This window comes from Phyllobates terribilis, unplaced genomic scaffold (genome assembly GCF_046119375.1).
Source record: "Phyllobates terribilis strain yellow unplaced genomic scaffold, ASM4611937v1 Scaffold_4__5_contigs__length_816908805, whole genome shotgun sequence".
NCBI classification, from domain to species: domain Eukaryota; kingdom Metazoa; phylum Chordata; class Amphibia; order Anura; family Dendrobatidae; genus Phyllobates; species Phyllobates terribilis.
Window position 1 is genome coordinate 806,650,785 of NW_027362764.1, and position 144,179 is coordinate 806,794,963.

Genomic DNA, 144,179 nt, shown 5'->3' on the forward strand with positions numbered 1-144,179 from the left:
ATGGAGGGTTCAGAGTCCATTACCCCTGCAGTGTGGTCTCCATCCGCTGACATACATGACATAGAGTCCATCACCACTGATTGCTGCACAGTATTGTCTCCAGTCACTGACATGGAGGGCTCAGAGTCCATTACCCCTGCAGTGGGGTCTCCATCCACTGACATACATGACATAGAGTCCATCACCACTGATTGCTGCACAGTATTATCTCCAGTCACTGACATGGAGGGCTCAGAGTCCATTACCCCTGCAGTGTGGTCTCCATCCACTGACACACATGACATAGAGTCCATCACCACTGATTGCTGCACAGTATTATCTCCAGTCACTGACATGGAGGGCTCAGAGTCCATTACCCCTGCAGTGTGGTCTCCATCCACTGACATACATGACATAGAGTCCATCACCACTGATTGCTGCACAGTATTATCTCCAGTCACTGACATGGAGGGTTCAGAGTCCATTACCCCTGCAGTGTGGTCTCCATCCGCTGACACACATGACATAGAGTCCATCACCACTGATTGCTGCACAGTATTATCTCCAGTCACTGACATGGAGGGCTCAGAGTCCATTACCCCTGCAGTGTGGTCTCCATCCACTGACACACATGACATAGAGTCCATCACCACTGATTGCTGCACAGTATTATCTCCATTCACTGACATGGAGGGTTCAGAGTCCATTACCCCTGCAGTGTGGTCTCCATCCACTGACACACATGACATAGAGTCCATCACCACTGATTGCTGCACAGTATTATCTCCAGTCACTGACATGGAGGGCTCAGAGTCCATTACCCCTGCAGTGTGGTCTCCATCCACTGACATACATGACATAGAGTCCATCACCACTGATTGCTGCACAGTATTATCTCCAGTCACTGACATGGAGGGTTCAGAGTCCATTACCCCTGCAGTGTGGTCTCCATCCACTGACACACATGACATAGAGTCCATCACCACTGATTGCTGCACAGTATTATCTCCATTCACTGACATGGAGGGTTCAGAGTCCATTACCCCTGCAGTGTGGTCTCCATCCACTGACACACATGACATAGAGTCCATCACCACTGATTGCTGCACAGTATTGTCTCCAGTCACTGACATGGAGGGTTGAGAGTCCATTACCCCTGCAGTGTGGTCTCCATCCGCTGACACACATGACATAGAGTCCATCACCACTGATTGCTGCACAGTATTGTCTCCAGTCACTGACATGGAGGGTTCAGAGTCCATTACCCCTGCAGTGTGGTCTCCATCCACTGACACACATGACATAGAGTCCATCACCACTGATTGCTGCACAGTATTATCTCCAGTCACTGACATGGAGGGCTCAGAGTCCATTACCCCTGCAGTGTGGTCTCCATCCACTGACATACATGACATAGAGTCCATCACCACTGATTGCTGCACAGTATTGTCTCCAGTCACTGACATGGATGGTTCAGAGTCCATTACCCTGCAGTGTGGTCTCCATCCACTGACACACATGACATAGAGTCCATCACCACTGATTGCTGCACAGTATTGTCTCCAGTCACTGACATGGAGGGTTCAGAGTCCATTACCCTGCAGTGTGGTCTCCATCCGCTGACACACATGACATAGAGTCCATCACCACTGATTGCTGCACAGTATTGTCTCCAGTCACTGACATGGATGGTTCAGAGTCCATTACCCTGCAGTGTGGTCTCCATCCACTGACACACATGACATAGAGTCCATCACCACTGATTGCTGCACAGTATTGTCTCCAGTCACTGACATGGATGGTTCAGAGTCCATTACCCCTGCAGTGTGGTCTCCATCCACTGACACACATGACATAGAGTCCATCACCACTGATTGCTGCACAGTATTATCTCCAGTCACTGACATGGAGGGCTCAGAGTCCATTACCCCTGCAGTGTGGTCTCCATCCACTGACACACATGACATAGAGTCCATCACCACTGATTGCTGCACAGTATTATCTCCAGTCACTGACATGGAGGGCTCAGAGTCCATTACCCCTGCAGTGTGGTCTCCATCCACTGACACACATGACATAGAGTCCATTACCACTGATTGCTGCACAGTATTATCTCCAGTCACTGACATGGAGGGCTCAGAGTCCATTACCCCTGCAGTGTGGTCTCCATCCACTGACATACATGACATAGAGTCCATCACCACTGATTGCTGCACAGTATTATCTCCAGTCACTGACATGGAGGGCTCAGAGTCCATTACCCCTGCAGTGTGGTCTCCATCCACTGACATACATGACATAGAGTCCATCACCACTGATTGCTGCACAGTATTGTCTCCAGTCACTGACATGGAGGGCTCAGAGTCCATTACCACTGCAGTGTGGTCTCCATCCGCTGACACACATGACATAGAGTCCATCACCACTGATTGCTGCACAGTATTATCTCCAGTCACTGACATGGAGGGTTCAGAGTCCATTATAATATTTGTATTATCTGTTGCAGACAGACATTCACTAGCACCAGTGAGCGGGGTCTCACTCACAGCGCTGAGGGGGGTCTCACTCACAGTATCAGTACAGGGTGCACTTTCTTTCTCACTCTCAGCAGCTGAGCTCACTTCATTGCTGCATAGAGAGGTCACTGCAGTTAACCCCTCGTTTGCTGGCAAACTTTCCTCTGCAGCACTTTCTGGTGTCTCGGACCCCTCACATTGTGCCCCTGATATCAGCGCTGCACTTCTCACTGGGCTTCCTTGCTCCACAATGCTGTACACAGCTTTATATTTAATGTCCTTATTCCCTATGAAGCGTTTTCTGCTCACAGTCTGGGCTCTGGATTCTTTTTTTTTCTCTTTAGCCCAAGTCTCCTTTCTGGGCGCAGAGATTAAACCTTTCTCCAGTTTTTCTTTCCTGATCAGCAGCTCTCGGCTGCAATCATCCAGACACTCGCACTTCATCAGTCTCTTTCTTAATTTCTTCTTTTAGTTTGCTGATTTGCAATTCCAGCTTAAATATACTTTGCCTTGTAACTTTAGCATTTAATCCTCCAACATAACAAGCAGGTTTAGAAGACTCACCAGCCACCATCTCCAGCTTTCCATTACCATCAGGTGCATGCTGCAGGCCCGACTCCAGACCAGGGGCTTTCCCTGGATCATCAGCCCAGCTCCCCTCCCCTCCACCTGGGTCAGAAGCCTCCGCCCTGCTGAGAGCTCACAAGCACACGTCTATCCTCTCCTATGGACAAGAATAGAACTACTATAATACTGCCCCCTATGTACAAGAATATAACTACTATAATACTGCTCCCTACATACAAGAATATAACTCCTATAATACTGCCCCTATGTACAAGAATATAACTACTATAATACTGCCCCCTATGTACAAGAATATAACTACTATAATACTGCTCCCTACATACAAGAATATAACTACTATAATACTGCCCCCTATGTACAAGAATATAACTACTATAATACTGCTCCCTACATACAAGAATATAACTCCTATAATACTGCCCCTATGTACAAGAATATAACTACTATAATATTGCCCCCTATGTACAAGAATATAACTACTATTATACTGCTCCTATGTACAAGAATATAACTACTATAATACTGCCCCCTATGTACAAGAATATAACTACTATAATACTGCCCCTATGTACAAGAATATAACTACTATAATACTGCTCCTATGTACAAGAATATAACTACTATAATACTGCTCCCTATGTACAAGAATATAACTACTATAATACTGTCCCTATGTACAGGAATATAACTACTATAATACTGCTCCTATGTACAAGAATATAACTACTATTATACTGCCCCCTATGTACAAGAATATAACTACTATAATACTGCCCTCTATGTACAAGAATATAACTACTATAATACTGCCCCCTATGTACAAGAATATAACTACTATAATGTTGCCCCCTAAGTACAAGAATATAACTACTATAATACTGCCCCCTATGTACAAGAATATAACTACTATAATACTGCCCCCTATGTACAAGAATATAACTACTATAGTACTGCTCCCTATGTACAAGAATATAACTACTATAATACTGCCCCTATGTACAAGAATTTAACTACTATAATACTGCCCCCTATGTACAAGAATATAACTACTATAATACTGCCCCTATGTACAAGAATATAACTACTATAATACTGCCTCTATGTACAAGAATGTAACTACTATAATACTGCCCCCCTATGTAGAAGAATATAACTACTATAATACTTCCCCTATGTACAAGAATATAACTCCTATAATATTGCCCCTATGTACAAGAATATAACTGCTATAATACTGCTGCTATGTACAAGAATATAACCACTATAATACTGCCCCTATGTACAAGAATATAACTACTATAATACTGCCCCTACGTACAAGAATATAACTACTATAATACTGCCCCTATATACAAGAATATAACTACTATAATACTGCCCCCTATGTACAAGCATATAACTGCTATAATACTGCCCCCTATGTACAAGAATATAACTACTATAATACTGCCCCTATGTACAAGAATATAACTACTATAATACTGCCCCTATTTACAAGAATATAACTACTATAATACTGCCCCTACATACAAGAATATAACTACTATAATACTGCCCCTATGTACAAGAATATAACTACTATAATACTTCCCCTACATACAAGAATATAACTACTATAATACTGCCCCTATTTACAAGACTATAACTACTATAATACTGCCCCTATGTAAAAGAATATAACTACTATAATACTGCTCCCTACATACAAGAATATAACTACTATAATACTGCCCCTATGTACAAGAATATAACTACTATAATACTGCCCCCTATATACAAGAATATAACTACTATAATACTGCTCCCTACGTATAAGAATATAACTACTATAATACTGCCCCTATATACAAGAATATAACTACTATAATACTGCTCCTATGTACAAGAATATAACTACTATAATACTGCCCCTATATACAAGAATACAACTACTATAATACTGCCCCCTATGTAAAAGAATATAACTACTATAATACTGCTCCTATGTACAGGAATATAACTACTATAATACTGCCCCATGTACAAGAATATAACTACTATAATACTGCCCCCTATGTACAAGAATATGACTACTATAATACTGCGCCTATGTACAAGAATATAACTGGTATAATACTGCTCCTATGTACAAGAATATAACTACTATAATACTGCTCCTATGTACAAGAATATAACTACTATAATACTACTGTTATATTCTGCTACCAGAGCTAAGGAAAGAGAGGAGATCTGTCCCTACGATAGAACTCAGCTGAATCCCTACGATGTAACAGGGGACCTGATCCTGCGATCAGACCTGCTAAAGTCCTAAGCTAGTCTGTACGGAGACCTATAGATTTGGGGAAGGAATCCCTACAAGTACTAAGGACTGGGAGGAAAATGGGACACCTCCTAACAGAAATAGTAGCAGACAGACAAACAAACAAAATATATAGAACACTGAGGTCCGTAGACCAAGCAAACTAACAGAGTTAGACACAGAGCACAGGCTAGCTAGAAAGTAGTTATACAATGAAGTCCAGCAAAGCCAGAAGGGCGGAGCAGGATTAAATAGGCCAACAAGGTCATGTGACCAGCAAAGGAAAAAACCTAAGAGCAAGGTTCTAACAGTACCCCCCCTTCTAAGAGGATCCTCCGGATCCCCTAGGACCAGGCTTATCAGGAAATCTCCTGTGAAACGCTCTGATAAGTCTGGACGCGGAAGCATCATCTGACCTCACCCAAGAGTTATCCTCGGGTCCGAAACCTTTCCAGGCCACAAGATACTGCAAACTACCTCTATACCGTCTAGAGTTAAGGATGCGAGAAATTTCATATTCCCCGTCCTCCACCACCGGAGGAACAGAGGCAGAGGCGTCACCATCCGACACAACAGCTTTTTTTAACAGAGAGACATGAAATACCGGATTAATTCTCCAGGAGGTAGGAACCTCCAACCTAACAGCAGATTGGTTGACAACCTGAAGCACCTTAAAGGGCCCTACAAACTTGGAACCCAATTTCTTAGAAGGAATCCTCAACCGCAGATTCCTAGAGGACAACCAAACCATGTCACCAACAGCGAACAAAACCTCCTGTCGTTTCCTATCAAAGTAGTCTTTAGATTTTCTGTTGGCCTCCTGAAGATTACCACGCACATCCGTCCAAACTCTCTCCAAATCACCGGAAAAATTCTCCTCCTCAGGCACGGCAGATCCCAACTTGGAGAACGACCCAAACGACGGATGTCTCCCAGAACAACAAAAAAAAGGCGAACAACCAGCAGAAGAAGATGTATGATTGTTCAGAGCAAATTCAGCAAGTGGCAGAAACTCAGACCACCCCTCTTGATTGTCTGCCACAAAACAACGCAAGAACTGCTCAATATCCTGGTTTTTCCTTTCTGTCTGGCCATTAGATTCAGGATGATATCCGGACGAGAACGACAAATGAACTCCCAACCTGTCACAAAAGGCACGCCAAAAACGAGCCACGAACTGAGGACCCCTATCAGAAACAATGTCAGTAGGAACGCCATGAAGTCTGACAATTTCCTTGACAAAGGCCTTAGCGAGAGTTTTAGCGCAGGGCAGTTTGACGAAGGGAACCAAGTGACACATCTTGCTAAAATGGTCCACGACCACCCAGATGACAGTAAAACCCTCAGAGGGGGGAAGGTCAGTTATAAAGTCCATAGCCAAATGTGTCCAAGGAGCACTAGGAACCTCCAAAGGACAAAGCAACCCCGCAGCAGGAGTATGTGAGGACTTAGATCTAGCACATATAGTACATTGACGCACCCACTTAATGACTTCCTTCTGCCATCCAGGCCACCAAAAACTGCGACCCACCAGTCTCTTGGTCTCAGAGATTCCGGGATGACCTGCCAACCGAGATTCGTGACACTCAACAAACAAATCTCTCCTAAAGGTCCCAGGCACAAACAACCTCCCATGAGGAGTGTTAGATGGGGCATTCTCCTGAGCTTTAAGAATCTCATTTTCCAAAACGGAGTCCAAAGCAGCTATCACAACACCTTCTTGTAAAATGTTCTCCTCTTTCTCAGCACCGACTATGGGAGAAAAACTGCGAGACAAGGCATCCGCCTTAACATTCTTAGTACCAGGGATGTAAGTAACGGAGAAATTAAACCGCGAGAAAAACAGTGCCCACCTAGCCTGACGGGCATTCAGGCGCTTGGCAGCATCAAGATATATCAGATTTTTATGATCCGTAAGAACCTGAACGGGAAATTCCGCACCTTCCAAGAAGTGGCGCCACTGTTCAAATGCGAGTTTAATAGCCAATAATTCCCGATTACCAATATCGTAATTCAGTTCAGTCTCCGAAAATTTATTTGAAAAAAAGGCACAGGGATGTAATCCATCCCCGTTATCCTGAGACAATACTGCGCCAACCCCCACAGAGGAAGCATCAACCTCAACCAAAAACGGCTTAGTCACATCAGGCTGCATAAGGATGGGAGCAGAGGTGAACCTCTCCTTGAGATACACAAAAGCTTCAATGGCCTCAGAAGACCACTGAACCGCATCAGCACCTTTCCTGGTGAGATCAGTCAGAGGTTTGACAATACTAGAAATTTTTTTTATGAATTTTCTGTAATAATTGGCGAAACCTAAAAACCTCTGTATCGATTTCAAACCAATAGGCCTAGGCCATTCCTGTACAGCCTGAACCTTCACCGGATCCATCTCAAAACCTTTGCTGGAGATAATGTAGCCCAAAAAACTAATTCTCTGTACAGCGAACTCACATTTCTCCAGCTTAGCAAAAAGCGAATTGTCCATTAATAACTGTAATACCTCACGCACGCTCCGCCAATGAGACTCCAGATCCGGCGAATAAATCAAAATGTCATCCAAATACACAACCACATTTTTGCCGATCAAAGGTCTAAGGATGTCATTAATAAGATTCTGAAAAAATGCAGGAGCATTAGTAAGACCAAAAGGCATAACCAGATTCTCAAAATGACCCACAGGAGTGTTAAAAGCAGTCTTCCATTCATCACCCTCCTTCATGCGCAACAGATTGTATGCCCCCTTAAGGTCAATTTTAGAGAACCACTTGGCTCCCATTAACTGGTTAAACAGATCAGGAATCAATGGCAGTGGGTAAGGATTGCGTACAGTAATTTTGTTAATCTCATGAAAATCCAGACAAGGACGTAAACCGCCGTCCTTTTTTTTTACAAAAAAGAATCCAACCGCCACAGGAGACTTAGAGGGCCTAATGTGACCGGCGGCCAAACTTGTCTGTATGTATTCCTCCAAAGCCTTCCTCTCAGGAATAGTAAGGTTAAATAAACGACTTTTAGGAAGAGTCGCTCCAGGGACAAATTCAATAGAACAATCATAGTCTCTATGGGGAGGCAAAACCTGCGATTCCTTCTCAGAAAAAACTCTCCAAAAATCCTGAATAGGAACAGGCAATTCTCCCCTATCCAAAGCTGCAATACGCCCATTACAACACTTGTCATAACATTTATGGCTCCAGGATTTAATTTCACTGGTAGACCAATCCAGTACAGGATTGTGAAATTTTAACCAGGGCAATCCCAATATTACTGGAGAAGGCAAGTTATTCAAAACTACCAAATCCAATTTCTCATGGTGAACACCATTAATAGTGAGAGGAAATTCACAGACCTTGAGAGTAATATTCTTCAAAGGGGAACCATCCACAGAAACCACAGCAATGGGGGATGATAAAGGTTCGGGTTTTAAATTGAGTCTTTCCAAGAATCCCCCATCAATTACATTCAGAGTAGACCCACAATCAACAAACACCCAAAATTCCATTAATTTTTCCTGAGCAATCGTGGAAGCAGCTAAAAATACACCCTTGGAATTTAAACAGGCAATACGGGCATGACTGACCATTTTTTTTTCTTTCTTCATACGAAGCTCACAGCCTTTAATCAAATGACCAGATTTTCCGCAATAGAAACACAAGCCTTCAGAAAATCTGAGATCTTTTTCTTGAGAGCGAGGTGCCACCGATCCAATCTCCATCGGTTCACCACTGTTAGTACACACATTCTCATAACCAGAAACTGACATAGCAGAGGATTTGCTCTCATTAACCCTTGCACGCAGTCTCCTATCCACCCGTATAGCTAATTGCATAGCCTGTTGCAAATCTTCAGGTGTAGGATAAGCAATTAGCAGGTCTTTAACCCTTTCATTGAGCCCAGCAAGAAATAGACTTTTCAGAGCAGAATCGTTCCACCCTGTTTGAGTAGACCAACGACGGAAATGAGTACAATATTTTTCCACATTACCTGATCCCTGTTTCAAACGTCTCAACTCAGTCTCAGCTGATGCGACACGGTCAGGATCATCATATAATAGCCCCAAAGCAGAAAAAAAACTATCCACTGATCTGAAGCATGTATCACTAGGTTGCAAAGAAAAGGCCCACTCCTGAGGCTCTTTGCGCAAAAGTGACATTATGAACCCTATGCGCTGGGATTCATCCCCAGAGGACTTGGGTCTCAAACGAAAATACAATAAGCAAGCATTTTTAAATGAAAAAAATTCTCGGTGTTCACCAAAAAATAAATCCGGCAAACATACCTTAGGCTCCAAGAAATGTGCTCCAGGACAGTTACTCACGTGCTGACGGAGCTCGGCCACCTCCAGAGAGAGTCCCTGCAGGCGATGAGCCAAATCCTGAACCGACACCATGATGGAACAGAAAAATCTTTCCTTAGAGAATTTGCAGGCTGGACTTACTGTTATGTTCTGCTACCAGAGCTAAGGAAAGAGAGGAGATCTGTCCCTACGATAGAACTCAGCTGAATCCCTACGATGTAACAGGGAACCTGATCCTGCGATCAGACCTGCTAAAGTCCTAAGCTAGTCTGTACGGAGACCTATAGATGTGGGGAAGGAATCCCTAAAAGTACTAAGGACTGGGAGGAAAATGGGACACCTCCTAACAGAAATAGTAGCAGACAGACGAACAAACAAAATATATAGAACATAGAGGTCCGTAGACCAAGCAAACTAACAGAGTTAGATACAGAGCACAGGCTAGCTAGAAAGTAGTTATACAATGAAGTCCAGCAAAGCCAGAAGGGCGGAGCAGGATTAAATAGGCCAACAAGGTCATGTGACCAGCAAAGGAAAAAACCTAAGAGCAAGGTTCTAACAACTACCTCCTATGTACAAGAATATAACTAATATAATACTGCTCCTATGTACAAGAATATAACTACTATAATACTGCTCCTATGTACAAGAATATAACTACTATAATACTACCTCCTATGTACAAGAATATAACTACTATAATACTGCTCCCTACATACAAGAATATAACTACTATAATACTGCTCCTATGTACAAGAATATAACTACTATAATACTGCTCCCTATGTACAACAATATAACTACTATAATACTGCTCCTATGTACAAGAATATAATTACTATAATACTGCCCCCTATGTACAAGAATATAATTACTATAATACTGCCCCTATGTACAAGAATATAACTACTATAATACTGCCTCTATGTACAAGAATATAACTACTATAATACTGCTCCCTATGTACAAGAATATAACTACTATAATACTGCTCCCTACATACAAGAATATAACTACTATAATACTGCTCCTATGTACAAGAATATAACTACTATAATACTGTTCCCTATGTACAACAATATAACTACTATAATACTGCTCCTATGTACAAGAATATAATTACTATAATACTGCTCCCTATGTACAAGAATATAACTACTATAATACTGCCTCTATGTACAAGAATATAACTACTATAATACTGCCTCTATGTACAAGAATGTAACTACTATAATACTGCCCCCTATGTAGAAGAATATAACTACTATAATACTTCCCCTATGTACAAGAATATAACTCCTATAATATTGCCCCTATGTACAAGAATATAACTACTATAATACTGCTGCTATGTACAAGAATATAACTACTATAATACTGCCCCTATGTACAAGAATATAACTACTATAATACTGCCCCTATGTACAAGAATATAACTACTATAATACTGCCCCTATATACAAGAATATAACTACTATAATACTGCCCTATATACAAGAATATAACTACTATAATACTGCCCCCTATGTACAAGCATATAACTGCTATAATACTGCCCCCTATGTACAAGAATATAACTACTATAATACTGCCCCTATGTACAAGAATATAACTACTATAATACTGCCCCTATTTACAAGAATATAACTACTATAATACTGCCCCTACATACAAGAATATAACTACTATAATACTGCTCCTATGTACAGGAATATAACTACTATAATACTGCCCCATGTACAAGAATATAACTACTATAATACTGCCCCCTATGTACAAGAATATGACTACTATAATACTGCGCCTATGTACAAGAATATAACTGCTATAATACTGCTCCTATGTACAAGAATATAACTACTATAATACTACCTCCTATGTACAAGAATATAACTAATATAATACTGCTCCTATGTACAAGAATATAACTACTATAATACTGCTCCTATGTACAAGAATATAACTACTATAATACTACCTCCTATGTACAAGAATATAACTACTATAATACTGCTCCCTACATACAAGAATATAACTACTATAATACTGCTCCTATGTACAAGAATATAACTACTATAATACTGCTCCCTATGTACAACAATATAACTACTATAATACTGCTCCTATGTACAAGAATATAATTACTATAATACTGCCCCCTATGTACAAGAATATAATTACTATAATACTGCCCCCTATGTACAAGAATATAACTACTATAATACTGCCCTTATGTACAAGAATATAACTACTATAATACTGCCTCTATGTACAAGAATATAACTACTATAATACTGCTCCCTATGTACAAGAATATAACTACTATAATACTGCTCCTATGTACAAGATTATAACTACTATAATACTGCCCCCTATGTACAAGAATATAATTACTATAATACTGCCCCCTATGTACAAGAATATAACTACTATAATACTGCTCCTATGTACAAGAATATAATTACTATAATACTGCCCCCTATGTACAAGAATATAATTACTATAATACTGCCCCCTATGTACAAGAATATAACTACTATAATACAGCCCTTATGTACAAGAATATAACTACTATAATACTGCCTCTATGTACAAGAATATAACTACTATAATACTGCTCCCTATGTACAAGAATATAACTACTATAATACTGCTCCTATGTACAAGAATATAATTACTATAATACTGCCCCCTATGTACAAGAATATAATTACTATAATACTGCCCCCTATGTACAAGAATATAACTACTATAATACTGCCCTTATGTACAAGAATATAACTACTATAATACTGCCTCTATGTACAAGAATATAACTGCTATAATACTGCTCCCATGTGCAAGAATATAACTACTATAATACTGCTCCTATGTACAAGAATATAACTACTATAATACTACCTCCTATGTACAAGAATATAACTAATATAATACTGCTCCTATGTACAAGAATATAACTACTATAATACTGCTCCTATGTACAAGAATATAACTACTATAATACTACCTCCTATGTACAAGAATATAACTACTATAATACTGCTCCCTACATACAAGAATATAACTACTATAATACTGCTCCTATGTACAAGAATATAACTACTATAATACTGCTCCCTATGTACAACAATATAACTACTATAATACTGCTCCTATGTACAAGAATATAATTACTATAATACTGCCCCCTATGTACAAGAATTTAATTACTATAATACTGCCCCTATGTACAAGAATATAACTACTATAATACTGCCCCTATGTACAAGAATATAACTACTATAATATTGCCTCTATGTACAAGAATATAACTACTATAATACTGCTCCCTATGTACAAGAATATAACTACTATAATACTGCTCCCTACATACAAGAATATAACTACTATAATACTGCTCCTATGTACAAGAATATAACTACTATAATACTGCTCCTATGTACAAGAATATAATTACTATAATACTGCCCCTATGTACAAGAATATAACTACTATAATACTGCCTCTATGTACAAGAATATAACTACTATAATACTGCTCCCTATGTACAAGAATATAACTACTATAATACTGCTCCCTACATACAAGAATATAACTACTATAATACTGCTCCTATGTACAAGAATATAACTACTATAATACTGCTCCCTATGTACAACAATATAACTACTATAATACTGCTCCTATATACAAGAATATAATTACTATAATACTGCTCCCTTTGTACAAGAATATAACTACTATAATACTGCCTCTATGTACAAGAATATAACTACTATAATACTGCTCCCTATGTACAAGAATATAACTACTATAATACTGCTCCCTACATACAAGAATATAACTACTATAATACTGCTCCTATGTACAAGAATATAACTACTATAATACTGCTCCGTATGTACAAGAATATAACTACTATAATACTGCCCCCTATGTACAAGAATATAACTACTATAATACTGCTCCTATGAACAAGAATATAATTACTATAATACTGCCCCTATGTACAAGAATATAACTACTATAATACTGCCCCCTATATACAAGAATATAACTATTATAATACTGCCCCCTATGTGCAAGAATATAACTACTATAATACTGCCCCTATGTACAAGAATATAACTTCTATAATACTGCCCCCTATGTGCAAGAATATAATTACTATAATACTGCTCCTATGTACAAGAATATAACTACTATAATACTGCCCCCTATATACAAGAATATAACTACTTTAATACTGCCCCCTATGTACAAGAATATAACTACTATAATACTGCCCCTATGTACAAGAATATAACGACTATAATACTGCTCCTATGTATAAGAATATAACTACTATAATACTGCCCCCTATGTACAAGAATATTACTGCTATAATACTGCCCCCTATGTACAAGAATATAACGACTATAATACTGCTCCCTATGTACAAGAATATAACTGCTATAATACTGCCCCCTATGTACAAGAATATAACTGCTATAATACTGCCCCCTATGTACAAGAATATAACTACTATAATACTGCCCCTATGTACAAGAATATAAATGCTATAATACTGCCCCCTATGTACAAGAATATAACTACTATAATACTGCCCCTATGTACAAGAATATAACTGCTATAATACTGCTCCCTATGTACAAGAATATAACTGCTATAATACTGCTCCCTATGTACAAGAATATAACTACTATAATACTGCCCCTATGTACAAGAATATAACTACTATAATACTGCCCCTATGTACAAGAATATAACTACTATAATACTGCTCCTATGTACTAGAATATAACTACTATAATACTGCTCCTATGTACAAGAATATAACTATTATAATACTGCCCCTATGTACAAGAATATAACTGCTATAATACTGCTCCTATGTACAGTAAATCATTTTGGAGATGTTATCTTCCTCTTTTCTCTTTCTCACACACTTTCATGTGGTCGGCTCTATGAGCGCTGCTCCGGCAGTCACACACCACTATCGTTTCGCTCATCTCGCTGATTAGTTTAATCTTATCTTTCATCTTTTCTGCTCAATAACTCGTCTCAAATCAAATTGTTAGTGAGGAGAATGTGACGTTAATGTCCGCCGTGTCTCCCGGCTCCTGCACATAATGTTCCGTGTCATAATTAAGTGCTCTGACTAATTAATTGAGTGGTCAGGATAGTAATTAGCACATTTATGTGACTGGAGAAGTATGAAGGGCAGGATTAGAGCTCATCATTGGCTCAGTGGCCGCTCTGCTCCTCTCTGGATTTATGGAGATCGATCTATAGGCAAAGGTCCCTGAAGTCCAAGGTGGCCTGCCTCACCCTGTGCCCGAGGACGCACCCCACATCTGCACACGTTAGTAAGTATCGTTAAAGGTAAAAGTGTCATTAGAGAACCAGAGTTTACATCAGGTTTTTGTCTTCCATTTGGCAATGTTCTTTCTTTCACACCAATATCTGTATAAAAATATAAACTTAGCTATCCTGCATAGGCGTCTTCTCACTGGTCACAGACAGGACTGCCACCAGGCTCCACCCCAGCTCCACCTCCACCCCTCGAATCTTCCACATTCCCACCCCTAACTCTTGAAAAAACTCCACTTCTTCACCACGTCCTCACCGATCACACATTAACAGTTCCCATATCACATACATAGCTGTAGCTTTTGTTTTGGCCAAAAGATTTTTTTAAGCCGCCACCAGGACAAGGAGACTCTTCTGGCCGGGCCCTACTCTACTCTAACCTATTAAACATTTCTTAAAATATCCAGTACTCTTTTTAGGGATATTTTCATGTATTTTTCTTTAAGGTAATGTGTCACCTACATTTTTTAAACTGACCAATAATACCACATACAAGGAACAAATACTGTCACACCATAACCAGACCACAAATTACCACCACATAGTGACCAAATAATACCATATACAAGGAACAAATACCGTCACACCATGGCCACATATTACCACCTCCTAATGACCAAATAATGCCACAAACAAGAGACAAATACCACCACACCGTGACCAGACCACATATTAACACCACCTAGTGACCAAATAATACCACAAAAAAGGGACAAATACCGCCACACCGTGACCAAACCACATATTACCACCACATAGTGACCAACAATATCATATACAAGGGACAAATACCGTCATACCATGGCCAGACCACATATTACCAACACATAGTATCCAAATAATACCACATACAAGGGACAAATACCGCCACACCGTGACCAGACCACATATTGCCACCATATAGTGACCAAATAGTACAATACTGATCATTAATAAAAAAAACCCACAATACTAATATTACCATAAGTGCCATTATACACAGGAGCTCTGTACAAAGTATACAGTGTATAGCAGATGTGTATCTAGGTCTTCTAGGACCCGGGGCAAGAAGTTTGGCGCCCTCCCTCTTCCCCAGCACATATGTGATTTGCACACAAAGGCCATGGCCCCACTATCAGTATTCGGTCAGTATTCGGTCAATATTTTTTCTCAGGAGTGGGAGCCAAAACCAGGAGTGGGTGATAAATCCAGAATTGGTAATTTGTTTCTATTATACCTTTTCTCTGATTGTTCCTCACCTGGTTTTGGCTCCCACTCCTGAGAAAAATACTGACCAAATACTGGTAGTGGGGCCGTGGCCTTAGTCACGTGCCGACGAGCTCCTCTTTCTAATTCTCTCTGAGAGAAGCGGAAGAGAAGCTCATAGTCAGGTGACCGTAAGTATGAAAATCCCATGTGAGTGAGGAATCCATGTGATGACTGATGAATCCAGCAAGCAGAGCTGAATCCTGACAGTGAGGATATTACTGTTAGAACCCTCCTGTTTGTTTTTTCCATCTTGTGTTTTGCGGTCACGTGACCATCTGCCTTTATATTCCAGCTCCGCCCTTTTGGCTCTGCTGGACTTCAGTGTTTGACTGTTTCTCTAGCCACGTGCTTCTGTGTCTTTGTCTGTCAGTTCGTTTGGTCCTTCTGGGACCACTAGTACTTTTTTGTCTGTTTGTCTTTTTGTGTTCTGCAACAACTTCTCTGTTTAGGAGGTGTCCCATTTTTGTCCCAGTCCTTAGTCCTTTTAGGGACCCCTCCCCTTATGCTATAGGTCTTCGTTCAGACTAGCCGTGGACAAAGGCGGGTCTGTTCACTAGGAACAGGCAGCCCGCTACATCATAGGGATTCGCCTTAGTTTTATTGTAGGGACAGTTTTCCCTTATCTTTCCTTAGTACTTGTTGCAGATCATAACCGTAAGTCCAGCCCAAAAAAACTAAAAGGAAAGAAATTCAGGGATCAGTATGGTTTCCGTCCACGATTTGGCTCAACGCTTGCAGTGATTGTCTCTGGAGGTGGCCGAGCTTCAGCAACACACGAGTAGCTGTTCTGAAGCGCATTTTGTGGAACCCAAGGTAAGAGTGCCTGATGTTTTTTATGGTAAACAGCAAGATTTTTTTTCCTTTAAAAATGCTTGTTTGTTATATTTTCATTTGAGACCAAGGTCCTCTGGGTATGAATCACAGCGCATTGGTTTTATTATGTCACTTTTGCGCAAAGAACCACAGGGTTGGGCCTTTTCTCTCCAACCTAATGATCCATGTTTAAGCTCTGTAGAAATTTTTTTTTCTGCTATGGGTCTATTATATGACAATCCTGATCGAATCTCATCTGCTGAGGCAGAACTCAGGCGTTTGAATCAGGGGTCAGGTGATGTTGAAAATTATTGCACACACTTCAGGAGATGGGCTTCAGAAGTCAAATGGAATGATCCTGCTCTGAAATGTCTATTTCTTGCTGGTCTGAGTGAAAGGGTTAAGGATTTGCTGATTGCATTCCCCGCTCCTGAGACTCTGCAGGATGCCATGCAATTAGCTGTTCGTGTGGATAGGAGACTGAGATTTAGACAGAATGAGGTAAAGACTCCTGTAATGCCAGGTCCTAGTCCCCAGAAAATCTGCTCTGATGGCGGAGAACCGATGGAGGTTGGGGTGAAGTCGCTCTCCTCCCAGGAAAGAGACCGGAGGTTCGCTGAGGGATTGTGTCTTTATTGTGGTAAAGCTGACCATTTGATTAAGTATTGTGAGCTTTATTTAAGTAAAGAAAAAAAAAAGGTCAGTTACGGCCGTATAGCTTGTTTACGCTCTGCAGGAGTATTTCTTTCTGGGAGTACTACTCTGCAGGGAGATTTGATTGAATTTCAGGTATTTGTGGATTGAGGTTCAACACTTAATGTGATTGATAAAGGGTTTTTGGAAAACCTTAAATTGAAATCCAAACCTTTGTCATCACCTATTTCTGTGATTGCAATTGATAACACTCCTTTGAAATGTATTACTCACAAAACTGCTGCATTTCCCCTCACTATCAATGGACTTCACCAAGAAATTTTGGACTTGGTTGTTTTGGATAATTTGCCCTCTCCAGTTGTTCTAGGATTGCCTTGGTTAAAACTGCACAATCCTTTGCTGGACTGGTCCACTAATGTGATTAAGTCTTGGAGTCCGAAGTGCTATGATAAATGTTGTAATGGTCGCATTGCGGCTGTGGAAAAAGGGGAATTACCTGTACCTATTCAAGATTTTTGGAGGGTTTTTTCGGAGGAGGAGTCGCAAGTTTTACCTCCTCATAGGGATTATTGTTGCGCCATTGAGTTTTTTCCGGGAGCTACTCTTCCCAAGAGTCGCTTGTTTAATCTGACTATCCCTGAAAGAAAGGCCTTGGAAGAATACATTATTATTATTATTATTATTAATAAATATTTATATAGCGCCATTAGGTTCTAAGGCGCTTTACAAGTGTAGGGGAGACAGGGACACGAACATGAAGCATCACACGAGGCGCACTGGTACAGTAGGGCAGGGGGTCCTGTCCACGAGGGCTCACAGTCTACATACAGACTAGCCTGGCTGCTGGTCACATTAGACCTTCTAAGTCATCTGTGGCAGTTGGATTCTTCTTTGTTAAAAAAAAGGACGGGGGTTTACGTCCATGTCTGGATTTTCGTGAAATTAATAAGATTACCGTACGCAATTCCTACCCATTACTGTTAATTCCTGACTTGTTTAACCAGTTAGTGGGGGCCAAGTGGTTCTCTAAAATTGATCTCCGGGGGCATACAATTTGTTATGAATGAAGGAGGGTGATGAATGGAAAACTGCTTTTAACACTCCGGTGGGTCATTTTGAGAGTCTGGTGATGCCTTTTGGTCTTACCAATGCACCTGCATTTTTTCAGAACCTTATTAATGACATCCTGAGACCTTTGATTGGTAAGAATGTGGTTGTGTATTTGGATGACATTTTGATTTATTCGCCAGATCTAGAGTCCCATTGGCAGAGTGTACGTGAAGTTTTGCAGTTATTGGGTGATAATTCACTCTTTGCTAAGCTGGAGAAATGTGAGTTCGCTGTGCAGAAAATTAGTTTTTTGGGTTACATTATCTCCAGCGAGGGCTTTGAGATGGACCCGGTGGAGGTGCAGGCTGTGCAGGAATGGCCTAGGCCTATTGGTTTGAAATCTATACAGAGATTTTTGGGTTTTGCCAATTATTACAGGAAATTCATTAAGAATTTTTCTGTAATTGTTAAGCCGCTGACCGATCTCACCAAGAAAGGTGCGAATGCGGTCCAATGGACTACTGAGGTCATTGAAGCGTTTGAGTATCTCAAAGAGAGGTTCACTTCTGCCCCTATCCTTATGCAGCCTGATGAGACCAAGCCTTTTTTGGTCGAGGTCGATGCTTCATCGGTGGGGGTCGGAGCAGTTTTGTCTCAGGAGAACAAGGGTAGAGTACATCCTTGTGCCTTCTTTTCGAAAAAAAATTCGGAAACCGAACTGAATTATGATGTTGGTAATCGGGAGTTGCTGGCTATTTAACTTGCATTTGAACATTGGCGTCATTTTTTGGAAGATGCTAAATTTCCTATTCAGGTTTTCACAGATCATAAGAATTTGATCTATCTGGATGCTGCCAAGCGCTTGAATGCCCGTCAAGCTAGGTGGGCACTTTTTTTTTCTCGGTTTCATTTTTCTGTTACCTATATCCCAGGTACTAAGAATGTTAAAGCTGATGCTTTATCTCGCAGCTTCTCTCCTACGGTCGGTGCCGAGGAGGAGGAGAGTGTAGCACCCTGAGGATTCGGCTGCTACAAGGGTATTGCACCTCAACCCAGAGGTGTGATATTCCACTCCCGGGTAAGGATGGAGTGTGGAACTGAGCTCGGTAGGCTGCATGCACTACACACATCCCATTTCCGAGGAGCAGACCAACGGTACTCCCACTTAGAAATGTGCAGGTACGACCGAGTCTGTTCCTGGCTGGAGTGGGAGGGGGGTGGTACATCCCAAGTAGTGTAGGGGCAGATAGGGGGAGCAGCCTGGGTAAAGATAGGAGCTCATTGGGTGCTGGTCACCTGAGCTCACACATAGAGGGAGTATATAAGGTGGGCACCATCTTAGATCAGGGTCAGTCTGTCAGAGTAAGAAGCAGAGGTCCAGATGAGCCTGCAGAGAGAGAGTGGAGCAGAGAAGGAAAGACCCAGAGAGGGGACAAAGAGAGGACTCTGAGAACCCAAATTCAATCCCCGGGTGAAGAGTCGGCAATAGGGTACCGGATCCCAAACTGGTGGGGGCAAAAGCACACCCTAGCCAGAGATCGGAGGCCGTGGGCAGGATCTGCCACGGCCACCCACCACATCCACCCCGAAGGCAAACCACGTGGAGGGTCAGGGAACCCAAGGCCAAGGGTCTCCCAACAGAAGGCCCGAGGGAGCTGGACCTAGGTGGATCACTAGTGGGGACGGCCAGAGGAAAGGACAGAAGGAGAGCTCAGGGTCACGCTCCGGACTTGTTTGGGGGTTTGCTGAATCCAGGACCTGGTGGACGCAGCACGGCTCGGGTGGTCACTTGAAGCTGGAGTGACCGGAACATCAGCAGTGAGTAAATACCCTAAACTGCACAACCCGACTCTGTCTTCACTTAACATCTATGCTGCACCACCACAACCCCCATCCTCTGCACCTGACCCCCTGAGGCTATACCCCACCCGTTGGGGGTTATACTACCAAAAGCTGCACCAACACCATCAGCCTCAGCGGACCCTGCTGCAGCGGCGGCCGTAGTGACCGCAATACAACGGGTGGCGTAGTCGACATTAAGAACTTGATAACATCTGTAGGACTGCCACATACTCTGAGCTTGACACCCTGGGCACGGACCGGGTCACAGCCACTCGGAAGACTACAACCCCCATCTGATCCGGCTCCGGGTATTCCCCTAAAGAATATGGCCCAGGGGGCGCGTCAACTTTGGCGTAGTCGGCAGGATCACGTGCCCGCAACACCCGGGTACTGCGTGCCTGAAGAAAAGAACGAGTTTACCTCAAAAAGAAGTCTCCTGCCGGTTCCGGAGGGTCCCCGCCATCGGACTCCATCACAGGTCGATTCCCGCCGGTTGTCCGCCATTAACAGCTTTTTCCCGCCATCTGCAGAGTTTCCCGCCACTGGGAGACGATTCCCGCCATTTCCAAAGGTTTCCCGCCTTGGAAGAGCGGACGCCATTATGGGCGTGCCAGAGGGTGGCAAGAGGCCACCTCCCATCGTGGGCCAGGACCGAAAATGGCGCCAAAAGTGGAAACCGCCCCCACCAACAGAGACTGTGATGCTAGAGGTGTCTGTCAGCGTGAAAGAACTGCCCCTGGAGCTGACAATCACCAAGTGGCCCCGGGACCGCCCTCGAAGTGGGAGGACTGAGAAGGAGAGAGCAAAGATGGGTGTCGCCTGGAGCAGTCTGGAGAGAGCGCACCCGGAGGCAAGAAGCCTGGAGAAGAGTATCGGAGGAGCTTACCCGGAGATGGCGAGAAAGCAGAGCAGCACCGGCCCGTTGGCCAGGAGCCTGCTAGAAACAGAGGAGGGAGAGCAGAGCAGCACCGGCCCGCTGGCCAGGAGCCTGCTGGAGACAACAAGAGGAGAGCAGAGCAGCACCGACCCGTTGGTCAGGAGCCTGCTGGAAACAACGACCCCACTAGGCCTAGTGGAGGTCCTAGCACAGCTCCCCCGAGATCGGGAGTGTGCGCAGACCGCTCTGGAGGGCCTCGCAAGGAGGATGGCCCGGGTGCAGCGAGAGACGTTGGCGGAGTGGAGCCGAGAGATGGCCCAGCAGACCGAGACCCGTCAGCGGAGCACGCCACCCAAGACGAGGAGACAGACCGCCTCTGAGGATGGCGCAGGAGGACTGAAGGCCGGAGACGGCGCCGAGAAGGGAGCCGAACGAGTGGAGGCAGGTAAAGGGGACGTCTATACCCCAAACCGGGAAACCGCGTACCTGCCCCAGCTCCCCGTCGCAGAGCCCGAAGTCTATCCTGCCGTGCCCGTCGCTGCAACGTCACCGCCACAGACTAGGCCTCAACCGGAAGCCGCGGCCGCGACCCCTGTGACGTCACACGCCTCGACCCCGAGCGTGACCAAGCAGGAAGTACCACCAGCCTGGTCGCAAGGCCTAGTACCCCCGGGCGCCGCAATACCAACAGCGCCCCCTACCTCCGCGGAGCCACCGGCCTGGTCGCAGGGCCAAGTAGCCCAGGGCGCCGCCGTCCTTACGGTGCCCTTCACTTTCCAGGTGCCCCAGGCCTGGCCGCAAGGCCTTGGCAACCCGGGCGCCACCACCACCGCGCCCATAAAACCAAGAGTGCCGCATCTGGGAGAAAATCTATTTGCCCAGCATACGTACCCGGACGGGTCTGAAACTGAAACTGTCCACAAAGAAAGAGCAGGAGGACGTCGTCGTTAAGTACAGCAGAGTACAAGCTGTATATAGTTGCCCGTCGGGGCACAGTGAACTGTTACTGCTGCTATCATAGTCCCCGTTGGGACCAGCAAGTGTGAACTGTTTACCCGTTTATCCCTTAAATCCCACTGACCGAGGACTGAGAGCGGTCATCCCTATTCCCATTACCTGGCCGAGGACTGAGAGCGGCCATATTCCCTTGTAAATAGTTGCGCTTCCTAAAAGCGCCCCCTACCGGTTTTATAGGAAAACCATTTTTCTAAGAGACTGTCGCACTTTTCCCGGACACACGTTGCACAGTGTCCGGAGGAGGAACCAGAAAAAGAAGAAAGAATGTTTATATGAAAAGTTTTATATGATGTTTTATTATGTTTATGTTTATGAAAAAAAATGTATGTTTGGTGTTGTTTTTGTCTTACAGCCCGAGGACGTGCTGTGATTTACCAGGGGGGAATGTAGCACCCTGAGGATTCGGCTGCTACAGGGGTATTGCACCTCAACCCAGAGGTGTGATATTCCACTCCCGGGTAAGGATGGAGTGTGGAACTGAGCTCGGTAGGCTGCATGCACTACACACATCCCATTTCCGAGGAGCAGACCAACGGTACTCCCACTTAGAAATGTGCAGGTACGACCGAGTCTGTTCCTGGCTGGAGTGGGAGGGGGGTGGTACATCCCAAGTAGTGTAGGGGCAGATAGGGGGAGCAGCCTGGGTAAAGATAGGAGCTCATTGGGTGCTGGTCACCTGAGCTCACACATAGAGGGAGTATATAAGGTGGGCACCATCTTAGATCAGGGTCAGTCTGTCAGAGTAAGAAGCAGAGGTCCAGATGAGCCTGCAGAGAGAGAGTGGAGCAGAGAAGGAAAGACCCAGAGAGGGGACAAAGAGAGGACTCTGAGAACCCAAATTCAATCCCCGGGTGAAGAGTCGGCAATAGGGTACCGGATCCCAAACTGGTGGGGGCAAAAGCACACCCTAGCCAGAGATCGGAGGCCGTGGGCAGGATCTGCCACGGCCACCCACCACATCCACCCCGAAGGCAAACCACGTGGAGGGTCAGGGAACCCAAGGCCAAGGGTCTCCCAACAGAAGGCCCGAGGGAGCTGGACCTAGGTGGATCACTAGTGGGGACGGCCAGAGGAAAGGACAGAAGGAGAGCTCAGGGTCACGCTCCGGACTTGTTTGGGGGTTTGCTGAATCCAGGACCTGGTGGACGCAGCACGGCTCGGGTGGTCACTTGAAGCTGGAGTGACCGGAACATCAGCAGTGAGTAAATACCCTAAACTGCACAACCCGACTCTGTCTTCACTTAACATCTATGCTGCACCACCACAACCCCCATCCTCTGCACCTGACCCCCTGAGGCTATACCCCACCCGTTGGGGGTTATACTACCAAAAGCTGCACCAACACCATCAGCCTCAGCGGACCCTGCTGCAGCGGCGGCCGTAGTGACCGCAATACAACGGGTGGCGTAGTCGACATTAAGAACTTGATAACATCTGTAGGACTGCCACATACTCTGAGCTTGACACCCTGGGCACGGACCGGGTCACAGCCACTCGGAAGACTACAACCCCCATCTGATCCGGCTCCGGGTATTCCCCTAAAGAATATGGCCCAGGGGGCGCGTCAAGAGCATTTTACAGAAGGGAGTTGTGGTGGCGGCATTGGACTCCGTTTTGGAGAATGGGATTCTGAAAGCTCAAGATGATGCTCCATCTAACACTTCCCATGGGAGGTTGTTCATGCCTAGAGCCTTTAGGAGAGATTTGTTTGTGGAGTGTCATGAGTCTCGGTTGGCAGGTCATCCAGGAATTTCGGAGACTAAGAGACTTATCAGTCGCAGTTTTTGGTGCCTGGATGGCAGAAGGAAGTCATCAAGCGGGTGCTTCAGTGTACTGTGTGTGCTAGATCTAAGTCTTCACATACCCCTGCTGCGGGGATGCTTTGCCCTCTGGAGGTTCCTAGTGTGCCTTGGACGCATCTCACAATGGATTTTATTACTGATCTGCCTGTGTACAAGGGTTTCACTGTCATCTGGGTGGTCGTGGACCGTTTTAGTAAGATGTTTCATTTGGTTCCATTCATTAAGTTGCCCTGCGCCAAGACACTCGCTAAGGCGTTTGTTAAGGAGATTGTCAAGCTCCATGGCGTTCCCACAGATATGGCTTCTGATAGAGGACCTCAGTTTGTGGCTTGCTTTTGGCGTGCTTTTTGTGACAGGTTTGGAGTCCATTTGTCATTTTCGTCTGGTTATCATCCTGAGTCTAATGGCCAGACAGAAAGAAAGAACCAGGATGTTGAACAGTTTTTGCGTTGTTTTGAGGCAGACAATCAAGAGGGGTGGTCTGAGTTTCTGCCTCTCGCAGAATTTGCTCTTAACAATCATACATCCTCCTCTACTGGGTGTTCTCCTTTTTTTTGTTGTACTGGGAGACATCAGTCTTTTGGTTCGTTCTCCAAATTGGGGTCGGCGGTGCCGGAGGAGGAGAATTTTTCCGGTGATTTGGAGAGAGTTTGGACTAATGTACGTTGTAACCTGCAAGAGGCTGACAAGAAGTCCAAGAAGTATTTTGACAGGAAACGTAAGGAGGTTTTGTTTACTGTGGGTGATATGGTTTGGTTGTCCTCGAAGAACCTGCGGTTGAGGATTCCCTCTAAAAAACTGGGTCCTAAGTTTGTGGGTCCATTTAAGGTGCTTCAGGTTGTTAACCCGTCTGCTGTTAGGTTGGAGGTTCCTACCTCCTGGAAGATTAATCCTGTGTTTCATGTTTCCTTGTTGAAAAAGGCTGATGTATCTGATAGGGACGCCACTGTCACAGTTCCTCCTCTGGTGGAGGACGGCGAATATGAAATTTCTCGTATCTTGAATTCTAGATGGCATAGAGGGAGATTACAGTATCTTGTCTCCGGGAAGGGTTTCGGTCCCGAAGACAACTCCTGGGTAAGGGCGGATGATGTCTCTGCTCCTAGGCTTGTTAGAGCTTTCCACAAGAGGCTTCCGGATAGGCCTGGAGGATCCGGAGGATCTAGAGGATCCTCATAAAAGAGGGGGTACTGTTAGAACCCTCCTGTTTGTTTTTTCCATCTTGTGTTTTGCGGTCACGTGACCATCTGCCTTTATATTCCAGCTCCGCCCTTTTGGCTGTGCTGGACTTCAGTGTTTGACTGTTTCTCTAGCCAGGTGCTTCTGTACCTTTCTCTGTCAGTGCGTTTGGTTCTTCTGGGACTTCTAGTACTTTTTTGTCTGTTTGTCTTTTTGTGTTCTGCATCCAAGGAGGAGATGACGTGTTTGGTGTCCCTTACGTAGCTGGGTAACTCTCTAGCCAGAGGCTGTAAGTACATGTCCACCCACTGGCTCAGTCTCTCTCCTAAGAGCTCCTAAGCTAAGGAGAGAGACTGAATTCAAAGAGATTAAAAACATCATACAAAGGAATATCCCAATGTTGTTGCAGGATAAAAAATTAAATGAGATATTAAAGACACCTATCAACTATGTCGCCGAAAAAGCCCCTCTACTAGGTGACATGCTCTCTCCCACATTATTCTCCCCCAATAAATCCCCTACATCTACTTGGCTAAGAAAAGTGGGCTTCCATAAATGCGGCCATACGAGGTGCACGTGTTGTAACTTTGTAGTCACAACTGATAAATTCACCTCCCTAGTCACCAACAAGGAATATAACATTAAATCGTGTATAAACTGCAACACTGCGTTTGTGGTTTATCTGATCACATGTGCGGTACGCAACCTACAGTATGTGGGGTGCACGACCAGGGCATTAAAAATAAGCACGAGAAGGCATATCTCTGACGCCAATAACAAATTAAGGGTTAAAAGTTCTGCAGCCTCCAAACACTATATTGACCACCACAATGGCGATGCCAGCACATTTAAAATAGTAGCTATTGAAAAAGTCCATAGACCGGCTCGTGGGGGTGATCATAAAAGGAAACATCAATAGGGAGTCTTGGTGGATATATGTGTTAAAAACCGCATACCGCAAGGTATGAACATGCGGCAAGATATTATACAACATTATAAGTAAGATCTGTATATTAGATTTGATTGTAGATATATTTTTATTTATTTGTATATTTTGTATGTGTTTTTATTGGATCTAATTCTATATACATGTCCTTATATATATATGTATGTTGTTTGCAGTGATTCCGCGTTATAGAGATTTTGACCTTGAGAAAACTTCACCCAAAAGGGTGAAATGGTGACCAGATAGTGAATGAGTAATTAGAGGGCATTCCTCCAGGACACGACCTGTATATAGTTTGTCTAGTTTTAGTTACATAGTTTATAAGGCCGAAAAAAGACAAGCGTCCATCCAGTTCAGCCTATTTCTTGTGCACTGCAGCTATTCCGCAGCGTTGATCCAGGGGAAGGCAAAAAAAAACCATGCGGTATAGGCCAATTTACATCATTGAGGAAAAATTCACTTCCCGACACCAATCTGGCAGTCAGATTAAATCCCTGGATTAATTAACTATCACTAAGCATAAGATGTAATTTTATTGTTCTCAAGAAAGGCGTCCAGGCCTCTCTTGAACTCATTAAGTGAGTTGGACATCACCACTTCTTCTCCCAGAGAGTTCCAGAGTCTCACGGCTCTGACCGTAAAGAATCCCCTTCTATGCTGGTGCAGGAACCTCCTTTCCTCCAGACGCATAGTGTGCCCCCTCGTCTTTGTCACCATCCTTGGTATAAAGAGGTCATGGGAGAGATCTCTGTACTGCCCCCTGATGTATTTATACATGTTTATGAGGTCTCCCCTAAGCCTTCTCTTTTCCAACGTAAATAGGCCTAATTTTGACAACCTCTCTGGGTATTCTAGTCCCTCCATTCCCTTTATTACCTTAGTCGCCCTCCTTTGTACCCTCTCTAGCTCCAATATGTCTTTCCTGAGCACCGGAGCCCAGAACTGTGCACAATATTCTAAGTGCGGCCTTACCAGCGCTTTATACAGAGGAAGAACAATGTTCTCATCATATGCCCCTATTCCTCTTCTGATGCATGCCATGACTCTATTTGCCTTCGCAGCTGCTGCCTGACACTGGGCACTCCAATTTAATTTGCTATTAACCAAGACGCCCAGGTCCTTCTCCATGTCAGATTTCCCCAACGGTTTCCCATTTAATATGTATGGGTGACTGCTGTTTTTCTTTCCCATGTGCATGACCTTACATTTATCGGCATTGAACCCCATTTGCCATTTTTTGGCCCAACCCCCCAATTTAATCTAAATCCTCCTGTAGCTGTGCCCTATCCTCATCTGTATTAACTACTTTACAAAGTTTAGTATCATCTGCAAATATTGCTATTTTACTATGCAACCCTTCCACTAGATCATTAATAAATATATTAAATAATATAGGGCCCAAGACAGACCCTTGAGGCACCCCGCTAGTAACCCTGACACACCCTGAGCTTACTCCATTGATAACCACCCTCTGCTTTCTATCACTCAGCCAGCTATTTACCCACTTGCACACATTATCCCCCAGACCAAGCATTCTCATTTTATATACCAACCTTTTGTGTGGCACGGTATCAAACGCTTTGGAGAAGTCAAGGTCTACAACATCCACTGACTCTCCCCGGTCCAGCTGTGAGCTCACCTCCTCGTAGAAGGCCATCAGGAGCGATCCCTCATGAATCCATGTTGATATGGAGTTAGACAGTTATTATCATTAAGATATTCTACAATAGCATCTCTAAGAAGTCCTTCAAACAATTTACCCACAACAGACGTTAAGCTGACTGGTCTATAGTTCCCAGGGTCACTTTTAGACCCCTTTTTGAATATTGGTACCACATTTGCTTGGCGCCAGTCTAGTGGGACAGTCCCTGTCCATAAAGAGTGCTTGAATATAAGATACAGCGGTCTGTCTATCACATTACTTAATTCTTTTAGTACCCGGGGGTGTATGCCATCTGGGCCTGGTGACTTGTCTATTTTGATATTATTTAGGCGTTTCTGAACTTCCTCCTGGGTTAGGTGGGTGATATTTAGCGGAGGGTTTACTTTTTCACTCTGCATTTCCTCCGATAAATTGTTTTCTTTTGTGAAAACAGTGGAGAAGTATGTATGCAATGACTAAGGACGTAACCGTCTGAAACGCGTCTGCGATTACTCTGTCTGGAGTTTTTTATGGATTTGCAATAAAGAAGAATTTTTTATGAGGACCCAGTGCTGGATGTACCTTCCATTTCTCTTCATTGTTCCGTGCTATACTACAAGACGTCCGTGCAGAGGAGATCCTCAGTCCAAGGATGAGCTGAATACCAGGTTACCGCAAGGTTTCCTATGACTTTCAACATCTTTAATGCTCCTAATATAAATAAAAATATAAAAATGTCAGCATCACAAAATACATTTACATCCAGGTACCTTATAGATAACGATGTCTCCTGAGTCGTTCTCTTTCTTTTCTTCCTCTTGTCCAAACTCCCCTCCACACTGAATAAACCCCCCTCCACACTGAATAAATCCCCCCTCCGCACTGAATAAATCCCCCCTCCGCACTGAATAAATCCCCCCTCCGCACTGAATAAATCCCCCCTCCGCACTGAATAAATCCCCCCTCCGCACTGAATAAATCCCCCCTCCACACTGAATAAATCCCCCCTCCACACTGAATAAATCCAGCCTCCACACTGAATAAATCCAGCCTCCACACTGAATAAATCCAGCCTCCACACTTAATAAATCCCCCCTCCGCACTGAATAAACTCCCCTCCACACTGAATAAATCCAGCCTCCACACTGAATAAATCCAGCCTCCACACTGAATAAATCCCCCCTCCACACTGAATAAACCCCCCTCCGCACTGAATAAATCCCCCCTCCACACTGAATAAATCCCCCCTCCGCACTGAATAAACTCCCCTCCACACTGAATAAATCCAGCCTCCACACTGAATAAATCCCCCCTCCACACTAAATAAACCCCCCTCCACACTGAATAAATCCCCACCCCCCACACTGAATAAATCCCCACCCTGAATAAATAGCCCCCCTGCACAATGAATACATAGCACCCTGCACCCTGAATAATCCCCCCCTCCACACTGAATAAATCCCCACCCCCCACACTGAATAAATAGCCCCCCTGCACAATGAATACATACCCCCCCGCACAATGAATAAATACCCCCCCTGCACACTGAGTAAATCCCCCCATGCTGAATCTTCAGTGTCTTCAGACCTGATCACGCTGCTGACGCCGCTCTGAGCCGACGCTCAGAGCTTCAATTGTACTCGCATCTGAATGATGCAAGTATGATTAAATGCTGGGAGCCGGCACGCTGCATCTTCTGTGAGTCAGCTGTCAGCTTGACAGCCGACTCAGAGAACGGCCAAATCCTACTATGCGGCCCGACAGCGCCCCCTGCTGGCTGCGCCCGGGGCACATGCCCCAGGTGCCCCCCCTAGGTACGCCTCTGGTGTATAGTGTCAGTGTACAGGTAATACAGGGATCACCAGTGACATTATACACAGGAGCTCTGTATATAGTGTATAGTGTACAGGTAATACAGTGATCACCAGTGACATTATACACAGGAGCTCTGTATATAGTGTCAGTGTACAGGTAATACAGGGATCACCAGTGACATTATACACAGGAGCTCTGTATATAGTGTCAGTGTATATGTACTGCAGGGATCACCAGTGATATTATACACAGGAGCTCTGTATATAGTGTCAGTGTACAGGTAATACTGGGATCACCAGTGACATTATACACAGGAGCTCTGTATATAGTATATAGTGTACAGGTAATACAGGGATCACCAGTGACATTATACACAGGAGCTCTGTATGTAGTGTCAGTGTACAGATAATACAGGGATCACCAGTGACATTATACACAGGAGCTCTGTATATAGTATACAGTGTATAGTGTCAGTGTACAGGTAATACAGGGATCACCAGTGATATTATACACAGGAGCTCTGTATATAGTGTACAGGTAATACAGTGATCAGTGATATTATACACAGGAGCTCTGTATATAGTGTCAGTGTACAGATAATACAGGGATCACCAGTGACATTATACACAGGAGCTCTGTATATAGTATACAGTGCATAGTGTCAGTGTACAGGTAATACAGGGATCACCAGTGATATTATACACAGGAGCTCTGTATATAGTATACAGTGTATAGTGTCAGTGTACAGGTAATACAGGGATCACCAGTGACATTATACACAGGAGCTCTGTATATAGTGTCAGTGTACAGGTAATACAATGATCACCAGTAACATTATACACAGGAGCTCTGTATATAGTGTCAGTGTACAGGTAATACAGTGATCACCAGTGACATTATACACAGGAGCTCTGTATATAGTGTCGGTGTACAGGTAATACAGGGATCACCAGTGACATTATACACAGGAGCTCTGTATATAGTGTCAGTGTACAGGTAATACAGGGATCACCAGTGACATTATACACAGGAGCTCTGTATATAGTGTCAGTGTACAGGTAATACAGTGATCACCAGTGACATTATACACAGGAGCTCTGTATATAATGTACAGGTAATACAGTGATCACCAGTGACATTATACACAGGAGCTCTGTATATAGTGTATAGTGTACAGGTAATACTGGGATCACCAGTGACATTATACACAGGAGCTCTGTATATAGTGTATAGTGTACAGGTAATACAATGATCACCAATGCAATTATACACAGGAGCTCTGTATATAGTGTATAGTGTACAGGTAATACAGTGATCACCAGTGACATTATACACAGGAGCTCTGTATATAGTGTCAGTGTACAGGTAATACAGTGATCACCAGTAACATTATACACAGGAGCTCTGTATATAGTGTCAGTGTACAGGTAATACAGTGATCACCAGTGATATTATACACAGGAGCTCTGTATATAGTGTCAGTGTACAGGTAATACAGTGATCACCAGTGACATTATACACAGGAGCTCTGTATATAGTGTCAGTGTACAGGTAATACAGTGATCACCAGTGACATTATACACAGGAGCTCTGTACATAGTATATAGTGTATAGTGTCAGTGTACAGGTAATACAGTGATCACCAGTGACATTATACACAGGAGTTCTGTATATAGTGTACAGGTAATACAGTGATCACCAGTGACATTATACACAGGAGCTCTGTATATAGTGTATAGTGTACAGGTAATACAGTGATCACCAGTGACATTATACACAGGAGCTCTGTATATAGTGTCAGTGTACATGACGCGCCCCCAGGGCTGTGGGGTACTCGGCAGCCGGGCCTCTGGATGCCAGTCGGGGGATGTCACGGTGGCTGGCCCGGTTCGTGACCCAGGGCGGTCAGTGCAAAAAGGGGATATTATTATATGAGGTTTTTGGGATTGTTCGTGACGCCACCTGTGGAATGCGGCTAAAGGGAGCCGCCGCTGCGGAGCAGTCCTCTGGAGCTGGTGTTACGGCAGCAGGGATGGTGTGGCTCTCCACAGGAAGAGCTAGCTCCAGGGCAGTGTAAGGCGGTGAAGGTTGCGCTGGGCGTTGTAGTGCAGGGGGAAAGATGGCGCAGACTAAATAATGGACAGAGGCAGTGCGGTGCAGTCATCCGAGTCTTTACTCACAGTTCTTTAATTCCTCAGGGTGCACTGTCAGCTTACAGCCTCCCGCGTCGCGCTGCGTTCACCAGGCAGGGGTTCAGCTCTTCCTCAGGCAGATTAGGAGTACCTGGCAGAACCACACTTTCTCGTGTTCCTAGCTAGACCGACTTCCCGCTGGGTCTTTCTCCCTCCTGCCCTGCGCTGCCCACTCTCAATCTCGCTCGGGTGCTCTGAAGTCCCTCCTGTCCGTCGGAGTTCACAGACCTGCTTGACCCTCACGGGGATTAGAATGCGGCTTCGGCAACTGACTATATAAGCCAGAAGCCTCCTGTTTTTCCAGCCGGGTCTTGAAGTATACGACTGGGCCACGGGGCGGTCCCCTTCTTGCGGCCTACGATCCCTCTGTCTTCTGACAGATTCGGGGCGTACGGGTGCCGTCCTGCACTCGCCGTACCCCCTAGGATCCCTTCAACAGAACGGAGCCTACTCCCTGCTCCCCTCCTGGGCCTCTGACACTAGGCCCGTGTTGTGGAGCAGAGCTCCTACAGAGACTCTGCTCCCAGACTGTTCTTCTGAACTGTCCTTTCACTACTGACCGAACTCCTACCATCCTAAGATGGCTTCCCATTTTATATCTCCTACCAAAGTGCTCCCCCTAACTACTTCCTCCACCTACACCCACTACTGGTTCCCCCTACCTTTGGTTCTCCCCACTCCAGCCAGGGACAGGGCTCAGCAGGAACATACATTGCATCTTGACCTTTCAGCCGGCCTGGAGTAGTGTAGTGTTGGATGTAGGTGTTGGGGTTCCGGGCAGCACTCCCTCCTTACCTGAGAGAAGGAGACACCACACCTCTGGGTGAGGTGCAGTACCTCTGTGGCGACTGAACCCTCAGGGGTGCCACATACAGATAATACAGTGATCACCAGTGACATTATACACAGGAGCCCTGTATATAGTGTACATGTAAGACAGGGATCACCAATGACATTATAGACAGGAGCTTTGTACATAGTATATAGTGTATAGTGTCAGTGTACAGAAAACACACTGACTCACCAGTGACGCCTCTAGTTGAAGTCCTTCATCCAGCGCAGACCGCCATCACTTCTTCCAGCCAGGACTCATCTCTGCATAAAATAACACACATTTATCTAGAGCACATTCCCCAACTTCTACACTACGCAGCTGAATACAGACATGCACCCACCATTAATATATAATTAGTCATTATGCAACCTACCATTTCAAATATAAATTGTAATCCACCACTGTGCCCCCACTAACTATAAATAGCCACTTTCCCCACCTAGTAAATATATAAATTAATTAGCACCTGTACTCTTAACCTCAATTCATTACCAGTCACACTCTTGCATCCTCAACGCCCCCACTCTCCCGATTCATTATTTTTACATGCCCCCCTCCGCCCCAATTCATTTTGTCATGTCCTCTCTCTGTCCCATCCCCACTTCATCATCATTTACTCTCCCCAACCCCAGTTCATCATTTGTTGTCCCCCACCCTCAATTCATTATCATTTGCTCTCCCCCTGCACCCTCAATTCATTAGCATTTGCTCTCCCCTCCACCTTCGATTCATCATTTGCTCTCCCCGTCTCCCACACCCTCAATTCATCATTATTTGCGCTCTCCCACCCTCAATTCATTATTTGCTCTCCCCATCCCCACTCCCAATTCATTTGCTCTGCCCACCCCCAGTTCATCATGTGCTCTCCCCACACCCCACTCCCAATTCATCATTAGCTCTCCCCAAACCCCCCCAACTCCCAGCTCATCATTTGCTCTGCCCACCCCCCACTCCCAGCTCATCATATGCTCTCCCCACCCCCCACTCCCAATTCATCATATGCTCTCCCCACCCCCACTCAAAGTTCATAATTTGCTCTCACCACTCCCAGTTCATTATGTGCTCTCCCCACCCCCCACTCCCAGTTCATCAAGTGCTCTTACCACTCTCCACTCCCCATGTGCTCTCCCTACCCCCCATTCCCAGTTCATCATGTGCTCTCGCCATCCCCCACGCCCAGTTCATCATGTGCTCTCCCCACTCCGTTAATCATTAGCTCTCCCCACCCCTCCACTCCCAATTCATTATTAGCTCTCCCCACCTCCCAATCCCAGTTCATCATTTGCTCTCCCCAACCCCCACTCCCAGTTCATCATTTGCTCTCCCCACCCCCCAATCCCAATTCATAATTAGCTCTCCCCACCCCCCACTCCCAATTCATAATTAGCTCTCCCCACCCCCACTCCCAATTCATCATTAGCTCTCCCCACCTCCCAATCCCAGTTCATCATTTGCTCTCCCCACCCCCTACTCCCAGTTCATCATTTGCTCTCTCCTCCCCCCACTCCCAATTCATCATTTGCTCTCCCCACCCCCCACTCCCAATTCATCATTAGCTCTCCCCACCCCCCACTCCAAATTCATCATTAGCTCTCCCCACCTCCACTCCCAATTCATCATTAGATCTCCCTACCTTCCAATCCCAGTTCATCATTAGCTCTCCTCACCTTCCAATCCCAGTTCAGTTCATCATGTGCTCTCCCCACCCCCACTTCCCGTTCATCATATGCTCTTCCCCAAGACCATTTAATTAATTGTATTAAGAAAAAAAACTTTTTCATACTTACCTCGCATTCGATCCCCTGCAGGCGCAACTTCACTTCCGGACTGGAGTCCTGGCGCTTAATGCCGGCGAGTACGCATATGCGCTGACTCCGCCGAGTCAGAGAAGAGGCGGAGGGACTCACTTGGAGCTGCACGGCCATTCAGTTTTGATGACCGTGAGAGCTCCAAGGCTCCCGATGCCGAGATATATGCCGCCGGTGGCCGCGCTCTGGCACGTGATACCCCGGGGCCCAGTGAGCAGAAGCACAAGAGGAGGGCCCCCACTGTTTACCTCTTTTCACCGGGCCCCATACAGCAGTGAGAGCAGTAAAGCCCTGATGGCGGACCTTGTCATGGGCTGTTTAAGATTCACACTGCCTAGCCTTTCAGGGAGAGTTTACAGCAGTTTCCGTATCATCAGTGGCAGGATTACAATGGCTGATAACATCACTATATACAGATGATAACACAGCACTCACCATTCACAATAGGTGATGCCACAGCTCACCTCCTCCCCCTCTTGTACAATGACTGATAACACCTTTATACAGGAAATAACACAGGATCCATCATTCACAATAGGTGATGTTACAGCTCACCTCCTCCTCCTGCACAATGACTGATAACACCTATTTACAGGTGATGACACAGGATCCACCATTCACAATAGGTGATGTCACAGTCCACCCCCTCTTCTGTACAATGACTGATAACACCTCTATATACAGCTGATAACACAGGATCCACCATTTACAATAGGTGATGTCACAGCTCACCTCCTCCTCCTCCTGTACAATGACTGATAACACCCCTATATACTGTAGATAACACAAGATCTAACATTCACAATATGTGATGTCACAGTCACACCTTGACTTGGGACTGTTGGCACTAACCAGGTCCGTCCCTAGATCTAGGGGCAACCTAGTCTATCTCTGTCCCCCGGATTACTCCTAAAGGTGGAGACGCCAGGGTCAAGTACATTGCTATGCTCCTATAACAACTCTTATCTGTTCCCTCCCCCACACAGGGAGGTGGGAAGCCGAGATGTATAGGATAACACTAGCTAGACAGGGATAAATGAAAATACAAAGCATACAAAAATGCTCTCACAAACAACAGAGACGAACACAGGGGAGTTAAAGGAAGGAGAAACTGATTAGGAGAGGATGAAGATGTGCAAACAGACAAAACTTCAAGCAACAATCTCCTGAGCAAATCTCCAAACACCAACTTCAACCACGAACTACCCCTCCAACTGCACAAGCAGGCAGTAATAACTAACACTGGCAATCCCTAAGTGCCAGAGATGAGCATATATAGCAGAGGGGAGTGGCCAACACTGAACAGCTGAGACAATGCAGATAGGAAACCTCCAGAAGCTTCAAATGAACAGATTAACCCTTGCACTGCTAGCAAGGAAAAAACCTGTACGGTTTAATAAGATGGTGAAGTGATTCTAACCAGTGCAGGAGTTCGGGAAACCAGATGCCGCGATCTTCCGGACCCTCTCTGTTGCAGTATCCCCGTGACAGTCACAGTTCACCTCCTCCTGTACAATTTCTGATAACACGTCTATATACAGCTGATAACACAAGATCCACCATTCATAATAGGAGATATCACAGCTCACCTCCTCCTCCTGTACAATGACTTTTGCACACACTCATTAGATGCTTTAATACAAAGGTTAGTGTAGAGTCAGTCTATTGCAGCTAATCTATAGTACATGTTAATATCCAACAGAAAGTTAAAATCTAAAAAAGCCCCAGTGGTCGGTGTGAGAATTGCAAGATTTCTAATTTTTATTTTTAATACAGATTGTGATATGGAAAAAAAACATTACAAAAAAATCCATGTAACACAAATACCATGGACCATAGAGCAATGTAAGGTCAGCACAATGCTTAAGGAGTTAATCAGAAGCTAGTTCTTTCCTGAAAGAATAGAAATACAGCAACAGTACCCCATCACATCACCCAGCTGCAGTATCCCCATCAGATCACACAGCCGCAGTATCCCCATCACATCACCCAGCTGCAGTATCCCCATCAGATCACACAGCCGCAGTATCCCCGTCACATCACCCAGCTGCAGTATCTCCATCAGATCACACAGCCGCAGTATCCCTATCACATCACACAGCCGCAGTATCCCCGTCACATCACACAGCCGCGGTATCCCCGTCACATCACACAGCCGCGGTATCCCCGTCACATCACACAGCTGCAGTATCCCCATCACATCACCCAGCTGCAGTATCCCCATCAGATCACACAGCCGCAGTATTCCCGTCACATCACCCAGCCGCAGTATCCCCGTCACATCACACAGCCGCAGTATCCCCGTCACATCACACAGCCGCAGTATCCCCGTCACATCACACAGCCGCGGTATCCCCGTCACATCACACAGCCGCGGTATCCCCGTCACATCACACAGCCGCAGTATTCCCGTCACATCACACAGCCGCAGTATTCCCGTCACATCACACAGCCGCAGTATTCCCGTCACATCACACAGCCGCGGTATTCCCGTCACATCACACAGCCGCGGTATCCCCGTCACATCACACAGCCGCGGTATCCCCGTCACATCACACAGCCGCGGTATCCCCGTCACATCACACAGCCGCAGTATCCCCGTCACATCACACAGCCGCAGTATTCCCGTCACATCACACAGCCGCAGTATTCCCGTCACATCACACAGCCGCAGTATTCCCGTCACATCACACAGCCGCAGTATTCCCGTCACATCACACAGCCGCAGTATTCCCGTCACATCACACAGCCGCAGTATTCCCGTCACATCACACAGCCGCAGTATTCCCGTCACATCACACAGCCGCAGTATTCCCGTCACATCACACAGCCGCAGTATCCCCGTCACATCACACAGCCGCAGTATCCCCGTCACATCACACAGCCGCAGTATCCCCGTCACATCACACAGCCGCAGTATCCCCGTCACATCACACAGCCGCAGTATCCCCGTCACATCACACAGCCGCAGTATCCCCGTCACATCACACAGCCGCAGTATCCCCGTCACATCACACAGCCGCAGTATCCCCGTCACATCACACAGCCGCAGTATCCCCGTCACATCACACAGCTGCAGTATCCCCATCACATCACACAGCCGCAGTATCCCCGTCACATCACACAGCCGCAGTATTCCCGTCACATCACACAGCCGCAGGATTGCCATCATATCATAGATCCGCAGTATTCCCATCACATCACACAGCCGCGGTATCCCCATCACATCACACAGCTGCAGTATCCCCATCACATCACACAGCCGCAGTATCCCCGTCACATCACACAGCCGCAGTATCCCCGTCACATCACACAGCCGCAGTATCCCCTTCACATCACACAGCCGCAGTATCCCCGTCACATCACACAGCCGCAGTATCCCCATCACACAGCCGCAGTATTCCCGTCACATCACACAGCCGCAGTATCCCCGTCACATCACACAGCCGCAGTATCCCCGTCACATCACACAGCCGCAGTATCCCCTTCACATCACACAGCCGCAGTATTCCCGTCACATCACACAGCCGCAGTATCCCCGTCACATCACACAGCCGCAGTATTCCCGTCACATCACACAGCCGCAGTATCCCCGTCACATCACACAGCCGCAGTATTCCCGTCACATCACACAGCCGCAGAATCGCCGTCACATCACACAGCCGCAGAATCGCCGTCACATCACACAGCCGCGGTATTCCCGTCACATCACACAGCCGCGGTATCCCCATCACAACACACAGCCGCAGTATTCCCATCACATCACACAGCCGCGGTATCCCCGTCACATCACACAGCCGCAGTAATCCCGTCACATCACACAGCCGCAGTATCCCCATCACATCACACAGCCGCAGTATCCTGGTCACATCACACAGCCGCAGTATCCCCATCACATCACACTGCCTCAGTATCACCATCACATCACACAGCCGCAGTATCCCTATCACTTAGCCGCAGTGTCCCATAACACAGCTGCAATATCCCCATGACACAGCCGCAGTATCCCCATCACACTTAGCTCCCATCACATCACTTAGCCGCAGTATCCCCATGACACAGTCGCAGTATCCCCATGACACAGCCCCAGTGTAATGCACACGCCCGGGCTGAGCGGCGTGTGCGTGTGATTGTAGTGATTCCACTGGACCGTGCCGGAGAGTGAATGCCTGGAGGGGCGTAACTAGGTATTCACCCGATCCGACCAGGGTCGCACGACAGCATACGACGCCAGTGCACCAAGGAGGAACCGAGCAGAGGGACCAGGTGCTACTCCAGGACAGACCCCGGACACGGCTGTTGACCCACACAGGGGAATACAGGAACAGACTGGTAGGCTGGCACACAGACTGGTGGGTATTGGCAGGCACGACTGGTATGCAGGCAGGCAGGTATGCAGGCAGGGGGGTACAGGCAAGCACAGCTAGAGTGCAGACAGGAAGGCACTAGCAGGTAGGAACACAGGCGGGATAGGACCCAGTACACACTGGGACTCAGGAACAATACAGGCAGAGGGGTACAGGCAAGCACAGTTAGAGTGCAGACAGGAAGGCACTAGCAGGTAGGAACACAGGCGGGATAGGACCCAGTACACACTGGGACTCAGGAACAATACAGGCAGAGGGGTACAGGCAAGCACAGCTAGAGTGCAGACAGGGAGGCACTAGCAGGTAGGAACACAGGCGGGATAGAACCCAGTACACACTGGGACTCAGGAACAATACAGGCAGAGTGAGGCCGCCCAGAGAGATGAGCGAGAACAGGGCAGGACAAGGCCGCCTGGAGCGGTGAGCAAGAGTAGAGCAGGACAAGGCCGCCAGGAGCGGTGAACAAAGGGTCAGAGCTGAGCGAGACTGCCGGAGCAGTGAGCAAGAGTAAAGCAGGACGAGGCCGCCTGGAGCGGTGAGCAAGACTGCCGGAGCAGTGAGCAAAAGGATAAGAGCGGAGCGAGACTGCCGGAGCAGCGAGCAAAAGGGTCCAAGCGGAGCAAGGCTGCCAGAGCAGCGAGCAAAAGGGTCCAAGCGGAGCAGGCTAGAACCGCAGGAGCGGTGAGCAAAGGAGTCAGAGCAGGCTAGAACCGCCGGAGCGGTGAACAAAGGAGTAGGAGCAGGCTAGAACCGCCGGAGCGGTAAGCAAGGCAGAGCAGGGGGGACAGGGCTCTGTTCACACGGAACAGACAGGAAGAGAAAGGCAGAGCCAGATACCCACAGGATACTTGCAGTGAAGTAGCGAGTGGACCACAAACTCACAAACGGGAGTACAGAGACAACAAGCAGGAGTTAGGTACGAGTTCAGACTCTGCAGAAAAAGGAAGGGAACGGACATAGAGGCAAAACAGGTAAAGGATAGGAGAGAGTTCAGACTGGAACTGAGTGTACGGAGGAGACCAACACTGCAGCGGAATACAGGAGCGGGTCTGGGAATAAGGCCCCCAGAGAGGCAGGACGAACAGGCAAGGAGCGTGTTCAGACAGGACAGACAAGATACAGGAGCGGGTCTAGGTAATCGGCCTCTAGAAGGCGGGAGGAACAGGCTAGGAGCGTGTTCAGACAGGCCTGGAAATACAGCCTCCAGGATAGGCAGACAAGAGAACACAGAACGGGACCTGGCACCTTCAGAGTGCAAGCACACACTGAATGAAACACTATGCTCAGGCCGGGATAGATGGGAGCAGCTGAGCTATATACCAGGTGACAGACAGCAATAGGCTGAGGACGCACAAGGGGTGTGACCCACAGCAGGTACAAAAAGCAGGAAGTGATCGGGCGCCGCCCTTAAGCAGCAGAAACAGACACAAACAGACAGCATGGAGGGAAGCCAGAGAGACATTCTGGACTGGAGATCAAGTGCGCGCTCCTGCACAGTGGGAGATGGACCACCATGCAAGGACGCCGCCAGGTATGTTACACCCAGTATCCCCATGACGCAGCCCCAGTATCCACATCACTTAGCCCCCATCACACAGCCACTGTATCCTCATGACACAGCTGCAGTATCCCCATGACACAGTCGCAGTATCTCCATGACACAGTCACAGTATCCCCATGACACAGCCCCAGTATCCCCCATGACACAGCCCCAGTATCCCCTATGACACAGCCCCAGTATCCCCCATGGCACAGCCGCAGTATCCCAATGACACAGCCGCAGTATCCCAATGACACAGCCGCAGTATCCCCCATGACACAGCCCCAGTATCCCCCATGACACAGCCCCAGTATCCCCCATGACACAGCCCCAGTATCCCCCATGACACAGTCGCAGTATCCCCATGACACAGTCACAGTATCCCCCATGACACAGCCCCAGTATCCCCCATGGCACAGCCGCAGTATCCCCATGACACAGCCCCAGTATCCCCCATGACACAGCCGCAGTATCCCCATGACACAGCCCCAGTATCCCCCATGGCACAGCCGCAGTATCCCCATGACACAGCCACAGTATCCACATCACTTAGCCCCCATCACACAGCCACTGTATCCTCATGACACAGCTGCAGTATCCCCATGACACAGCCCCAGTATCCCCCATGACACAGCCGCAGTATCCCCCATGACACAGCCGCAGTATCCCCATGACACAGCCGCAGTATCCCCATGACACAGCCCCAGTATCCCCCATGGCACAGCCGCAGTATCCCCATGACACAGCCACAGTATCCACATCACTTAGCCCCCATCACACAGCCACTGTATCCTCATGACACAGCTGCAGTATCCCCATGACGCAGCCCCAGTATCCCCATGACACAGTCGCAGTATCCCCATGACACAGTCACAGTATCCCCATGACACAGCCCCAGTATCCCCCATGACACAGCCCCAGTATCCCCCATGACACAGCCCCAGTATCCCCCATGACACAGCCCCAGTATCCCCCATGACACAGCCCCAGTATCCCCCATGACACAGCTGCAGTATCCCCCATGACACAGCCCCAGTATCCCCCATGACACAGCCCCAGTATCCCCCATGACACAGCTGCAGTATCCCCCATGACACAGCCCCAGTATCCCCCATGACACAGCCCCAGTATCCCCCATGACACAGCCCCAGTATCCCCCATGACACAGCCCCAGTATCCCCCATGGCACAGCCGCAGTATCCCAATGACACAGCTGCAGTATCCACATCACTTAGCCCCCATCACACAGCCACTGTATCCTCATGACACAGCTGCAGTATCCCCATGACGCAGCCGCAGTATCCCCCATCACACAGCCGCAGTATCCCCATCACACAGCCGCAGTATCCACATCACTTAGCCGCAGTATCCCCATGACACAACCCCAGTATCCCCATCATATATCAGACATATTTTAGGGGTCTGGTCCTGGTTTTGATTATTTTATGAGTCTGTCTGGGGTCTGATTATTTTAGGGGTCTGTCTGGGGTGTGATTATTTTAGGGGTCTGGTCTTGGGTTTGATTATTTTAGGGGTTTGGTCTGGGATCTGATTATTTTTGGAGGTTTGCTTTTATTTTGATTTCATTGCACTCAAATTAACCCTATATTACCTATTAGATTCTGAAGGGGTGATACTGTGCAGAGCGCCTGTGTAGACCCAGCATCTGGCCATATGGTCAGTGTATGGCGGTATTATTAGTTATATTGGTCCTTGCATGGTGGTCGCCTGCACTAGTCGCTGACTGGAGAAGCGAGTAAATGCCTGTCCCTGACCGTGTGATTAGCCATTTAATGGGGCATATCATGCAGACAGCAGCCACTTCCCCGGAATCCGGCATTGGACCCTATTAACCAGGACGGGCAGAGCCTCTTCTCCTCGGAGTCGCTGCATTACAGCCAAACAGGATTTGTTCCACATGAATTAGCCGGTGTAGGAGAAAACTGCAGATCAGCGTCCACCTGAAGGGGCTTCTACAGATGGCGCCACTCAGGCAATTACCTGCCACTTGGATATTTAAAGAGATCTCGTCTGCTGCCATCTTAGATCCCAATATCTGTAAGACCTTAGAAACATCTAGACGAGGATTTCACTAAGTTTAAGCTGCCGCTTATCTGCAGACGAGGAGCGGGGATGCAGCTTTACAGCAAATTTCTTGCTCCAATGTATTTAGAGAAGAGGCAATCAGCACCCGGTATATACACAGCATGGGGGGGGATTTACCGAAAGTGTTGCCCCCAAAGTGATATTCACCAAAGAAATAACATCACATATCTGTGCACAAAATATAGAAAACATAAAGGTTTAAGCATCTGAACCACAGCAGATAGGACAGGGGCCAGAGGCTGTGGGGCCCCATCTGCGTGCAAGGCATGCACTAATCAGCTATAAGGTAAAACTGTAAGACTATGCCTGCAGTCACCTAAAGGGGGAGCTCACTGCACACAGGTTTATGCAGCCACCACTAGGAGGAGCTCACTGCATACAGATTTATACAGCCACCACTAGGGGGAGCTCACTACATACAGATTTATACAGTCACCACTAGAGGGAGCTCATTACATACAGATTTATACAGCCACCACTAGGGGGGAGCTCACTACATACAGATTTATACAGCTACCACTAGGGGGAGCTCACTACATACAGATTTATACAGCCACCACTAGAGGGAACTCACTACATACAGATTTATACAGTCACCACTAGAGGGAGCTCACTACATACAGATTTATACAGTCACCACTAGAGGGAGCTCGCTACATACAGATTTATACAGCCACCACTAGGGGAGTTCACTGCATATTGATTTATACAGCCACCACTAGGGGGAGCTCACTACATACAGATTTATACAGCCACCACTAGGGGAGTTCACTGCATACAGCTTTATACAGCCACCACTAGGGGAGCTCACTACATACTGATTATACAGTCACCACTAGAGGGAGCTCACTACATACAGATTTATACAGCCACCACTAGGAGGAGCTCACTACATACAGATTTATACAGCCACCACTAGAGGGAGCTCACTACATATAGATTTATACAGCCACCACTAGAGGGAGCTCACTACTTACAGATTTATACAGTCGCCACTAGAGGAGCTCACTGCATACAAATTTATATTGTCACGGGTGTGTCAGATGTGACAGACAGTCGCCCTGCAGTTGGTTGCAGAAGCTCTCTTTGTTTGGCATTATAGACACCTTCTTAGATCTGTCACACTCTAGGACCCAGCGGCTACCTCCCTCCTACTAATTGACACTCAGGACTGGGTGTTTAAATTATTTCTGTTTGCTACAGGGAGGTGCCTTGTGAAGGCTTGGAGCTATTGCAGTCTGTTTACTTCTTCTCAGGTGCTAGGAGGACGTGTGGCGTAATCTCTTTGAAGTCGGCTCAAGCTAAGTTACTTTCTCCCGTGTTTGTCTCCCTTGTTTTCTTTAGTTGTTAGTGGGGACTGACTAGTGCTCACCTCCCCTTTCCTATCCAGGGCCAAGCTTTAGGGAAATACAAGGTTTAGGTTCCTGTGCGGCGATTGGTGAGGAATAGAGATGGGCGAGCACTAAAATGCTCGGGTGCTCTTTGCTTGGGTTGAGCACATTAGAATACTCGACCCGAGCAACAAGCCCAATGTAAGTCTATTTGAAACTCGAGCATTTTTCAGGTGGCTCCCCCCGGCAGTCTGCAGAGGGCCTAAAAACTGCCCAAATCGATGGGAACAGTGCTCAAATGACATGGGAACAGCATGGGGAAGACCCCTGGAAGCATTTCTGACTCCCAGGTCACTGCTGTCAACAATGTTGTCAGAGTATTACACCACTTTTACAGACTCACAATAAAACATACAAAAACAAAAACAAAATGGATTTTCCTGGGAAAAATGTTAAGGAACATCCTTTCCAGGGTAATGACTTATATATAAGGCAAAATAAATATACAAAAATTCTCCTCCACACCTTGGGCTATGTTCACAAGTAGCGTTTTTGATGCGCTTTTGCACTTTTGCATTGCATTCAACCAAGACAAATGCATTCACCGATAAATGTCATTTTAACATTTTACAACCTTATCTGGCCATGTGGTGTGTGACACATCATCAGACACATCCTGTTTCATTTATGAAGGAGGGACTCTGAAAGTCACAAAGCCTATATTTATTGGGCCATCAGACGGCCCTTACTATTGTTAAAGGGCCAGCAGTCGGCCCTCACTATTCTTAGAGAGCCATCAGCCGGCTATGCTTTGTTGTTCCCATTATTAATGAGTGGGTCTCCTATACTGTTATTGCGTATGCAGTGAGTGGCAGGGCTGCCCAAAATTTGGACGCACCTCAATACCCCTTTGAAAATTTGGACGCACCCCAATACCCCTTTGAAGAGATATAGAGGAGGGCCTCCTGAAAACAATGTTCCCATTATTAGGAAGTGGGTCTCCCATTGTGTTTGCTTAAGCAGTGAATGCAAGGGTTGCAAAAAATTTGAACCTACTCCAATGCCACTTGGAAGAGACGTGGAGGTCAGAGGGCCTCCTGAAAAAAAATGTTCCCATTATTAGGAAGTGGGTCTCCCATAGTGTTGGCCTATGCAGTGAATGCAAAGGCTGCCAAAATTGGGAGGCACTCCAATGCCCCTTGGAAGAGATGTGGAGGAGGGCCTTATATAAAATGTTCCCATTAGAAAGCAGCGGGTCTCCTATACTTGTAATGCCCATGCACTAAGTGTATGGGCTGACAAACATTTACCCCTGGGGGGTATACATGAACATACTGTATAAAAAATTTTTTTTATGGGCATCATAAACACCCTAAAAAAAAATTATGTGGGTGTTGCATCACAGACCACGGTCACCCTGGTGATATGGTGGTGGAGGATGAGGATGAGGAGGAGGACAAGAGCAAATAGCCAAAATCAGGAAGCGTATACCCATGTGTGGGTGTGAAAAGGTGCATGGGAATACACCTTCCAAAAAAAGACACTGGATTTGAGTTTATGTTATGCTGCTATCATTCAGTGGTGTTGAGAAGTCTGGCCCAATCCAGCCCTTGTTCATTTTTATAAGAGTCAGCCTGTCAGCATTTTCAGTTGACAGGCGGATGCGCTTATCAGTTATAATTCCACCAGCGGCACTAAAAACCCGCTCTGATAAAACGCTGGCGGCAGGGCAGGCCAGGACCTCCAAGGCGTAGAGAGTCAGTTCATGCCACGTGTCCAGCTTGGATACCCAATAATTATAAGGCACAGAGGAATCACGGAGGATGCTGGTACGGTCGGCAAGGTACTCCCTCACCATCTTCCCAAACTTTGCACTCCTTGTGAGAGTACCCCGCACCTCAGGGCCTGTGTGATGGGAGGGGCTGAGAATATTTTCCCAGAACTTTGACAGTGTTCCCCTGCCTCTGCTGGATTGAAGTTGTGTCTCTCTTGGTTGTAGTCCTTGGTTGTCCAACGAACTATGACCTCTGCCACCAGTGTTTTCAGATGGGAATTTGTTTAATAGTTCTGCAACAAGGGCCTCCTGGTACTGCCCTATTTTTATAGACCTGTCCGCCTCAGGAATAAGAGATATAAAGTTCTCCTTGTAGCGTGGGTCTAGAAGTGTCACCAACCAATAATGACTTTCACACAAAATTTTGAGAACTCGAGAGTCATAGGAAAGGCAGCGTAACATAAACTCAGCCATTCGTGCCAGACAGCTAACTGGAAAGACTTCCGTGTACTCACCAAGAGGACGAGTGACCATGCTCTACTCCTCCTCCTCTCTGTTCTCAGGCCATCCACGCTGAACAGACGGTATGACAGTTGTGCAGGTAGTACCATCTATAGCGCATGAAACTAGCTCCTGTTCTTCCTCCTCCTCCTCCTTTTCCTCATTGTCACCCAATCCACATTGGGATGAGATGAGGCTGGGCTGTGTGGAATCACCCTGTATGGTTCCTTGCTCCATCTCATCGTGCTCCACCTGCAATGCATCCTCTTTGATTGTGAGCAGAGAGCGTTTCAGAAGACAGAGAAGTGGGATGGTGACGCTAATTATGGCGTTATCGCCGCTCACCATCTTGGTGGAGTCCTCAAAGTTTTGAAGGATGGTACATATGTCTGACATCCAAGTCCACTTCTGAGGTCTTATGTGTGGAGTCTGAATTGAATACCGATGGCCTTCTTGATGCTGGTAGTCAACAACTGCCCTCTTCTGCTCACAAATCCTTCCCAACATCTGCAGTGTAGAGTTCCAATGCGTGGGCACATCACACACCAGTCTGTGAGCCAGAAGCTTCAAGTGCTGCTGAAACATGGCAAGGGCGGCGGAAGCTGTAGGTTACTTTCTAAAATGGGCACACAGGTGGCGTACTTTAACAAGCAGATCCGGCAGCTCCGGGTAGGATTTGAGAAACCGCTGAACCACGAGGTTAAGCACATGGGCCAGGCATGGTATGTGTGTGAGCTCGCCTCGAATCAGAGCCGCCACCAGGTTCTGGCCATTGTCACACATGACCATGCCTGGCTGTAGGTTCAGCGGTGTGAGCCACAGATTTGCCTGCTCTTTCAGAGCTGTGCACAACTCTTCAGCTGTGTCACCTAAGCATATTAGCTTCAGCACAGCCTGTTGCTGCTTGGCCGAGGCAGTGTTGCAGTGCTTCCAGCTTATGACTGATGTGGTCATTTCGGAGATGGAGGCTGAAGAGGAGGAGGAGGCTGAGGAGGATGAGGTGCAGGAGCTGTAAACTGTGGGGGCAATCCTGATTGACCTAGGGCCTGCAATCCTTGGCATCTTTGGGACGTGTTCCGTCCCAAGGTCCGACAGGGTCCCGGTTTCAACTATGTTAACCCAGTGTGCCGTCAGTGAGATGTACCATCTCTGCCCACAAGCACTTGTCCACGTGTCCGTAGTTAGGTGGACTTTCCCGGTAACTGCGTTGTTGAGGGCACGGCTAATGTTTTGGGACACGTGCTTGTGTAATGTGGGGATGGCACACCAGGAGAAATAGTGGCGGCTGAGGACCGAGTACCGAGGGACGGCCGCCGCTATCAGGTTGCGGAAAGCTTCTGTCTCCACGAGCCTAAAAGGCAACATTTCGAGTGCAAGCAGTCGCGAAATGTGGGAATTTAGTAGTGTGGCCTGTGGGGCGTTGGCTACGTATTTGCGCTTGCGTTCCAAGGACGGGGTAGGAACGACTGAACTCTGCGCTGGGACAAGGACATGGACGTGCTTCCTGATGCTGCTACTTGAGAGTGTGCAATGACAGGTGCAGGGCAGGAGGCATCTTTGTATGCACTATGGACAGGGGATTGGCTTGCATGCACAACAGCGGAAGAAGCAGTGGTGCCACCCGCAGACACTGTTCCTGGACCCTGGGGTTCAGCCCACAAAGTTGGGTGCTTTGCTGCCATGTGCCTGATCATGCTGGTGGTGGTCAGGCTGGTAGTATTGCCACCGCTGCTGATGCTGGTCTGGCAGGTGGTGCAAATGGCCTTTTTGGGGTTATCGGTAGAGTCTTTAAAAACAACCAGACTCGGGAAGACCTAACAGTTATACTGGCAACTTCCTTTGTGTTGGTGTTACGGGGAACGGTTGCCCGCCTTCTGCCTGCGGCCACCACACTGCTTCTTCCTGCCTGTTGGGGTGCTCTGCCTCCCTCACCCTGTGTGCTGCTGTCCTTGCTCTGCATGTCCTCCTGCCAGGTTGGGTCAGTTACTATATCATCCACCACCTCGTCTTCCACTTCCGCACCCTGGTCCTCCTCCTGACTTTCTGGCAACTGTGTCTCATCATCGTCCACCTCTTGTGACACTTTCCCACCGTCACCTTCGTGTGACCGTGGCTGCTCAAATATTTTGGCATCGCTACTTGCTATCCCCTCTTGCCCCGCTTCAAGTGGACCGGGCGAGAGGCCCGAATCTATAAATGGAAAAGTGAACAGCTCTTCAGAGTGTCCAAGTGTGGGATCAGTTGTCTCTGGGTACTCGGCATGGTGGGAGGAAGGAGGATCAGGGTGAGGAATATGCGGTCCAGACTCACGGCTACTGAGACTTGATCGTGTGGAAGACAGGGTGGTGGTGGTGGTGGCTAAGTGACTGGAAGCATTATCTGCTATCCAACCAATAACCTTTTCACACTGCTCTGTGTGCAATAGTGGTGTGCTGCAGTCCCCTATTAATTGGGACAGGAAGGTCGAGCGAGAAGATGTGGGTGTTTGTTGTGGCACAATTTCAGCTAGCCCACATCCTCGGCCTCTGTATGCACCATCACCATCACCATCATGTTCAGTTCCCCATCCCTTGCCACGTGCCTTGCCCATTTTAAATGGAGGACAATATCTTCCACGCTCACTGCAAATGGCTGAATTTTCAGTGAACTTATATGTGATCCGTGTGATGGACAAACCACAGTTTTAAATACCTGGCCTGTAGGTAACTATTTTGAACAGCAAACTGGTGTTAATAGCTTCACTGACACACTGAAACAAATTTTTAATGGAGTCCAGAAATGGCAGTATTTTCAGCACAATTATATGTGATCCGTGTGACGGACAAACCACAGTTTTAAATAGCTGGATTTTTAGCACTGTAATATGGAAAGGACCTGGCTGTATTTTGCAGTGCCAACAAGCAAATGGCGCAGAAAAACGGTGTTCTCTGGATTGCTTTTTAATGAGGATTAAGATCCAAAAAAAAATTATTCCTGTCCCTGGAGACTTGGGCCTATGTCTAGAAATATCTAACAGCAGCAGCCGACAGAACTGGAATGGAGCCTCTTGTGCTATATGCACTGCAGTCTGCTATATACCCTGCCTGCCTATATACACTGCCTGCCTGATATCTCTGCAGATGGATTAGTGATGTGATGTCTGTTTATATGTATTTTTGTGTTTCAAATGTGTTTATGCGTGTATGTATATGTCTGTATATGTTTGTGTGTGTGCGTGACTGCATGCGTGACTGCGTGCGGCCTCCTGCTGAGTATAGTTGGCGCCGTGCGGCCTCCTGCTGTCTCTGGGGGGGGGGCGCCATGCGGCCTCCCACTATGTATAGATGGCGCCGTGCGGCCTCCTGCTGTGTATAGATGGCGCCGTGCGGCCTCCTGCTGTGTATAGATGGCGCCGTGCGGCCTCCTGCTGTGTATAGATGGCGCCGTGCAGCCCCCTGCTGTGTATAGATGGCGCCGTGCAACCCCCTGCTGTGTATAGATGGCGCCGTGCGGCCTCCTGCTGTGTATAGATGGTGCCGTGCGGCCCCCTGCTGTGTATAGATGACGCTGTGCGGCCTCCTGCTGTGTATAGATGGTGCCGTGCGGCCTCCTGCTGTGTATAGGTGGCGCCGTGCAGCCCCCTGCTGTGTATAGATGGCGCCGTGCAGCCCCCTGCTGTGTATAGATGGCGCCGTGCGGCCTCCTGCTGTATATAGATGGCGCCGTGCGGCCCCCTGCTGTGTATAGATGGTGCCGTGCGGCCCCCTTCTGTGTATAGATGGTGCCGCGCGGCCTCCTGCTGTGTATAGATGGCGCTGTGCGGCCTCCCGTTCTGTATAGATGGCTACGTGCGGCCTCCCGCTGTGTATAGATGGATACGTGCGGCCTCCTGCTGTGTATAGATGGCTACGTGTGCTCAATATTGAGTCATACAATTAATGTAAGGCTATGTGCCCACGATACAGAAATGTTCCGGATTTTTTTTGAGCGTTTCTGCATCTCCCTGGCAGAAAAAACGCTTGTGGATTTTACATGCGGATTGTACATGCGGATTGTCCATGTGTTTTACCTGCCAGGGACATGCGGATGTGAAGCGTTCTTCACTTGCATTTCCTCATGCGGGTTGACAAGCGCTTTCCAAGTGATTTTAGCATCACTTGGAAAGTGCTTGACAACTTGGTCACACTATATAAATCCATGCAACCGGCAACCAGCATGGATTTATATAGTGTGACCGTAAAAGAATGGTAAAAAATAAAAAATATATAATTACCTTCTGATGGCCTGCCGACGTCAGCGGTCGCATGACCCGTCACATGACTATATGACGTCACGGCAGGTCCTTTTCAGACCATCGCGAGCTCTCGGCAGCCAGGACGCATCGGATAAAGACACCGGGGGCCATCAGAAGGTAAGTATAATATTTATTCTTTATTTTATTCTTTTTTTTACAGGTACTATGGTATCGGGGTCCGGAGGAGAGCCTCCTGTCCTCCACACCCGGGTACCATCCGCACATTGAAACGCATGGATTCTGCATGTACAGATGCAGTGATGCGGATTCCATGTGTTCTAATGAAAGTCAATGGCGGTGAAAGCGCCGCACTACCGCAAAATAATTGGTAATGCTGTGGATTTTTCCGCAATGATAATCCGCAGCGGAAATTTCTGCAGCATGTGCACAGCACATGCGGATTATCATTGGGGGACATGGCAGACCTTCTACCAAGCGTTTTTAAGTGTTTCTGCAGCGGAATTGCCGCTGCGGAAACGCTTAAAAAACGCATAGTGGGCACACAGCCTAAAAATAATATTATAATTAATATTGTGCCAAATTAATTTCACGTGAACTATCACATGATCTATCACAGGGGATCATGTGACATGTCACGTGATGAATCAGGTGTGTGTGGGGGGGGCCCGCGCCTTCGAAACTGCCCGGGGCCCTTGCTACTCTTAATCCATCACTGTATACAGGCGTATTATAACCTTAACGAGCATAAAATGCTGCACCCTCGCCACATTGTTAATCTCATATGATATGACCCTGCACGATTATCCTCCATCTACGCTCCCTAATGTCAGTCTGCACTCGTTAAAGCCAAAGTTCCAAGCTAAAAGAAAAATGGAAATCAGAAGACATCTTAATTACAGCGCAGAAGCCGCAGTCTGAGCACTTCCCATCAACAAGTCGCTGCGGTTCATCTGTTTCCCAAATGCAACAAATAAGGGAGGTGATGAACGAGGTCCGGCGCGGCCCCTCCACCGCCTGTGGGAGACTTGTTGACCTATGATAAGTCTGCGGTTACAGACAGCTCTGCAAATATCAGAATGGTGGAGTAATTAACCACCGCTGCCAATAAAACATCCTCACAGTTATTAAGGCGGTTGGCGAACGTTTAATAGGTCAATTATAGATTTGTTACAATGGAGCTGGTTAAAGAGCAAAGAAAGCCGCAGATCCGACAGGAACACGGAGGAAGGCGGCTGCAATCCTGAGCTGTGTGCAAGAGGCTGGAGAGGCTGCACGCTGCGGGGTCCGACTGCAAAATCTGCACCCCACCCTGATGATTTCACCTGTAAATGGAGAGGCAGCTGAAAAGGTGCAACCTATCATAGAAGTAATTGCCAAGGGCCGTGTTCACACTGGCCATTTCATGGTCTATAAGGCTTAGCGTTCAGATCGGGAAACATATGAGCAGTCCCGTCATTGTGGTCACTATACAGACACCCATCTAATCCACGAAAACTGAGACTTTCCAGCTCCAGTGAAGCTACAACTCCCACAGTAATCCAACAGCAGAATAGTGAGTGCAGCTCTGGAGGATAATACAGGATGTAACTCAGGATCAGTAATGTATTGTATGTACACAGTGACTGCACCAGCAGAATAGTGAGTGCAGCTCTGGAGTATAATACAGGATGTAACTCAGGATCAGTAATGTAATGTATGTACACAGTGACTGCACCAGCAGAATAGTGAGTGCAGCTCTGGAGTATAATACAGGAGGTAACTCAGGATCAGTAATGTAATGTATGTACACAGTGACTGCACCAGCAGAATAGTGAGTGCAGCTCTGGGGTATAATACAGGATGTAACTCAGGATCAGTAATGTAATGTATGTACACAGTGACTGCACCAGCAGAATAGTGAGCGCAGCTCTGGAGTATAATACAGGATGTAACTCAGGATTAGTAATGTAATGTATGCGCACAGTGACTGCACCAGCAGAATAGTGAGCGCAGCTCTGGAGTATAATACAGGATGTAACTCAGGATCAGTAATGTAATGTATGTACACAGTGACTGCACCAGCAGAATAGTGAGTGCAGCTCTGGAGTATAATACAGGATGTAACTCAGGATCAGTAATGTAATGTATGTACACAGTGACTGCACCAGCAGAATAGTGAGCGCAGCTCTGGAGTATAATACAGGATGTAACTCAGGATCAGTAATGTAATGTATGTACATAGTGACTGCACCAGCAGAATAGTGAGTGCAGCTCTGGAGTATAATACAGGAGGGTAACTCAGGATCAGTAATGTAATGTATGTACACAGTGACTGCACCAGCAGAATAGTGAGTGCAGCTCTGGAGTATAATACAGGAGGGTAACTCAGGATCAGTAATGTAATGTATGTACACAGTGACTGCACCAGCAGAATAGTGAGTGCAGCTCTGGAGGATAATACAGGATGTAACTCAGGATCAGTACAAGATCCGTAATGCAATGTATGTACACAGTGACTGCACCAGCAGAATAGTGAGTGCAGCTCTGGAGGATAATACAGGAGGTAACTCAGGATCAGTAATGTAATGTATGTACACAGTGACTGCACCAGCAGAATAGTGAGTGCAGCTCTGGAGTATAATACAGGATGTAACTCGGGATCAGTAATGTAATGTATGTACACAGTGACTGCACCAGCAGAATAGTGAGTGCAGCTCTGGAGTATAATACAGGATGTAACTCAGGATCAGTAATGTAATGTATGTACACAGTGACTGCACCAGCAGAATAGTGAGTGCAGCTCTGGAGTATAATACAGGAGGTAACTCAGGATCAGTAATGTAATGTATGTACACAGTGACTGCACCAGCAGAATAGTGAGTGCAGCTCTGGAGTATAATACAGGATGTAACTCGGGATCAGTAATGTAATGTATGTACACAGTGACTGCACCAGCAGAATAGTGAGTGCAGCTCTGGAGTATAATACAGGATGTAACTCAGGATCAGTAATGTAATGTATGTACACAGTGACTGCACCAGCAGAATACTGAGTGCAGCTCTGGGGTATAATACAGGATGTAACTCAGGATCAGTAATGTAATGTATGTACACAGTGACTGCACCAGCAGAATAGTGAGTGCAGCTCTGGAGTATAATACAGGAGGTAACTCAGGATCAGTAATGTAATGTATGTACACAGTGACTGCACCAGCAGAATAGTGAGTGCAGCTCTGGAGTATAATACAGGATGTAACTCAGGATCAGTAATGTAATGTATGTACACAGTGACTGCACCAGCAGAATAGTGAGTGCAGCTCTGGAGGATAATACAGGATGTAACTCAGGATCAGTAATGTAATGTATGTACACAGTGACTGCACCAGCAGAATAGTGAGTGCAGCTCTGGGGTATAATACAGGATGTAACTCTGGATCAGTAATGTAATGTATGTACACAGTGACTGGACCAGCAGAATAGTGAGTGCAGCTCTGGAGGATAATACAGGATGTAACTCAGGATCAGTAATGTAATGTATGTACACAGTGACTGCACCAGCAGAATAGTGAGTGCAGCTCTGGAGGATAATACAGGATGTAACTCAGGATCAGTAATGTAATGTATGTACACAGTGACTGCACCAGCAGAATAGTGACTGCAGCTCTGGGGTATAATACAGGATGTAACTCTGGATCAGTAATGTAATGTATGTACACAGTGACTGGACCAGCAGAATAGTGAGTGCAGCTCTGGGGTATAATACAGGATGTAACTCAGGATCAGTAATGTAATGTATGTACACAGTGACTGCACCAGCAGAATAGTGAGTGCAGCTCCGGAGTATAATACCGGATGTAACTCAGGATCAGTAATGTAATGTATGTACACAGTGACTGCACCAGCAGAATAGTGAGTGCAGCTCTGGAGGATAATACAGGATGTAACTCAGGATCAGTAATATAATGTATGTACACAGTGACAGCACCAGCAGAATAGTGAGTGCAGCTCTGGAGTATAATACAGGATGTAACTCAGGATCAGTAATGTAATGTATGTACACAGTGACTGCACCAGCAGAATAGTGAGTTCAGCTCTGGAGTATAATACAGGATGTAACTCAGGATCAGTAATGTAATGTATGTACACAGTGACTGCACCAGCAGAATAGTGAGTGCAGCTCTGGAGGATAATACAGGATGTAACTCAGGATCAGTAATATAATGTATGTACACAGTGACAGCACCAGCAGAATAGTGAGTGCAGCTCTGGAGTATAATACAGGAGGTAACTCAGGATCAGTAATGTAATGTATGTACACAGTGACTGCACCAGCAGAATAGTGAGTGCAGCTCTGGAGTATAATACAGGATGTAACTCAGGATCAGTAATGTAATGTATGTACACAGTAACTGCACCAGCAGAATAGTGAGTGCAGCTCTGGAGTATAATACAGGATGTAACTCAGGATCAGTAATGTAATGTATGTACACAGTGACTCCACCAGCAGTATACTGGGTGCAGCTCTGATCAGCTGCTAGTCAGTGTGGTGATTGCGGGTGTGGTGGCTGCAGATCCTGCTGTGAGCTCCTGATCTCTGAGAAACCAACACCTCTCCACCTGGGGACCTGCTTTCTCTCTTTCCCAGGGAGGGAGCGGGTTTCTGGGATGAGTGATGGAGCCAAGTTCCAGGCTTCTGCTTCCCGAACCAGGCCGGCGGGGGGCAGAAGAAACCAGCAACCGGCCTGCACATCAGAGAACTCGGGGGTGAGACGCTGCACCAGGAGTCGCAGCAATGTGGCTCCTACTCCCCCCGGGATTGTGGAGACCCCCAGAAGCCGCAAGGCTTCCAGCATGGAGGTAAAGCCTGACAGCGGCGTGCATTATGGTGCTCCTTCCGGAGGAAAGCTGAGTGCTCACGGAGGTGAGGCCGACCTCCCTGAGGGGGGTTGGGTGCTGCAGGGACCCCGAGAGTCTGTGTCCACCTATGCCTCCCGGGTCATGATCCACCTCCGTGAGAATGAAGATGCCAGTAAGCTCATCAGGAGGCTCCAGGAGGAGCTGCGCTGCACAAGCGCCAAAGCTGCGGGGGCCTCCAAACCAAGGAAGGCAAAACTCCAAGCCGAGGTAAAAAGACTGAGCAGTGAAATTCAACACCTGGAACTTAGGAAAGCCACCATCAGGGAGCAGAGTGGTCCTTTCAAAGAAAAACTAATAAATGAAGACCGCTACAGAGAAATGGCTGATACCAGAGAGCAAAGGCAGATGGGGCTGCAGCCTGAGAGCCAGGTGGATGATGAGAGTGATGATGACCAGCAGGAAGCCCCACCTGGCAGCCTGCAAAGTCACCCGCAGGCCACGTGCAGCGAGCTCCCTGCAGGACAGGCGACAGTGACATCCGGTCGCAGTTCTGCCGGCTCTGGGGAGGACAGTGACAGCAGCGGCCAGGGAGGGGCGCTAATGGCGGAGATTAAGCTCCTGGAGTCCCCAGTGTGCCTCCAAAACTTCCATCTTGGTGACGATCTACCAGAAGAGGCACCTGGGGGCCACAAAAAGGCAAAGAAGACCAAGCTAAAGCTGCAGGAGGCGGTAAGATACGTATATGCCCCCCTCCCTGTACCCCCTGAGTCGGCGGCAGGCTCAGCTCGCTGTATAAGCCCCGTTGCCCAGCCCAGCCCGGGTTCTGCTGTGGATCCGGTGCAAAGGCGCGGGGAGATTACAGAGCGCGGTAGTGAGGCGCAGAGCTCCGTCTCTGCTTGTAGTAGCGGGGACGCAGCAGGAGGTGCATCAGCCGAGAGGCTGGACAGTGAGGGCGGCCCGGCGGCGGGCGTTCCATCAGGCCACGATGCTGTGGTGCGCTCCTCAGTGGGAGGGGGGAGCAGCCCGGTGTCGGGGGCAGCTCCGGTAGCCTCGGCACCTCTGAATGCTGTTGCCGCTGATCACTTAGTTGAGAAGCGACGGCAGTGTGAGGGGGCTGTCGGGGCTGAGCGTTCCGGTCCTCCCACGAAAGTGCTATTTTGTGTTGGCGTCGCTGGTCCGGAAGATCCTGATGCTAAAGATCAGCGGCGCCTAACAGCATCTAAAGATCAGCGGCACATTATTCCGAATGCCAAACAGCGGAAATTACCGACCAATGATGTGGAGGGCACATATAAGACCGGGGGTGAGGTCGCCTCCAGTTCTATGGAGGTGACTGAGCCCCTTGTGCCTGATGCGGAGGTCAAAAGGTCATCCACCATTGTTACTGGTCCAGCAGGAATGAATGTGGTGGTGGAGGTGAATGAGGATAATTCATTGTCTAGTGGTGTGGTTGCTGGTTTGGTGGAGGGTGAGATGGAGGTGGGTAATGGTGATACTGTTGGGGCTGATGTGGTCACTGGTCCGGTTGCCCCCCCGGGGGTGGCAACACCTGTCCAGAGTTATGCCAGTGTCACCTCCGGGGCAAATAGGGCATCCTCCTCGTCTCCGGGCTTTGGGGACGGCATGTTGCAACGGCGCCTTCTGGAGGCTCTAAAGAAGGGGGAGAGATCACTAATGGTAGAGGGTCGAGAGGTTGATCTATCCTTCTGGATAGAGAGGCATGGCCTCGGGGCCTTCCGAGAGCAAAAAGGGGGAGATACAGTGTGGTCCCTCCCAACAGCCGGGCCAGCCAGTGTGCGTAGGAATGTGGTCCGTCTTCGGTGGAGGGGCAGTGATGCATGTCCGCCAAGGTCTAAAGTTGTGGAGCTCCTGCTGAGGATGGGCTTCAAGGCGATTGACATCTACGCCTTGATACATCCCTATTCCACGCCTGAGTTTGATGTCAGCTTTGTTCGGCCGGAGGGGCTTGAGCTCTTCTGGGCGAATTATGAGTTGGCAAAAAATGAGCCTGGCTGGCGAGACTTTGCCGTTCAGGCAGTGTCTCGCCAAAACCAGATCAAGAAAGTGACCGTGATGACTCGTAACGAGTCGCTTTCTTGCTATGACATCATGACGTGGCTTGGTCGGTATGGAGAGGTGGTGGAGATGCCAAAGAAAAACCGTGACGAGTTTGGTATCTGGTCAGGGGCCTGGACGTTTATGGTAAAACTTAAGCGTTCAGGTGTTACGGTTGCCCACATTCCATCGTCTGCCTTCCTGGGTAGGGATCGTATCCTGGTCTTCTACCAGGGGCAACCGAAGCTCTGTCACAGGTGCGGCGACCCCACACACTTCAGTGCAAACTGCACCGTGCAGAAATGCGCGTTGTGTGGGGGTGTCGGCCATCTTGCCGCCTCTTGTGTGGAGATTAGGTGCCACCTGTGTGGTGAGTTAGGCCACCCATTCAGCCGTTGTCCTCGCTCCTTTGCTAATGCAGTCGAGACCCCGGTGGGAGTAAGCCGTGAGGCCGATTCTGCTGGAGAGGGGACTAGCAGGGGTGGGGGAGCTGAGGGGCCAGGGAAGAAAAGCAATAAAAAGACGCCTGCCCAGCTGAGGCGTCTAGACAAGCGCAGACAGGAGAGGGAGCGGGGCGAGCCCCAGACTACCGGGGCAGCCCCTGTCCTGGATGCCAGTGTTGCTGCTGAGGCCCCGAGGGATGATGAGTTGGATGAGGAGGTCAGGAGGATCCACAGGGAGGAAACTGCCTCTGCTTCAGAATCCTCCCATTATGAAAGTATGGATGAGGATAATAAGCGGTGGCTAGAGAACAAGCGTAAGCTCGGCACCAAAAAGAAGAGAAAGAAGGGAGATAAAACATCTTCTCCCGCTCTGACCAAGGTACCTAAGGAAGGTAAAACCGACTCCCCTCTAGTTGGTCTTTCTAACCGGTTCCAAGCCCTTGATAACATCTCTTCCTCTGAGGAGGAGGCTGAGGGTGAGGTTCCGTCTTCAGCGGAGCTTACAGGGGGCGCCGAGTCTCCTTCTCCTGGGGATGCAGGGTCCTTGGGGGGAGGGACTGGCCCAGAGTCCGGAGACGGGGACGAAAAAAGAAGGAAAAATATGGGAATGGACACCTCTGTGTCATTAAAGGGGGGGAAGGATTCCTCCTCTGAGGCAGAGGATAAGGGGAGTGGGAAGAAGAAAGCCATCTAACTCAATCACCAATGATGGCGGTACCCACTCCGTTGACGCTGGCGTCCATTAATGTCGCCAGCATTAAGTCAAATATGGCTAGATTTGCGGCCTTTGATTTTCTCAGCCGGGTTGAAGCTGACATTTTCTTTTTGCAAGAGACCAGGCTGCCAAATATGGCAGAGGTGTTTATAGCTAAGAGGGAGTGGAGACTCGGGCCCTCCTATTGGTCTCTTGCGGCCGAGCCATATAGCGGAGTGGCGGTCCTTTTTACCGCACCGGTAGAATGCCGACGGGTTATTGAGTTAGAAATGGGGAGGTGCCTGATATTAGATGTCCTCATGAAGGGACAAAAGCTTCGGCTCATTAACATCTATGGTCCCCAATCTAAGTGGGACCGGAAGTGTCTCTTTATGAGGATCAAGCCCTACCTTTTTACGAGTCGGCAGGTCGTCTTTGGAGGGGACTTCAACACTGTCATGAGGCCCCGGGATAGAGGAGGTTCCAGAGACAAGCTGACTTATGATAGCGTCGCCCTTAATAGTATAGCTAGTGAGGCTCGCCTGGTGGATGTCCACATCCGACACACCGCAGGCCACGAGGGGTTCACCTATCATAGAGGTAACTGTAGGTCCAGGATAGACAGGTTTTATTTAAAGGAGGAAGCCGTCTCTTCAGCAGTATCTGTTGTTGAGGTGGAGTTCTCCGATCACTGTATGATTTTGTTTTCCCTGAATGTTACAGAGACCCCCCGGATGGGAAGAGGCTTTTGGAGGCTCAATTCGTCTCTCTTGGAAGAAGCGGAGATAAGACAGTCCTTTGAGGATTTTCTTCAGAGCCAGGTACCCTTACTGGATCTTTGTAGTAGTAAGTCAGAGTGGTGGGAGATGTTTAAGAAAAGGGTGGCGAGATTCTTCCGCCAGCTCTCGAGCCTCAGGAGCCTGGACAGGTATCGCCTGTATCAGGGCCTGAGGAGGAAACTCGAGCATCTTGTCTCAACTGGAGGTAGCCGCGAGGAGATCTCCAGAGTGAAATCTTTGCTAATGAGGTGTCAGTATGATAGATACGCATCTTTGGTTTTTGAGAGGGATTACGGGAAGTACCGCTCGCCCGACCCTTATAGAAACTGCAAGATGTCAGTGAATAGTAAAGTTGTTACAGGACTGGTTGACACTGCGGGGTCCCTGAAAAGATCCAGATCAGGGATCCTGGAGGTCGTCAGATCCTTCTACTCGCACCTCTTGGGGAAGAGGGATCTGGATTGGGATGAGATGTCGGCTTTTCTGGCTGAAGCCGTCCCCGAACCAGGGGTAGACCCCTCTCTTGGCGTTTTGACAGAGATGATCAGGGAAGAGGAAGTTAAGTTGGCGATCGAAGGGCTTGCCCTGAAGAAATCTCCCGGTCCGGATGGCTTAACATCTGAATTCTATAAGACCTTTAAGGACACCTTGGTTCCCCTCTTGACTGAGGTATTCAATGAGTGTCTTTCCTCGGGCACTCTGCCAAAGTCAATGAGGAGGTCTGCCCTGATCATCTTGTCAAAGGGTAAGGACCCATCTTGCATTGAGAATTGGCGTCCCATAGCGCTTCTCAATGTAGACAGGAAGGTTTTGGCAAAGGTGCTGTTTAATCGGCTGGTGAAATTTGCACCCCAGCTCCTTTCGGGGGCCCAGCATTGCTCTGTTCCGGGCCGCAGTACAATTAGTGCTGTACTCTGTGCCCGAGAGGCGGTGGAGCAGGGTAGGGCTGGCCACTGGAAGGGGTACATGCTGTCATTGGACCAGGCAAAAGCGTTTGATCGTTTTGACCTCTGGTCTGTCCTTCTGAGGTATGGCCTGCCGGGGGGTTTGTTGATTGGCTTAAGACCTTGTACTCTGGGGCAGAGAGTTTCCCGCTTGTGAACGGTTGGATTGGCAGCTCTTTTGAGGTTGGGTGTGGTGTTCGCCAGGGTTGTCCCTTGAGCCCGCTACTGTACGTGTTTGCGATTGACCCACTTCTTAGGAGGGTGGAGCGTGGACCGTTGGCTGGGATCGGGATGGACCGGGCAGCACCGGAAGCCACTCTGAGAGTGGTGGCGTATGCCGATGACGTCACCGTTTTTGTTTCCTCTGATGGGGAGGCAGAATGGCTGATGTCAGAGGTAAATCGCTACTCGGAGGCATCCGGGTCTAAGATCAACCGGGATAAGTGTGAGAGTCTCTGGCTGGGAGGAGGAGATCCTGGTTTTGATCTCCCGGACACCCTTCCAGAACCCAAAGTCTCTGCAAAAGTTCTTGGCATCGAATTTGGCCAGGGGGATTACCCCAAACAAAATTGGGACAGCAGGCTAGAGATCGCCACTCAGAAGGTGAACCAATGGAAGGGTTGGTCTTTGACCCTAAGGGAAAGGGTAAACCTGATCAAAACTTACCTGCTCCCTTTGCTGATCTATCTGGGCAGTGTGTGCATCTTGCCAGAGCCTCTCTGGACTCGGGTCTACAGTTTGTTCTTTCAACTGTTATGGGGGAATAGACTGAACCTGGTCAAGAGGGAGGTTACTTACCGTACGAGGAGACTAGGAGGGTTGGGTATGGTCAACCCTGTGGTATTCCTTGTGAATACCTTCATTAAGATCAATATTGCAAACCTCTGGAAAGAGAGGGCTCCTCCGTGGGTATTCTCCTGTAAGGGATGGTTTCAGCCTTTCTTCCAGGAATGGGAGACAGGAGGGCAAGTGAAGGATCTCCGCACACCGCATGGACATCTCCCGGCTTACGCTACCGTGGTTCTGAAGGTAATTCGCCGGTGGGGTCTGGGAATGTGGGAGGTCAGGACTCTGCCAAGGAAGCTCCTTGACAAAAGGGTTCTGTTGACCCATTTTCAGAGGCCTCTGGCACTCAGGGATTGCCCAAGTCGGGATCTTGGGGTGGGTCTGCATCTTTTGAATTCTATCAGGATCCCCTCGAAGGTTTGGGACTTGGCTTGGCGCTGCTTCCATGGGAAACTGTGTGTGAGGGACAATCTGAAGTGTAGGAGCTCTGAGGACAGGAACTGTCCTCGGGAGCATTGTGGTACCATGCTTGAAAGCATGGACCACTTCCTGCTTCGTTGTCCCTTTAACACAGAGGTGTACAACAGGGTGGGCGCCTCCATTGGCTGGCCCCGGCTGGCCGGTCTCTCTTATGCGGAATGGGCCTATGAAGCATTCGGGGACCTGGGTGGTCGGGACCGCTGCACCTTATTTCTAGTTAGCGCAGTGGTTAGGTATCACATGTGGAACGCACGGTGCTTAGTATCGACGCAGCGGAAAATCCTCCCAGTGGACGATGTGTTTAGGACCATACTCGGTGACCTGGTGAAGGTGCGTTCTCTGGAGTATGAGAGACTGGGTACACGGAGGGCCGCTCTCCTCTGGAGGGGCTTTTCTTTTAGTGTGCCCTAGTCTGGTCATCTCCTCTCCTGGTGGTGGGCTGCTGCTGATGACGCGCCCCCTGGGCCATGTTCAAGGGATACCCGGAGCCGGATCTGGATGGGGGTAGTAGTCCTTGTGGCGGTGACCCGGTCCGTGCCCAGGGTGTCAAACTAAGTGTGTGGCAGTCTTGGTAGATGTTGTTTCTGTGTCGACTACGCCACCCGTTGATTTGCGGTCAGAAGGCCGCCGCTGCAGAACAGTCCGCTGAGGCCGGTAGTATGTGTGCAGCAATGGTGGTATAACCCCCAACGGGAGGGGTATGGCCTCAGGGCAGCTGGTGCGGATGATGGAGGTAGTGGTAGTGCAGAAAGGAGAGTCAGAGACGTGAGATGCAGTTTCAGGGTTTTTACTCACTGATGTTGCTTTAGTCACTTCGGCCGGGAGTGACCACCCGAGCCGTACTGCATTCACCAGGTGCGGGACTCGGCTAACCCCCAGGCAGTTCCGGAGCGTGGTCCTGAGCTTCCCTCTCACTCTCTTTCTCCTGGCCGTCCCCACCAGGGATCCACCTTTGTCCGGTTCCCTTGGGCCTTCTACGGTAAAACCTTCTCTGGCTTTCCTGACCCTACTCTTGGTGTACCTTCCTGGTGGATGTGGTGAGGGTCGTGGCAAAACTTGACCACGACCTCCGGTTCCTGGTTAAGGGTTACTTTTGCCTCCGCCAGCTTGGGATCCGGTGCCCTCTTCTGCCAACCCTTCACCCTTTTGGCTTAATTCTGGGATCTTAGGGTTCCCTCTTTTCTGCGTCTCTGGGCCTTCCTTCTTCCTCTCCACTACAAGCCTGGCCCTGGAGCTGGGCCCAGCCGGAGCCACAGCTCCTAGTCAGCCCTCCTGGCTGAACTCTCCTTCAGCTTCTCCTCAGACTCAACCCCTGTCTCAAGATGGTGCCCACCTTTATACTCCCTCTGACACCCGAGCCCAGGTGACTAGCACCCAATGGGCTCCTAGCTTTACCCAGAGTCCCTCCCCTATCTGCCCCTACACTACTGGGATGTTCCTCCCCCCCTCCCACTCCAGCCAGGGACAGACGCTGTCGTACCTGCACATTTACTTGGTGGGAGTACCGTAGTTCTGTCCCCCGGAAATGGGATGAGTGTAGTGCATGCAGCTAGCTGAGCTCAGTCCCACACTCCATCCTTACCCGGGAGTGGAATACCACACCTCTGGATCGAGGTGCAATACCCCTGTAGCAGCCGAGTCCTCGGGGTGCTACATTCCCCCCTGGTAAATCACAGCACGTCCTCGGGCTGTAAAAGAATAAAACATACCAAAACATACAAACTTTTTTTAAAACATACTAACATATAAAACATTATAAAACATTATCAGAATATAATATGACAGGTAACTTATATATTATTCTAGCAATATAAACTTTTTCATATAAAACGTTTCATATAAAATGTTCTTAAGCTTCTGGCCACTGTGCAAATTGTGACCAGGTAAAGGGCCACAGTCACTAGAAGAAAACAGCAGTTTTCCTATAAAACCGGTAGGGGGCGCCTTGGGAAGCGCAACTATGCACAGGTTATGGCCGCTCTCAGTCCTCGGCCAGGTAGAGGGAAAGAACGACCGCTCTCAGTCCTCGGTCAGTGGGGATAAGGGATGGCTGCTCACAGTCCTCAGCCTGTGGGGCAAAGGGATGGCTGCTCACAGTCCTCAGCCTGTGGGGAAAAGGGGCACACAGGTAACAGTTCACACTAGTCCCAACGGGGACCACACTTCACTTAGCAGCAATTCACATAACAGTTCTTGTAACAGTTCTCATACCCCGACGGGTAACTTTATACAGTTCTCTTTACCGTTCAGTGGTAACGATGCCCTCCTGCTCCTTCCTGAAGGTAATTTTCAGACCCGTCCGGGTCCTCTTGTTCTCCTCCATACCGCAGCTCTTCTTCCGTCAATCGGTGCACATGAAGGGCGTACGGTCCTTTGGCACACTGATGCCGGGTGAAGGTGACCTCGTCACCCAGGTAAAGGTCACGACCTCTGTGTCCCTCCGGCAGATGGCTCTCGACGTCCCTGCGGGTGACAAAGACGTCGCCGGGGGTTCTGTGGTCCCGGATAAAACCCCACCCGTGCTGCAGTTGAAACTTGATTACGGTCCCGGTGGCGCGGGGACCGTGGGCTGCACGGGGGTTTCGTCTGGTCCGGCTCTTCTGCTCCGCACTCTGGACTTGCAGCCGCTCCTCGCGGACCCGCCTTTCTCGCCGTTCCCGGTCGAAGACCTCCAGCTGTTGCCGGCAGCACTCTGCTCGCTGGGCTGCGGCCGCCCGGGTCTCGTGGGTGAAGCCGATGAGGTTTTCTCCAGTGGGGTCCCATTCGAATTGGGCCTCCTCCAACGGGAGCGGAGTGATCTTGGCGGGTGCCGGAGCCGGAATCAGAGGCTCACACAGAGGCCTTTCCTTCCGGAGTCGGGGATGGAGGTACTCCGGTGGCCACTCAAAGGGCTGCCCATCCGTGCAAGTGTGCTGGGCGAACAGGTCTTCACCCAAGGGTAGGACTTTGTGGGTTGAGGGCGCGGTGGTAGTAGCGGCGCCCGGATTCACCAGGCCTTGCGACCAGGCCGGTGGTGCTCTAAAGGTAAAGGGCACTGTGGAGACGGCGGCGCCCGGGGGCACTCGACCTTGCGACCAGGCCAGTGACTTGGTGGAGATAGAGGGCTCTGTTGGAACTGCGGCGCCCGGGGGTACTCAGCCCTGCGACCAGGCCGGTGGCGTCTCCTGCTTGGCCGCACTCGGGGTTGAGGCGCGTGACGTCACAGGGGGCGTGGCCGCGGCGCCTACTTGAGGCCTAGTCTGTAGCGGTGGCGGTGCAGCGACGGGCACTGTAGGGGGAATTTCGGGCTCTGCGACGGGGAGCTGGGGCAGGCTCGCGGTTTCTAGGCTTGGGGTAGTGACGTCCCCTTTACCTGCCTCCGTCTCTTCAGCTCCTTCCACGGCGTCGTCTCCGGCCTTCATTCCTCCTGCACCATCCTCAGAGGCGGTCAGACTCCTCGTCTCGGGTGGCGTGCTCCGCTGGCGGGTTCCAGCCTGCTGGGCCATCTCCCTACTCCACTCAGTCAGCGTTTCTTGCTGCACCTGGGCCATCCTCCGTGCGAGACCCTCCAGCGCGGTCTGTGCACGCTCCCGGTCTCGGGGGAGCTGTGCTAGGATCTCCACCAGGTCTTGTGGGGTGGTGACTTGCAACAGGCTCCTGACCACAGGGTCGGTGCTGCCTGACTCTCCCTCCATCTCCGGGTGCGACCTCTCCAGACTCCTCCAGGCTGCACCCATCCTCAGTCTTTTGTTCTGTATCCGCCCACACTGAGGGCGGTCCTGGGGCAACTTGGTGATTGTCAGTTCCAGGGGCAGACCCCCCACGCTGACGGACATCTCAATCATTGCAGTCTCTGCTGGTGGGGGCAGTCCTTGCTTTTGGCGCTCTTCTGGGACCAGGCCCACGATGGGAGGTCGTCTCTTACCACCCTCTGGCACGCCCATAATGGCGTCCGCTCTGCCAGGGCGGGAAATCGTCTCAGATGGCGGGAACCGTCTCCCAGTGGCGGGAAACTCCGTGGACGGCGGGAAAAGACTGCAGATGGCGGGCAAACGGCGGGAAACGATCCGAGATGGCGTCCGATGGCGGGGACCCTCCGGAACCGGCGGGAGACTTCTTCTTACGGTACAGATAAATTTTTCTTCAGGCACGCAGTACCCGGTAGTTGCGGGCACGTGATCCTGCCGACTACGCCAAAGTTGACGCGCCCCCTGGGCCATGTTCAAGGGATACCCGGAGCCGGATCTGGATGGGGGTAGTAGTCCTTGTGGCGGTGACCCGGTCCGTGCCCAGGGTGTCAAACTAAGTGTGTGGCAGTCTTGGTAGATGTTGTTTCTGTGTCGACTACGCCACCCGTTGATTTGCGGTCACAAGGCCGCCGCTGCAGAACAGTCCGCTGAGGCCGGTAGTATGTGTGCAGCAATGGTGGTATAACCTCCAACGGGAGGAGTATGGCCTCAGGGCAGCTGGTGCGGATGATGGAGGTAGTGGTAGTGCAGAAAGGAGAGTCAGAGACGTGAGATGCAGTTTCAGGGTTTTTACTCACTGATGTTGCTTTAGTCACTTCGGCCGGGAGTGACCACCCGAGCCGTACTGCATTCACCAGGTGCGGGACTCGGCTAACCCCCAGGCAGTTCCGGAGCGTGGTCCTGAGCTTCCCTCTCACTCTCTTTCTCCTGGCCGTCCCCACCAGGGATCCACCTTTGTCCGGTTCCCTTGGGCCTTCTACGGTAAAACCTTCTCTGGCTTTCCTGACCCTACTCTTGGTGTACCTTCCTGGTGGATGTGGTGAGGGTCATGGCAAAACTTGACCACGACCTCCGGTTCCTGGTTAAGGGTTACTTTTGCCTCCGCCAGCTTGGGATCCGGTGCCCTCTTCTGCCAACCCTTCACCCTTTTGGCTTAATTCTGGGATCTTAGGGTTCCCTCTTTTCTGCGTCTCTGGGCCTTCCTTCTTCCTCTCCACTACAAGCCTGGCCCTGGAGCTGGGCCCAGCCGGAGCCACAGCTCCTAGTCAGCCCTCCTGGCTGAACTCTCCTTCAGCTTCTCCTCAGACTCAACCCCTGTCTCAAGATGGTGCCCACCTTTATACTCCCTCTGACACCCGAGCCCAGGTGACTAGCACCCAATGGGCTCCTAGCTTTACCCAGAGTCCCTCCCCTATCTGCCCCTACACTACTGGGATGTTCCTTCCCCCCTCCCACTCCAGCCAGGGACAGACGCTGTCGTACCTGCACATTTACTTGGTGGGAGTACCGTAGTTCTGTCCCCCGGAAATGGGATGAGTGTAGTGCATGCAGCTAGCTGAGCTCAGTCCCACACTCCATCCTTACCCGGGAGTGGAATACCACACCTCTGGATCGAGGTGCAATACCCCTGTAGCAGCCGAGTCCTCGGGGTGCTACACTGACACCATAGATTTTTGTTTTATTGATCAGTAGACAGTGATGTAGGGCTGCAGGCGCCGAACTTGGGCTTTGTCAGTTGTGGTTATTGTATTGTTTCTTTCTGTTTATATTGTATATATGGGTTTGGGTGGAGGGAAAAGGGGGGAGGTGGGTTCATCTTGTGGGACACTGGTTATTTGGGTGAAAAACTGGCACTGCCTGATCTGGCCTATGGACGTTGGACTGAGGCATGAGACGCAGGAGCAGCTCTCAGGTCAGTGCCGGGGAGGGACTGGTGGTCTCGAGTGTGGGGGGTTTTGTTTTGTCTTGTATATATTTGTATAGTTAGAATTTATTTTATTTAAAAAAAAAAAAAAAAAAAAAAAAAGAATGTATATATTAGTTTGTATATAATTTGTCGGTTATTGTTTATTATATTGTTATTTTTTGTTTGGTAACCGGACCAGATGTCACAGTGTAGGTAGTTATTATTGTGTATATATGTATAATATGTGTGTGAGGAGAGAGGGAGCGGCTAGACCAGCAGAATAGAGAGTGCAGCTCTGGAGTATAATACAGGAGGTAACTCAGGATCAGTAATGTAATGTATGTACACAGTGACTGCACCAGCAGAATAGTGAGTGCAGCTCTGGAGTATAATACAGGAGGTAACTCAGGATCAGTAATGTAATGTTTGTACACAGTGACTGCACCAGCAGAATAGTGAGTGCAGCTCTGGAGTATAATACAGGAGGTAACTCAGGATCAGTAATGTAATGTATGTACACAGTGACTGCAGCAGCAGAATAGTGAGTGCAGCTCTGGAGTATAATACAGGAGGTAACTCAGGATCAGTAATGTAATGTTTGTACACAGTGACTGCACCAGCAGAATAGTGAGTGCAGCTCTGGAGTATAATACAGGAGGTAACTCAGGATCAGTAATGTAATGTATGTACACAGTGACTGCACCAGCAGAATAGTGAGTGCAGCTCTGGAGTATAATACAGGATGTAACTCAGGATCAGTAATGTAATGTATGTGCACAGTGACTGCACCAGCAGAACAGTGAGTGCAGCTCTGGAGTATAATACAGGATGTAACTCAGGATCAGTAATGTAATGTATGTACACAGTGACTGCACCAGCAGAATAGTGAGTGCAGCTCTGGAGTATAATACAGGATGTAACTCAGGATCAGTAATGTAATGTATGTACACAGTGACTGCACCAGCAGAATAGTGAGTGCAGCTCTGGAGGATAATACAGGATGTAACTCAGGATCAGTAATGTAATGTATGTACACAGTGACTGCACCAGCAGAACAGTGAGTGCAGCTCTGGAGTATAATACAGGATGTAACTCAGGATCAGTAATGTAAAGTATGTACACAGTAACTGCACCAGCAGAATAGTGAGTGCAGCTCTGGAGTATAATACAGGAGGTAACTCAGGATCAGTAATGTAATGTTTGTACACAGTGACTGCACCAGCAGAATAGTGAGTGCAGCTCTGGAGTATAATACAGGAGGTAACTCAGGATCAGTAATGTAATGTATGTACACAGTGACTGCAGCAGCAGAATAGTGAGTGCAGCTCTGGAGTATAATACAGGAGGTAACTCAGGATCAGTAATGTAATGTATGTACACAGTGACTGCACCAGCAGAATAGTGAGTGCAGCTCTGGAGGATAATACAGGATGTAACTCAGGATCAGTAATGTAATGTATGTACACAGTGACTGCACCAGCAGAATAGTGAGTGCAGCTCTGGAGTATAATACAGGATGTAACTCAGGATCAGTAATGTAATGTATGTGCACAGTGACTGCACCAGCAGAACAGTGAGTGCAGCTCTGGAGTATAATACAGGATGTAACTCAGGATCAGTAATGTAATGTATGTACACAGTGACTGCACCAGCAGAACAGTGAGTGCAGCTCTGGAGTATAATACAGGATGTAACTCAGGATCAGTAATGTAATGTATGTACACAGTGACTGCACCAGCAGAATAGTGAGTGCAGCTCTGGAGGATAATACAGGATGTAACTCAGGATCAGTAATGTAATGTATGTACACAGTGACTGCACCAGCAGAACAGTGAGTGCAGCTCTGGAGTATAATACAGGATGTAACTCAGGATCAGTAATGTAATGTATGTACACAGTAACTGCACCAGCAGAATAGTGAGTGCAGCTCTGGAGTATAATACAGGATGTAACTCAGGATCAGTAATGTAATGTATGTACACAGTAACTGCACCAGCAGAATAGTGAGTGCAGCTCTGGAGTATAATACAGGAGGTAACTCAGGATCAGTAATGTAATGTTTGTACACAGTGACTGCACCAGCAGAATAGTGAGTGCAGCTCTGGAGTATAATACAGGAGGTAACTCAGGATCAGTAATGTAATGTATGTACACAGTGACTGCACCAGCAGAATAGTGAGTGCAGCTCTGGGGTATAATACAGGATGTAACTCAGGATCAGTAATGTAATGTATGTACACAGTGACTGCAGCAGCAGAATAGTGAGTGCAGCTCTGGAGTATAATACAGGAGGTAACTCAGGATCAGTAATGTAATGTATGTACACAGTGACTGCACCAGCAGAATAGTGAGTGCAGCTCTGGAGGATAATACAGGATGTAACTCAGGATCAGTAATGTAATGTATGTACACAGTGACTGCACCAGCAGAATAGTGAGTGCAGCTCTGGAGTATAATACAGGATGTAACTCAGGATCAGTAATGTAATGTATGTACACAGTGACTGCACCAGCAGAATAGTGAGTGCAGCTCTGGAGTATAATACAGGAGGTAACTCAGGATCAGTAATGTAATGTATGTACACAGTGACTGCACCAGCAGAATAGTGAGTGCAGCTCTGTAGTATAATACAGGAGGTAACTCAGGATCAGTAATGTAATGTATGTACACAGTGACTGCACCAGCAGAATAGTGAGTGCAGCTCTGGAGTATAATATAGGAGGTAACTCAGGATCAGTAATGTAATGTATGTACACAGTGACTGCACCAGCAGAATAGTGAGTGCAGCTCTGGAGTATAATACAGGATGTAACTCAGGATCACTAATGTAATGTATGTACACAGTGACTGCACCAGCAGAATAGTGAGTGCAGCTCTGTAGTAGAATACAGGATGTAACTCAGGATCAGTAATGTAATGTATGTGCACAGTGACTGCACCAGCAGAATAGTGAGTTCAGCTCTGGAGTATAATACAGGATGTAACTCAGGATCAGTAATGTAATGTATGTACACAGTGACTGCACCAGCAGAATAGTGAGTGCAGCTCTGGAGTAGAATACAGGATGTAACTCAGGATCAGTAATGTAATGTATGTACACAGTGACTGCACCAGCAGAATAGTGAGTTCAGCTCTGGAGTATAATACAGGATGTAACTCAGGATCAGTAATGTAATGTATGTACACAGTGACTGCACCAGCAGAATAGTGAGTGCAGCTCTGGAGTATAATACAGGATGTAACTCAGGATCAGTAATGTAATGTATGTACACAGTGACTGCACCAGCAGAATAGTGAGTGCAGCTCTGGAGTAGAATACAGGATGTAACTCAGGATCAGTAATGTAATGTATGTGCACAGTGACTGCACCAGCAGAATAGTGAGTTCAGCTCTGGAGTATAATACAGGATGTAACTCAGGATCAGTAATGTAATGTATGTGCACAGTGACTGCACCAGCAGAATAGTGAGTTCAGCTCTGGAGTATAATACAGGATGTAACTCAGGATCAGTAATGTAATGTATGTACACAGTGACTGCACCAGCAGAATAGTGAGTGCAGCTCGGGAGGATAATACAGGATGTAACTCAGGATCAGTAATGTAATGTATGTACACAGTGACTGCACCAGCAGAATAGTGAGTGCAGCTCTGGAGTATAATACAGGATGTAACTCAGGATCAGTAATGTAATGTATGTACACAGTGACTGCGCCAGCAGAATAGTGAGTGCAGCTCTGGAGTATAATACAGGATGTAACTCAGGATCAGTAATGTAATGTATGTACACAGTGACTGCACCAGCAGAATAGTGAGTGCAGCTCTGGAGTATAATACAAGATGTAACTCAGGATCAGTAATGTAATGTATGTACACAGTGACTGCACCAGCAGAATAGTGAGTGCAGCTCTGGAGTGTAATACAGGATGTAACTCAGGATCAGTAATGTAATGTATGTACACAGTGACTGCACCAGCAGAATAGTGAGTGCAGCTCTGGGGTATAATACAGGATGTAACTCAGGATCAGTAATGTAATGTATGTACACAGTGACTGCACCAGCAGAATAGTGAGTGCAGCTCTGGGGTATAATACAGGATGTAACTCAGGATCAGTAATGTAATGTATGTACACAGTGACTGCACCAGCAGAATAGTGAGTGCAGCTCTGGGGTATAATACAGGATGTAACTCAGGATCAGTAATGTAATGTATGTGCACAGTGACTGCACCAGCAGAATAGTGAGTGCAGCTCTGGAGTATAATACAGGATGTAACTCAGGATCAGTAATGTAATGTATGTACACAGTGACTGCACCAGCAGAATAGTGAGTGCAGCTCTGGAGTATAATACAGGAGGTAACTCAGGATCAGTAATGTAATGTATGTGCACAGTGACTGCACCAGCAGAATAGTGAGTTCAGCTCTGGAGTATAATACAGGATGTAACTCAGGATCAGTAACGTAATGTATGTACACAGTGACTGCACCAGCAGAATAGTGAGTGCAGCTCTGGAGTATAATACAGGATGTAACTCAGGATCAGTAACGTAATGTATGTGCACAGTGACTGTACCAGCAGAATAGTGACTGCAGCTCTGGAGTATAATACAGGATGTAACTCAGGATCAGTAATGTAATGTATGTACACAGTGACTGCACCAGCAGAATAGTGAGTGCAGCTCTGGAGTATAATACAGGATGTAACTCAGGATCAGTAATGTAATGTATGTACACATTGACAGCTCCAGCAGAATAGTGAGTGCAGCTCTGGAGTATAATACAGGATGTAACTCAGGATCAGTAATGTAATGTATGTGCACAGTGACTGCACCAGCAGAATAGTGAGTGCAGCTCTGGGGTATAATACAGGATGTAACTCAGGATCAGTAATGTAATGTATGTACACAGTGACTGCACCAGCAGAATAGTGAGTGCAGCTCTGGAGTATAATACAGGATGTAACTCAGGATCAGTAATGTAATGTATGTGCACAGTGACTGCACCAGCAGAATAGTGAGTGCAGTTCTGGAGTCAGGGGCGGACATAACGCCGGTGCAACTGTACTGGGACCCGGTGGTGCAGGGGGACCCTTGCCGGGCGGCTAATGTTGAGGCCAATCTGGCCTGCTTCTTGATGCCCCAGGCTCCAGGAGGCCCATGGCCAGATTTCCCTCATCATATGCGGTGGGCAGGGACCGATCCCTGCAGCTCCGCTGCTGACAGGAAGAAAATGGCAGCGGAGCTGCTGGGATCCGTCCTCACCTCTGCATTCTGCCCGGCGCTTCCTCCCTGACAGAGGCCTGCGCAGCTTGATGACGTCATCATGCAGTGCGGGTCTGTGTCAGGGAGAAAGTTACTGGAGATGAGGATGCTGCTGCAGGGGAGCGAGGAGAGAGTTAAGTTGTGTGTGTTTTTTTAAACTAAAATGCTGGGAGAGGAACAGGAAATTGAGGGGAGGTGGGGAGAGCATTGACGGGGCTGGTGTGAGCAGTGATGGGGCTGGTGTGAGCAGTGATGGGGCTGGTGTGAGCAGTGATGGGGCTGGTGTGAGCAATGATGTGGCTGGGGAGAGCAATGGTGGGGCTGGGGTGAGCAATGATGTGGCTGGGGATAGCAATGATGGGGCTGGGGAGAGCAATGATGGGGCTGGAGTGAGCAATGACGGGGCTGAGGTGAGCAATGATGGGGATGGGAAGAGAAATGATTTGGCTGGGGTGAGCAATGATGGGGATGGGAAGAGAAATGATGGGGCTGGGGTGAGCAATGATGGGGCTGCGGGGAGCAATGGTAAGGATGGGTAGAGCAATGAGGGAGCTGGGGTGAGCAATGATGGGGCTGGGAGAGCAATGGTGGGGTTGGGATGAGCAATAATGGGGATAGTGAGAGCAATGATTGGGCTTGGGAGACCAATGATGGGGCTGTGGTGAGCAATGAGGGGGCTGGGGAGAGCAATGACGGGGCTGGGGTAAGCAATGATGGGGCTGAGGTGAGCAATGATCGGGCTGGGAAGAGCCATGATGAGGTTGGGGTGAGAAATGACGGAGCTGGTGTGAGCAATGATGGGGATGGGAAAAGAAATGATGGGGCTTCTGTGAGCAATGATGGGGCTGGGGAGAGCAATGATGGGGTTGGGGTGAGCAATTACGGGGATAAGGAGAGTAATGATGGGGCTGTGGAGAGCAATGATGCAATGATGGGGCTGGGGAGAGCAATGAGGGGGCTGGAGAGCAATGATTGGGCTGGGGTGAGCAATGATGGGGATGGGAAGAGAAATGATGGGGCTGGGGTGAGCAATGATGGGGCTGCGAAGAGCAATGATGAGGATGGGTAGAGCAGTGATGGGGCTGGGGTGAGCAATGATGGGGCTGGGAGAGCAATGATGTGGTTGGGATGAGTAATGATGGGGATGATGAGAGCAATGATGGGGCTGTAGTGAGCAATGAGGGGGCTGGGGAGAGCAATGAGGGGGCTGAGGTGAGCAATGATGGGGCTGGGAAGAGCAATGATGAGGTTGGGGTGAGCAATGATGGGGCTGGGGAGAGCAATGACTGGGCTGGAGTGAGCAATTACGGGGATGAGGAGAGCAATGATGGGACTGTGGAGAGCAATGATGGGGCTGGGGTGAGCAATGAGGGGGCTGGGGAGAGCAGTGATGGGGCTGGGATGAGCAATGAGGGGGCTGGGAGAGCAATGACAGGGTTGGGGTGAGCAATGATGAGGTTGGGGTGAGCAATGAAGGGGCTGGGGTGAGCAATGAAGGGGCTGGGGTGAGCAATGATGGGGATGGGGAAAGAAATGATGGGGCTGGGTGAGCAATGATGGGGATGCGGTGAGCAGTGATGGGGATGGGGAGAGCAATGACGGGGTTGGGGAGAGCAGTGTTTGGGCTGGGAAGAGCAATGACTGGGCTGGGGTGAGCAATTACGGGGATGAGGAGAGCAATGATGGGACGGTGGAGAGCAATGATGGGGCTGGGGTGAGCAATGATGGGGCTGGGGAGAGCAATCATGGGGCTGGGATGAGCAATGAGGGGGCTGGGGAGAGCAATGACAGGGTTGGGGTGAGCAATGATGGGGATGGGGAGAGCAATGATGGGGCTGGGGTGAGCAATGATGGGGCTGGGGTGAGCAATGATGGGGATGGGGAAAGAAATGATGGGGCTGGGTGAGCAATGATAGGGCTGGGGAGAGCAATGATGGGGATGGGGTGAGCAGTGATGGGGATGGGGAGAGCAATGACGGGGTTGGGAAGAGCAGTGATGGGCTGGGCAGAGCAATGATGGGGCTGGGGAGAGCAATGATGGGGCTGGGGAGAGCAATGATGGGGCTGGGGCGAGCAGTGATGGCTCTGGGGTGAGCAATGATGGGGCTGGGGCGAGCAGTGATGGGGCTGGGGTGAGCAATGATGGGGCTGGGGTGAGCAATGAGGGGGCTGGGGAGAGCAATGATGGGGCTGGGGAGAGCAATGACGGGGCTGGGGAGAGCAATGATGAGGTTGGGTTGAGCAATGATGGGGCTGCGAAGAGCAATAATGAGGATGCGTAGAGCAGTGATGGGGCTGGGGTGAGCAATGATGAGGCTAGGAGAGCAATGATGGGGTTGGGATGAGCAATGATGGGGATGGTGAGAGCAATGATGGGGCTGTACTGAGCAATGATGGGGCTGGGGAGAGCAATGACGGGGCTTGGGAGAGCAATGAGGGGGCTGAGGTGAGCAATGATGGGGCTGGGGTAAGCAATGATGAGGCTGGGGAGAGCAATGATGGGGCTGGGGAGAGCAATGATGGGGGTGGGTTAGCAATTGCGGGGATGAGGAGAGCAATGATGGGGCTGTGGAGAGCATTGATGGGGCTAGGGTGAGCAATGAGGGGGCTAAAGAGGGCAATGACAGGGCTGGGATGAGAAATGATGGGGCTGTGATGAGCAATGATGTGGCTGGGGTGAGGAATGAGGGGGCTAAGGAAAGCAATGAAGGGGCTAAGGAAAGCAATGATGGGGCTGGGATGTGCAATGATGAGGTTGGGGTGAGCAATGATGGGGCTGGGGTGAGCAATGATGGGGATGGGGAGAGAAATAATGGGGCTGGGTGAGCAGTGATGGGGCTGGGGAGAGCAATGATGGGATTGGGGTGAGCAGTGATGCGGCTGGGGAGAGCAATGACGGGACTGGGGTGAGCAGTGATAGGTCTGGGGAGAGCAATGACTGGGCTGGGGTGAGCAATGATGGGGATAGGGAAAGAAATGATGGGGCAGGGAGAGCAATGATGGGGATGGGGTGAGCAGTGATGGGACTGGGGAGAGCAGTGATGGGGTTGGGAAGAGCAGTGATGGGGCTGGGGAGAGCAATGACTGGGCTGGGGTGAGCAGTGATGGGGCTGGGGAGAGCAATGATGGGCCTGGGGTGAGCAATGATGGGGCTGGGGTGAGCAGTGATGGCTCTGGGGTGAGCAATGATGGGGCTGGGGTAAGCAATTATGGGGCTGGGATGAGCATTGATGGGGCTCGGGTGGGCAATGATGGGGCTGGGTTGAGCAATGATGGGGCTAGGAAGAGCAGTGATGAGGTTGGGGTGAGCAATGACAGGGCTGGGGTGAGCAATGACAGGGCTGGGGTGAGCAATGATGGGGATGGGCAGAGCATTGATGGGGCTGGGGTGAGCAGTAATGGGGCTGGGCTGAGCAGTGATGGGGCTGTGGAGAGCAATGATGGGGCTGGGGTGAGCAATGATGGAGATGGAATGAGCAGTGATGGGTGTGGGGAGAGCAATGATGGGGCTGGGGTGAGCAATGATGGGGATAGGAAGAGAAATGATGGGGCTGGTGTGAGCAAGGATGGGACTGGGGAGAGCAATGATGGGGTTGGGCTGAGCAATGATGGGGATGGGGAAAGCAATGATGGGGCTGGGGAGAGCAATGATGGGGCTAGGGTGAGCAATGAGAGGGCTGGGGTGAGCAATGATGGGGCTGAGGTGAGCAATGATGGGGCTGGGGTGAGCAATGATGGGGCTGGGGAGAGCAATGATGAGGTTGGGGTGAGCAATGATGGTGCTGGGGTGAGCAATGATGGGGTTGGGATGAGCAATGATGGGGATGGTGAGAGCAATGATGGGGCTGTACTGAGCAATGAGGGGGCTGGGGAGAGCAATGACGGGGCTTGGGAGAGCAATGAGGGGGCTGAGGTGAGCAATGATGGGGCTGGGGTAAGCAATGATGAGGCTGGGGAGAGCAATGATGGGGCTGGGGAGAGCAATGATGGGGGTGGGTTAGCAATTGCGGGGATGAGGAGAGCAATGATGGGGCTGTGGAGAGCATTGATGGGGCTAGGGTGAGCAATGAGGGGGCTAAAGAGGGCAATGACAGGGCTGGGATGAGAAATGATGGGGCTGTGATGAGCAATGATGTGGCTGGGGTGAGGAATGAGGGGGCTAAGGAAAGCAATGAAGGGGCTAAGGAAAGCAATGATGGGGCTGGGATGTGCAATGATGAGGTTGGGGTGAGCAATGATGGGGCTGGGGTGAGCAATGATGGGGATGGGGAGAGAAATAATGGGGCTGGGTGAGCAGTGATGGGGCTGGGGAGAGCAATGATGGGATTGGGGTGAGCAGTGATGCGGCTGGGGAGAGCAATGACGGGACTGGGGTGAGCAGTGATAGGTCTGGGGAGAGCAATGACTGGGCTGGGGTGAGCAATGATGGGGATAGGGAAAGAAATGATGGGGCAGGGAGAGCAATGATGGGGATGGGGTGAGCAGTGATGGGACTGGGGAGAGCAGTGATGGGGTTGGGAAGAGCAGTGATGGGGCTGGGGAGAGCAATGACTGGGCTGGGGTGAGCAGTGATGGGGCTGGGGAGAGCAATGATGGGCCTGGGGTGAGCAATGATGGGGCTGGGGTGAGCAGTGATGGCTCTGGGGTGAGCAATGATGGGGCTGTGGAGAGCAATGATGGGGCTGGGGTAAGCAATTATGGGGCTGGGATGAGCATTGATGGGGCTCGGGTGAGCAATGATGGGGCTGGGTTGAGCAATGATGGGGCTAGGAAGAGCAGTGATGAGGTTGGGGTGAGCAATGACAGGGCTGGGGTGAGCAATGACAGGGCTGGGGTGAGCAATGATGGGGATGGGCAGAGCATTGATGGGGCTGGGGTGAGCAGTAATGGGGCTGGGCTGAGCAGTGATGGGGCTGTGGAGAGCAATGATGGGGCTGGGGTGAGCAATGATGGAGATGGAATGAGCAGTGATGGGTGTGGGGAGAGCAATGATGGGGCTGGGGTGAGCAATGATGGGGATAGGAAGAGAAATGATGGGGCTGGTGTGAGCAAGGATGGGACTGGGGAGAGCAATGATGGGGTTGGGCTGAGCAATGATGGGGATGGGAAAAGCAATGATGGGGCTGGGGAGAGCAATGATGGGGCTAGGGTGAGCAATGAGAGGGCTGGGGTGAGCAATGATGGGGCTGAGGTGAGCAATGATGGGGCTGGGGTGAGCAATGATGGGGCTGGGGTGAGCAATGATGAGGTTGGGGTGAGCAATGATGGTGCTGGGGTGAGCAATGATGAGGTTGGGGTGATCAATGATGGTGCTGGGGTGAGCAATGATTGGGATGGGAAGAGAAATGATGGGGCTGGGGTGAGCAATGATGGGGCTGGGGTGAGCAATAATGCGGCTGGGTAGAGCAATGATGGGGCTGGGGTGAGCAATGATGGGGATGGGGAGAGCAATGATGGGGAGAGCAATGATGGGGATAGGGAGAGCAATGATGGGGCTGGGGAGAGCAATGATGGGACTGGAGAGAGCAGTGATGGGGCTGGGGCGAGCAGTGATGGGGCTATAGAGAGCAATGAGGGGGCTGGGGTGAGCAATGAGGGGGCTGGGGAGAGCAATGACGGGGCTGGGGAGAGCAATGACGGGGCTGGGGAGAGCAATGATGAGGTTGGGTTGAGCAATGATGGGGCTGCGAAGAGCAATAATGAGGATGCGTAGAGCAGTGATGGGGCTGGGGTGAGCAATGATGAGGCTAGGAGAGCAATGATGGGGTTGGGATGAGCAATGATGGGGATGGTGAGAGCAATGATGGGGCTGTAGTGAGCAATGAGGGGGCTGGGGAGAGCAATGACGGGGCTTGGGAGAGCAATGAGGGGGCTGAGGTGAGCAATGATGGGGCTGGGGTAAGCAATGATGAGGCTGGGGAGAGCAATGATGGGGCTGGGGAGAGCAATGATGGGGTTGGGTTAGCAATTGCGGGGATAAGGAGAGCAATGATGGGGCTGTGGAGAGCATTGATGGGGCTAGGGTGAGCAATGAGGGGGCTAAAGAGGGCAATGACAGGGCTGGGATGAGAAATGATGGGGCTGTGATGAGCAATGATGGGGCTGGGGTGAGCAATGAGGGGGCTCAGGAAAGCAATGAAGGGGCTAAGGAAAGCAATGATGAGGTTGGGGTGAGCAATGATGGGGCTGGGGTGAGCAATGATGGGGATGGGGAGAGAAATAATGGGGCTGGGTGAGCAGTGATGGGGCTGGGGAGAGCAATGATGGGAATGGGGTGAGCAGTGATGTGGCTGGGGAGAGCAATGACGGGACTGGGGTGAGCAGTGATAGGTCTGGGGAGAGCAATGACTGGGCTGGGGTGAGCAATGATGGGGATAGGGAAAGAAATGATGGGGCAGGGTGAGCTATGATGGGGCTGGGGAGAGCAATGATGGGGATGGGGTGAGCAGTGATGGGGCTGGGGAGAGCAGTGATGGGGCTGGGGAGAGCAATGACTGGGCTGGGGTGAGCAGTGATGGGGCTGGGGTGAGCAATGATGGGCCTGGGGTGAGCAATGATGGGGCTGGGGTGAGCAGTGATGGCTCTGGGGTGAGCAATGATGGGGCTGGGGTGAGCAGTGATGGGTCTGTGGAGAGCAATGATGGGGCTGGGGTAAGCAATGATGGGGCTGGAATGAGCAGTGATGGGGCTCGGGTGAGCAATGATGGGGCTGGGGTGAGCAATGATGGGGCTAGGAAGAGCAGTGATGAGGTTGGGGTGAGCAATGACAGGGCTGGGGTGAGCAATGACAGGGCTGGGGTGAGCAATGATGGGGATGGGCAGAGCATTGATGGGGCTGGGGTGAGCAGTAATGGGGCTGTGGAGAGCAATGATGGGGCTGGGGTGAGCAATGATGGAGCTGGAATGAGCAGTGATGGGTGTGGGGAGAGCAATGATGGGGCTGGGGTGAGCAATGATGGGGATAGGAAGAGAAATGATGGGGCTGGTGTGAGCAAGGATGGGACTGGGGAGAGCAATGATGGGGTTGGGCTGAGCAATGATGGGGATGGGGAAAGCAATGATGGGGCTGGGGAGAGCAATGATGGGGCTAGGGTGAGCAATGAGAGGGCTGGGGTGAGCAATGATGGGGCTGAGGTGAGCAATGATGGGGCTGGGGTGAGCAATGATGGGGCTGGGGAGAGCAATGATGAGGTTGGGGTGAGCAATGATGGTGCTGGGGTGAGCAATGATGAGGTTGGGGTGATCAATGATGGGGCTGGGGTGAGCAATGATTGGGATGGGAAGAGAAATGATGGGGCTGGGGTGAGCAATGATGGGGCTGGGGTGAGCAATAATGCGGCTGGGGTGAGCAATGATGGGGATGGGGAGAGCAATGATGGGGAGAGCAATGATGGGGATAGGGAGAGCAATGATGGGGCTGGGGAGAGCAATGATGGGACTGGGGAGAGCAATGATGTGGCTGGGGAGAGCAATGATGAGGTTGAGGAGAGCAATGATGGGGCTGAAGAGAGCAATGATGGGGCTGAGGAGAGCAATGATTAGGTTGAGTAGAGCAATGATGGGGCTGGGGAGAGCAATGATGTGGATTGGGAGAGCAATGACAGGGCTGTGGTGAGCAATGATGGGGATGGGGAGAGAAATGATGGGGCTGGGGTGAGCAATGATGGGGCTGGGGAGAGCAATGATGGGGCTGGGGAGAGCAATGATGGGGCTGGGGAGAGCAAGGATGGGGCTGGAGTGAGCATTGATGAGGCTGGGGATAGCAATGATAGGGCTGGAGAGAGAATTGATGGGGCTTGGGAGAGCAATGGTGGGGCTGGGGTGAGCATTGATGGGGCTGGGGAGAGCAATGTCGGGGCTGGGAAGAGCAATGATGGGGCTGGAGTGAGCAATGATGGGGCTGGAGTGAGCAATGATGGGGCTGGGGTGAGCAATGATGGGCTGGGGAGAGCAATGATGGGGCCGGGAAGAGCAATGATGGAGATTGGGAAAGCAATGATGGGGCCGGGGAGGGCAATGATGGGGCTGGAGAGAGCATTGATGAGGCTGGGGAGAGCAATGATAGGGCTGGAGAGAGCATGGTGGTGCTTGGGAGAGCAATGGTGGGGCTGGGGTGAGCATTGATGGGGCTGGTAAGAGCAATGATGGGGCTGGAGTGAGCAATGATGGGGCTGGAGTGAGCAATGATGGGACTGGAGTGAGCAATGATGGGGCTGGAGTGAGCAATGATGGGGCTGGAGTGAGCAATGATGGGGCTGGAGTGAGCAATGATGGGGCTGGAGTGAGCAATGATGGGGATGGGGTGAGCAATGATAAGAATGGGGAGAGCAATGATGGGGATAGGAAAAGCAACGATGGGGATGGGGAGAGCAATGATGAGGATGGTGGGGATGGAGAAAGCAATGATGGGAGTGCTGGGAGAGAGCAATGACGGGGGTGCTGGGACAGAGCAATGATGGGAGTGCTGGTAGAGAGCATTGATGGGGGTTTCACTCTGCTTGTACTGTAAAGCCTTGTATGTTTTCCGTGTGCACATAGCCTTACAGTTAATTGGGGAGAGTCACAGAGACTGAATAATTTATATTATTGGCTGGTGCAGATTATAGTTAATGGGGGGCACAGTGCTGCTTATCACTTTATATTTTGATTGGTGCATGGCTAATAGTATATTAATCGTGGGGGGTACATATCTGTATTCCGGGGCGCAGTGCGGGGGAGACACATGTATATATACAATATATGTGACCTTGTTATTTTCTAGGCTGGAGATCATCATGACTTTTATCACTGGCTTGTGATTGATTTTCACTGGGTAAGGCTGCCTAACATGTAGGACTTGCCCCTTTGATAGTCCCTTTCTTCAGCAATAATTACTTTTTTTGGAAACACACTCACGATTGTGCTCCGATATATACCTATTGGTTTCGGTACATATATTATCTTGCTGTATGAATCTTCTGGGACTATGGGGACTTCTTTTACCGGCTCTCTTCTCCAGTGAATATCTTTCTTGGCCACCATCTATATATTGTCACCTTATATTGTATTTTATGTGTAATTTTAAATGTTGTAATAAAATTTGAATGTCTTATGCCTATAAAAAAACTCTGTGTTTCTCAAATCTATAATATATGTGACCTTGTTATTTTCTAGGCTGGAGATCATCATGACAAGACGAGTCGTGGCTGGGAGATGTCGACATGAAGGTCTGACAAGATGGAGAAGAAACAGCAGAAACCGCCTCTGATCAGATGAGACGTCAGCGGTAAGTGCCTGGATGTAAGTATTATTCTGTATCTGCACTGTGTGACTTGGAGTGATGATGTTATCTGTAAAATCCCTTAGGCCCCATTCTCACATTCCTGTGAAATGTCCGTGTGCTGCCAGATCTTGTTATCAGATGGTCCATGGACTCGTAGAGTTTTATAGATCCATTCACACATCCATGAAAATCACGGATCTGAGAATGAGATCTAAGAGGGTCAGAGAATGTCCTGTTCTGATCCGATTTTGAGGATCAGAATATAACATGCTCAATGCGTCTGTAAAAGCGGGCAGCACACCGACACTGCACACAGATGCAGGAATGTAGCCTTATTATGTATAGCACAGTCCCTTAGTATATAGTGTACTCACTTATTATGTATAGCACAGTCCCTTAGTATATAGTGTACTCACTTATTATGTACAGCACAGATCCTTAGTATATAGTGTACTCACTTATTATGTAAAGCACAGTCCCTTAGTATATAGTATACTCACTTATTATGTATAGCACAGTCCCTTAGTATATAGTGTACTCACTTATTATGTATAGCACAGTCCCTTAGTATATAGTGTACTCACTTATTATGTAAAGCACAGTCCCTTAGTATATAATATACTCACTTATTATGTATAGCACAGTCCCATAGTATATAGTGTGCTCACTTATTATGTATAGCACAGTCCCTTAGTATATAGTGTGCTCACTTATTATGTATAGCACAGTCCCTTAGTATATAGTGTACTCACTTATTATGTATAGCACAGTCCCTTAGTATATAGTGTGCTCACTTATTATGTATAGCACAGTCCCTTAGTATATAGTGTACTCACTTATTATGTATAGCACAGTCCCTTAGTATATAGTGTGCTCACTTATTATGTATAGCACAGTCCCTTAGTATATAATGTACTCACTTATTATGTACAGCACAGATCCTTAGTATATAGTGTGCTCACTTATTATGTATAGCACAGTCCCTTAGTATATAGTGTACTCACTTATTATGTATAGCACAGATCCTTAGTATATAGTGTACTCACTTATTATGTATAGCACAGTCCCTTAGTATATAGTGTACTCACTTATTATGTACAGCACAGATCCTTAGTATATAGTGTACTCACTTATTATGTATAGCACAGTCCCTTAGTATATAGTGTACTCACTTATTATGTAAAGCACAGTCCCTTAGTATATAATATACTCACTTATTATGTATAGCACAGTCCCTTAGTATATAGTGTGCTCACTTATTATGTATAGCACAGTCCCTTAGTATATAGTGTACTCACTTATTATGTATAGCACAGTCCCTTAGTATATAGTGTGCTCACTTATTATGTATAGCACACTCCCTTAGTATATAGTGTACTCACTTATTATGTATAGCACAGTCCCTTAGTATATAGTGTACTCACTTATTATGTAAAGCACAGATCCTTAGTATATAGTGTACTCACTTATTATGTATAGCACAGTCCCTTAGTATATAGTGTACTCACTTATTATGTAAAGCACAGTCCCTTAGTAAATAATATACTCACTTATTATGTATAGCACAGTCCCTTAGTATATAGTGTACTCACTTATTATGTATAGCACAGTCCCTTAGTATATAATATACTCACTTATGTATAGCACAGTCCCTTAGTATATAGTGTACTCACTTATTATGTATAGCACAGTCCCTTAGTATATAATATACTCACTTATTATGTATAGCACAGTCCCTTAGTATATAGTGTACTCACTTATTATGTATAGAACAGTCCCTTAGTATATAATATACTCACTTACTATGTATAGCACAGTCCCTTAGTATATAGTGTACTCACTTATTATGTAAAGCACAGTCCCTTAGTATATAATATACTCACTTATTATGTATAGCACAGTCCCTTAGTATATAATGTACTCACTTATTATGTATAGCACAGTCCCTTAGTATATAGTGTACTCACTTATTATGTATAGCACAGTCCCTTAGTATATAATATACTCACTTATTATGTATAGCACAGTCCCTTAGTATATAATGTACTCACTTATTATGTATAGCACAGTCCCTTAGTATATAGTGTACTCACTTATTATGTATAGCACAGTCCCTTAGTATATAATATACTCACTTATTATGTATAGCACAGTCCCTTAGTATATAGTGTACTCACTTATTATGTATAGCACAGTCCCTTAGTATATAATATACTCACTTATTATGCATAGCACAGTCCCTTAGTATATAGTGTACTCACTTATTATGTAAAGCACAGTCCCTTAGTATATAATATACTCACTTATTATGTATAGCACAATCCCTTAGTATATAGTGTACTCACTTATGTAAAGCACAGTCCCTTGGTATATAATATACTCACTTATTATGCATAGCACAGTCCCTTAGTATATAATATGCTCACTTATTATGTATAGCACAGTCCCTTAGTATATAGTGTACTCACTTATTATGTATAGCACAGTCCCTTAGTATATAATATACTCACTTATTATGTATAGCACAGTCCCTTAGTATATAGTGTACTCACTTATTATGTATAGCACAGTCCCTTAGTATATAATATACTCACTTATTATGTATAGCACAGTCCCTTAGTATATAGTGTACTCACTTATTATGTAAAGCACAGTCCCTTAGTATATAATATACTCACTTATTATGTATAGCACAGTCCCTTAGTATATAATGTACTCACTTATTATGTTTAGCACAGTCCCTTAGTATATAATGTACTCACTTATTATGTATAGCAGTCCCTTAGTATATAGTGTACTCACTTATTATGTATAGCACAGTCCCTTAGTATATAGTGTACTCACTTATTATGTATAGCACAGTACCTTAGTATATAATATACTCACTTATTATGTATAGCACAGTCCCTTAGTATATAGTGTACTCACTTATTATGTATAGAACAGTCCCTTAGTATATAATATACTCACTTATTATGTATAGCGCCATCGTTAGATATATAGTTTCATCTTTTATTATATATAACACTCTCCTTTATTACGTACCATCCTCTATAGTTATATATGGAGACCTCTCTTATTATATAGCTTCCTCTGCTGTTATGTACAGTGTTGTCCCTTACATTGCGTATTCTTGTTATTTTTGTCAGACACAGCACCCTCTTTTATTACATAGTCCTCTCTTGTTAGATAAAAAATGACGGCTGATGAAGCAGCCGGTGACCAGAAGACCAGTCCATCAGCTCCTCCATCAGAAAAGAAGCTTTCCCATGCTCCATCAGCCTTCATTGCATTATATATCCAACAAGAGAGGACGGTATGTAATAAAGAAGAGGGCGCTATATATTCCGATATAACAAGAGAGGGCACTGTGTAATAAGGGATGGCAATATACATAATAAAGGAGGCTGTGTAAGAGGCATATATGTGTGTGTGGCTATATATACATATGTAGCTTTATCGCCATAAAAGATGCGGGGCCCAGACACATTTCTTGCACAGGGGCCCCAAGCAGTCAGTGTCCGCCCCTGTCTGGAGTATAATACAGGAGGTAACTCAGGATCAGTAATGTAAAGTATGTACACAGTGACTGCACCAGCAGAATAGTGAGTGCAGCTCTGGAGTATAATACAGGAGGTAACTCAGGATCAGTAATGTAATGTATGTACATAGTGACTGCACCAGCAGAATAGTGAGTGCAGCTCTGGAGTATAATACAGGATGTAGCTCAGGATCAGTAATGTAATGTATGTACACAGGGACTGCACCAGCAGAATAGTGAGTACAGCTCTGGAGTATAATACAGGATGTAACTCAGGATCAGTAATGTAATGTATGTACACAGTGACTGCACCAGCAGAATAGTGAGTGCAGCTCTGGAGTATAATACAGGATGTAACTCAGGATCAGTAATGTAATGTATATACACAGTGACTGCACCAGCAGAATAGTGAGTGCAGCCCTGGAGTATAATATAGGATGTAACTCAGGATCAGTAATGTAATGTATGTACACAGGGACTGCACCAGCAGAATAGTGAGTACAGCTCTGGAGTATAATACAGGATGTAACTCAGGATCAGTAATGTAATGTATATACACAGTGACTGCACCAGCAGAATAGTGAGTGCAGCCCTGGAGTATAATATAGGATGTAACTCAGGATCAGTAATGTAATGTATGTACACAGAGACTGCACCAGCAGAATAGTGAGTGCAGCTCTGGAGTATAATACAGGATGTAACTCAGGATCAGTAATGTAATGTATGTGCACAGTGACTGCACCAGCAGAATAGTGAGTGCAGCTCTGGAGTATAATACAGGATGTAACTCAGGATCAGTAATGTAATGTATGTATGCAGTGACTGCACCAGCAGAATAGTGAGTGCAGCTCTGGAGTATAATACAGGATGTAACTCAGGATCAGTAATGTAATGTATGTACACAGTGACTGCACCAGCAGAATAGTGAGTGCAGCTCTGGAGTATAATACAGGATGTAACTCAGGATCAGTAATGTAATGTATGTATGCAGTGACTGCACCAGCAGAATAGTGAGTACAGCTCTGGAGTATAATACAGGATATAACTCAGGATCAGTAATGTAATGTATGTACACAGTGACTGCACCAGCAGAATAGTGAGTGCAGCTCTGGAGTATAATACAGGATGTAACTCAGGATCAGTAATGTAATGTATGTACACAGTGACTGCACCAGCAGAATAGTGAGTGCAGCTCAGGAGTATAATACAGGATGTAACTCAGGATCAGTAATGTAATGTATGTACACGGTGACTCCACCAGCAGAATAGTGAGTGCAGCTCTGGGGTATAATACAGGATGTAACTCAGGATCAGTAATGTAATGTATGTACACGTTGGCCGGAGCCGTGCAGTGTACATCTTGCGCAATGTATGCATTCCGTGAGCAACCGCTCGAGGATCCATACTGCTGCGAGAGATGTGAGCATATCGTGCACTTGGAAGCCCAAATTCTGGATCTAAGTGCTCAGATAGCGGTACTGAGGAGCATCGACAACATGGAACGGAGTTTGCTGCTCACCGAGCAGACACTCAATGGGTCAATACTGGGGGTGGAGCATAGAGGGGAAGTGCAGGCTGAACAGGCAGGGAGCTGGATAACAGTTAGAAGGGATAGAGGGAAGAAGTATAGGAAGGCTGGTTCAGAACCGGCATTATTGGAGAACGACAGATCCTCTGACCGCCGGGGGAGTGTATGCTCCTGTAATGAGGGGGAGGGGGGAAGTGTAGGGAAGGCAAGACAGGTTCTGGTAGTGGGTGACTCTATTATTAGGGGGACAGACAGGGCAATCTGTCACAAAGATCGGGATCGCCGAACGGTGTGCTGCCTCCTTGGCGCTCGAGTCCGGCACATCGCGGATCGGGTTGACAGGTTACTGGGTGGGGCTGGCGAAGACCCAGCGGTCATGGTCCACATCGGCACCAATGACAAAGTGAGTGGTAGATGGAGGGTCCTTAAAAATGATTTCAGGGACCTAGGTAGGAAGCTTAGGGCAAGGACCTCCAAGGTAGTTTTCTCAGAAATACTACCAATCCCGCGAGCCACACAGGAGCGCCAACGGGAAGTTAGGGAGGTGAATAAGTGGCTAAAGAGTTGGTGCAAGGCAGAAGGGTTTGGGTTCATGGAGAACTGGGCCGACTTCGCGGTCGGCTACAGCCTCTACCGTAGGGACGGGCTGCACCTCAATGGGGAGGGTGCAGCGGTGCTGGGGAAGAAGATGGCTAATAGGTTGGAGGAGTTTTTAAACTAGAGACGGTGGGGGGGAACCAAGGAAATAGGTGGGATGTGAGGCAAGCAAGGGGGAAGGGGAGAAGTGAATATAATGAGGGTGGAGAGGGGGGTGGGGATAGTACAGTTAGATCGTTAGAGAAGAATAGGATGCTAAATAACCCCAAAGTTTTATCTTGCATGCTGACCAACGCAAGAAGCCTGACCAATAAGGCGGATGAGCTGCAGGCGCTTATATCGGAGGAGAGGTATGACTTCGTAGGTATAACAGAGACTTGGCTAGACGATAGCTACGACTGGGCGGTAAATTTATTAGATTATAGTTTATTTAGAAGGGACCGGAAACAGGGGAAAGGCGGAGGAGTCTGCTTATATGTAAAGTCATGTCTAAAACCCAGACTAAGGGAAGATATAGGAGAGGGAGAAGAGGGGGTCGAGTCCATGTGGCTAGAGATAGAGGGGGCAAAAAATAATAATAAAATATTACTGGGGGTCTGCTATAAGCCACCAAATATAACAGAGGAGAATGAGAATCTGCTATTAGGACAAATAGACAAAGTAGCAAAACATAATGAAGTGATTGTAATGGGGGACTTCAACTACCCGGATATTGACTGGGAAACAGAAACCTGTAGATCGCAGAAAGGAAAAAGGTTCTTGACAAATATCAAGGATAATTATCTCTCCCAACTAGTGCAGGAACCAACGAGAGGGAAGGCCGTGTTGGACTTAATATTGACTAATAGGCCTGATAGAATAACTGAGGTACAGATAGGGGGGCACCTAGGTAATAGCGACCATAATATTATCGACTTCAAAATGCCCTTCAGTAGGGTTATCAATAAGGGAACAACTAAAACATTAAACTTTAGGAGGGCGAAGTTTGATCAGCTGAAAGAAAGCCTTCAACTTATAGACTGGGACAAAGTACTTAATCAAAGGAATACGAATAGTAAATGGGAAACCTTCAAAAGAATTCTGAATACTCAGTGCGAGAGGTATATACCGTATGGGAATAAAAGGGCCAGAAATAAGAGGAAACCAATATGGTTGAATAAGAACGTAAAAGGGGCGTTAAATAGCAAAAAAGAGGCATTCAAGAGATTAAAACAGGAAAACAGCAAGGAGGCACTAATGTGTTACAAGGAAAAAACGAGAACCTGCAAAAAACAAATAAAAATAGCGAAGGAGGAAACAGAGAGACGTATTGCTAGGGAAAGTAGATCAAATCCCAAACTGTTCTTTACGTATATAAATAGTAAAAGGATTAAATCGGATAATATTGGACCGATAAAAAGTGAGGAAGGCAAAATCATAGAGAAAGATGAGGATAAAGCTAATCTATTAAATAAATTTTTTTCGACAACTTTCACAAAGGAAAAAGAACTAACAGGCGAAGTGAGAAGTGACAAACTTAATCCTCCACTAAGTATGACAAATCTAACCCAAGCTGGGGTACAGAAACGCCTCAGTAACATTAAAATAAACAAATCAGCAGGACCTGATGGCATACACCCACGGGTACTAAGGGAACTAAGTAATGTGATAGACAGACCGTTATATCTTATATTTAAGGACTCTGTTGAGACTGGGTCTGTACCACTTGATTGGCGACAGGCGAATGTAGTGCCAATATTCAAAAAGGGAGCGAAAAGTGACGCCGGAAACTATCGGCCGGTGAGTCTGACGTCCGTTGTGGGCAAAATTTTTGAAGGCTTTATTAATGAGGCGATTACGGAGCATCTTGATGCTAATAATCTATTAACCCTGAACCAACATGGATTCATGAGGAATCGCTCCTGCCAAACAAACCTGATTGACTTCTACGAGGAGGTTAGCTCTCGAGTAGATCAGGGGGAACCAGTGGATGTCGTGTATCTCGACTTCTCAAAAGCGTTCGATAGCGTGCCACATAATAGGTTGGTATACAAAATGAGAATGATGGGGCTGGGGGAAAATGTCTGCAAGTGGGTAGCAAACTGGCTAAGGGATAGAAGACAGAGGGTGGTTATAAATGGAATATACTCAGAATGGGTAAGCGTCACTAGTGGGGTACCACAGGGGTCTGTACTAGGCCCAATGTTATTTAATATCTTTATTAACGACATAGTCAACGGGATAAATAGTAAAATATCAATATTTGCAGATGACACAAAGTTATGTAAAACAATTAATACAAAAGAGGACAGTGCAGACCTACAGAGGGATTTGGATAAGCTGGGTAGGTGGAGCATTAAATGGCAAATGAGGTTTAACGAGGAGAAATGTAAGGTCATACATATGGGAAGGAAAAATGGAAGTCACCAGTACTCACTGAATGGGAAATCATTGGGGAATTCAGAGATGGAGAAGGACTTGGGCATCTTGATTGATGGCAAACTAAATTGGAGTGCCCAAAGTCAGGCCGCTGCTGTAAGGGCAAACAGGGTAATGGGATGTATCAGAAGAGGTATAGCTACAAAGGAGGAGAACATTGTTCTTCCACTGTACAAAGCACTGGTCAGACCACACTTGGAATACTGTGCTCAGTTATGGGCCCCAATATATAGAAAGGATATAAATGAGCTTGAAAAGGTACAAAGGAGGGCAACAAAATTAATAAAGGGAATGGAGGGACTGCAATACCCAGAGAGGTTGGCAAAACTAGGACTATTCAGCCTGGAAAAGAGAAGGTTGAGGGGGGACATAATAAATGTGTACAAATATGTTAGGGGACAGTATAGAGACCTTGCCCGGGATTTGTTCAAAAGGAGGGATATTACGGTAACAAGAGGGCACTCACTAAGACTGGAAGAGAAAAGGTTTCAGCACCAGCATAGGAAGGGGTTCTTTACGGTAAGAGCAGTGAGAATATGGAATTCACTGAGTGAGGAGACGGTAATGTCGGATTCACTAAACCAGTTCAAGCGGGGACTGGATGCATTTCTAGATACCAGGCAGATTTCTGCATATACTTAAAAATAGAATAAAATAGTAGGTTGATACAGGGATTTATTCTGACTGCTGGTTTCAGAGTCGGGAGGGAATTTTTCCTCAGGTGAAGATTGGCCAAATCATTTGGGGTTTTTGCCTCCTCTGGATCAACTTTAGCAATTACAGAACTAACAGGTCGAACTTGATGAAGGCAAGTCTTTATTCAGCTTTACTAACTATGTTACTATGTTACACAGTGACTGCAGCAGCAGAATAGTGAGTGCAGCTCTGGAGTATAATACAGGAGGTAACTCAGGATTAGTAATGTAATGTATGTACACAGTGACTGCACCAGCAGAATAGTGAGTGCAGCTCTGGGGTATAATACAGGATGTAACTCAGGATCAGTAATGTAATGTATGCACACAGTGACTGCACCAGCAGAATAGTGAGTGCAGCTCTGGAGTATAATACAGGATGTAACTCAGGATCAGTAATGTAATGTATGTACACAGTGACTGCACCAGCAGAATAGTGAGTGCAGCTCTGGAGTATAATACAGGATGTAACTCAGGATCAGTAATGTAATGTATGTACACAGTGACTGCACCAGCAGAATAGTGAGTGCAGCTCTGGAGGATAATACAGGAGGTAACTCAGGATCAGTAATGTAATGTATGTACACAGAGACTGCACCAGCAGAATAGTGAGTGCAGCTCTGGAGTATAATACAGGATGTAACTCAGGATCAGTAATGTAATGTATGTGCACAGTGACTGCACCAGCAGAATAGTGAGTGCAGCTCTGGAGTATAATACAGGATGTAACTCAGGATTAGTAATCTAATGTATGTATGCAGTGACTGCACCAGCAGAATAGTGAGTGCAGCTCTGGAGTATAATACAGGATGTAACTCAGGATCAGTAATGTAATGTATGTACACAGTGACTGCACCAGCAGAATAGTGAGTGCAGCTCTGGAGTATAATACAGGATGTAACTCAGGATCAGTAATGTAATGTATGTACACAGTGACTGCACCAGCAGAATAGTGAGTGCAGCTCTGGAGTATAATACTGGATGTAACTCAGGATCAGTAATGTAATGTATGTACACAGTGACTGCACCAGCAGAATAGTGAGTGCAGCTCTGGAGTATAATACAGGATGTAACTTAGGATCAGTAATGTAATGTATGTACACAGTGACTGCACCAGCAGAATAGTGAGTGCAGCTCTGGAGTATAATACAGGAGGTAACTCAGGATTAGTAATGTAATGTATGTACACAGTGACTGCACCAGCAGAATAGTGAGTGCAGCTCTGGAGTATAATACAGGATGTAACACAGGATCAGTAATGTAATGTATGTACACAGTGACTGCACCAGCAGAATAGTGAGTGCTGCTCTGGAGTATAATACAGGATGTAACTCAGGATCAGTAATGTAATGTATGTACACAGTGACTGCACCAGCAGAATAGTGAGCGCAGCTCTGGAGTATAATACAGGATGTAACTCAGGATCAGTAATATAATGTGTGTACACAGTGACTGGACCAGCAGAATAGTGAGTGCAGCTCTGGAGTATAATACAGGATGTAACTTAGGATCAGTAATGTAATGTATGTACACAGTGACTGCACCAGCAGAATAGTGAGTGCAGCTCTGGAGAATAATTCAGGAGGTAACTCAGGATCAGTAATGTAATGTATGTACACAGTGACTGCACCAGCAGAATAGTGAGTGCAGCTCTGGAGAATAATTCAGGAGGGAACTTAGGATCAGTACAGGGTTAAAGTAGCTTTAGGAGAAAATCTTTGATAAGCTAAAAATGTAGTGTTACGCCATCATATTCTTTTTGCCAAAAAATACATATTTTGGGAGGCTTTGGATGTATGACTTCTGCTCTTTATTCTCAGAGTAAAAAATACAAATATAGAAACGTTAAATGAAATCTCCTAATGAATCAACGGTCGCAGATGTTCCCCCGCTGGTTCCAGTTATCGTCACGCACCTGTCTGAAATTCTGCGCATCTAACATTACTCCACATTATCACCTTCCCATCATTATTTGCTGAAAGTCTTTGAGAGGTGTGAAAACTTATGCAAAAACACCACAGTGCTGAGCAGCAGAAATTGTCATGTTGATCTGGTAATGTGCCCTGAGAAGGTGAACACACTGGGGGGCTCAGCCCACCCATCTCATCACATTGCAGGTGGTTTAGGTGAGTGACACTTCCCCACTAACCACAATCAGGTGTGAAAGCGAATTCATGGAATCAGAGGCGTCGCTCCCTCCACATCATAAATCTATCTACTATCTATCTATTATCTATTATCTATCTATTATCTATCTATTATCTATCTATTATCTATCTATTATCTATCATCTATCTATTATCTATCATCTATCTATCATCTATCTATTATCTATTATCTATCTATTATCTATCTATTATCTATCTATCATCTATCTATTATCTACTATCTATCTATTATCTATCTATTATCTATCTATTATCTATCTATTATCTATCATCTATCTATTATCTATTATCTATCTACTATCTATCTATTATCTATCATCTATCCATTATCTATCTATCTATTATCTATCTATTATCTATCTATCATCTATTATCTATCTATTATCTAACTATTATCTATCTATCATCTATCTATTATCTATCTATTATCTATTATCTAACTATTATCTATCTATTATCTATCTATTATCTATCTATCATCTATCTATCATCTATCTATTATCTATCTATTATCTATCATCTATCTATTATCTATTATCTATCTATTATCTATCATCTATCTATTATCTATCATCTATCTATCATCTATTATCTATCTATCATCTATCTATTATCTATCTATCTATCATCTATCTATTATCTATCTATCATCTATCTATTATCTATCTATCTATCATCTATCTATTATCTATCTATCATCTATCTATTATCTATCATCTATCTATTATCTATCTATCATCTATCTATTATCTATCATCTATCTATTATCTATTATCTATCTATCATCTATCTATTATCTATTATCTATCTATTATCTATCTATCATCTATCTATTATCTATCTATTATCTATCTATTATCTATCATCTATCTATTATCTATCTATCTATTATCTATTATCTATCTATTATCTATCTATCATCTATCTATCTATCATCTATCTATTATCTATCTATCATCTATCTATTATCTATTATCTATCTATTATCTATCTTTCATCTATCTATCATCTATCTATTATCTATCTATCTATCATCTATCTATTATCTATCTATCATCTATCTATTATCTATCATCTATCTATTATCTATCTATCATCTATCTATTATCTATCATCTATCTATTATCTATCTATCTATCATCTATCTATTATCTATCTATCATCTATCTATTATCTATCTATTATCTATCTATCATCTATCTATCATCTATCTATTATCTATCTATCTATTATCTATCATCTATCTATTATCTATCATCTATCTATCATCTATCTATCATCTATCTATTATCTATCTATTATCTATCTATCATCTATCTATTATCTATTATCTATCTATTATCTATCTATTATCTATCTATCATCTATCTATTATCTATCTATTATCTATCTATCATCTATTATCTATTATCTATCTATTATTTATCTATCATCTATCTATCATCTATCTATCTATCTATTATCTATCTATTATCTATTATCTATCTATTATCTATCTATTATCTATCATCTGTCTATCATCTATCTATTATCTATCTATTATCTATCTATTATATATCTATTATCTATTATCTATCTATCTATCTATTATCTATTATCTATCTATTATCTATCTATTATCTATCTATTATCTATTATCTATCTATCTATTATCTATCATCTATTATCTATCTATCTATTATCTATCTATTATCTATCTATTATTTATCTATTATCTATTATCTATCTATTATCTATTATCTATCTATCATCTATCTATCATCTATCTATTATCTATCTATTATCTATCATCTATCTATCATCTATCTATTATCTATTATCCATCTATTATCTATCTATTATCTATCTATCATCTATTATCTATCTATCATCTATCTATTATCTATCTATTATCTATCTATTATCTATCATCTGTCTATTATCTATCTATTATCTATCTATTATCTATCTATAATCTATTATCTGTCTATCATCTATCTATCATCTATCTATCATCTATCTATTATCTATCTATTTATCTATTATCTATCATCTATCTATCATCTATCTATTATCTATCTATCATCTATCTATTATCTATCTATTATCTATCTATTATCTATCTATCATCTATCTACCTATTATCTATTATCTATCTATTATCTATCTAATATCTATTATCTATCTATTATCTGTCTATTATCTATCTATTATCTATTATCTATCTATCATCTATCTATTATCTATCTATTATCTATCTATCTATTATCTATCTATCATCTATCTATTATCTATTATCTATCATCTATCTATTATCTATCATCTATCTATCATCTATCTATTATCTATCATCTATCTATTATCTATCTATCATCTATCTATCATCTATTATCTATCATCTATCTATTATCTATCTATTATCTATTATCTATCATCTATCTATTATCTATCATCTATCTATTATCTATCTATTATCTATTATCTATCATCTATCTATTATCTATCATCTATCTATTATCTATCTATCATCTATCTATCTATTATCTATCTATCTATTATCTCTCTATTTCTATTATCTATCTATCTATTATCTATCATCTATCTATTATCAGTCTATTATATATTTATCTATCTATCATCTATCGATCAAGAAAATATTAGAAGCAGCACCAGCATATACCATCAGGGTGCCAAGCCTCCTCCGCCGGCTCCCAGTGATCAATTGTGATGACGCTGCTGACGTTACTCGCTGGAACCGCAGAGGCACAAACATCATTGATGCTAAGAGCTACAGTGGAGCTTAAGACACCAAAGTTTTATTGTAACAGGGGTGGGGAAGGTTTGAGGACACAGTTTGGGAAGTGGGAGAAATTCGAGGACACAGAGTATGAGGAGCAAGGGAGAAAATGGGGGGCATGTATGAGGAAACAGTATGTGGGGGGCTTGGTGCAGACACAGTATGGTGAGTGAGGAGATGGTGGGGACACAGTTTGGGTAGTTGGGGGATGGGTGCAGACACAGTTTAGGTAGTGAGGGAATGGGTGTAGACACAGTTGGGTAGTGAGGGAATGGGTGTACACAGAGTTTGGGTAGTGAGGGAATGGGTGTAGAGTGGACACAGTATGGGGAGTGAAGGGGGAATGTGTGTGAAAAAACAGTTTGGGGAGCGAGGATGATGGGATATGTGCAGACACAGTATGGGGAGTGAGGACATGTGCAAGGAGGCAGCATGGGGAGCGAGGGGGTAAAAATGTGAGAAGACAGTATGAGCAGGGGATGTGAGAGTAGACAGTATGAGGAGGGAGTAGGAATAGTACGAGGAGACAGTATGGGGGGAGAAAAGCGTGAGCGGGCACAGAGTAGAGACTGAGTAGTGTGGGGGGACAGTGTAAGGTCACAGCCAGGAGGCGACAGTAAGTCAAGAAGGGGGAGTGTGGTGAGGAGGCACAGTATAAAGACTAGGTAGGGACACAGAGTGGGAGGACAGTGTGAATATGGAGCACAGTATGGAAAGGAGAGGGCAGTGTGAAGAGCATGTACCATAAGACAGACAGTGTGGGGGTCATATTTTGTGCAGGGAGCACAGTGAGGGACAATTATTTATTCAGGGGTTCAGCGTACTGCAGATATTTTTATTCAAGAGCATTTTAATGACTCTGCTATTTTTAAGAGCATCGTGTGGGGATGTGCTGCAGAAGACCGGAGAAGATGGAAGTCTGCAGAGACGAGGTGTGGATGAGAAAACTCATCATGGAGAGATGAAGAAAAGAAACAGAATGACTCCAATCAGAGACAATGTCATCTAGGTACCTGGATTTAAAACAAATTGTGATACTGACTAATTCTCATCAGTGCTGTGGTTCCTGTATGGCCTACAGTCTGATGATGACAGATAGAAACAACTCCCAGTATCTAAGGATGTACTTGAAGTTGTAGGTTCATGCGATACAAATGTATATCGGTCTGACCTGACCTTACAATTGATGTACCATGTGCTGATGGAAGTTCTGGCGCTGAATTCATGTACTTATAGTGGTCCTAGTGATGTATTCCTGTACTGATATTGGTTCTTGTGTATTCCTGTACTGATAAGGGTTTTCATGCTGTGTTTCTGTACTATTGAGGGTTATATACATGTATTTCAGTACTACTGATGGTTCTGATGATGAATTTATGTACTGCTGGTGGTTCTGGTGATGTAATTCTGTGCTGATGAGGGTTTTGAAGCTGTGTTTCTGGACTGATGAGAGTTATATGGATGTATTTATGTACTGCTGGTGGTTCTGATGATGAATTTATGTACTGCTGGTGGTTCTGGTGATGTAATTCTGTGCTGATGAGGGTTTTGAAGCTGTGTTTCTGGACTGATGAGAGTTATATGGATGTATTTATGTACTGCTGGTGGTTCTGATGATGAATTTCTGTACTGTTGGTGCTTCTGGTGATGTATTTCTATACTGATGAGGGTTGTGATGCTGTGTTTCCGTACTGATGGGGGTTATAGTGATGTATTTCTGCCCTGCTGGTGGTTCTGGTGATGAATTCTTGTGCTGTTATTGGTTCTGATCCTGTACACATGTAACAATCCATAACTTGTAAGATTACATCATACATTGCTATGTTAATAAAGTGTTGTGCCGTCTGACAAGTTAAGGGCTACTATTCGTGATGATCGAGAACTAAAATGCTCAAGTGCTCAGTACTTGAATCGAGCAGGTTGGACATCAGACGGGCTTGACTCGAGTACTGAGCATAATGAAAGTCAATGGGAAACTCGAGCATTTTTCCAGAAGACCCTCCCAGCATGGCTGGGGGGCAGGAAAATCGCTAAAATTAATGGAAACCAAGCTCAAATGTAATGGGAACCGCATGGGGAAAATGCTTGGATGCATCTCTGATTCCCAGGTCGCTGCTGGGAATAATGTTATCTGACTATTACAACACTTTTACGGACTGACAATGAAACATACAAAACAGAAGATAAAATGAATTTTACAAGAAAAATTGTTGAAAACATTCTTTCCTGTATAATGACTTGTATAAGGCAAAATTAAAAAGAATAAAAAAGCCCCTATACCCCTTAATAGCCGGGCCATCTCTCACTGTATTTTCCTGTGGCCTATGACTACAGTAGATGACATAGTAGAGCGGGAAATAAAACTACACCCACCGGTAGTCACCGGTAAATGAAATTTTAACATGTTACTACTTTATCTGGCCATGTGGTGTGTCTGACATGGTCAGATATATCCTGTTTAATTTATGAAGGAGGGACTCTGAAACTCCCAAAGCCTAAGCGGACAATGCAAGAACTGCCAAAAATTAGAAGAAAGAGGGACTCTGATACACACTGTATTAGACATAAAGGAGGGACTCCTAAACTGGTAAAGCCTTTGCAAGGGTTGAAAAACATTTACCCCTGGGGGTATACAGTATAAATATATATTTATATATGTAAGAGGATTGTAGAGGTAGGCCTCATATACATCCTGTAAAAATTATGAAGGAGGGCGTCCTACACACCCTGGAAAAAATTGGAGCAAGGGTTGCATGATGACCCTTTAAAAATTATGAGAGAGGGAAGGCCACCTTATGACCTTCTAAAAATGAAGACTGAGGGCCGCTTGATGACCCTTTAAAAATTAGGAGCGAGGGCCTCATGATGACCCTCTAAAAATTTGGAGCAAGGAAAGGTCACCTGATGACCCTCTAAAAAATTATGAGTGAAGGCCGTCTGATGACTGTCATGGGTGTGTCAGGTGTAATAGACAGTCGATCTGGCTGTAGAAGGTCACTGCGCGTGGCATTGCAGGCACCTTCTTAATCTCTCTTCCTTTAAGACCCAGTGACAACCTCCCTCCTGCTGCTGATTGACACACCCTTGCATGGGAGTTAAAAACCCTCAGTTTTCTCCAGGCAGTTGCCGGTGATACTTCTATGTACAGGCTTGGAGCACTAGCAGTCAGCTAGCGTCTTCTCTGTTGCCCTTGGAGGACTGTTGGTGTTATTCCTCTGGTGTCTGCTCAAGCTAAGTTAATCCCCTTAGTTTGTCTTTCTTGTTGTCTTTAGTTTGTAGTGGGGCCTGACCAGTTCTCACCCCTCCCCCTCCCTACGTAGGGCCAAGCTCTAGGGTAATCCAGGGTTTAGGGTCCTGCTCAGTGATAGGTGTGGAACCTATATAGGGACGGTATCGTAAGGCAGGGTGATATTAGATGTGCCTAGGGGTCCCCACTCCCCCTTTCCCTAGTATTTTGGCTTCCTCCCCCTCTTCCCTTTGTATTGCACTTAGTCTTTCCCACACCTTGCGTGGCAATGACCCTCTAAAAATTATGAGTGAAGGCCACATGATGACCCTCTAAAAATTTGAAGCGAGGACCGCATGGTGACCCTCTAAAAATTAAGAGTGAGGAAGGGCCGCCTGATGACCCTTGAAAAATTATGAGTGAGGGCCGCCTGATGACCCTCTAAAAATTATGACTGAGGGCCGCCTGATGACCCTCTAAAAATTATGAGTGAAGGCCGCATGATGACCCTCTAAAAATTTGGAGTGAGAGCTGCATGCCTTGCACATTTTAAATTGGATATATAATAAATGCTTGCAAACTTTCCAGTATTAATAGGGGAAAGGATATATGAAGCCCTGAAAAGGACTTTAGTTTTAAGGTAGCAGCAGCAGTAGACCTATAGAAGGACTGTAAGGCAATAAACCCAGCCTGTATGCCTCTAATCCAAAACTATCCCTCCTCACCAGCTATCCCTACACTGAGTGCAGGAAACAGCGGTTTACTAGAGAAAGGACAGAATGTAGCCCTGAAAAGGACTTTTAATGGTATACAAGCACTGCAATAGCAATTAAACCCTGCCTATATGCCTGCTCTAATCTAATCTCTCCCTCCTACATCAACTCTTCCTGAACTGCTTCTAGAGGAGAATGTGCGGAGCAATGTGTCACCGGGTCTTATATAAGACAATGACGCGATGTGGCCAGCCAATCACAGTAATGCTAGCAGTCCACATGGCTTTGGTATTACCATGTATGTCAGGCAATCCCCGTATGTTTATTGGCTGTCTAACAGCCGCGAAACATGCAGGATGGGGACTTGAGCATGGCCGTGCACCCGCAATACTCAATCGATTAACGAGTGTGCCCAAGTACCCCGATACTTGATTGAGTAACGAGCGTACCTGAGCACCCTGATGCGCGATCGAGGATTGAGCAGTGGAGAGGATGCTCGCTCATCACTAGTTACTATGCTTTTATTTGTTAGGAGCATTAAAGGGGTTGTTCAAGTTTGTGATGAGTCTGCAGCCATTCTATGTGAGTTCTCACACTGCGCACTGTACGCTGTCAGGATTCTCTCATGCCGGGGATTTGCATACATGCAGTCACGTGCCGACTAGACATGTGTGGCCTCACTCAAATGAAAATGAATTAGGTGAGACCGGACACGTCTAGTCGGAATGTGGCCAGAAGTAATACAAATCTTATACTTGAGCTGACATGACCGTCCTCTTGCCACCGGCAAGGGAGAATCCTAAAAGTGTGCAGTGCATGCGCTGTGAGAATTCAGAAGTCTGCAGTCACATAGAGTCACATACAGTGACTGCAGACTTTCATTTCAAACCTGTACGAGCCCTTTAATTACAAAATGAAGCCCTGTAGCCAATCCTAACAGCGTGTAATATCCTCACTGTCAGGATTCATCAGTCATCACATGGATACCTCACTCACATGGGATTTTCAATCTTACGGTCACGTGACTACGAGCTTCTCTTCTGCTTCTCTCAGTTTTTCACTGAACATTGAGAGAATTAGAGAGAGCAGCTCGTCAGCAGGTGACTAAGGCCACGTTCTTACTATCAGTATTCGGTCAGTATTTTTTCTCAGGAGTGGGAGCCAAAACCAGGTGAGGAACAATCAGAGAAAACGTATAATAGAAACAAGTCACCAATTCTGCATTTATCACCCACTCCTGAGAACAAATACTGACCGAATACTGATAGTGGGGCTGTGGCCTAAGAGTGCAAATTGTATATGTGCTTGGGGGGTGGTGGGCGTCAAACTGAATTCTTGCCCTGGGTGCCGAAAAACCTCAATGTTTCTTGTTTGAGGTTGTTCCCTCAGGGTCTTTATACGGCTTTACATTCTCTGTCAAACCAACCATTGATCTGTTTTTCATCTATCTATCATCTATCTATTATCTATCTATCATCTATCTATTATCTATCTATTATCTATATCTATCATCTATCTATCATCTATCTATTATCTATCTATCATCTATCTATCATCTATCTATCATCTGTCTATTATCTATCTATTATCTATTATCTATCTATCATCTATCTATCATCTATCATCTATCTATTATCTATCTATTATCTATCATCTATCTATCATCTGTCTATTATCTATCTATTATCTATCATCTATCTATTATCTATCTATTATCTATCTATCATCTATTATCTGTCTATCATCTATCTATCATCTGTCTATTATCTATCATCTATCTTTCATCTATCTATTATCTATCTATCATCTATTATCTATCATCTATCTATTATCTATCTATTATCTATCATCTATCTATCATCTATCTATCTATCATCTATCTACTATCTATCTATTATCTATCTATCATCTATCTATTATCTATCTATCATCTATCTATCATCTATCTATCATCTATCTATCATCTGTCTATTATCTATCTATTATCTATCTATTATCTATCTATCATCTATCTATCATCTATCATCTATCTATCTATTATCTATTATCTATCTATCATCTATCTATCATCTATCTATTATCTATCATCTATCTATTATCTATCTATCCCACATCTATCTATTATCTATCTATTATCTATCTATCATCTATTATCTATGTACCTATCTATTATCTATCTATCCATCTATCTATTATCTATCTATTATCTATCTATCATCTATCTATTATCTATAATCTATCTATTATCTATCTATTATCTATCTATTATCTATCTATCATCTATCTATTATCTATCTATTATCTATTATCTATTATCTATCTATTATCTATCTATCATCTATCTATCATCTATCTATTATCTATCATCTATCTATCATCTATCTATTATCTATTATCTATCTATTATCTATCTATTATCTATCTATCATCTATCTATTATCTATTATCTATCTATTATCTATCTATTATCTATCTGTTATCTATCTGTTATCTATCTATTATCTATCCATCTATTATCTATCATCTATCTATTATCTATCTATTATCTATCTATTATCTATCCATCTATCATCTATCTATCTATCTATTATCTATCTATTATCTATCTATTATCTATCTATTATCTATCATCTATCTATTATCTATCTATTATCTATTATCTATCATCTATCTATTATCTTTCTATCTATCATCTATCTATCTATCATCTATTATCTATTATCTATCTTTCTATCTATCATCTATCTATCTATCATCTATTATCTATCATCTATCCATATATCTATCCATATATCTATCTATTATCTATTATCTATCTATCATCTATCTATCTATCATCTATCTATTATCTATCTATTATCTATCTATTATCTATCTATCTATTATCTATCTATCATCTATCTATTATCTATCTATTATCTATCATCTATCTATCATCTATCTATTATCTATCTATTATCTATCTATCATCTATCTATCATCTATCTATTATCTATCTATTATCTATCATCTATCTATCATCTATCTATTATCTATCTATTATCTATCTATCATCTATCTATCATCTATCTATTATCTATCTATTATCTATCTATCATCTATCTATCATCTATCTATTATCTATCTATTATCTATCTACAATAATTCAAAAACAAATAAATTCAAACTTTTAACCCCTTCTGTCCTGCACCTCAACCTTCCTTCGAGCAACTTGTTTAAGTCTATCATTTATCTATTATCTATTATTTATTTATCTATCTATTATATACATATACACACATGGTCAAAATTGTTGGTACCCCTCATTTAATGAAAGAAAAACCCACAATGGTCACAGAAATAACTTGAATCTGACAAAAGTAATAATAAATTAAAAATCTATGAAAATGAAGAAATGAAGGTCAGACATTGCTTTTCTGCTTCCACAGAATTTTTGAAAAAAATTAAACTCATGAAATCGGCCTGGACAGAAATGATGGTTCTCTTCTTCTTAACTTAATATTTTGTTGAAGAACCTTTTGAGGCGATCACTGCAATCAGACGATTCCTGTAACTGTCAATGAGACTTCTGCGCCTCTCGACAGGTATTTTGGCCGACTCCTCATGAGCAAACTGCTCCAGTTGTCTCGTGGTTGAAGGTTGCCTTTTCCATGTTTCAGCTCTTTCCAAAGATGCTCAATAGGATTTAGGTCAGGGCTCATAGAAGCCACTTCAGAATAGTCCAATGTTTCCTCTTAGCCATTCTTGGGTGTTTTTAGCTGTGTGTTTTGGGTCATTATTCTGTTGCAAGACCCATGACCTGCGGCTGAGACCAAGCTTTCTGACACCGGGCAGCATATTTCTCTCTAGAATCCCTTGATAGTCTTGAGATTTCATTGTACCCTGCACAGATTCAAGACACCATGTGCCAGATGCAGAAAAACAGCCCCAGAACATAACAGAGCCTCCACCATGTTTCACGGTAGGGACATTGTTCTTTTCTTGATATGCTTCATTTTTCTGTCTGTGAGCATAGAGCTGATGTGCCTTGCCAAAAACTTCCATTTTTGTCTCATCTGTCCATAGGACATTCTCCCAGAAGCTATCTATCTATCTATCTATCTATCTATCTATCTATCTATCTATCTATCTATCTATCTATCTATCTATCTACTATATATTATCTATCTATTATCTATCATCTATCTGTTTATTATCTATTTATCTATCTACCTACAGTATTTATCTATTAGTGATGAGCGAGCACTAACATGCTCAGGTGCTCGTTACTCGAGTTTAGCAAATTGTAATGCTCGACCCGAATAACGAGTATAATGTACAGCAAGTCAATGGGAAACTCAAGCATTTTTCCGGCGCCCCCCCCAGAGGTCTGGAGGGGGTATAAAAATTACTGAAATCGATTGAAACAGTGCTGAAATGACATGGAAACAGCATGGGAAAGACCCCTGGAAGCATCTCTGTCTCCCAGGTCACTGCTGTGAACAATGTTGATAGAGGTATTACGCCACTTTTACAGACTGACAATAAAACATACAAAATCGAAAAAAAATAAATAAATGGATTTTACTGGAAAAAAATGTTGAGGAACATTCTTTCCCGGGATATGACTTGTATATAAGTCAAATTAAATAAGAGAAAAATAAATGCTCCTCCACACCCTGGGCTGTGTTCACACATAGTGTTTTTGGACGTTCGCATTGCTTTCAACAGTGAAAAAAACATTCACTAGTAAATGAAATTTTAACATTTTACTACCTTATCTTCCCATGTGGTATGTGAGACATGATCAGACACATCCTGTTTAACTTATGAGGGAGAGACTCTGAAAGTCACAAAGTCGATTTTTTCAGGCCCATGAGGCGGCCCTCACTATTTGTAGAGGGCCATCAGGTGGCCCTTACTATTGTTAGAGGGCCAGCAGGTGGTCCTCACTATTGTAAGATAGCCATCAGGTGGCCCTCACTCAGGTGGGTTTCCATCCCAGACTTTTTTTTGTTTGGTTGCAGCAGCACAGACTATTATGCAATAATCCCTCACTAGAAGCGTGTAATACACTATCTCTACTGCAACAGCTCACCATACACGAATTGCAGATAAGAGAGGTAATCTATATATATATAATCGTCTTATCCCGTCTGTCTGTCTGTCTTTCTGTCTGTCTGTCCTGGAAATCCCGCGTCGCTCATTGGTCCGGCAGCGGCCAATCAGCGCCGCGGGATTTCTGAAAAAAGATGGCGGGCGTTAGCGGCTTATCTGCAGGACGGAGCTCAGCGGCGATGCAGCCGGGAGATGACCGGCGCGAGGCGCTCATCTCCCGGCCGGTACCAGCAGAAGGACCTCGACTGCCGGACCCATCTGCGGGACGGAGATGCAGCCGGGAGATGAGCGGCACAGAGGCTCATCTCCCGGCCGGTAGCAGCGGAAGGACCCCGACCGCCGGCGCCGCTGACCTCCATGCGGAAGGGAGGACCGGGGAGCGGCGCTGCGGGTCGGGATACTTCTGCTGCGAGCGCCCGTTCATGTCCCGGGTTCTCGCAGCGGAAGTAGCCGCACAGGCAGCGCCGCTCCCCGGTCCTCACCAAGACGATTCGATGATTGGTCGCGGTCTTCGGACCCGACCAATCACTGATCTTACCGCAAAAGTTAAACACCGCTGTGCTGATTGGTCGCGGACGCTGCCCGCGACCAATCACCGATTTGGGAGCCACATTTAAATATCGGCCGCGACCAATCACCGATCTTGGCTCCACATTTAAACACCACTGTGCTGATTGGTCGCCGACGCCGGGCACGACCAATCACCGATTTTGGCGCCACATTTAAATTGCGTCCGCGACCACTCAGCACAGCGGTGTTTAAATGTGGAGCCAAGATCGGTGATTAGTCGCGGCCGATATTTAAATTTGGCACCCAAATCGGTGATTGGTCGCGGGCAGCGTCCGCGACCAATCAGCACAGTAGTGTTTAACTTTTGCGGCAAGATCAGTGATTGGTCACGGGCCAAGACCGCGACCAATCACCGATTTGTGCGGCACATTTAAATAGCGGCCGCGACCAATTGGATGTCAGCGCCGCTCCCCGGTCCTCCCTTCACACCCTAGGCGCATGGATGTCAGCGCCGCTGCCTGTGCGGATACTTCCGCTGCGAGAACCCGGGACATGAGCGGGCGCTCGCAGCAGAAGTATCCCGACCTGCAGCGCCGCTCCCCGGTCCTCCCTTGACACGCTAGCCGTTGATGTCCCCACAGTACCCGCATGGTGTTACAAAGATCCGGACATTTGTGTTAAAAATCGCTGATTGGTCGCTGGCGCTGCCCCGGCCAATCACCGATTTGGCCGCCACATTGAAATATCGGCCGCAACCAATCACTGATCTTGCCGCAAAAGTTAAAAACTACTGTGCTGATTGGTAGCGGACGCTGCCCGATTTGGGCGCCAAATTTAAATATCGGCCGCAACCAATCACCGATCTTGGCTCCACATTTAAACACCACTGTACTGATTGGTCGCGGATGCTATTTAAATGTGGCGCTAAAATCGGTGATTGGTCGCGGCCGATATTTAAATTTGGCGCCCAAATCGGTGATTGGTCGCGGGCAGCGCCAGCGACCAATCAGCGATTTTTAACACAAATGTCCGGATCTTTGTAACACCATGCGGGTACTGTGGGGACATCAGCGGCTAGCGTGTCAAGGGAGGAGCGGGGAGCGGCGCTGCGGGTCAGGATACTTCTGCTGCGAGCAGTCGCTCATGTCCCGGCTTCTCGCAGCGGAAGTATCCGCACAGGCAGCGGCGCTCCCCGGTCCTCACCAATACGATTCGCTGATTGGTCGCGCTCTCCGCCCGCGACCAATCAGTGATCTTGGCGCTAAAGTTAAACACCGCTCTGCTGATTGGTCGCGGCCGCTGCCCGCGACCAATCACCGATTTGGGCGCCACATTTAAATAGCGGCCGCGACCAATCACCCATCTTGCCGCCACATTTAAACACTGCTGTGCTGATTGGTCGCGGACGCCAGCCGCGACCAATCAGCGAGCTTGGCGCCAAATTTAAACAACGCTCTGCTGATTGGTCGCGGACGCCAGACGTGACCAATCAGCGAGATTGGCGCCAAATTTAAACAACGCTCTACCGCGAACAATGACAGCCACGAACAATCAGCAGTATTGGTGCAAAATTTAAACCCCGCTCTGCTGATTGGTCCCGACCGCTGGGCGTGACCAATCAGCGATTTTGGCGCCAAATGTAAACCCCGCTCTGCTGATTGGTCGCGGTCGCCGGCCGCAACCAATCAGCAGTATTTGCTCCAAATTTAAACCTCACTCTGCTGATTAGTCGCAACCACCGGCCGTGACCAATCAGTGATATTGGCGCCATATTTAAACACCGCTCTGCTCATTGGTCGCGGTTACCGGTCACGAATAACCAGCATTATTGGCGACAAATTTAAACACCGCTCTGCTGATTGGTCGCGGCCGTGACCAATCACCATTATTGCCGCCAAATTTAAATAACGCTCTGCTGATTGGTCGCGACCGCCGGCTGCAAACAATCAGCATTATTGGCGCCAAATTTAAACCCCGCTCTGCTGATTAGTCGCGACCGCCGGCCGTGACCAATCTGCGATATAGGCACCAAATTTTAACACCGCTTTGCTGATTGGTCGCGGTGGCCGGCCTTGACCAATCAGCGATTTTGGCGCAAAATGTAAACACCGCTCTGCTGCTTGCGCCTGGTCGGCCGCATACCTATTCTAGAATACCCGATGCGTTAGAATCGGGCCACCATCTAGTATTGTATAATATAGAGTAGATTTGAATCGGCCCTGAAAAGAGATTTTTCTTTTGCATGTGGCAGCACCAAACTGTGGAGGAACGCAAGCAACTCTGCCTGCTTTGATGAATTTCTGAGTACAGATCACCGTAAAAATTATGAATCTGTCAATGAGTGTTTCTAAAAAAGCAATTAAGTTATGGACAGTGGAAGACATGAATGTGACCAGAATGAACACTCATTTCCAGCAGATGATACCTAGCACCTGTCCCTATACGGTGGATGGTGGAGGAGGAAATGGAGAAGGAAGAGGACGACAGAAAAAAGACGAAATCCCATGTTTGGGTGTAAAGGGGTGCATAGGAATAGAAAAAAACTGAAAAAACAAACAAACATTGGATTTGAGTTTATGTTACGCTGCTATCATTCGGTGGTGTTGAGAAGTCTGGGCCAATCCAGCCCTTGTTCATTTTGATAAGAGTCAGCCTGTCAGCATTGTCAGTTGACAGGCGGATGCGCCTATCAGTTATAATACCCCCGCTGGCACTAAAAACCCGCTCTGACAAAACGCTAGCGGCCGGGCAGGCCAGGACCTCCAAGGCATAGAGAGACAGTTCATGCCATGTGTCTAGTTTGGATACCCAATAGTTGTAAGGCCCAGAGGAATCACAGAGGGCGCTGTTATGGTCGGCGAAATACTCCTTCAGCATCTTCCAAAACTTTTCCCTCCTTGTCAGAGTACCCCGTGCATCAGGTCCTGGGCGGCGGAGGGTCTGATAAAACTGTCCCAGACCTTTGATAGTGTACCCCTGCCTCTGCTGCATATAGTGTGTGTCTCCCTCGTTTCTACTCCTTGATTGTCCAAGGAACTGTGACCTCTGCCGCCAGCGTTGTCAGATGGGAATTTTTTTTAATAAATCTTCAACAACAGCCTTCTGGTACTGCAACATTTTCATAGACACCTCCGCCACAGGAAGGAGAGATGGAAAGTTATCCTTGCAGTATGGGTCTAGAAGGGTGACCAACCAGTAATTAGTGTTGATCAAAATGCATACAACGCGAGGTTCACAGGAAAGGCAGCAGAACATAAACTCAGCCATGTGTGCCAAACTGACAACAGCCCACACTTCCCTGTCCCCACCAAGAGAACTGTCCATGTCCTCCTCCTCATCTTTCCTCTCCTCCTCGTCTTCAGGTCATCCACGGTAAACAGACGGGATAAAGGTGGTGTGGGTATTACCGTCTGTAGCGCAGACAACCAGCTCCTGTTCCTCCTCCTCCTCCTCATTATCACCCAATCAGCATTGAGAAGATGAGATGAGGCTGGGCTGTGTAGCCTCACCCTATATAGTTTCTTGTACCATCTCACCGTGCTCCGCCTGCAACGCCTCCTTTTTAATTGTTAGCACCGAGCTTTTCAGTAGACAGAGAAGCGGGGTGGTTACGCTGATTATGGTGTCATTGTCGCTCACCATCTTGGTCGAGTCCTCAAAGTTTTGGAGAACCGCACAGATGTCAGGAATCCATGCCCACTCATCAGCTCTTATGTGTAGAGGCTGACCGGAATACCAACGGGCATGTTGTAGTTGGTATTCAACTACTGCCCGTTGAGTTCAAAAGCATGGTGACATCACATACCAGTCAGTGAGCTGGAAGTTGCAAATGCTGCTGAAGCACTTCCAGAGTGGTGACAGCTGTAGCTGACTGGCAGAAATGGGCACACACATAGCGTACTATCACAAGTAGCTCAGGCAGATCTCAGTAGGTTTTGTGAAATCGCTAAACCACTAAGTTGAGCACGTTGTCCAGGCATGGTACATGTGCAAGGTTGCCAAGCTTCAGAGTTGCCACCAGGATATGGCCATTGTCACACATGACCATTTTTGGGTGTAGGTTCAGGGGTGAGAGCCACAGATCAGTCTGGTCTGTTAGATCTTTCAAAAACTCTGCAGCGGTGTGCGGTTTGTCACCTAAACAGATTAGCTTCAGCAGAGCCTGTTGCCACTTGGCCAAGGCAATGCTGCAGTGCTTTCTGCTTGCGACTGATGTTGATGATTCGGAGACGGAGGCTGAGAAGGAGGAGGTGCTGGAACTGCTGTAGAAGGTGGGGTCAATCCTGATTGAACCAGGGTCCACAATCTGCGGTGTCGGTAGCACGTGTTCCTGCCCAGGTTCCGACTGGGCCCTAGCTTCCAGAATATTCACTCAGTGTGCTGCCAGGGAAATGTAGCGTCCCTGGCCACAAGCACTTGTCCACGAGTCAGTGGTTAAGTGGACCTTCCCAGTAACAGCGTTGGTCAGGGCACATCTGATGTTATGGGACACGTGCTTGTGCAAGGCGGGGATGGCACACCGGGAGAAATAGTGTTGGCTGGGGATCGAGTACCGAGGGATGGCTGCAGCCATGACATTGTGGAAAGCTTCTGTCTCTACAAGGTTAAATGGCAACATTTAAAGTGCAAGCAGTCTGGAAATGTGGCAGTTTAGTAGTGTGGCCTGTGGGGCGTTGGCTGCGTATTTGCGCTTGCTTTCCATGGACTGGAGTAGGGACAACTGAACACTGTGCTGGGACAAGGACATGGACATGGTTGCTGACAGTGGTTGCAAGTGTGCAATGACAGGTGCAGGGTGGGAGGCATCTATGCCTGCGTCATGGACAGTGGATTGGCGGACTCGTAGAACAGGGGAAGAGGCAGTGGTTTCACCCACAGACACTGTTTCTGGACCCTGACTTTTGACCCACCTAGTCGGGTGCTTTGCTGTCATGTGCCTGAGCATGCTGGTGGTGGTCAGGCTGGTAGTTGTGCCACCCCTCTTGATGCTGGCATGACAGATGTTGCAAATGGACTTTTTTGGGTTAATTGGACAGTCTTTAAAAAAGCGCCAGACTCGGAAAGACGTAACCCTTGGACTGGTAACTTCCCACGTGCTGGTGTTCAGCGGAACAGTTTCCTGCCTTGTGTCTCTGGCCACCCCACTGCCTCTTCCTGCCTGTTGTGGTGCTGCGGATCCTTCCCCCTCTGTGCTGCTGTCCTCACTCTGCATGTCACCTTCCCAGGTTGGGTCAGTGACTTCATAATCCACTACTTGCGTCTTCCACTTCCACACCCTGGTCCTCCTCCTGACTTGCTGACTTAACAACATCACTTGTTGGCAATTGTGTCTCATCATCATCCACCTCTTGCGATAGTAATTGCAGTTTTCCACCGTCGCCTTCTTGTGAGTGTGGCTGTTCAAATATGTGGACATTGCTACCTGCGATCTCCTCATGTCCCACTTGAAACGGGCAGGGCAAGAGGCCAGAATCTAAAAATGTAAATGTGAACAGCTCTTTGAAGTGTCCAACCGTGGGATCACTTGTCTCTGGGCACTCTACATGGAGGGAGGAAGGAGGATCAGGGTGAGGATTATGTGGTCCAGAATCACAGCAACTGAGACTGGACCATGTGGAAGACAGGGTGGTGCTGGCAAACTGACTGGAAGCATTATCTGCTATCCAACCAACAACCTTTTCACACTGGTCTGGCTTCAAGAGTGGTGTTTTGTGCCCTACTAAAATGTGCGACAGGAAGATAGGTCGAGATGATGTGTGTGTTTGTCGTGCACCTGCAGCAGACACAGTTTCACCTTGCCCACGGCCTCGGCCTCTGCGCTCACTATCAAGATATCACTTCCCCATCCCTTGCAATGTGCCTTGCCAATTTTAAATAACGTATATTTCCCTGCTTCAAAAAATTTGCAGGATTATTATCGCAGTAAAATTTGCCCACCTCAGATGGACTTGTTACACTGCAGTAGCAATATAGCGGCGCTATTGGTTACCTGCAAAGTCTGGATGTATGTTTTCAATGCACAACTGGTGTAGTTTAAATGGTGTATAATATTCTGCTGCTTCAAAAAATGTGCAGGATTATTATCGCAGAAAAATTTGCCCATCTCAGATGGACTTGTTACACTGCAGTAGCAATATAGCGATGCTATAGGTTACCGGCCAAGTCTGGATGTATGTTTTCAACGCACAACTGCCGCAGTTTAAATGGTGTATAATATTTTGAGGCTGAGAAAACTTTGCAGTATTTGTATCTCAGCAAATTTAACACACCTCAGATGGACTTTTTTTTTACTGCTTGCACTATATAGCGATGCTATTCCAATTAACCAAGTCTGGCTGTATGCTTTTAACACACAACTTCAGCAGTATAAATGGCATCTAATATCTCTTTTCACAACAATTTGCAGGATTAACAGCAAAAAGAATATTATTATCCCTGAGAAGAGCTATTGATATGAGTTCCAGCAGCAGAAAGGAAATGAAAGGAACCCTATCCTGTCTCCACAATCTCTCCCTAACTATTAATATTGATTAGAATTAGCCCTAAGAAGGACTGTTGTTGCAGATGAAAGAAATAAAATTGGTGTTGAATCACTGTCTATCCGCAGCTAAAACTATGTCCCTCGTTCTGCAGCACCTCTCCCTACACTGCCTGCTTCCGGGGTAGACTGTGACGAGCATGGCGGCGCCCGGTCTTATATAGACCCGATGACGCTGTGTGGCCAGCCAATCACTGTAATGCCACAACCAACATGGCTACGGCATTACTGTGACTGGCAGGCGATCCCCCAATGTTTATTAGTTGTCTAAAAAGTGTCAAACATGTGGGGCAGGGACTCGAGCTTCCTCCCGAACTTTCAAAAAATACTTGCCGAGTAAAGAGTTTCTCGAACACACTGATGCTCGAACGAGTCACAAGTAGTGGCGAACATGCTCGCTCATCACTATCTATCTATCTATCTATCTATCTATCTAGTATTTATCTATTATCTATCATCTATCTATTTCTCAGCTATCTACGGTATCTATCTATCATCTATTATCTATCTGTTATCTATCTATCATCTGTCTATCTTATCTACACTACCGTTGAAAAGTTTGGGGTCACCCAGACAATTTTGTGTTTTCCATACTTTCATTCATCAAATGAGTTGCAAAATGAATAGAAAATATCGTCCAGACATTGACAAGGTTAGAAATAATGATTTTTATTAGAAAGAATAATTTTCTCCTTCACACTTTGCTTTGGTCACAGAATGCTCCTTTGCAGCACTTCCAGCATTGCTGACCTTTTTCTAGCTGTTAATTTGCTGAGGTTTCTTGAGACATTTCCCCCATGCTTCCTGAAGCCCCTCCACAAGTTGGATTGGCTTGATGGGCACTTTTTGCGTACCATACGGTCAAGCTGCTCCCACAACAGCTCAATGGGGCTGTGATCTGGTGACTGCGCTCTCCACTCCATTACAGATAGAATACCAGCTGCCTGCTTCTTCCCTATATAGTTCATGTATAATTTGGAGGTGTGCTTTGGGTCATTGTCCGGTTGTAGGATAAAATTGGCTCCAATCAAGCGCTGTCCACAGGGTATGGCATGGTGTTGCAAAATGGAGTGATAGCCTTCCTTATTCAAAATCCCATTTACCTTGTACAAATCTCCCACTTTACCAGCACCAAAGCAACCCCAGACCATCACATTACCTCCACCATGCTTGACAGATGGCGTCAGGCACTCTTCCAGCATCTTTTCAGTTGTTCTGCATCTCACAAATGTTCTTCTGTGTGATCCAAACACCTCAAACTTTGATTCGTCTGTCCATAAAATTTTTTCCAATCTTCCACTGTCTATTGTCTGTGTTCTTTTGCCCATATTAATCTTTTACTTTTATTAGCCAGTCTCAGATATGGCTTTTTCTTTGCCACTTTGCCCTGAAGGCCAGCATCCCGGAGTCGCCTCTTCACTGTAGACGTTGACACTGGCGTTTTGCGTGTACTATTTAATGAAGCTGCCAGTTGAGGAGCTGTGAGGCGTCGATTTCTCACACTAGAGACTCTAATGTCCTTGTCTTGTTGCTCAGTTGTGCAGCGCGGCTCCCACTTCTCTCTACTCTGGTTAGAGCCTGTTTGTGCTCTCCTCTGAAGGGAGTAGTACACACCGTTGTAGGAAATCTTCAGTTTCTTGGCAATTTCTCGCATGGAATAGCCTTCATTTCTAAGAACACGAATAGACTGTCGAGTTTCAAATGAAAGTTCTCTTTTTCTGGCCATTTTGAGAGTTTCATAGAAAAAACAAATGTAATGCTCCAGATTCTCAACTAGCTCAAAGGAAGGTCAATTTTATAGCTTCTCAAATCAGACAAAACGTTTTCAGCTGGGCTCACATACTTGTGCTAGGGTTTTCTAGGGTTTTCTAAATATCCATTAGCTTCTTACACAGTTAGCAAGCACAATGTACCATTAAAACACTGGAGTGGTGGTTGTTGGAAATGAGCCTCTATACACCTATGTAGATACTGCAATAAAAACAAGACGTTTGCAGCTAGAATAGTCATTTACAACGTTAACAATGTATAGAGGGTATTTCTGATTCATTTAATGTTGGCTTCATTGAAAAAAAAAGTGCTTTTCTTTCAAAAATAATGAAATTTCTAAATGACCCCAAACTTTTGAACGGTAGTGTATCTATTATCTTTCTATTATCTATCATCTGTCTATTATCTATATCTATCATCTGTCTATTATTATCTATCTACATGAATTCAAAAATAAATAAATTCAAACTTTTAACCCCTCCTGTCCTGCACCTCGATCATCCTTCTAGCAACTTGTTTAAGTTTATCTAGCATTTATCTATTTATCTATTATTTATCTATCATCTATCTAGTATATACCTATTATCTATCTATCTATTATATAAATGATTTAAAAACAAAGAAATTCAAACTTTTAACCCCTTGTGTTCTGTGCCTCGACCTTCCTTCTAGCAACTTGTTTGAGTCTCTGTGTTCTCGTCTATGTCTCTCCATTGAGAAGATTATCCGGGAATATCCCTCATCTCGTCGGGGAGACAATAAGATGAGAAGGTTTCCTGCTGCTCTGGAAGCCCCGGCGATCTGCGCCCGTCTCCCGCACACTCGCTGCTATAATGATTTCACACTGAGCCGGATCCCTCCTTTAACCCGAGTTCTCAGCTGCCCGTGAATCGCCCATTATCTCCGGAGTGCGGGGCTGCCGCGTCCGGCGAGGCTTTTTATGGACGACCGATACAAATGGATTAACGAGTTAAAGATCTTTCAAAATGTAATTAATTTGATTATGCATAAATAAACTCCGGCTCCGAGATGGAATTAGCCGGGATGTTTTAATCAGAGGCATTAAGATGAATTGGCGTTGTGATAATGTTAGCGGCCGGGCACAATAACCGTAATTTATGATGCGTTTTGCCACATAGTCAATTTGGCTTTAATTTCGCTTCTATACGCGGACGTTTATTGCAGTTATCTCTAATGGAAATCGGATCATATGAAGCAATTGCGCTCGCTGACTGCGGTAATGGAGTCAGGGCTTCTCTCCGGCTTCTCCGTGTGATCAGTAACAGCCGTCTCCACTGACCCATCTCCCGGACGCTGCCTTTGTGCATTTAACTTTATTTTTTTTTTTCATTTTTAAATTAAAAACTAAAATAAATAGTGATAGATACAAAATCATCTGAAATCTAGATACGCTCACAGATTTTCATATGGCAACCACGAAAAATATTTTATCATGATACTTCTTTAATTGAAAATATTCTCAAAAATATTATATAAAATCAAAAATACTATATAAAATATATCTAAAATGTAAAAAGAATTATAAAGTAGATATAGAAACAACTAAAACTATATATATATATGTATATATATAATATAAAAAAAATCTAAAAACTATATAGAAATATAAAAAATAGCTAAAACTATATATATATATAATATAAAGATGACTAAAAAATGTGAAAAAATAGCTAACAAAATTGCTATAATATAAAATATAAAAAAAATTGTAAGAAAACTAGATAATCTTCAATAATTTTTATCTGCGATGCAAAAATGAATAAAATACTGTAAATGTACCATTTAAATCACACAAATTACTTAAAAATGTAGAAAACATGAAATATATAATATTAGAGAAATAAAAATTGTATATACTGAAAAAAGTAAAATTTCTAAGAAAAAAAATAATGAAAACAAATATATATATCCTCGTAATCTTTAAATGGTATACATGCTTAGGTAAATAAATAAATCTATGCGTAAATTTTTTTAAAAAATTTGGTGAATGCCTTAAGGACTCTTTTCAGGTCTTTTGCAGTGTTTTTTATGTACTTTGTAGCATAGATCTTTTCTTGTGAATTAATATGAAATATTATAAATGATGATGTGTATATACACCCCGCATACAAAAGCACCGTGAAAAAAACCCAGGACGGCTGCGAGATCCATTCCCATTACTGCTGGAAGAGCAGATTTATGGGAAAAAAAAGTCTTTGTCGCCCTTAGCAACCAATCACAGCGCTGCTTTTATTTTACCAAAGCTGTTTATAAAATGAAAGCTGAGATGTGATTGGTTGCTAAGGGCGACCAAGAGAGCTTTGATTAATGAGGCCTACAGTGCCTAAACCTCCATAGTACAGAACTTTCTCTTGTTACTGAGGCCGAAGGATTCTTCAGATGCCAGATGTATGGAAGTATAAGCAGCAAGGGTGGACACAGACAGACGAGGCCCCAGTGCAAGAACAATATATGGACCGTTTGTAGTCCGATAGCTCCTTATAATGCACAATTCCACCAGCTACGGAGGTGGCAGTGGACCTCAAAACATTTGGGCCCCTGTGAGGCTGTACAGGTTGCACCAATGGTATAACCGCTCCTGATAAGGAGGTGTTGCTTTCCGGAGAGAATATCTCTATTTATATGGCGGCACACGTAATGCTCACAGTTTGGTAGTGTAGCACCCCGAGGACTCGGCTGCTACAGGGGTATTGCACCTCGAACCAGAGGTGTGGTATTCCACTCCCGGGTAAGGATGGAGTGTGGAACTGAGCTCAGTAGGCTGCATGCACTACACTCACCCCATTTCCGGGGGACAGACCAACGGTACTCCCACCAGATAGATGTGCAGGTACGACAGCGTCTGTCCCTGGCTGGAGTGGGGGGGGGAGGAACATCCCAGTGGTGTAGGAGCAGACAGGGGAGGGACTCTGGGCATAGGTAGGAGCCCATTGGTTGCATTGTCACCAGGGCTCGGGTGTCAGAGGGAGTATAAAGGTGGGCACCATCTAGGAACAGAGGAGTTCAGTCTGAGGAGAAGCTGAGAGAGAGTTCAGCCAGAGAGGGCTGACAGGGAGCTGTGGCTCCGTCTGGGCCCAGCTCCAGAGCTAGGCCTGAAGCTGAGAGGAGAGAAAGAGAAGAAGAAGAGTCCCAGACAGAGACATAGTCTGGTCTGGAGAGGAGCAGCTATAGGAAAGAAAGATCAGGAGCTCAGTGGGAGCAGTGCTAAAAGGAGTCAGGGGCTGGAAGCTGTAGAGCTCGCCCTGATTGAAGAGTTCTCACCGGACCCGGAGTCCGAGGCTGTGGGGACTAATCCTTACCCAGCAGCAGAAACCGACCGGCAGGGGATTTCAGGTCCTCTGGCCAAGAAACCCGAAGGCACGGTCACACGCAAGGGACCAGCACCGCCGTCGTGGAGCGGAAGCTACCAGAAGGCCCCGAGTCACCGGCCATACGGGTGAGCACCACACGGTACACTCAGGGACGTGGGCTACTTTTACCCGCCTCTAGCAAGGTAGCCAGAAGAGTACAGTTAGTTGGGGAGGCCTACAACTCCCCCTGGCTAGGGGAGATCCCATCTGCTCACGGACTGACCAGGCCCCGATCGCTAGCCAGTACTCCGGGAGGGTCTACCTTTGTCATCAGTAAAGACCCTGAACTACACTGCACCGTCTCTGAGTGGTTCCTGCTACCTGCATGCTATTCTGCTACCCCCTTCAAACACGTCGGCTGCCCTGAGGCCATACCCCTCCCGTTGGGGGTTATACCATCTACGCTGCACAATCGTACCACCGGCCTCAGCGGTCTGCCCTGCAGCGGCGGCCTCATAGCCGCATTCAACGGGTGGCGTAGTCGAACACCGTACCATCTTCTGCTAAACTCTGCCACTCAGCTTGACTCCCTGGGCACGGACTGGGTCACCGCCACGAGACTACTCCCCCTATCAGACCCGGCTCCGGGTAGGCTCCCGCGTGCGCAACGCTGCGCGACTCAGGCCCAGGGGCGCGTCAGTAGCACGAAAGATTCTGAGTACCTCCATAAAGGCACGGGCCTGATTTTGAGACTCTTTACAATACTTATTCCCAGAATAAGTGATAACTTGTTCATCAAAACGGAGCTTCAAAGTGCCTCTTATGACAGAAGGACCTCCTCTGATTCCAAAGGAATGGCTCTCTGAAGTGTCCCTTATGACAGGAGGACCGCCACTGATCACAAAAATGGATATCTGAAGTGTCCTTTTAACAGAAAGACCAACCACCAACCCTGAGAACAGAGCTCTGATGTGCACCTGTTTACAGGAGGACCCACCGATCCCAAAACAAGAGCTCTAATATGCCCCTGTTTACAGGAGGACCCCCACCGATCCCAAAAGCAGAGCTCTGATGTGCCCCTGTTTACAGGAGGACCCCCACCGATCCCAAAAGCAGAGCTCTGATGTGCCCCTGTTTACAGGAGGACCCCCACCGATCCCAAAAGCAGAGCTCTGATGTGCCCCTGTTTACAGGAGGACCCCACCGATCCCAAAAGCAGAGCCCTGATGTGCCCCTGTTTATAGTAGGACCCCCACCGATCCTGAGAACAGAGCTCTGATGTGCCCCTGTTTACAGGAGGACCCCACCGATCCTGAGAACAGAGCTCTGATGTGCCCCTGTTTACAGGAGGACCCCACCGATCCCAAAAGCAGAGCTTTGATGTGCCCCTGTTTACAGGAGGACCCCCACCGATCCTGAGAACAGAGCTCTGATGTGCCCCTGTTTACAGGAGGACCTCCACCAATCCCAAAAGCAGAGCTCTGATGTGCCCCTGTTTACAGGAGGACCCCCACCGATCCTGAGAACAGAGCTCTGATGTGCCCCTGTTTACAGGAGGACCCCCACTGATCCCAAAAGCAGAGCTCTGATGTGCCCCTGTTTACAAGAGGACCCCCACCAATCCTGAGAACAGAGCTCTGATGTGCCCCTGTTTACAGGAGGACCCCACCGATCCCAAAAGCAGAGCTTTGATGTGCCCCTGTTTACAGTAGGACCCCCACCGATCCTGAATACAGAGCTCTGAAGTGCCCGTTTACAGGAGGTCCCCCACCGATCCTGAAAGCAGAGCTCTAATGTGCCCCTGTTTACAGGAGGACCCCCATCGATCCCAAAAGCAGAGCTCTGAAGTGCCCCTGTTTACAGTAGGAACCCCACCAATCCTGAAAGCAGAGCTCTGATGTGCCCCTGTTTACAGGAATACCCCACCGATCCCAAAAGCAGAGCTCTGATGTGCCCTTGTTTACAGTAGGACCCCCACCGATCCTGAGAACAGAGCTCTGAAGTGCCCCTGTTTACAGGAGGACCCACCGATCCCAAAAGCAGAGCTCTGAAGTGCCCCTGTTTACAGGAGGACCCCCACCGATCCTGAGAACAGAGCTCTGAAGTGCCCCTGTTTACTTGAGGACCCACCGATCCCAAAAGCAGAGCTCTGAAGTGCCCCTGTTTACAGGAGGACCCCCACCGATCCTGACAGCAGAGCTCTCAAGTGCCCTTGTTTATAGGAGGAGACCACCGATCCCAAGAGCAGAACTCTGAAGTGCCCCTTTTCAATGGAGGGATGGTTGCGTTAGCCATCTATTTATTGTCTATGGCGCAGGTGGAGATAGTTGAGTACTTTGCTCAGGATCAAGGGGGCCCCCAGTGATCAGCAAGTTTGGATATACAGTAAGTTGGGACAGTCCCCTGAAGCTGACGGCAAAACCTCCCTGAAACGCCCACTTTAGGGCATATTTAGTGGATATTTGCATACATCGTACCCACTATTATAGGAGCATCTCATGGGAGGATCCCCTAAATAGGGGACAGGTGGGGTGTATGCTTTCAAACACTTGAAAGGGTCCACCCCCAAATGATCTTAATATCCGCTAATTACCAGAAGTCCTATAGAAGGCGTAAGCTGGGATGGGGGCCGGGGGGTGTTCTTTTTTTGTCACTTCCGACATGAACTCTGTAAATGCATTGACGAGACGTCTGATAAGTCCCTCATTCGTGATCGGAGGGGACTCTGCGTCTTCGTGCTCGCTCCGTATCGTGGGTGGGGGGAGTGGATCTTCCCTCGGAATAATTTGCAGTATTTAATCTCTAGTGATTAATATTATTTGTGAGACTGGCGGCCCCCGGAGGCGTCCTCAGAGTGATTACAGCGAGGTACAGAGCCCATTAAACATGTCCTGCGCGTCTAGACCGAGGACCCAGCGTTATTATTAGGAAGTGATTTCATTTACGCTCCACATTTCTGCGCACTATGCAAATTTATTATGGAAATCAGAGGACAAGTTCTCCCCCCGGAGGGTTTGTTATGAGAGAGGGTCACACACAGTCACGGAGATTGCTGCCATGGTCACTGTCAGATAATTATTAGGGTTTTTTTTCTTCCTGTTCTTCTTATAGTCCCAGCTGATAATAATAAAGTGATGAGCCGCAGGATTTTTTTTAATCATTTTGCATAACGGCGATCCTGGAAATTACAAGGAATATCGAGCAACTTTGTAAATACTTTGCTCTAATGATCTCGCACTTGTCCTGAGTTACATCATATTTTATACTCCAGTTGCATCCAAAGCAGCACCCAAAATTCTATGCTTTTCCTTCTGATATCGTTCTGCTATTTGGTCTTAACTTTCTTATATAATAACGCTGTTTTTGAAAGGAAGCCGCCATGTTTTCCTCGTTTTATATGGCACCTTTGCGGGTGATTGGAAGAAATGGTGATAATGCAACAATAGGCTGGAAAGGGAACAAGATTCTTATCCATTGTGGTGTAGAACCGGAAAGGATGGAGAGCCAGCGTTGTAGTAATACAGTATGTGTAATTTGTACACTATTCTGGGCAGGAACAGTGACATTATACCCCCCGGATACTGCCTATGCAGAACTTAGCAGTCAAAACCCAGCAGCTGCACTTTGCTCAGGCAGTGATCTGGATGACAAAGTTCTCAGCATCATGAAGAAAACTTTGCCATGTTGGTCGAAGCCTATGCAGAGCGCAGCTCGACCTGTTAGAAACGCATCTTGACTGCAGAGGCAGTGACCAAGATTATAGGCTGAGCAGGTGATGAATTAAGACAGCATTGAATCATGCACTGCACTGCTCAACTCATTGCTGTTTTCATTCAGTACTTAGAGCTGCTTTTATGTTTTAGTGGCGCCCCTGAGGGTTCAGTCGCCACAGAGGTACTGCACCTCACCCAGAGGTGTGGTGTCTCTCTTCTCTCAGGTAAGGAGGGAGTGCTGCCCGGAACCCCAAACACCTGCATCCAACACTACACTGCTCCAGGCCGGCTGGAAGGGCAAGACGCAATGTATGTTTCTGCTGAGCCCTGACCCTGGCTGGAGTGGGGGGGAACCCAAAGGTAGGGGGAACCAGTAGTGGGTGTGGATAGAGGAAGTAGTTAGGGGGAGCACTTTGTTAGGAGTATATATAGGGAAGCCATCTTAGGGTGGCAGGTCAGAACAGTAGATAAGTGGGAGCAGTTCAGAAGAACAGTCCGGGAGCAGAGTCTCATTAGGAGCTCTGCTCCACAAGTAGGGCCAGGTCTGGAGGCCCAGGAGGGGAGCAGGGAGTAGGCTCCATTGTAGAAAGGATCTCAGGGGGTAAGGCGCCTGCAGGACGACACCCGTACGCCACGCACCTGTCAGAAGACAGAGGGATCGTAGCCGCATTCTAATCCCCAGGAGGGTCAAGCAGGTCTGGGATTCGACGCACAGGAGGGACTTCAGAGCACCCGAGCGGGATTGATAGTGGGCAGCGCAGAGCAGGAGGGAGAAAGACCCAGTGTGAAATCAGTCTAGCTAGGAACACAAGAAAGTGGGGTTCTGTCAGGCATTCCCAAATCCCCTGAGGAAGAGCTGAACCCCTGGCTGGTGAACGCAGCGCTACGTGAGAGGCTGTAAGCTGACCGTGCACCCTGTGGAACTAAAGAACTGTGAGTAAAGACACGGATGTCTGCACCGCACCGCCTCTGTCCAATTATTTAGTCTGCGCCAACATTCCCTCTCTGCACCACAAAGCCCAGCACAACCACCATCTACCCTACACTGTCCTGGAGCTAGCTCTACCTGTGGAGAGCCACACCACCCCTGCTGCCGTAACACCAGATCCAGAGGACTGCTCCGCAGCGGCGGCACCCTTTTGCCGCAATCCACAGGTGGCGTCACGAACAATCCCATATAAAAATATCCCCTTTTTGTACTGACCGCCCTGGGTCACGGACCGGGCCAGCTACCGTGATATTCCCCCAGCAGCCGGAGGCCCGACTGCCAAGTACCCCGTGGCCCTGGGGGCGCGTCATTTTCACACTTCCTCGAACCCTATCTAAGATTAAACATAGAAATAGGGTTAGGGATATGGCTATAGTTAGGGATAGGGCTATGATTAAGGATAGGGCTATGCTTAGGGATAAGGCTGTGGTTAAGTATAGAGCTATGATTAGTGATTGGGCTATGGTTAGGGATAGGGCTACGGTTAGTGATAGGGCTATGGTTTGGGACAGCACTATGGTTAGGGATAGGGCTGTGGTTAGTGATAGGACTATGATTAGGGATAGGGCTATGGTTAGAGATAGGGCTATGGTTAGGGATAGGGCTATGGTTAGGGATAGGGCTATGGTTAGGGATAGGGCTATGGTTAGTGATTGGCCTATTGTTAGTGATAGGGCTATGGTTAGAGACAGCGCTATGGTTAGGAAAAGGGCTGTGGTTAGGGATAGGACTATGATTAGGGATAGGGCTATGGTTAGGGATAAGGCTATGGTTAAGGATAGGGCTATGGTTAGTGATAGGGCTATGGTTAGAGACAGTGCTATGGTTAGGGAAAGGGCTGTGGTTAGGGATTGGACTATGATTAGGGATAGGGCTGTGGTTAGGGATAGGGCTATGGTTAGGGATAGGGCTGTGGTTAGGGATAGGGCTATGGTTATGGATAGGGCTATGGTTAGGGATAGGGCTATGGTTAGTGATTGGCCTATGGCTAATGATAGGGCTATGGTTAGGGATAGCACTTTGGTCAGAGATAGGGCTGTGGTTAAGGATAGATCTATGATTAGGGATAGGGCTATGGTTAAGAACAGGGCTATGGTTAAAGATAGGGCTACAGTCCTGCTCATCGTTACTGGCACCCATGAAGTTTAAGTACATAATGTGGAATATCTCCTAAAAAAAAATGAATCCAGTGAAACAGATATTTTCTATAGAGACTCGTGTTAAATACAAAAGAGCAAATGATAAACAATAATTTAAAACAAAAAACAATTTGAGGGAAAAGTAGAAAAACCTAAAGCTGCTGTCACTGGTATCGGCACCTTTACATTAATTTAATGTGGAAACACATTTTGACTCGCCTAAGGTAAATCACAAAAGAGATTCTCCTGTGATTAATTGTCGGTGCCCATGTGACATGAATTAGCCAATGAATGATAACTTTGTTCCTTTGTCACAACGGTGAAGACAAAGGAGCTGTCTGAGGACATCAGAATTTCTATTATTAGCAAACACAAGACTTCCAAAGGGTATAAGGCCATCTCCAAAGACCTTGATATCCCAGTTTCAACAGTCCGCAATGTTATTAAGAAGTTTCTCAAGCATTGAACGGTCAAGAACCTTCCTGGACTTGGGGGAAAGAGGAAAATTGACAAGAGATGTCTTTGAAGGTTGGTGTGGAAGGTGGAAAAAACGCCAGGTCAAACATCCAAAGACCTGAATTCCAACCTGGAAAAGTCTGGGGTCATGGTTTCAACAAGAACTATATGCCGCACACCAAACCAAGCAGAGCTTTATGAAGGCTAAGGAAGAAACCATTGCTGAAGAAAAGACATAAAAAGGAACGACTGGTCTTTGCCAAAGAGTATGTTGACAAACTACAATCCTTCTGGGAAAATGTTCTGTGGACAGATGAAACAAAAATAAAGCTTTTTGGCAATGCAAAGCAACAGTTTCTTTACAGATGGCACAATGAAGCTTATAAGGAAAAGAACACCTTACTAACAGTTAAGCATGGTGGAGGTTCCATAATGCTGATCGGTTGCTTTGCTGCATTTGGTACTGGAGGCCTTGACCATATCACAAGAATCATTAAATCAAAGAACTATCAAGAGATTTTAGAGTGAAATGTCCTACCCAGTGTATGAAAACTTGGTTTGAATCGAAGATCATGGGTCCTCCAGCAAGACAATGATCCAAAACACACATCCAAAAGTACACAGGAATGGTTGAAAAAGAAAAAATGGACTGTTTTAAAATGGCCATCAATGAGTCCTGACCTCAATCCCGTTGAATATCTTTGGGGTGAGTTGAAAATGGAGCAAAGAGGAGGCCGACAGGAGCAGGAGGAGGCTGTATTACCAGTATTACATTACTGTATATTATGCTGCATTATATTATATTCTGTTTATATTCTTTATTATATGATATTATGTTGCTTTACATTGCTTTCTTATATGGAATTATTTATTGTAGTGTGTTGTTGTTTTATACTATGTTTTATTTTGCTGTATTATATTTTGTAGCTTTACATATTCAGTTGTATTACACTGTTTTATGTTATCTTATACTATGCATTACTATATATTATAATGTATTATATTGCATGCATTATACTGTTTACTGTGTTATGTTCTATTGCATATAATGTTATGTTCTATCACACTATTTATTGTATTATATATTACATTATAATGTATTATACTGTGCTGTATTATATTGTATTTTATAATAATTATTATAACAGTTTATTTTATGTTTTATTAGACTGTGCCATGTTATATTGTATGTGGTATATTATTTTATTGTACTGTTCTATTATATTTTATTATACTATTATATTATATTTTATTATAACAGTTGATATGATGTTTTATTAGACTATGCCATGTTATATTGTATTATATGTGATATTATATTTTATTATACTATTCTATTGTATTTTATAACTGGTTATATTGTATTTTATTACACTGTGTTATGGTTTCTTATCTTTATAGCACATGTATAGATAGAAATAATTCTCCTTCATATTGCCGGTATGAAAGCGCGTCTCGGCGTACTTGTGGGCACTGTGGAGACATCTTGATTATTAAGCCCCTCATCATGTATGATATATTGTGGGAATCCATGCTGGTTTCTGCTCTTTTCTGCCGGCTCCGCGGGGGTCCCGTTGGTCTGGTGATCACCCATTATATGATAAAATATGATGGATTTTGCTGTCAGTGACAGGTCAGGCCCAAACATACGGGGAGCCGCAGAGTGGCCCAGTGAGGGTAAGCGGGTGATGTCTGCCATGAGCCCCTCATTGTATCCCACCCACGTGTCCTGCACCTTCCCGCTGCCAGTGATGGATGGGATCCAGCCGCTGACACTGATGGATGGAGATGTGGACACTTGTGTGGGTGACGGAGAATATCTGTGGAATTCCTTTAATCCAGCACCGTCAGACGTGCAGGGTACACGGAGGGGCCCGTGCATATGGAGGGGCTCTCCGTTCACGCTGATACAATGCCATTCAGTCATGTCTGAGAAAGCGGACTGACAACCAATATGGCGTCCTCTGAAGGCACAGGCTGGGGGAGGGGACACAAAATATTGGGCAGGTAGGTCACCATTCAAGTATTCGGGAAAGCCGACAACCAGTATGAACACTACTGCGTCTCACAGAGTTGTCAGAAAGATTTTATACAATCATATGACCCTGAAGATGTAACATTACATTGTCGTTTGCTTGGAAATGGCCCTGAATGCGTTGTGATACTACAACTCCCACCATGGTGTATCATAGTAATGTGTAACCAGTAGTACAGCAGTTGTGACACTACAACCCCCAACATATCCTCTCCCTGCATGGACACTACTACTCTCATCATGCAATGATACTCTGTCATAGCAGTCCACAGTCTGTGACTCTGAAGTTGTGGTGACACTACTACTCTCATCATGCAATGATACTCTGTCATAGCAGTCCACAGTCTGTGACTCTGAAGTTGTGGTGATGTAGCACCCTGAGGATTCGGCTGCTACAGGGGTATTACACCTCAAGCCAGAGGTGTGGTATTCCACTCCCGGGTAAGGATGGAGTGTGGAACTGAGCTTAGTAGGCTGCATGCACTACATACATCCCATTTCCGGGGGACAGAACAACGGTACTCCCACTAAGTAAATGTGCAGGTACGACAGTGTCTGTCCCTGGCTGGAGTGGGAGGGGGGTGGAACATCCCAGTAGTGTAGGGGCAGATAGGGGGAGTAGTCTGGGTAAAGCTAGGAGCCCATTGGGTGCTGGTCACCTGGGTTCACACATAGAGGGAGTATATAAGGTGGGCACCATCTTAGGACAGGGTCTTGTCTTGTAGTAGGGGAGTGGAGTGCAGAGGAGCTCAGCCAGGAGGGCTGACAGGGAGCTGTGGCTCCGGCTGGGCCCAGCTCCAGAGCAAGGCCTGCAGAGAGAGAGAGAGGAGTAAGAAGGACCCAGAGAGAAAGACAGAGGGAACCCCCAGAACCAGACCAGGAAGGGTGAAGGGTTGGCGGACACGGGTACCGGAACCCGAACTGGTGGAGGCCACTAATCCTCAGCCAGAAACCGAAGGTCGTGGTCAAGATTTGCCACGACCCTCACCAAATCCACCAGAAAGGCACACCAAGCATAGGGTCAGGGAACCCAGAGGAGGTTTGACCACCAAGAGACCCGAGGGAGCCGGCCAAAGGTGGATCCCTGGTGGGAACGGCCAGGAGGAAGAGAGAGAGACAGGGAAGCTCAGGACCACGCTCCGGACTGCCTGGGGGTTGGCTGAGTCCAGGACCTGGTGGACGCAGCACGGCTCGGGTGGTCACTCAAGGCCAGAGTGACTGAGAGAACACCTGTGAGTAAAAACCCTGAAACTGCACCTCAAGTCTCTGACTCTCCTTTCTACAACATAACTACACCCATCATCCACACCTGCTGCCCTGAGGCCATACCCCTCCCGTTGGGGGTTATACCATCACTGCTGCACATATACCACCGGCCTCAGCGGACTGCTCTGCAGCGGCGGCTTCAAAGCCGCACTCAACGGGTGGCGTAGTCGATCAAATTAACATCTACTGCCATAGACTGCCACTTAGTTTGACACCCTGGGCACGGACCGGGTCACCGCCACAAGGACTACTACCCCCATCGAGATCCGGCTCCGGGTATCCCTTGCACACGGCCCAGGAGGCGCGTCAACTTTTGGCGTAGTCGGCAGGATTTCGTGCCCGCAACCACCGGGTACTGCGTGCCTGAAAAAGAGACTTTTAAAACTTACCATCCGTGAAGTTTTCCCGCCATCGGTGAAGATTCCCGCCATCCGGCGCCATCTTCAGCCTTCTTCCCGCAATCGGTGAAGATTCCCGCCATCCACGGAGTTTCCCGCCACTGGGAGAAGATTCCCGCCATTTCAGAAGACTTCCCGCCCTGGCAGAGCGGACGCCATTATGGGCGTACCGGAGGGTGGCAAGAGGCCACCTCCCATCGTGGGCCAGGTCCAAGAATGGCGCCAAAAGCGGAAACCGCCCCCACCAGCAGAGACTGTGATGCTTGAGATGTCCATCAGCGTGAGGGGACTGCCCCTGGAACTGACAATCACCAAGTTGCCCCGGGACCACCCTCAGTGTGGGCGGACCAAGAACAAAAGAGAGAAGATGGGTGCAGCCTGGAGGAGTCTGGAGAGGAGTCCGGAGAAGTCGCACCCGGAGATGGAGGGAGAGGCAGGCAGCACCGACCCTGTGGTCAGGAGCCTGCTGCAAGCAACCACCCCACTAGGCCTGGTGGAGATCCTGGCACAGCTCCCCCGAGACCGGGAGCGTGCACAGACCGTGCTGGAGGGCCTCGCACGGAGGATGGCCCAGGTGCAGCGAGAAACGCTGACGGAGTGGAGCAGAGGGATGGCCCTGCAGGCTGGAACCCGCCAACGGAGCACGCCACCCGAGACGAGGAGTCAGACCGCCTCTGAGGATGGTGCAGGAGGAATCAAGGCCGGAGACGACGCCGAGGAAGGAGCTAAAGAAAAGGAGGCAGGTAAAGGGGACGTCACTACCCCGAGCCGAGAAGCCGTGAGCCTGCCCCAGCTCCCCGTCGCAGAGCCCGAAATTTCCCCTGCCGTGCCCGTCGTTGCACCGTCACCGCTCCCGACTAGGCCTCAAACAGAAGCCGCGGCCACGCCCCCTGTGACGTCACGCGCCTCAACCCTGAGCGCGGCCAAGCAGGAGACGCCACCGGCCTGGTCGCAAGGCCGAGTGCCCCCGGGCGCAGCAGTACCAACAGCGCCCTCTGCCGAGCCACCGGCCTGGTCGCAAAGTCAAGTACACCCGGGCGCCGCCGTCTTCACGGTGCCCTTCACCTTCAGGGTGCCCCAGGCCTGGTCGCAAGGCCTGGTGAACCCGGGCGCCGCTACCACCACCGCGCCCTCAACCTCCACAGTGCCGCACCTGGGTGAAGACTTGTTAGCCCAGCATATTTGCCCAGATGGGCAGCCCTTTGAGGGGTCACCGGAGTACTACCATCCCCGACTCCGGAAAGAAAGACCCCTGGATGAGCCCCTGATCCCGGCTCCGGCGCCCGCCAAGATCACCCCACTCTCGTTGGAGGAAGCGCAGTTTGCGTGGGACCCCACTGGAGGAGACCTCATCGGGTTCACTCAAGAGGACCCGGACGGGTCTGAAGGGTACACGGAGGAAGTATTAGGAGGACGCCGCTACTAGAGTACGGTAAAAAAGAACTGTACATAGTTATCCGTAAGGGTATAAGGAACTGTGTTTTTTCCAGAAGAGACTGTTGCACTTTACCCGGTCACAAGTTGCACCGTGGCCGGAGGAACAAGAATGTTTATAATGAAAAGTTTTATATGAAGAGTATTATGCTGCTGATAATATATATAGTGTTTTATATGTTTATGATGTTTTGAAAAAAAAAAAAAGAATTGTATGTTTTTGGATATTTTATTCTTTTACAGCCCGAGGACGTGCTGTGATTTACCAGGGGGGAATGTAGCAAGCACCCTGAGGATTCGGCTGCTACAGGGGTATTACACCTCAAGCCAGAGGTGTGGTATTCCACTCCCGGGTAAGGATGGAGTGTGGAACTGAGCTTAGTAGGCTGCATGCACTACATACATCCCATTTCCGGGGGACAGAACAACGGTACTCCCACTAAGTAAATGTGCAGGTACGACAGCGTCTGTCCCTGGCTGGAGTGGGAGGGGGGTGGAACATCCCAGTAGTGTAGGGGCAGATAGGGGGAGCAGTCTGGGTAAAGCTAGGAGCCCATTGGGTGCTGGTCACCTGGGTTCACACATAGAGGGAGTATATAAGGTGGGCACCATCTTAGGACAGGGTCTTGTCTTGTAGTAGGGGAGTGGAGTGCAGAGGAGCTCAGCCAGGAGGGCTGACAGGGAGCTGTGGCTCCGGCTGGGCCCAGCTCCAGAGCAAGGCCTGCAGAGAGAGAGGAGTCAGAAGGACCCAGAGAGAAAGACAGAAGGAACCCCAAGAACCCAGAACCAGACCAGGAAGGGTGAAGGGTTGGCGGACACGGGTACCGGAACCCGAACTGGTGGAGGCCACTAATCCTCAGCCAGAAACCGGAGGTCGTGGTCAAGATTTGCCACGACCCTCACCAAATCCACCAGAAAGGCACACCAAGCATAGGGTCAGGGAACCCAGAGGAGGTTTGACCACCAAGAGACCCGAGGGAGCCGGCCAAAGGTGGATCCCTGGTGGGAACGGCCAGGAGGAAGAGAGAGAGACAGGGAAGCTCAGGACCACGCTCCGGACTGCCTGGGGGTTGGCCGAGTCCAGGACCTGGTGGACGCAGCACGGCTCGGGTGGTCACTCAAGGCCAGAGTGACTGAGAGAACACCTGTGAGTAAAAACCCTGAAACTGCACCTCAAGTCTCTGACTCTCCTTTCTACAACATAACTACACCCATCATCCACACCTGCTGCCCTGAGGCCATACCCCTCCCGTTGGGGGTTATACCATCACTGCTGCACATATACCACCGGCCTCAGCGGACTGCTCTGCAGCGGCGGCTTCAAAGCCGCACTCAACGGGTGGCGTAGTCGATCAAATTAACATCTACTGCCATAGACTGCCACTTAGTTTGACACCCTGGGCACGGACCGGGTCACCGCCACAAGGACTACTACCCCCATCGAGATCCGGCTCCGGGTATCCCTTGCACACGGCCCAGGGGGCGCGTCAGTGACACTACTACTCTCACTATGTCCTGGAAGTGTATGCTATGAAATTGTGGTTCTGCAGCAGGGCTGACACTACCACTCTCATCATGCCTTAATACTGTCAGAGTAGTGTACAGTCTGTGACTCTCTGGTTATTGTGACACTACTACTCCCAGCATAACCCACCACATGTCATGACTGTATAGAGCTGAGGTCTGAACTCCTGCTTCTCTTGCAGGTGTGATACTACAACTCTCAGTGTGTCCTGTAAGTCCATAACCTGCTATCTTTCCAGAAGTTCCCACAACTCTCATCATGCTGAAACCTGAGGCTCTCTAGCGACAACTTTCGCTCCCAGCAAGTCCTGAACGTCTAGCACAGATGTCTGTTATCTGTAGTTCTTTTGCCGCTGAGGAACTACAACTCCTCTCATGCCTTGGCAATACAATGTAGTAGTCTACGGCATGCTGGGAGTAGTAGTTTCATAAGGGGGCACATCCCACCACTTAATCCCATTTCTTCATATTATTTCTAATTTTTCTAATTGTTTTTAATCTCATTTTTCTGCTTTTTTTTTAATGAAAATTCTCCATATTAGCCGGGATGGTTACTGCTCACCGGAGACTTTTCTAGTTTTTTTTTAATCAAATCTGGACCGTTGCCCCCGCTAACGACCTCCGCTCTTATTTACAGATCCGCCGGCCCCAGGAAAATCAACTTAATTGCTGTTAATAAATTCTGAATAATGCGGCAATCTGACATTTTATGTGGAAGGATTGAGGGGAGGAGAAGCATAATGTCAGGGGCCGATCAGATTGGGTCGGGGGCAAGAGAAAAACAAAGGGGCCAGAAAACGGTGAAAATGGAGGCGACTGCGCTGTAGGAATGCGGCTTTTGAACGCCCCAACATTCAGCCATACGACCCCCTCTCCCTTTTATGCGTCCTGTGACTAAATCTAGTCTTGTTAGCTAAGGGGGTCCAATACTAAAGAAGACGCCCACAGTGAGAAGCAGAGGTCCACGCCTACTTGGCTGACAAGACTAAAATTATCAACATATCTCAGGAAGGAGGAGTCTCAGGAACAAAAGAATCAATGACAGATTCAGGAAAAGAGCGACAGTTACACCAGGTAAAAAAAATACAGATTTATGGTCAGTGACAGGACCCCCTTAATGATATCACTAAAAAGTTACACAATCTATCTTTTTGCCTCCATTTTTTCCATTGGGTCAAAAGTGTCCCGTTTTTGCTCTTTTTTTGTTCCAGTTGATCCCCTGAATATCCCTTTTTTATCTTAAATCCACCGTATGGTTCCAGAGATCTGGGCCTATTTTATCTAGTGCTTTCTTTTATGGGTTTTTTTGTTCAATCAATAGGGCGTGATCCTCTGGGGCGTGTCAGATCCTCTGGGGCGTGTCAGATTCTCTGGGGCATGACTCACAGATCCTTTGTGGCATAACTCACAGATCCTCTGGGGAGTGGCTCGAAGATCTTCTGGGGTGTGACGCACAGATCCTCTTGGGCATGGCTCAGATCCTCTGGGGCGTGGCCCACAGATCCTCTGGGGATTAGCTCACAGATCTTCTAGGGCATTGCTCACAGATCCTCAGAGGTGTGTAAGATCCTCTGTGGAGTGGCTCACAGATTCTATGAGGCGTGTCGGATCCTCTGGGGTGTGACTCACAGAGCCACTGAAGCGTGGCTCACAGATTCTATGAGGCGTGTCAGATCCTCTGGGGCGTGACTCACAGATCCTCTGAGGTGTGGCTCACAGATCCTCTGGAGCATGGCTCACAGATCCTCTGGAGTGTGGCTCACAAATCCTCTGAGGTGAGACTTACAGATCTGCTGGGCCATGACTCACAGATCCCCTGGGGTGTGGCTCACAGATTTTCTGGTACATGGCTCACAGGTCCCATGGCTCACAGATCCTCTGGGGTGTGGCTCACAGATTCTCTGGGGAGTGGCTCAGAGATCCTCTGGGTAGGGGCTCACAGATCCCCTGGAGCATGGCTCACAGTTCCTCTGGGGCATGTCAGATCCTCTGAGGCGTGGTTCACAGATCCTCTGGGGATTGGCTCACATATCCTCTGGGGCATGGCTCACAGTTCCTCTGGGGCATTACAGATCCTCTGGGGCATGGTTCATAGATCTTCTGGGGCATGGTTCATAGATCCTCTGGGGTGTAGTTCGCAGATCCTCTGGGGCGTGGCTCACAGAATCTCTGGCGCATGGCTAACATATCCTCTGGGGCGTGGCTCACAGATTCTTTGGGGAGTGGCTCACAGATTCTCGGGGGCATTGCACACAGATCCTTTGGGGCGTGGTTCATTGATCCTCTGTGGGAGTGGTTCACGCATCCTCTGGGGCGTGGCTCACATATTCTCAGGGGCATGGCACACAGATCCTCTGAGGTGTAGTTCACAGATCCTCTGGGGCGTGGCTCACAGATTCTTTGGAGAGTGTCTCACAGATTCTCGGGGCATTGCACACAGATCCTTTGGGGTGTGGTTCATTGATCCTCTGTGGGAGTGGTTCACACATCCTCTGGGACGTGGCTCACAGATCCTCTGGGGCGTGGCTTGCACATCCTCTGGGGCGTGGCTCACAGATCCTCTGGGGCATGGTTCATACATCTTCTGGGGGGTGGTTCACACATCCTCTGGGACGTGGCTCCCAGATCCTCTGGGGCATGGTTCATACATCCTCTGGGGGGTGGTTCACACATCCTATGGGACGTGGCTCACAGAATCTCTGGCGCGTGGCTCGCACATCCTCTGGGACGTGGCTCACAGATCCTCTGGGGCGTGGCTCGCACATCCTATGGGACGTGGCTCACAGAATCTCTGGCGCGTGGCTCGCACATCCTCTGGGGCATGGCTCACATATTCTCTGGGGCGTGGTTCACAGATTCTCGGGGCATTGCACACAGATCCTTTGGGGCGTGGTTCATACATCCTCTGGGGGGTGGTTCACAGATCCTATGGGACGTGGCTCACAGAATCTCTGGCGCGTGGCTCGCACATCCTCTGGGACGTGGCTCACAGATCCTCTGGGACGTGGCTCGCACATCCTCTGGGGTGTGGCTCACATATTTTCTGGGGCGTGGTTCACAGATTCTCAGGGGCGTGGCTCACATATTCTCTGGGGGGTGGTTCACAGATCCTATGGGACGTGGCTCACAGAATCTCTGGCGCGTGGCTCGCACATCCTCTGGGACGTGGCTCACAGATCCTCTGGCGCGTGGCTCGCACATCCTCTGGGGCGTGGCTCACATATTCTCTGGGGCGTGGTTCACAGATTCTCGGGGCATTGCACACAGATCCTTTGGGGCGTGGTTCATTGATCCTTTGTGGGAGTGCTTCACACATCCTCTGGGGTGTGGCTCACAGATCCTCTGGGGCATGGTTCATACATCCTCTGGGGGGTGGTTCACAGATCCTATGGGACGTGGCTCACAGAATCTCTGGCGCGTGGCTCGCACATCCTCTGGGACGTGGCTCACAGATCCTCTGGGGCATGGTTCATACATCCTCTGGGGGGTGGTTCACAGATCCTATGGGACGTGGCTCACAGAATCTCTGGCGCGTGGCTCGCACATCCTCGGGTGTGGCTCACAGATCCTCTGGGGCATGGTTCATACATCCTCTGGGGGGTGGTTCACAGATCCTATGGGACGTGGCTCACAGAATCTCTGGCGCGTGGCTCGCACATCCTCTGGGACGTGGCTCACAGATCCTCTGGGGCGTGGCTCGCACATCCTCTGGGGCGTGGCTCACATATTCTCTGGGGCGTGGTTCACAGATTCTCAGGGGCGTGTCTTTAGCCCGCTCTGCATAATTACCCTGTGGGCCACTCTCCATTTTTTTTACTATTTTTCACGCTCTGGTCAATCTTCACTCTGGTGGTGTCGGTGATTAGCTGTAGATATCCGCAGCCGACGCTATGTGCCTAAACTTGTTATATCCTGAGAAGGTGAGCACATTACCTCTTATATAAGCCGGATTCTCCTCTGCACCATGGGAAGGATGGGTAATTCTTACTTCATGACCTGGATGGCATAGTTGTGGGGTGTCCACCCAATCAGCTCCATATATGGACAGTGACATCACTGGATCTTCACCAAAGCTGTGGTGGCATCACTGAGCATATATGATGCTTCATTGGGGGAGCCGTGGCTGGTCCTGCACATATTGGATGGTCCTTAGATCTTAGGACTGGTACTGGAGAGGAGGTAAGGAGAACTCAGTAGGGACCATCTGACTTGTTCCCCTGGGCTGGCGAGCGTCCATGGCATGCAGATGGTGGCCAGCTTTGCTGTTGATATGAATGTGAGAGGCGTTTCTTTCTGCTTTTTTCAGGGCTATAACACTGAAGTGGAGCTCAAGACATAATGTGAACAAACCCTTAAACAGATGCCTAAAAGTGATGTGACCGGCCGAGCAGTTCTCTTGCAGACTGCAGCAGGTTTTCCCTAAGAGTTTTCTGCATTTAGTTTACATTGCACCTGTACAATCCTCCAGGGTCTTTACTTTATGATGCTGCCACCACCAGGCTTTATGGTGGGGCCTATCGACAGCTTCTCTGCACCACCAGACTGGCACTTTTCCTGGTAGTTTTTCTTCATGGTTTCATTTGTAACCATTGGATGACATCAGCCTGGTCCATAGACGGTTTTGTTTTTCCATAGGCACCCTAATAATGGGGGGTGTGAGTAATTATGGATCCATATATTTAGTTACAGATTATGAAATAAAACACAAGGTGTGAATATTGGGATATCATACTATATAAATATAAGACATGGCGCCATCTGTTCTGCGCTACCTGCCGCCCCTCCCCCCTCCGGTCCTGATCATTCCTTTCCCAGCCTTTGGCTCATTCGTGCTGACTTGCAGGATGGCGGCTGCGCTCTGATTTATTCGGGTTCCTCTTGATTTATAAATGAATGACTGATACATAATCTGTGCGACCAATTAGTGAATAACGAATGCAATCCGCAGTCAGCACTATTTGCTTTTTGGACAACCAGATCCTGTCCGATCAATCTCAGAAAACATTGGCGAAGCTCTGATGGACGAGCGAGGGTCCGAGCGTCTCACTGACCACTCTTGTTCAGCAATGAGAAGGGGTGAAGCTCAGGGTCTAGGAAAAGGGGTCATAGACGTGACCAGGGGTGGACTGAGACTGCCGCCAGGCTGCCACTGATTACAGCATCGCATCTTATCGCACACTTGGCCTAAAATATCTGAGTGTCCAGAAAATAAAATGCAATCTGTCCTACTGCAGCAGTAGATAGGTCTGATCTGAGTTTTTGCATCACTTTCCCTTCCTCTGGTGTTGGGCAATGCACGCTTTCTCTCTTTGCGTTTGCACAGTTGGCGACGCCGTCCTGGTGTGATGTCAGCAGTGCTGTGTGCTTTCAGCCAATCAGGTGTCTTTTCCCGGTCATAGCATGCATCCCACAGTCAGAGAGCTGCAGCTGCATCCCCCTCTTATCCTTCCTCTTCCCAGTGCAATGCTGGAGCAGTGCTGTGAGCCCTGAGCCAATCAGATAACTTCCCTTGCAGCTCCCTCTCCTCTCTCATAGCTGCAGCTGCATCCCCCTCTTCTGCTTGCTCACGTGCCTATTGTTACAAATAATATTCCCTCCTAATGCAGGAGTAGGTATATCTAATCTGAGTTTTGGGATATTCTTCCTTTTCTCTAACCTTGGACAATGCACATGTTCTCTCTTTTTTGCACTAGCAATGGTGTGATGTCAGCAGACTCAGCAGTGCTGTGTGCACTGCACCAACCAGGTGTCTTCTCCCGGTCACAGCATGCATCTCACAGTCAGATAGCTGCAGCTGCATCCCCCTCTTATCCTTCCTCTCCAGGGTGTGATGTTAGTAGTGCTATGTGCCCTGACACAATCCAATCCACTTTCCCTGAAGTTCTCTCCCATCTCACAGAAAGCTGCAGCTGCATCCCCCTCTTATCCTTCCTTTTCATGGTGTGGTTTCGGAGCATTACTGTGTGCCCTGAGCCAATTAAATCAACTTTCCCTAGTGCTCCTCACAGCTTGGATCTCACAGAGAGAGAAAGCTGCAGCCGCATCCCCCTCTTGTTCCTCCTCTACTGCCCATTGTTGCAAAGAATATCCCTACCCCTCCTAATGCTGTGGTAGATGTGTGTAATCTTTTTTTTGGGGTCTTTTTCCTTTCCTCTGGCAATACACAATGGACAATGCACATTTTCTCTCTCTGAATTGGGGGACTCCACCTCAGAGCAGTGCTGTGTGCTCTGAGCCAATCAGGTATCTTCCCATGCAGCTCCCTCTCCCCTCTCACAGCATGCATCTCACAGAATGACAGCTGCAGCCGCATCCCCCTCCTCTCCTTCCTTTCTTCTTTTTGCTGTGATATTTTAATTTGTTTTTATGGCGACTGATTTCTGACCCTTTAGGAAACTGTAGGAAGAGAGAAGGGAACTGAGGTGACCGAAAGGTGAAGAAGATGTCATGTTACTCAATAAGGTATGGTACAAAAACTCATATATTCACATGTTGCAATTTTTGCATACAACTAGGATAATGCATTCACTAATGATTGATGAGGGCTTAACCCCTGGGTTCTCCATCTATCCTAAGACTATGGGGAATCAGAAACAGTGGCCCTGGCCACCTGGCTGTACAGGAATCTGCAGCATGGGCACATTTTAGGGGACATGGTCACCCCTTTAATAACAGGGTGAGATGGACTGGGGTGCGATAAGGTCTGATGGGCAGCCGCTGACGGAAACGTTGTGCGGGGCATCTGAGCATCGGTCGGCACAGATTCCGGCTCCGGCCTCCGAATCACAACATGATCTGCGCTTGTTTGGTTCCCGCTCAATAAAGGAATCTTGCCTCTTCATTGCGGAGCTGCGCTCCTGCCCGTGATGTGGCTCATTAGCATAACAATGAAGCCAGGGACTCCAGCTAGTGTGATCAGCGCCTGTAGGGCCATTAGCGCGGAGCGTGCTGCAGGTGCGTGCATTGGGGCCGAAGCCTTCGGAGAGCTGCTGCAAGATGAACTCCACGCTGGAAGACATGTGGCGGCCTGGGAGATTTACGAGCACCATCCTGAAAGCCGGCCTGGTCTGAACAGGTGTTTCTGGGTTTATAAAAATACTCAGGCCGTTCATAAAAGACTCAACGCTGCGGATTTATATCAGAAAAGCCGCCATTAAATGTTGACGTATGGGATCTGCCAGACAAGGACTAGCTGAATGTTATCAGACAGGGTTTTCTACGGGAGGAATAAATCCTGCTCTCGCCACCTCGGATGTGTCGGATGCGGCATCTGAATCCTATTCCAGATAATTGGATACAGTTAAGGAAATCCGATGGGGAGACGCGCGGTAACCGGAGTGAAATCACACGTTCAGAGACATTTAAATATTCACATATTCCCCTCTAGTTTATGCTGAGCAGCTGTCAGATCCAAATCCGCTGCAAATTCCCCACCCCCTCCCGGCCGCCAGCAATCTTGTCTCTTATATCATCGGCTTCGTGCAGATCTGCGCTCTCCCCGAAGTGCGGATAATTCAGAGGATCTTCCATGATTGCGCTTTTCCTGGGGCTTAGCTACTACAATCCGGGGTATGTCAGTCCGGGGTATGTCAGTCTGGGTTACACCATAACTCCAACTGCTGTAATAATTCCAAAGTATTTTCAGGAGTCTCATGTGTTCAAGAATTTTCCAGATCCACACGTGGAAGTAAAGTAACAGGAGGCAGCACAGAGACCAAAGGTAACCCTGAAGGAGCTGCAGAGTTCCCAAGCAGAGACTGTCCATACGATCACAATAACCCGTGCACGCCATAGAGGTGGCCTTGATGGAAGAGTGGGCAAAAAAAGCCTTTACTTACACACAAAAATTTTAAGGCTCGTTTTGAGTTTGCCAAAAGACATGTGGGAGATTCCCCAAATGTATGGAATAAGATGCTGTGGTCAGATGAGACCAAGATTGAACTTTTTGGCCACCAAGGTAAACACCATGTCTGGCGCCAAACCAACACAGCTCATCACTCCAAAAACACCATCCTCACAGTGAAGCATGGTGGTTGCAGCATCATTCCTTGAGGATGTTTTTTTGGCAGCAGGGACAGGCAAAATGGTCAGAGTCAAGGGGAAGATGGATGGTGCAAAATATAGGGATATTCTTGAGCAAATCCTGTGTCAGTCTGTCAGTGATCTGAGACTGGACGGAGGTTCACCTTCCAACAAGACAATGACCCAAAGCATACTGCTAAAGCAACACTCCAGTTGTTTAAGAGAAAACGTGTAAATGTTCTGGAGTGGCCGAGTCACAGCCCAGATCTTAAAAACTGTGGTCAGACTTGAAGCTTGCTGTTCACCAGAGGAAACCATCTAACTTGAAGGAGCTGGAGCAGTTTTGCCTTGAGGAATGGGCAAAAATCCCAGTGGCCAGATGTGGAAAGCTCATAGAGACTTATCCAAAGCGACTTACAGCTGTAATTGCAGCAAAAGGAGACTCCACAAAGTACTGACTTTAAGGGGGTGAATAGTTCTGCATACTGAAGTTTTCAGTTATTTTGTCCTATTGTTTGCTTCACAATAAAAAGAAAACCAAATGTTCACAGTTGTAGTGAAATTCCAGGTTGTGCGGTAGCAAAACACAAAAAATGCCAAGGGGGTAAATACTTTTGCAAGCCCCTGTAAATCTCTTACCCTACTATTGCAAGTGGGTCTAACCATGGCAAAGTTAAGGAAAAATGCCTCTTCCTGCACAAACTGTTTAATTGCTCAGAATCTGTGCACTCACTGAAAACCAGATTAGACGTTCTTACAGCGGTGGTTGAGAGCAGCGTAGACTCCACATTAGAAAGACATGGCGGTGAACAGGCTAAGCATTATAAGTGGTCTCCTGAAGGATGCATACATCCAATGAGGCATCCCAGATTTCAATTGTATCCACCTCCTCAGGACACACATACAGTTGCATGGAGCAGGGAGTAGTCAGCTCCCTGCTCCACCATTTAGCCTGTGCCTTCCGTCTGAGGCTTGGTGCAGCAGGCGCATTGATGTCACTACATTGTGGCTGCTGCGCTGAGTCACACACAGCACAGACCGGAGCAGACCTGTACACCTGCTCATTGTGGGAACAGGGCTGGGGCCTTTTTTTTTTACGCTTGTGCACTTTTCTGAGGACACTTTGGGACATCATGTTGGTAATATTATCCAGGGATGGGTGTGGCGCCCCTGAGGGTTCGGTCGCCACAGAGGTACTGCATCTCACCTAGAGGTGTGGTATCTCACTCTCAGGTAAGGAAGGAGTACAGCTCAGGACCCTAACACCTGCATCCAACACATACCCGCAGTGGGGGGTAGGGCGAGATTGCTCCTAAGGGAGAGCACAGTCCCGAGTCCCTAGCTGTGGGAGGGGCTATGTAGTGAGCATGGGTGGAGGACGTAGTTAGGGGAGCACATGAGAGGAAGGTGTAAATAGAGAAGCCATCTTGTTTAGTCAGTTCAGTCCAGTCAGAACAGTGAGAACAACCTACAGTTAGTGGAGCAGGGCTCTGTAGGAGCTCTGCTCAGGCAGAGGGCCTGAGAAGAGGCCCAGGACTGAAAGAGAGGAGAAGGGAGGGCTCCAGGAATGAAGAAGGGACCCCAGGGGTACGGGCAGTGCTGGAGGCCACCCGTACGCCCGAATCTACCAGGAGGTGGAGGGGTCAGGCCACACAAAGGGGACCGGTCCCTCAACTAGCGGAGGACTTTATGCCTTAACTAGAAACCGGAGGCTGCAGTATTTCATGTCCTGCAGCCAACAGTCCATATCAGTCTCACCAAGAAGGTAGCCATAGAGGACCCTGGGGACGGAACAGACGTCGCCCGACAAGGCCTGCAGGTACCGGAATGGGACTCTTGGTATGAGGTGCAGGGAGACGGCCAGAGAAAGGACACAGAAGGGGGTCCCGCTAAGTACTCCGGAGATACCTGAGGGTGGACTGAACCCCTCCCTGAGTAAGCGCAGCATGACGAGGGAAGTTACACTGGTACCTGTAACTTGGACTGCAATAACCGTGAGTAAAGACCCTGAGGACTGCATTCCATTGTCTCTGTGATTCTTGCTGCGCCATCAACCCCTGCACTACAACGCCCAGCATCACCTATATCATCTACACTGCCCTGGAGCTCAGCTCTACCTGTGGAGAGCCACACCATCCCTGCTGCACTCACATCAGCTCCAGAGGACTGCTCCGCAGCGGCGGCTCCACGTAGCCGCATACCACAGGTGGCGTCACGAACTTTCTACAATCACTATAAATCCCCTATCAATAACCCCTTTTATTGACCACCCTGGGTCACGGACCGGGTCACCGCCACTGTGACATCCCCCAGTATCTACCGGCCCGGCACTGGGTACCCCACGGACCAGGGGACCGCCCTGGGTCACGGACCGGGTCACCACCACTGTGACATCCCCCAGTATCTACCGGCCCGGCACTGGGTACCCCACGGCCCAGGGGCCGCGTCATGGGTATGGTGGGTAAAGACTGACACTGCATATGGAGTACGCTACTCCTAGAGGACCAGGGGAATCTGTTCTCCAGTAGGGGCTGATCCCAGTGTTGAGGCTGGAGGACCTGTGAAGCTCCCCTGCTAATCAGGACCCTCTGCTGGTTCATGAGCAGCAGGCGCAGAATTGTGTGCTGGGGGTGCGGTGCTCCTGAGTGTGGGAGAGATCACAGCAGCCACTGCCGCCCTTTCTGAGAAATACAGATCATCCTCCGCACCTCACCTTACAACTAGCTCTGTAAACTCACACATGATGGCGGCTTTATTTCTTAGAAATGCTCTTGTGTCGTGTCATTATAATCATTATGACAAATATTCCTGTAGCTTCAGTTTGAGCTCTCGTGTATGTGCGACTCCTGAGACATGGAGATGACAGCAGTCAGGTGTCACTGTGCCTTGGTAGGACACACGATGGACGCTGTGATTTCACGTGCAGATGGCGGCACACTGAGAACCAGGTCTGATCGCCTGACATGTAGCAGGAGAAGGAGCGGCAGCCGGGGCCTGTCGCCATCATCAGCTGTCACCGGCACTGAGGTGGGACTCGCCGTCCTACTCCTGGCTGTATGGCCCCGCAGCGGGGGGCGTCCATCACCTGAACCAGCGCCAGGTGCTGAGGCTGGAAGGATGGCGGCACCAGAGAGGAGGAGGAGGAAGGTGACGGAGGCAAGAGCAGAAAGAGCGGAACATAGGGAGAACGCCGGTCTATCTATATATATACCCATCTATCATCTATCTATCATCTATCTATTATCTCTATTATATATCTATTATCCATCTATTATCTATCTATTATCTATCTATTATCTATCATCTATCTATTATCTATCATCTATCTATCATCTATCTATTATCCATCTATTATCTATCATCTATCTATTATCTATCTATTATCTATCTATTATCTATCATCTATCTATTATCTATCTATTATCTATCTATTATCTATCATCTATCTATTATCTATCTATTATCTATCTATTATCTATCATCTATCTATTATCTATCTATTATCTATCTATTATCTATCTATCATCTATCTATTATCTATCTATTATCTATCATCTATCTATCATCTATCTATTATCTATCTATTATCTATCATCTATCTATTATCTATCTATTATCTATCTATTATCTATCATCTATCTATTATCTATCTATTATCTATCTATTATCTATCATCTATCTATTATCTATCTATTATCTATCTATTATCTATCTATCATCTATCTATTATCTATCTATTATCTATCTATTATCTATCATCTATCTATTATCTATCTATTATCTATCTATTATCTATCTATCATCTATCTATTATCTATCTATCATTTATCTATTATCTATCTATTATCTATCTATCTATTATCTATCATCTATTATCTATCTATTATCTATCTATTATCTATCTATCATCTATCTATTATCTATCTATTATCTATCTATCATTTATCTATTATCTATCTATTATCTATCTATCTATTATCTATCTATTATCTATATCTATCATCTATCTATCATCTATCTATTATCTATCTATTATCTATCTATCATCTATCTATTATCTATTATTTATCTATCATCTATCTATTATCTATCTATCATCTATCTATCATCTATCTATTATTTATCTATCATCTATCTATTATCTATCTATTATCTATCTATCATCTATCTATTATCTATCATCTATCTATTATCTATCTATTAATTTATTATCTATCTATTATCTATCATTTATCTATTATCTATCTATTATCTATCATTTATCTATTATCTATCTATTATTTATCTATTATCTATCTATCTATCATCTATCTATTATCTATCATCTATCTATTATCTATCTATTAATTTATTATCTATCTATTATCTATCATCTATCTATTATCTATCTATCTATCATCTATCTATTATCTATCATCTATCTATTATCTATCTATCATCTATCTATTATCTATCTATTATCTATCTATTATCTATCTATCATCTATCTATCATCTATCTATTATCTATCTATCATCTATCTATTATCTATTATTTATCTATCATCTATGTATTATCTATCTATTATCTATCTATCATCTATCTATTATCTATCATCTATCTATTATCTATCATCTATCTATTATCTATCTATTATCTATTATCTATCTATTATCTATCTATCATCTATCTATCTATTATCTATCTATTATCTATCTATCATCTATCTATTATCTATCATCTATCTATTATCTATCATCTATCTATCATCTATCTATTATCTATCTATTATCTATCTATTATCTATCTATTAATTTATTATCTATCTATTATCTATCTATTATCTATCATCTATTATCCATCTATCATCTATCTATCATCTATCTATCATCTATCTATCATCTATCAATTATCTATCATCTACCTATTATTTATCTATTATATCTATTATCCATCCATCTATCACTTTGGGACTTGTAGTCCTACCATGGGAGCAGACGTCTTGTGGATGCCAGGTGGAGATGTTAGGAGCGCGGCCTGGTGATGGGGGGCTCGCGTTCTCCCGGACGGTAGGAGGTATGAGCGCAGTGCCACCTCCTCTGCTCGCACTTGTTTGTGGCGCTGCATCTTGTATTCCCGGTTGCCAATTAAGCATTGTTATTCGGTGGCGCACAAAGCCGTAGCCACCAGGCAGGCCTTTCAAGGTGCAAAGGGAAAACAAAGGGAAGATTGAGCAGCCATTTGATGCATAATTGATTGACTTTCCGAGCATCTGAGCCGCTGCCACGCGCCAAGAAACCTCCAAACCCCGAGTAATAAGTGATCATGAAACGCGCGGCAGCGACTGTCTGACCGGAGGTTGTGAAAAATGAGAGAGAAAAAAAAGAGAAAAATAATAAAACAACAAAAATAATGAAAAGCACAAAACATTTTTAATGAGCGTCAAAACCCGAGGAGAAGAAAAAAGCAAAATTAAAGAAAACAAAAACACCAGAAAAACAGAGGAAACCTGCTGACGCCGGCGAAAGCGGATCTTCGTCAGAAGAAGTTCAGGGAGAGATGAGGAGCTCAGGGCGGCCGCTGTGTCTTCTGACAAAAGCCCGCACGTTCTGAGCACAAGAAGACAGAAAAGGGCGACGTTTACCCTAAATTGCTGGAGTCCATGCTGGACCGGTGTGGGGTCCGGGACGACTTATGGCCTTGGAGCATCCCTGTATGGGACATCGAAGCACCACAGGCGGTTTTGATTGCGAATTTGTCGCATTCATACTTGGTGCAGATCAGGACCTGTAAGGGGGGGCATTAATCACTGTCCCTGGAGAACGACCTGGCACCCGAAAATGCCTGTGCTCCTTTAGGATGTAGACTACTGAGACTGTTGGGCACTGCTACGAGTTAGGAATGATTTAGTCCCACCCCTGCACCTCAAAATGACCCCATTTTTGTAGAGTTTGTGAAATCCCAGCAGATTTATGTCACTGTCACCAGAGCTGGCACCGAGAACGGTGCTTTCTTTGGTACCAAGAGTAGGCGCCACGGTCACCCTCAGGTCAGGATGATATAGGCGAGGTCGTTGTGATGCCAGAACATTGTTCCGAGGTCTGATATGTGGCACAGAGAGGAGCTGATAGGGGGCGATTTGGTGCCAGGTGGCTGAGTGCACATGGACCACGTATGGTGTCAGTGTGTCACCCAGGGGGATATAGGGGACTCGTTACCCGGGCCTTTTACCTTGTTTAGGAGGTCACGGCAGTCGGCTCCCGGGCCCGTACTCTGGGGTCACTCTTTAAAAAGGGGTTTTAGTGTACAGTTTGTCTCATGACGCCACCTGTGGTTTCCGGTAATGGTTACTGGCGCTGCTGCAGACCTCCGGGGGGTGATGGGATGGCAGCTGGGATGTTCCTGCTCCCCACAGGCGGAGCGGGCCCCCGGGGCAGTGTAGGTACAAATGGTGGTGATGCTGGGGCTTGCAGTGCAGGAGAGATGGCGCAGCAGGAGTAACTGACAGAGACAGGGGGTTCGCTTCAGTACCTTTACTG

The 144,179-nt window shown here is 46.9% G+C and overlaps 1 long non-coding RNA gene across 1 annotated transcript; it reads left to right on the plus strand.

Annotated features, from left to right (window-relative positions):
- Window positions 1–72,588: 72,588 nt before the first annotated feature.
- Window positions 72,589–111,623, plus strand: LOC141264596 (uncharacterized). The gene is made up of 3 exons (XR_012319999.1): window positions 72,589–72,677; window positions 81,690–81,815; window positions 111,474–111,623. It is a non-coding gene; the product is annotated as an uncharacterized lncRNA (long non-coding RNA).
- The last annotated feature ends 32,556 nt before the right edge of the window (window positions 111,624–144,179 follow it).